Source organism: Anguilla rostrata, chromosome 1 (assembly GCF_018555375.3).
Source record: "Anguilla rostrata isolate EN2019 chromosome 1, ASM1855537v3, whole genome shotgun sequence".
Lineage (NCBI taxonomy): Eukaryota > Metazoa > Chordata > Actinopteri > Anguilliformes > Anguillidae > Anguilla > Anguilla rostrata.
Window position 1 is genome coordinate 64,795,208 of NC_057933.1, and position 144,179 is coordinate 64,939,386.

Consider the following 144,179-nt stretch of genomic DNA (forward strand, 5'->3'; position numbering starts at 1 on the left):
AGATGTTTGACAGAAAATCTTCTTAAAATAATTTTTTTAAAACTTTTAGTTTTAGGGATGTGCTATATACATAAACCTTAAACTAATTTAATTGAAGTATGTACTATACATTTTTATAACTGCCGCACCACCTACATGGTCTATAGACATAATGAGTAAAATGCAATATTACTGTGCAAACAAGAGAGGTAGAACTGCTCTTGAACATGTAACTATGTGTAGCAATGCCCCAAAAAGAGTGAGTCAGACAGGGGCTTGGTTTATTTAGGTTATGGAAAAGTGAGCAGAAATAGAAGGGACTTTTAACTTTTCATATTTAAACTATTGGAACAACTGAATTCCATGCTTTTATTGATTGTATGTATTTTATTGCCTCTTTTACTTTTTGTTGTGTTAATTTTAATACTTTTTGATGCTTTCTACGTTTACAATTTATTTGTTCTTTTAATTCATTGTGAAGCACTTTGTGTTCCACTAAGGTGTATGAACTGTGCTATATAAATAAAGGATGATTGATTGATTGATTGATCTTTGCTGTGCATTCATACACGTTCAGAAAGTTATTTGCCGCCCCCTTTTGGACAATCCTTTGGAATTTCGAATTGTACTCCAAATCGACAGATGGCGCCAAATCCTAATACTTTGATAAAGTCCTAGGATCCTTTTGTACCCGGTCTATATTTTGGACACAATTACGTTTCCGGGGAATTATTTTTGTGCGGCACAGTAACAGGTGGAGGCCTTTTTCATTGACTAAAACCTAATTTTGTGAGTAACACGGTTTATAACAGCGTTGTATGTTGTGAAATTAAACATCATATAACAAATTATTTTGATGGATATATGTGCATACTATTGAGCTACAAAGCATTGTTTGTATGCTAACTAGAGGAACGGAGACTGAATGGTAGCTCGCTAAATGCACCAACTTTTGTTCGCTAACGAGCTAGTTTAGTTATGGCTAGCCAGTTAGCATTCAGCGGGTTAGCTGTTGGTTGCTATTGCAATGCAAGCATGAAATAAGCCAACTAGCTCGCGGTATCCGCAACATTATGTGCATTACATTTCCTAGCTTGTCTACGATATTTTCAAATGGTAAATTACACTTTCTAACAAGCTATGGGACGCAAGCATCGCACATGCCTGTTTTACCAACAAGCCAGCCAGTCTCGACAGCCACTTAGGCGCAAAGGATAGATTGTTTACCTTCAGCTGGCTAGCCAGACTGCTAGGCAATAACAATTGCAGTCTAGATTGTAGATAATTTCTCTTTAAAAATGTTAGTCGTTGTGTTGCTAGTGGTAACTGTACTGCAGCCAGCTAGTTGGCTAACTCACGTCCGAACCAAGTGTGTTAGCTGGTACTATAAGATTGAATAATAGAACTTAACGTTGACAGTGTTCACAGTTCTTTGCATTTCTTGGGACAACATTAATATATAACATAGGTGTCTTATTTCAGTGTCACTTCGCTCATTATGCAATCAATATCATCATGTCTTGTAAGGCGCACACAATTTGCTTTAAGAGATTTTGTAACCTCATACCTCATGGATCTGAAGACATGTTTTCCTGTATTAAATATTTGGTTTAATGTCGTTATTATTTAGTGTCTTTATTACATTTGTCGGCTTAGCAGATGACTGTATCCATGCTTGTCACATTTTTTGTAGTGTCCATGTTTCAATATTTTCTACATTGCTGGTATTGTACGTTGCTGAAGTGTAGAATACATCATTGTTCCATGTGGGAATTGAACCGAGCAACCTTCTAGTCACAAAGCCTCATGCTTCTGCCCATGTTACATGGTAATGCATTGAATTGATGTTCCAATAAAATGCAAAATAAAAACAGGAAGTATAATTGCGCACCTTTACTGTTTTCTCAGATACAAAGATGAGCCTTTGCAAGAATTCCTTGGGGATAGCTTCTATTTTTTAAGTTGCATAATGAGTGGCTCCAAGCCCGATATACTGTGGTCTCCGCATCATGTGGACCGCTTCGTCATCTGCGACTCGGAGCTCAGCCTGTACCGGATCGAGTCCGTGGGCAGCGCCGAGACCAAGGCCGGGGTGCTGCCGCTGTCCGAGGAGACGGCCGCCACGCTGCTGGCCATCAACTCGGACACGCCGTACATGAAGTGCGTGGCCTGGTACCCCAAGCACGAGCCCGAGTGCCTGCTGGCGGTGGGCCAGGCCAACGGGCGCGTGGTCCTCACCAGCCTGGGCCAGAGCCACAACACCAAGTGCAAGGAGCTCATGGGCAAGGAGTTTGTGCCCAAGCACGCTCGCCAGTGCAACACGCTCGCCTGGAACCCCAACGAGAGCAACTGGCTGGCGGCCGGCCTGGACAAGCACCGAGCCGACTTCTCCGTGCTCATCTGGGACATCAGCAGCAAGTTCGCGCCGGAGGCGTCCGTCGCCACGGAGAAGATACGACTGTCAGCCGGCGACGCCGACTCGGGCCAGGTGGTGACCAAACCGCTGTACGAGCTGGGCCAGAACGACGCCTGCCTGTCCCTCTGCTGGCTCCCGCGCGACCAGAAGCTGCTGCTGGCCGGCATGCACCGCAACCTGGCCATCTTTGACCTGCGCAACACCAGCCAGAAGATGTTCGTCAACACCAAGGCCATCCAGGGCGTGACGGTGGACCCGCACTTCCACGAGCGGGTGGCCTCCTTCTTCGAGGGCCAGGTGGCCATCTGGGACCTGCGCAAGTTCGAGAAGCCCGTGCTGACCCTGAGCGAGCAGCCCAAGCCGCTCACCAAGGTGGCGTGGTGCCCGACGCGGACGGGCCTGCTGGCCACGCTGACGCGCGACAGCAACATCGTGCGCCTGTACGACATGCAGCACGCGCCCACGCCCATCGGAGACGAGACGGAGCCCACCATCATCGAGCGCAGCGTGCAGCCGTGCGAGGGCGTCATCGCCGGCTTCGCCTGGCACCCGTCCTCCCAGAACCGCATGGTGGCCGTGTCGCCCAACCGGGCCATGACTGACTTCACCGTGTTCGAGCGCATCTCGCTGGCCTGGAGCTCCACCACCTCGCTCATGTGGGCGTGCGGGCGCCACCTGTACGAGTGCACCGAGGAGGGCGGGGCTGGGGCCGGGGGCGGGGTCGCGGACCAGGACATCGCCACCAGGATGAGGCAGCGCGCCCAGTCCAGGTACGGCCACGACACTGTCCAGGTGTGGAGGAACCACCTGCTGGCCGGAGGGGACGACCCACAGCTCAAGTCCCTGTGGTACACCCTCTATTATATCCTTCAACACGCCGCTGCAGATTTGAATGTAAAATTCAAACCGAGACTGGAGCGACGGTTCTTTTGAAGTGAGCTGTCTGTTGTTTTTCCACACGTTCGCTGATGCTAAAGCAGCCCTCTTTCTGTTTGTTATCGTTTGGAGGCATCTGTAAATTCCAGAACATGTGTGCACTGAACAAGAATGCAGGGCGTAGGTGGCATAATAAAAAGGGTTTTGTGCTTCCACGATAAATATCGCAGTTATTTTAATGGTCGAGTGTTAAATTTCCTATGTAAGTATCACTTATGAAACAGTACACTGAAGATCTGGAGCAGAAGCAGCAGGGGAACAAGCAGCCTCTGGTGTATTCTGGCATCAAGAACATCGTCAGGTCCTCCTCTGGTGAGTGAGTTTGCTGATTTAACTCTAATGAACGTCCACTTGGAGCTTGGCTCACCAGTGGAACGAGTTTGAGATTTGACCTAGCCTGATGCAGCCGTCTCCCCTCTCCCACCGGCCCAACGCCGCCCCCTGCAGGCACGACAGAGAGCCGGCGCTGCTGGAGCGGCTCGGACAGGCAGACGGACGCGCCGCGCTTCCACAGCGAGGAGCGGAGTCTGGCGCTGCAGCTGTGCGGCTGGATCCGGCGGGGCCCGGAGATCGACGTGGAGCCCTTCCTCAAGTCCCTGGAGCAGGAGGGGGAGTGGGAGCGAGCCGCCGCCGTCGCCCTCTTCAACCTGGACATCCGCCGCGCCATCCAGATCCTCAACAAGGGCGCCTCCTCTGAGAAAGGTCAGCAGCCTCGCCCAGCTAAAGCTGCTTACCAACTTAAACCGGGCTTTCACGCTCCAGTTAAATCTACACCTGTGCGTGTCATTAAAGAGCCCACAGTCTGACACCTCTTTGTCTTGGTCAGAGCTTCAGGTGATGGCAAAAGAACACAGAAAAGTCATTTATTTACTTTGTCTGGTGGTCTCATTACATTGGGAGTGCCTTCTGACTCCTATTGACAAATGTTTGGATACTTGTTTTACACTCTAACACTGTACTTACAGAATGTGTATTTTCTGCTGGATTTTACCTGGGGGCATTCTCCTCTTAATCTGCAGTACCACCCTTCTTCAGTTCTCTGTAGTTTTAACTGTCTGTCTGTAATAGTCGCCAATTTAGGACATCTTTAACCACACTGTATAGCAAAAGATTGTATTTCCTTTTCTTGGAAAAAAAAGAAATTTGAGTTTGGGAAGAACAGAGGTCCACAATCACCATTTTAACATTGTATTGATCAATAAAAATGATTTCCTTTATTTGATCGCTCCACGGTCGTGGTTAAGTTACAGTTACGTCACAAACACTTCTGAAGGACCTTCTGAATAACAATGTCGGTGAAATACCCTGCCCATATGTTATATAGCTCTCTGTTTGTTTGTGGGTTTGACTAAATGATTACTCCACAAAACTGCTCACATCTACAGTAACAGGGTGGATGGTGCGTGTCACAAGATAGCTGCAGCCCTTTTCAAAGTCCTCTGTGAGTTTCTCAATCTCTTTCATGGAGCAGGCGTTGAACTGCTTTGAAGCAGATCCATTGCTGTGCGGCTCAAGTTCAGAGTAAGGGCAGGTTTTCAAACTATTACTGATATCGCACCACTCCTTGCTCCTATGGCAACTCGGCACATTCTGCGAGTGTTGCCTGGTAATGAATGGCAGTGGTAGTAATTAGATAGAAGGTGTGTACACAGGGCTGTAAGTGCACTGCCTGCCACCCTACTGTAATTCAAGCCTTATGATCCCTGCACGGAGAGTCTCTTAATACTGTGGAACACTGCTGTCAACACGCCCGTGTCCTACATTAGTCTGTGTGTGTACTGGTAGCACCCGTGTGCTACAGGCCGCGCTGTATGCAAGAAGTAAATGATAAACATCCTGTAAAGTGAGCTCCCACCGAAGATGCTGATGTCACAGATGATCGGCGGCTCGGTGAAGCATGCGAGCCGGACTCTAACCCGTGCCTCCCCCTCGCAGGGGACCTGAACCTGAACGTGGTTGCCATGGCGCTGTCGGGATACACAGACGAGAAGAACTCCCTGTGGCGAGAGATGTGCAGCTCCCTGAGACTGCAGCTTAACAACCCCTACCTGTGCGTGATGTTTGCCTTCCTCACCAGCGAGCCGGGGGCCTACGACGCCGTGCTGGTGCGTGGGGAGGGCGAGCCTGCACCGGGACTTCAGTCTGGGCTGGGATGGGAGTGTGAACTGTCCTCTCTGAGACAGAGACTGAAATACGGGCGCCTTGCTTTGGGACAGACCTGTAGGAATAGCCTTTTTTGAGAAGGCCCTGTCTATTAGCATGGCTCCATAAGGAACACGGTGTACATATACATGAGTTGCATATCATAGCATGCAGTGTGCATTGTGATACTGTGTTAAATAAATCAGCACAGCAGTGTTAACAATAGGCCCAAAGAGTGATTTTTATTTCTTTGCATTTCCAGGAAGCCATAGGGACAAATGACAGGAAGTACAAAATGCAGCATTTTTTGCTGTTTGCCCCTTCCTCGTATTATTCCGCAGTATTTCCCTGATTCAGTTGAAGGAGATGGTCAAGCGGTAGGACTAATGAGTCAGTAGAATCAACTGTTTTGGAATGTTGGAGGTTGAATTTAAATGGGCAACAAGTAAGACAATTTTGGCTGTTTAATCACAGATATCTGCTTAAAATAATCGATGTAACTAGATGAGCAATATTGTATATTGACCAAAAAAAATTATATTTGGTGCATTACTTTATGTAAGAAGTAAAGGAAATGACTCTACTCATTGTTAGTTTGGCTTTAGAAGGTGGAAGGTCTGTTATTGCAGTGTATAGAGTTCTTACTGTAAATTTTGATTTTCTGTTGGGGTGTGGGGGTGGGACTGTAGCTCTGATTGAGGGCAGGTTCCTGTGAACACAAATGGCTCTGACTCCATGTTCTTCTCTTCCTGTCTGCAGTATGAGAGCAGTGTGGCAGTCAGAGACCGGGTTGCCTTTGCCTGTATGTTTCTCAGTGACTTGCAGGTGAGATTCTTGGTCCGAGGAACCACCCGTTTTCGTTTGAAAAAATGAAAAACACCTCCACGTATCTTTTCTTTGTTGTTAATTCTCTTTTCTTGACTTAATGGATAAGAAATGTGGGGAAAAAAGCCTTTCCTCTGGCTTATTAATGTTTGGTGATCCCTTCAGCTATCTCAAACATATTTAGATGTTTAAAAAAACCCATTAAATTCACTGTAGGTACGAGAATGATTACATGCCCTAGTTTATCACTGTATGCAAACTGAACAGTATGGGAAGTGTCCTGACCAAAGCTTTTTGATCTGTTCTGTGCAGTTGCCCCGCTACATTGAGAAGCTGACCAATGAGATGAAGGAGGCGGGGAACCTGGAGGGCATCCTGCTGACGGGGCTCACGAAGGACGGGGTGGACCTGATGGAGAGCTACGTAGACAGAACCGGAGATGTGCAGACCGCCAGCTTCTGCATGCTCAAGGTAACTGGCTGGACTCTCTTGTATAGTACAGGTAATTCTCTGCCTAGCTCATGGAAAGCTGTGGACCAGGTGGTTTTTCATAAGGGCACTTATTCAGTGAATTCAACAAGCTGTTTTCTTGTAACAAGCACTCGAAGTACACTTCCCAGGTGAGTGTTAAAGGCAGAGTGAGATTGTACTGGGTTAGACATGGATAGGTACTTCTGGTCTAGTATGTAAAAGTTTATGTTTAATAGGTAAGTATCTTTAGCAGTATCCTCTCGTGTATTTTTTGCTCAAAGAGGGAAGTAAAGTGCTTACCAACCCTGGTCTCTGGGGCCACACAGTACATGCACATGTTCATTCCAGTGGAGTTTTTCTGTGAAGGACCTGTGCTGTATGGTGGTCTATTTGAGGAAGGTACAATTTCTAGAACTTCATAATTGGGTTCCTCCAGCCAACTGGATATACTGTTAAATGTTGAACTTAATTTATATAAAATGTAATTGCTATTTAATCTAGACACTTCTCCCCGGAAATACTAATATTTGTGGATCATGTAAATCATATCAGCCACGTGAGGGTATTCGGGGAACAGCACAAACAAAGCTTGATTATTTCCGGAGGTTTCCGTGTGGGATTTGACGTCGTCCCGCTCTCTGTCTCTCGCTCTTCCCAGGGCTCTCCTGGGGAGGTGGTGAAGGACCCGCGCGTTCAGTGCTGGATTGAGAACTACCGCAACCTGCTGGACGCCTGGAGATTCTGGCACAAAAGAGCCGAGTTTGACATCCTCCGGAGCAAACTGGACCCCAGTTCCAAGCCCCTGGCACAGGCATGGCGCTGAAGCGTGGTTTAGCCCTGTGGATAAATGATGCAGTTTGACTAAGTCCCACGCAATGATTTTTTGCGTGGTAGTACAGTTTGTCATGTTTGCATATTGTACTCGGTTTAAAACGTAACAAGGGAAGTTTATTTTCTATAATCCCATGTAAGTAGAATATCAGCAGTTTGTAAATGTAGATTTGTTAATGCTGTACCCAAGAAGGGCATTTCTTGAAGTCGCTGAAAAGTGTAAATGAAGTTCCTGTTGAGATGAGTGAACGTTTCACCCCCGTCAGGTTTTCGTGAGCTGTAACTTCTGTGGGAAGTCCATCTCCTACAGTTGCTCGGCGATGCCGCACCAGGGGCGGGGCTTCAGCCAGTACGGGGTCAGCGGCTCACCCACCAAGTCGAAGGTGACCAGCTGCCCGGGGTGCCGCAAGCCCCTCCCCCGCTGCGCCCTGTGCCTGATGAACATGGGCACGCCCGTGTCCAGCTGCCCAGGTACTGATGGCTCCGAATGCGCGCATGCACACACGCACACAAACGCACGACGGCTAGCTGCACTTTCCTTCTGTCTGCTAGCAAAAACTCGGTATCAGTGCAGTGTTCTCTTAATATGGAATTTGCAGTGTAAAAGAATGCTTTTAGCATTTTATCGGTTTGAAAGTTTGAAATATAGTTTCAGGTTTTTACGGCTGATTGTCATCGTTGCTTATGTCCAGGTACAGGCAAGTCAGACGAAAAGGTGGACCTCAGTAAGGACAAGAAGCTGGCCCAGTTCAACAACTGGTTCACCTGGTGCCACAACTGTCGTCATGGCGGCCACGCGGGGCACATGCTCAGTTGGTTTAGGTGAGCATCATTACCTGTTACGTGCAGATATTTTCTTACCTAAATTTAGATCATTATGCTTAAAGTAAAGCAGTAAATAAGTAGTGCTCCACTTGAGACAAATAATAAATTCATACACACGTGGACAAAAATGAAATGAATAAATGTCTTTATAAAAATAAAAAAAAGAGTGGCATGAAGGAACAGGGGCGTGGCTTCTTAGCTTTGCTGCGTGGCAGTTCACCGCTCCCCGCTGCCCACAGAGACCACACGGAGTGCCCCGTCTCAGCCTGCACCTGCAAGTGCATGCAGCTGGACACCACCGGGAACCTCGTGCCTTCCGACAGCGCCTAGAGGGTCCGCCCGAGGAGTCCTCCCCCTCGCCCATCCCCCGCCCCCCATCCCCCGTCCCCCGTCCCCCAGCCCCTGTCCCGGGCACCGCTTGCGACGCTGAGAACTCCGGAGCTTCCCGCCCAGCTGCTGCGTTTCCTTCAGCGGACCGGCTTTCTTCAGCAGGCCGCTTCCTCGGATGCACAAGGGACAGAACGGCGCTGGCTGAGACAGCCCCCGGGCGGTTTAAGGGGGACACGCTGGCCAAACACAAGGTGTCAGTATACTAGCATCATATCCATGGCTACTGCTCGGTTTCGCACCGTTACCGACATTTTGAGTTGTTTAATGACAGATGGGTTGTCAATGCTGCAACAATCCACGGCTGTGAAATTCAACAGGTGCTCTTCAGAATGGACTGGACATTAATATGAGACTTTTTGGAAGCTCCCCTACTTTCATAACCTTCCATAACACTCCGAACCTTTTTGAAGCTCACCTGAGCCTTCCTCAGGGTGTGGTGATGAAGGCTAAAGGCTTGGGTGAACCCCTTATGAAGGCTCAGGTGAGCTGCAGTGCGTTCGTGTTTTTAAACCTTTTTACCATAGTGGAATGAGGACTTAACTTAAAACTACAGTGGAGTGCTTCGGACCCCTTTTTTGGTATTGTAACCTGTTGCAAGGTTATGCAAGTTGGGGAACTAAAATTTTATTATTTTTTTTTTAAATCTCATTTTCAGTTTGATCAGTGCATTTGCTGTCCACAGTATGCCGTCAACATCATATATACAGTGGCTTTTTGGTCATTCCTTTTCACAACACGTTAAAATCCGGATAGATTTATGAATGTATTATGCAGTTTTGTTGCCAAACCTAACTAAACATGACATTTTGGTGCTTATACAGCTAATGCCCACTGATGCAGTGGTGTTCCATAACTTCCTTTAGTTTTGGATGGTGAGTGTAGGCACTGCTTTGCGTCAGGTTTTGATTGGTCTGATTGACCAATAAGCCTATGAGAGTCTCAGCCTATTTGCTGTTCGGTAACAGTAGGTAGGTGTTTTTTTTTTTTTTTTTGATGAATTGGATAGAAATGTGTTACTGTACGTGTGGGACAGTTTTTTTCACCAATATAGTCACACTGACAGATTTGCAAACAATTGTGGAATACTGTTGGCCCCAGTGTTTGGTCCACAGTATATTTTGAGATACTTTAGAAAATGTGATATGGAGCTAGTGGAATGGGAAAAGGAGCCAATAAATGAGAGACACCTGTCAATCAAAACCTGGCTGACATATGCTTCACTTTCCACAGATATTATAATCAACAGTGTAATATTAATCATAATTAACACATACTAAAGTATAAGTAACACATACTAAAATGCACACTATAAGTTATGGTACATTTCTGTAGCACAGGAATTTACATTGTAGAAAAATGTATTTTATAAAATCAGAATGTTTATGGGTTTGATCAAAATAACCATATTGCTATCCTCAGGATTTTTCCTTTTGAAGCTTTTTGCAATCAAGGGTACAAACAGTGGTATTTATGACCATATTGCTGTATGTCTGTGTTTAGCAAAAAATAATTTTAAATTAAGTATTTCTTTTAAATATATAGTTTTCTGCCATATTTGCATATGCACATTTGCAAATACTGTGAAAATACTAGATTGGCTTTTGGAAGTATTGGAAATAAAATGTTTATATATTAAATGAATAAAGCATGAATACTGTCTCGTACACATACATTCACGCACTTTATAAGGTAGGGGTGTTGATTTTACTACTTTGATATCACCCTGTTTTTAATCGAAGCACTGACGTGGTTTAATGCTCCGTTGCATTCAGTCCCACATACGATTACTGATTACATTTCTTTTAATACTTTTAATTTTGCCTCATTTAAAAAAACAAAAACAATGACCAATACTAAAAGTTAAATAGTCTCATATTTCTTCAATTCTTTACATATTGGAAAAGCCTTTTGGGTAGATATTGGAATTTAGCATTAAATTTAGGCAAAAAAAAAGATCCTTCTTGGGTCATATTTGTCATACTGCTTCTGTAAGAATTGATTTTTTCCATCTTTTGTGCAAGTCTGTTTTCCTGCCTTGGATGTGTATTTGGGCTGAGATTAAAATTAGCATTGGTAATGTGCTGTGACATGGTTGAAGGAGTGCAGTTAATAAGCATGTTTCCTGTGGCACAGGTGACTGCGTAACTACGTAGTCCTTTTTCCATCTCTCGCTTGGTGTAAGTGCATTCATTCAAAGCAAATCTTAGCCATTTCTATTGCCACTATTTCCAGTCCCATTTTTCCACCAGTTTGTTGCAAATTAACAGTAAGCAGGATGAAGCCTGTTGTTTTCAATAATTAAACTCCCACATAAATGTCTTTTGGTGAGTCTTTCACCTTTTCCCTTGAATTAGGGTTTTTAACAATTTTACAACTTTTTTTCCCCAGCTGCCATTTTGTCTCGATACAAACTGCTTTATGATGTTAGACAAACTACCTAGTTGTTCAACTTTCCTGCCTACCTTTCTGTCAGTCTTTTGAACTCATTATATTTCTCACTTGAGGGATTAATTATAAAAGCACATCCTTCCAAGGTGAAAATGAAACCCAGCTGTTCATCTTCATTATTACCATAACAACATGTAAAAACAAATCTACCCATTCATACATTATACTCAAGTAAGTCTTATAAGGTTGAGTGAAATCAAAGCACTTACAGCATACTCAAACATGATGTGGTGAAAACATATGAAATGCAAATGATTCAGACTGAACAAAATGAACGAATGATCCCTGAGAACAGAGCAGGGATTCAGAAGCTACAGTGGGCTGTTGCGTGGGGTCTGTCCTACAGCAGTCTGAAGCTCAAGAGGTCTCGGGGAGAGTCACTTTTACTCTAATTTTGTCTATGGTTGTTTTTATCAAAACTATCGGACCACAACCAAGTTCCCACTTTCTCTGGTTGTTTTCACAAAATCACCTATAATACCTGCTCAATTGATTATTATTATTATTATTATTTTATTATGTTATAGAGAATTGTGTATTTTGGTTGATTTGATACAGTATTCTCTCCAAAGGCACATGCATTTATTTGTATGCATAAATATGTTTAGGCAGTCACTTGCAGTAGTTTCTCAGAATTTATATTTGATGTTGAAAGATGTTTGAAAAAAGCGATCTCAAAAGCTAATTCTGTAAATATGCAAGGGCAGGTTGAAAATGGGGAAGAAATTACTGGTAGGCAGGAAACTCCTCTCTCTAGTACAGAGCAGTGTAATTTTTGTTTCATCCTGTTGCTGTAAGCTGGAGCTGCTCTTTAGAGGAACGGACCCAGATGGTCAGATACTGCGTGTTGCTCTTGGCTCACGCTCGCGGTTCAGAGGTGACTGTGCAACAGAGCCAGCGCAGTTTCCTCACGATCAAGGCTAGGAGCCATTCAGCAGAGCGCCGCCTGCACAAACACTCAAAGTGGGCCGCGGCGCGCTAATCCGAACTGATGACCGACGCGCTCGATTGTGTCATCCCCATTGTTTCAGTTCAGATAAAGCTCGTCTCGAGTGCGGTAAGCCAGAGTTCTTCAGAGCTTACAGCGGCGTGCTTTCGGAGACACGCTGTTTTCACTGCGCCCGGCTTGTACTGAAACGGAGAGATTTCGGAGAGGCTCGCGAGCAAAGCCAGCGGAATGTGGTCGAGCGGAAAGCTGCTGTCGCTCTCATGCTAAAGTCTCCTGCTCAACATTTGGTTATCCAGTCCAGGGTAAAGCCTGCCAGGGGAAAGGAGGGGGAGGGAGGCCCTGCTGAAAAAGGCCATTTTCACACTAGACGGGGGAATGAGGTTTTCGGTTTCCATGTCCTGACTCATGCAGTAGTTTGTGTGCTACACTGTGCAGGGCAAAGACTTTCCAGCAGAACAACACTTTCCAACAGAACCATAATTTGCACCATAGCTATGAATAAAGAAAAAGTTTATACCAACCACTGTAAGGCAAAATTCATAATTACAGTTGCTACAATGGTCGAATGAATGTTTTTCTGTTTATTTCTATGCATTTACTGTTAACTTGCATTCAGTGACTCGTTTAACAAATACAACAAACTTGTAACACAAAAGATAAATTAGATTAACAACATAAAAATCCCTGTATCATTTTATTCTGTTTAAAGTTCTAGACCATGTTTATATCCAATTTCCTAAGGCTTGTATTAAAAATGGAAATCAAAATGGAGCAAGATGAAAGTAGTAATGGGTTAGAACAATTCATGCTAAAAATTAAAATTTGAGTATTACATGTCAGTAATAACTTCTGTGGGAGGGAGAAAGACAAAGTCAGATGAGCAAGGATCATGTTTGCTTGGCTGTTTTTATTACGATACAGCACGCAGAATGATGAGGCTCATTTTGTATACTTAAGTTTGGGGTGTAAAAAGGACTGAATACCTGACAGAACTGTTGCTTGATAACCTGCAGCTGACATTGAAGAGATCCCTCTCAAAACAAGCTGGTGATGTCACAAGCAGCTGTCTGTAGTGTGGGAGTTGTTTTTTTCTGTGTGGCTGTGCAACTGGAGACTGATGACGGGTTGCATTGTGCTAGTGACTAAAAGCTGAATTACAAAGGGACTCGGTGGTCAGAATATGCTAGTCTGCGTGCTTTGCCTTTTCTTTCTCGTTGCTATTCTACAGGAAAAAGATACGATGAATAAAGAATTTGTACAAATATTACATTAAAAATAAAATCTTTTGATGCATTTAAACTATTATATGCTCCAGGTTCTTATTTTGAAATCATATAGCATATTTCGTTGCCAGTACCTTTTTTCATTATATTTTATTTGGCTATTCCACTAATTAGACTCATTTTGTAAGTCACTGTGATTCACCCAGCAATGGACTGCTCCTAAAACCATAATTTTAATCTCCATGAAATTTCATGCATCATGTCCACATGTATAATATGGAACTATATGTCTATAGTGACACAGAGCTGTAGCAAAGCTGTACCTCTAAAGTACAGCATGTTCAGTATGGATTATGTAACCTAACATGTTTGACATCACCAACAACATAAGCACAGTGCTGCACATCTTGTCTTATTTAATGCAAGCTGAAGAAAAATCTCATTTACAGGTCTCACATTGAAACAATAACGATTTTCTTCCCCAAACCCACATTGCATCCCTCAGGGAACTACAATAATGTTAATGTTCTGAAATAGATATCGCATGCCCATTAGTCATCAGTGAATCTGTCAATGAATTACAATATCACATTTTCCTACTTGAACATTGTGTTGATTTTCAATATGCACAGCTATAGCCTCGTTATATTTGAACAGGATCCTTTCCCCTCAGATGCTCATACTCACATTAAAGAGGAATGCATAGCCTGACATATTCAGTACTATGCCATCAATGACAAACATAACAATAAAAACAAAATTCCTTTTCATTTCAAAGTAAATTCAAATATTTAAAAAGTCAGATGTTTCATTTGAACACATATTCTGTAATAACTCAGTAATGCAGCGCCAGTTGTTACAGACAACACAAGTTTCCCACATTATGCTTCAGTCTTGGTTGTTTTTGGCAGTGGTTCCAGCAATGCACGGCTATTTCTGGAGGATGTAATTGGCAGCCATATATCAACGTAAAAGCTAAATAATATAGACTGTGTTCTCTGCACTTCTCTTTACTGAAAAATCTAAATAAGTCACCACTGGCAGAGGTCCTGCCTGTAAGGCATAACTTAAACAGATGGCTGTTGTGGAAACCATTACATAACAAGATATTCATAAAAACATAATTTAAGAAATGTGGGAAACATGACCCATCCTACCATCATAAATGTTCACAGTGGGAGTGAATTTGCACTCGGTGCAATGACGGTGTTTCTCTGGATAACCTATTCCCTTTGGAATCAAAATGGTACATAATTCATATGCAGAGCCTTAGGTGTTCTGTCCATTCTTAGCTGTAGGACAAACCTCATAACATTTTGGATGCTCAGATGACACAAATCACAAGGTTGTGCAGGCTATTGTAACTACCCAGGTTGGAATATATTGTTATCCTTAGTACATGCCTGTGTTAAGGGAAGCTTGCTACTGTAGTGCCTGCTTTTATAAAAACAGGCTGTTTTCTCAAGGTGCCATTTGGAGTTCAACTCATGACAAGGGATGCCTTTTAGGAGGTCTGACCGAAGGCCCACGTCTGTTTACTGTACCTAACAAACTTCATAGCCTTTTGCAAAAATTTCGTAGAAATTTCATTGATACTACATGGCATGCACAGACAATTCTACATTAATAAGACTTTTCCAACTGAAGATATTTCAGGTCTCTCAAAAGAAATAACACATTATATGTATTAGTGCACAAAAGGTAAATTAAATTGGAGTGAATGCAGATACTTTTTCATTGTACATTTTATATGTGTATTTGTATATATGGTCTCTAACAACATTCTATCATACTTGACTATTAGTCTTGTCTGATTAGTAATATTGGACGACAAAATTATTTTCCAGTTATTGTGTGTGCCGTAACTCTACTCATTGCATAAAAAACTGTGAATAAAAACTTGGTTATTTACCTATATCAAGTATGTGTGTGTTTTGGCCCCGAGGCAGGGGGTGAGTTAGAGGGGTGGTGGAGGGGGGGGTCTTTGTGAAAAATATTGCTTGCGGCCAGGTTAAATTTACAGTCTGGGCTTTTCTTTTTCTTGTGGGAGGAGGGAGATTGCAGAGGAAGCCCTGAAAACAGCAGCTGCTCACCCCTTAGACAAGCCCTCCAAATTGTTCCCGCTAATAAGAACTTCAGCTGCCAAGGAACCATTGATTCAGAGAGGCGAGAGGCCTTCTGTTTTCTCCCGCAGCCAAATCCAGCCCTAATTCAAAAATGTGCGTACTACACATCAAAAACGTGATGCATATTCAGGCTCAGCAATGTTTGAGGCTTTTTGGGACTGGGATGGGGGAGAGGAGGAGCTATGAATGATCTTGCCTAAAGAAATTGGTCTTTCAAAATGAGTTTTTTTTTCCCCAAAGTCTCTTTTTGCCCCCATCCTTTCCTGCCTCAATTCACACAATTCAAATAAGCGAGAGGCCTACCCAAGAACTGACGCAATCACTTAGTCATGGATAGCTTTGAGACTCTAGTAGTCTGCTTAATAAAGCTACTGTATGCTGGAAGGATGCTTTAATCCAAGCTTCATACATCATATTTTCTTTACAAATAATTTAGAGCATTTGTATTTCAGTCTTAAAGAGGGGCAAAATATATGCAACGGTAAATGAAAATGCAGCATATCTGTGCAATCCTCTCGTAATTAGTTATCCTCCAGATGTCCTGATTAGAGAGAGCTTATGGTATTGGGAAATTAATAGAGAAAGCCAGAACTGGTCTTGTGTTCTGTTGTGCCTTTTGGGGATTTTGTTACTAAGTCTCAGGAAGGCCTTAATACTCCCTAATCCATTAATGTGATCAGAAAACCACTCTTTAAATACAGATAATCCACATTATTGACCCATTTGCCTCATGAACAAAGTAATACTTTTCTGAAACCGATAGATACAAAGAAAAAGGCATTGCTTTCATGCTTTCATACCTTTTTAATGATCAGAATATTTTGCTATCACCTTGAATCCTTATTTACAGTACATATATTTTCCGATAAAATTGTGGAACACAGATTGCGAACAACCAGTGTCATTGTACTGTAAGTGCATGAAGGGGCAACACTACTCCACCAAACCTGCAGAATAATGAAACAAAGCAGAGTTGAATAACAATATTTACAAGTGATACCAAGAGAAACATTCAATATGTGAGAAGGAAATGATTTTTTTTTACTTATTAATTTCCATTTATTCTGTTTTTAAACTGTTGTCATGAGTTTCCTTCTGTATATAATGATGGAAGGTGTTTTGTGGGCCTCATTACAAGAATATACCCAGTATTTTTGGTACTTAAGCATTTTTTCATTTGGCTTAGAGACCTTAGAGTGGTGAACCTTTTAATTGTGGTTTCTTCAAGCTGAACTGCAGTACCAGATGACAGGAAATTTGGGGGTAAGGAGGTGAGAAAAAGGCTGTCTGATTTCTGAGCAAATTGCTGCCCCTTGTTTCTATATAAATCACATTCACTGTTTAGGTTGCATATTTGTGAACTCTCTTTGGCCTTTAACTTCGACTACACATTGAGCTTGCATTAGAAATGAGTACATTTATGAAAAAATTAAGGGATTCTGTCTTTATTTGTCCACTATACATCACAGAGTGGTACAGTAACTGCACAAGTCTGTTTTTTTTAGATGGCAAACCTGAAGAAAATATCCTTATCTTCATATACTGTAGTATAGTTTATCATTAGTGACACTACCATCATAACTGAAAAACGTGTGGGAAACAAAAATACAAAAATAAATATTTTCATTCATCCAGAATTCCATACCTGCAAATATTGAAAACACACATGAACTGAATTCTGGTGAGAATACATTTGCTGGCTTACTTACTAATAATGTGTGCAGATTAAAAAATTGTGAAATGTACTTTTTCTTGGAAGCATAGATACATATAGAGAGACAGTCAGTGCTAATTCAACGCAATGTTACACAAATCCTGTTCTTTTCTTTATTCTTGAGGCTATTGCAAGGATTTAATACTGTGGTTATGAACATTGAACCACCTGAAAACTGATTAAAGTGATTATCCCTTACAATTAGCATATTATTTAGCTAATTATGTCCCTAAAAACAAATCGTAACCAACCAAATTATGATTTTAGATCCACATTTAAAGATTAATGTTTTAAAGATTAAAGATAATGTATTAAAAATCCAGTAAATAGACTTTTTAGACTTGATTGATTTTAGTGTGTGATTCATTAAGTGTGTATGTGTACCACTGTCATGTATATTTGCTGCTAAATCATAAACCTAGATTTTGCTGCCAATGCTAAAATGCTGCATAATTTTCAAACACTTTTACAATTTTACAGTTTTATAATTAGATGGCAGTCTGTTTACCAACATAATCTATTTCTATAAAGTGTAAATATTAAGAACCAGGAACCTCAGAACAGACAACAAAATATGTTGCTCTTTCCTCCAGGCCAATGATTTGTCCGTTGCTTTACATTTGCCTGCAATAAATGAACCAATTAACTTTTTTAAAGCTTAGATGCATATTTGGTCCCTCTTAAAGTCTGAGGTGGCAGTGGACTCAAACCCTCTCATCCATGTTCAGTGTATTTTCAAGAGAAACCACAATGACATATTGATGTTTGTGTATTATGCTGAGATTCTCATTTGGTAGATCGCCACATGTACGCTCAACACAAATGAAAAACAAAGAAGCAATAAAACAAGCAAGAGAAGTTATTTTCATTATCTTCCATCAGGTAGCAGATGCATGTTTTAGTGATACAGTGGAAGTTTTTACCTCAGATGCACGAGCTAAAAGATATGTGCACAGTTTATTTGGGTCACTGGTTGGGGTTCTCATTGTAAACTTGACAAAAGAAGCTATTCTCTGTCCTTATGACCACCCAGACACTGTTGTCTCGTGACACATTTGTACCACTGATGGCACCAGGTGGCCAGGACTGGCCAACAGGCTAACAGATGCCATGGCTGCTTGTGCAACACTATCGAATATACCATATGGCTGTAGCATGATTTAATACTTTGTATTTATTTTAAATACATTTTGAATACTCTAATATATTCTGCAGAGCGCACCCATGCTGCAGACAGGCCAACCCATATGTAAAAGCAGAGGCAATATTTGGCTGCATCAGTTACAACATTGCCCTGACATGAGTGAGATACAATATTAACTGTGCAGACATGCTGTGTTAACAATATTACAGTATTAACATGAGATTTTTGTGTGTATATTCACTTGGGTTAGATTCCATATTTAGAACTTCTCTTTGATGTTCAGCAGACAGTTTTATATTTAGAACGCATCTGCTGTAGAGTATACTGCTGAATCACAAACCTACAAACGTAGTAGTGGCGAGGTAAGTCATATTGTCCACAGGTCATATAGTCCATAGGGCAGCTAGCTGATTTTCAAACCATACACAAATCGCCCTGCACTGCAAGTGGTTCATTCAAACAGGAGTCAAACAGGTGTCCATATAATTGTGGCCATGTAGTGTACATCATCTTAATAAACCATTTTATATGACATTTATATAACATTACTGACTAAAAACACGTATACACATATGCACATATGTAAACTCTGTATCCTATAGCAGATGTTTATAAGTATTACTTGTGTTTACATATTAAAGAATATTTTCCTGAAGAATGTCCCACTGAAAGAAAAAAGTTAAATCATTGACATCTATGTTGTCCTCATATACTTCAGTTCTACAAGTGATTAAAGTTCATTTATAGTTCCTCTTCAAAAAGAGAAATTAAGCAAAGATAGAAATAATAGCCTTGTAATATGAACTGATTTTTCAACATACAGTGTATACTCTCCCTGAAGAATGAACTTACCGGTAGATCAGAATTATGTTTCCAAATCCTTTAATGCTACCTTATGAAAAGTTGCCCAGCAACTTGGTGTCACTGTTTGAAAATAGAGACATACAATTGGTTTTCATAAGAACAATGGTGGTAGCAGGACAATGTCATCAAAATACCAGAATATCGCCAATCAGACGTTCTACATGGAGTCAGGAAAATACCTGCTGTCCACTCGAAGCTTTGCTACAACATGTATGGTTATGGAGAATCTCAATACACTCAATTCTGTAAACATCAACAGGAAATGCTGCTGTGAGGAATTAACTAAATTATTGTACTTCAGTGCACATAGAAAGACACCGGGAGGACAGTTGCATGTTGACACATACTGTTTCACTATCAGTTAGACATACATCCAAAAGACTTGGAAGTAGCTTGGACAAGTACATCTGCCAAATTAATCAATTTTAGTTATATAATGTAAAATGTAAGCATTTTGTTATCGTCTTGTTCACCTATTAAATTCAACAATCAAACCACAAACAACAAAGTAGCCTACTTTCATGGGTGCCGGAATAGGGAGGACACCAGGATTTTTTGTCCCCCCCCACTTTCAGAAATGCCATGCTATAAACTTTCCATTGAAAAATGTTACTTTACTAGATGTTCATGCATTTACTACATTGTAAGCATGTTTCTGCATATTGCTGGGTGAGCATGTCTCTGTACATAACTGGCCTGCATTAACAATCATGCATATCAGTATGTCTTCACTGAAAGTAAAAAATGACAAATCCCTACATGTAATCGCTCTCACCATTTTAGAAAATAGGAAACATTTGCATAATAGCAGCACCAGCAGCACAAAATATTGTGAAATGGGATAATGCGCCATGAAAGGAAGTATTTAGGCCTTCTTCTAAAAACCAAAACCGTTCACCATAAAGATTAAACTGTTCAGATGACCAGAACCAGGATTTATCCCCTTCCTGATACGCCACACGGTTCCCAGTCCAACAATGAAGTTCGGTGCACTGTTCATCACTTTATTGAATGTTATGTAACTACAGTCATGCATGTTGATTCCATGGATCATTGCAAAGCACTGTGAATTTTATTTTCACCTACACATAACGGCAGATGCATGCACTCTTTATTATACAATACTCCTTATGAAGAAACAATTTATTTAGGCATTTGAAATAATATTAACAGCGCTCCATAATTTCATATTAATATCTGTGGTCACGGTGCACTATACTACTTAAGCACACTACGAAGTGTATGAATCACGTTGTGTCCTGTCAATTAAATTCCAAAACCAATTGGCTTTGGGAGAAAAACAGAATACGTCCTTGCCGTACAAAACCTCAATGAACTCATTTGCCAAAATCGAAGTCAATATCCCATCTCAGACCAATGATCACAGAATCCTATCGTACAACCACCAACCGGATGATTACGGTTGAGGCTTGTATCCCGCCTTCTTGTGTCAGCCAGTCGCTGCGCCGATGCAACTGTCATTTGGAGTAAGGTTGGCATAGTAGGGAAACGTACCGACTGCATTGGAATATTGCGTCCTCTTCACTTCAAACTTCCTATTTTAACAATACCAGTCTTCAATATATATTTGAAGTACATTTAACATGGAAATGCTGGATTAATGTCCTTGTTTTCACGGGTGTGTTATACTGTTAACTAACTACCAAACATTTGATAGGTAGCTGGGGCAAAACTAAGCTGGCACTTAAACTGTTATTTACAAAGCCACACTGCTGTCAAGGGAAGTTAAATGTTTATCGGAAATCGTCCTTCATTTTGTAGGAGGACCGGGTGAGCTCTGTCTAATCGTTCTGTTTTCTAACTGAAAGTGTTTTTGGACTAAGCGATCATGTCCGCATCCGCTACAAACTCAGCTCACCAGCAGCAATCGCGAGTCAGACGCAGCAATGCAGGTTCCCCCACCTCCACCAGCAACAACAGCAGCATTAGCCGGCTGCAACCCATCCGTGCCACTGTGCCCTACCAGCTCTTGCGTGGAAGTCAGCACAGTCCTACTCGGTCCCTCTCCTCCTTCTCAGTTGGGAGCAACACGGGACAGACCACGACCCGTTGCTCCAGCCCCCCAAGTCCGACACAGCTGTTGTCGAATCCCGGGGCAAACGGCTCAGTGGACGCAAAACTGGTTGCAAAACAGAGACTGTCGCCAGACAACAAGGGCTCACCTGAGCGGACTCCAAACTCACCCGTCTGTAGAGGTAAGACGGCTGACCCACCATTTATGTTCCCTTGCATCCGTCCGCCGCTATTATGATGGCTAGCTTGCTAATGTATTGTAATTTAATTTAGTGTGTCAAATCTGGCATTAAATAAGGATAAAGCTATATCCACACTACCTTGCAGTATTACAGATACAGCCGTTACCATTTTATACTTTGTACATTTCTTAATTATACATTTTACTGAAATTATATAACTAAGAACATACTACCGTTGATCTGGTGAGGTAGCTACAGTTGCTAACAAACTGAAAAACCTACAGTACAGTCTCCTTTTCCTCTTCTCAGGACTTTCCGACTGTAGAAGCAATCCGGTTGTGGAATGCTCATTTGAAAGAGGCAATTTATTTCAGCACAATCAGATTACCTGGCTAGCTAGTCGTGAATCAATGGCACAGATTGTGACATTTAAATTGTATTTTGACGAGACGAATTGCTCCCCTTTTGGGTAAAAGAAGCTCAACTCAGAAAATAGATGTAGGGGAAAGTTAGTGAACCTTTCAGATGAGTGTTTATGATGAGGAAGCCAGTTAAATCCCTTGGCATTCCCTGGGTGCTGCCAATACGATGTTGTTTACAAGCACAGGGGATGAAGAAGCTTGCCTGGCCATCTAAGGGCCTAGGATTAGCACCTCCTGAACTGAAAGGTAGAACATGGGCCTAATTACCAAACTGTAGTCCGGTACATAATCACAAGCCTGTGTGTGTGTGTGTGTGTGTGTGTGTAGGCGTGTGCACGTCCGACATGAAACAGACAAGGGTATTTTAAGGTCTGTTTTACATATTAACAGATGTGCAAGAGAGATGAGAGCTTTGACATTTTGTGTTTCTGTGGATGCACGGTCATGCTTCCTCTGATAAAGAGATGCACTGAAAGGGAAGATGGAAGGCCAGTCCGCCCTCTTAAGCACTACAGGCCCCCTAAAATCCTGCCAATCGTGTGGATGTGCTCCCAGGGGTGTTATAGAACCCGAGAATACTATTCTCTCTGGTCCTCTGTTTATAGACAGATTTGTGTGTTCTTCAGATCACTTGTGTATTGATCTAATATTATGCAATTATGCAAATTTATAAAATTTACTACAGTGTATTCAGTTACAAATAAGTAAAAAACGGGTTAACATATTCTTGGTTCTGCACAATTAATTTCTTTTTTTACAAAAAGTGGCATTTGCTGTGAGCGCTTTTTTTCTGACATTGGCATCCGAGTCTGGTGGTATACCGAGTTGATGGGCTGGCGTAATTTAAGACTATTTTTCAAGTGGCCAAAGGGGAGTTTCACCAGCGTGACCTTCAGGGTTTTGTTGTCGGCACAGGCCATGAATCTCGATTCATATTCCGTCATCCCCACTGTCGAACCAGCTCTTGCATCGGCAGAGCATAATGGCGGCTGTCCTTACCTTTTCAAAATGGCAGCCTCCATCTTTGTGTGCTGCATTGCGGGTCCTGTGCGTTTTGTGACTTGAGTCCGTGACAATAGCATGCTTCGCATTCTTTGTCACCCTGAAAGCTGTGACCTTCAACCTAGTCCAACCCCAAAGGACGTGATGAAAAGTTGACGAAGAGTTTGATCGGGGCGACCTCCGAATCAAAACGGGCGATGCATTTTAGAAGCGGAGTCGCTCCACCTGAACTGGACAGACGGACACCGCAATGCAGCAAGCAGAAGAAAAAAATTCACTTGTGGATGTATTTTACTGTCTTTGTGCTCTCTCAGTTTCACACTGATTGCCATTGTTCTTTGTGCTTATGTTGATCTTAAGAGATTTCTTGTGAATTTAAATACATGAACACAGTCTTGTTGTAGACAGGGTGTTAACTTTTACACAGGGTTAAAAATCACCCTGAAGCAGGTTACCCCACAGGTAGGCTATGTTAACTGTGCTATTAATGATAATTTCATATTGGTACATTCGCTGGTTTTATAATTCCCCCCTCTCCCCTCTGATTTTGTACCTGGAGGTGAACTGTACAAGCCTAAGTTATTTGGAAGAGACCGAAGTGTAAACATTTTCATCTGAAACCACACTCTAGACTCTGCTTTTTTGTCATCACACTTGACAGTACTGAAAGAGTTCCCAGGACAACAGGACAGGCGTGAAGTCCAGAGACAAGGGTGACATTCCAACACATGACCTTAGGTTCTGAAATGATGACATCATCCCTATTTCAGATACTCCTCAACAAAGAAAGGCCCCCTCTTGGCCAAACCTCCAGATGTCAAAGCTGATGGTTTATTTATCACTTGGAAAGCCTTTGCTTTCATTTGTATTTTATTATAAAGAAATATTAAATACAAGTATACATTAAATTTAACTTTTCACCAAAAGAAGTACTAGAAAAAATGCCATAACTGAAATTTATCGACAATTGTGATTTGCCAAGGTTGAAATTGTTCTTTGTGTTTAATAGCCTACATGTTTATGGACAACAGATTAATTCTTCCCTCAAAAATAGCCCAGCAGCAGCAGTGATTATTGAACAAGAGATTTTGAAATTTAAAGTTGTATACCATTAAAAAATTATTAATCACTTCACCCAAAAGTGGATAATCAGGAGGTTTAGACTGGCATGCTTTAACCATAGGTGATATGAATTTATGGATAAGGGATCATTTTTGCCATGTACGTGCTTTCTGTAGTCTCAGTAAACTGTATTGGTATTAACTTATTTAACTAAATATTGAGAATATATCAATTAATTTTCATGGTGAAATCGACCCAGTTCCCCATCCTGACCTGTAATCACACCCTTCACAACCACCTACGGTTAACTTTGAGGACGAGATAGAGCAGAGATTAGAAAGCCAAATTATAACACTCCGACTGAGAATGTGGCCTGTTCACTCTCTATCGTCTTGCATAAAATTTCTGATTTCTGTCTTATGCTTACTGTATGTAGCCTGATGGTCAAATATACTTTTGCTCAGTGGGGAAACTAATGCACCTGATGAGATTTCACTAGTATTTTGGAACGTACCACAATTCCATTACCTATAGCCTACTATGTTCATAGAATGGGTTGATTTCAAAATTTGAATAATAAAAAACTTAAATGCTGAAAATAAAATAAAGAAATGTGTGTTTTTTTTATAACAACTGACAGGTAATTGGAAAACTGGACCTTGGACTACACTCGGCTATATTTGGATTTTCTTCCATTGTTTCACTTGCTGTACGATGTAAATGACTGAAAGCTTTCAAGGAAAGCCAATGAATACTATCTGAATTCATGTGGCCCATGCAGATTTTCCTGGTGTCCTTCACAGTGGCAGTGCATGCAGTTTAATGAGCAGGCCTAATTTATTCTCTAACAATTTAGTACAATGTCTGTGAGTTCAATATTGGCAACAATGGCTCACAAGTCCTACATTAGCCAGTGTTTATTAACAGCTATATTTAAAGACTCAGCACTAAGAAATTATAAGAAATGTTATTTTGTTTAAGTTAACAATAAAGATTTCACATTAATTGTCAAGTAATTTTTTTCTTGAATGCTTTATTAAAAAAGGCACATTCTTTATCCATAGATGTTCTGTTAATACAAAATTCTGCTTTATAAAATGATATAGGCTAGGTTACATGATGTACATATGAGCACATGTAGAATGGCTTGTATAACATTAAATTCACACATCATTTAAAAATTCCCTTTCGATTAAATATTTTACAGAGAAAGACATTCTTAATGTACTGAAATATTTAAAAAAAAAACATGCTATGAATTACTTAAAAAAAACTTACCAAGTTTAATGCCTGCTTAATGACTCACTAAATAACAGCAAATGTCAAGTTACTGTAAATTACTGTTTATTTTGATGACTGGTATTTTTCAGTAGTCTAAAAAAAAAAAAACATTTCAACTGTCTTAAATTATAAATCACATTTTCCAATTGGGTTTTTGTATTTACAGTTTCCATCACAGGAAGGATGCACATGCTTAGCCTAATTGGGACACTGCAGAATAACATTCATGAATTTCCGACAAAGATTATACAGCTGTAAAAGCGATCGTTTTAATTTTTGACAATTATTAGATGATAAGCAAGCTAGCTTCCTCACAAAACAAAGATGGCGACCTCAAAGTTTTAAGAATGAAATGCGTTCTATTGGCTGAAATAGCATCACTTGTGGTGATACGTGTCTATTTTGCCTGTGTATCCGAGTATCATGCAATTGACTACTCTGATCAGACTAGTTCGATCAGATGTTGTTATTGGCAGATGTTGGTAAATGTAGGCTAATGGAGAAGGAGACAACACAAAATAACCCAATTTTGTGGCTTTATTGTGAGGACGTGTGAAGTTGTATCTGAATTCTGTGTTTACATGAGGTCAGAAGTTACAGAAGTAAATGTTCTTAAGGGCTGAGACTGAGTGTCTGTGGTCATTTTGGTTATTGTTGGAAACCCTGAAAAGTGCCAAACTCTCTGTGCTGTATGGGTATGGGGCATGTTCTGCCAAGCTGATACTTGGTGGATGGCATCTGGGGGTTGCGTAAGTGTCAATGAGATTCAGCGATGTCATATGAAATCGAGAATGAGTATGAGATTCCGTGCTTGCTCATTGCTGGGGGTTGTGTCGGCATTTTTATTTTTTAACGAGATAGCAGAGGGATCTTTATAAGTTGTGAAATTCCTTGTTTCTCAGAACTCATCAATTTCATTGAGGGGCCAGTGCAGTACTATATACGCTCATCTGTAATGTGTGCTTTACTGTAAAAACATAGGACAACTATTACAAGGCCTTTTTTATTACTGTCCAAAAAAATTGATGTAGTTTATCAAAAACAGCTAGCTGTTGCCTCTGGCACGATGCACCACAGAAATGATGGCACCGTAGAAAAAATTAGGCAGCAATTACTGATTGTCAAAGTGCAGGGCCAGATAATGAGAGAAGAGGGGACTCCAGAGGGTTGAATGTGCATGTGAGTGGCCGATAAGAGAAATATTTAAGAAAGAAAGCACAAGAGAAACAAGAGGAAGAGGAACCAGAGAAAAATACTGCTTCTGCTTAAAGGATCATCACATTTCATTAATGGTGCACGGCACAAGAGAAATACCAGAGAAATAATATTTACAAAATTAACTGTCCCGTGAGAATGCCTTTCAGTTCACTGATTGTTCTTTGAACACAGGATCATCTGATTGTCAAAAACACCACTAACTACATTAAATTAATTTGAATGATGTGACAACCTTTTGTGGCGTTACTCAGGAAGACAGAAAGTTGAGTTGAGTTGAGTTCCATTTGCGCCTTTTCTATCATGGATTTTGGCATATTGGTTTGTTAAATATTTACATAAAACATGCACACGCATCTGCTTTAACTAGACCTAACAATTGCACGCAAATGTTTCTATTGTAAAATAAGCATGAGGTGAATGGCATAATCCCTCTTTGAGCTTCGTTTCCCAAAAGTTTTTGTCTTGTTTTAATTTTTCAAACTCTCCACACCCCTTTCCTCAGGCTAAGGACCCCTGACAGTCTGTCCTTACAACTCTGCCCTGATCATGAACCCTTCATGTCAGGTTGCCATGGCAGTAATTCCAGCCCTTTTCAATTAGTACAAATCTGTAAAGAGCCCAAACAGGTAGGGGCAAGAGCTGAGGAGAGCAGAACAGAGGAGGAAAAAGATGACCCTTTTGGAGTGAATCTATTCATCTGTTGATTTTGACTTTCAGTGTCCTTTAAATGTGATTTGAAATTTAGTCTTTTCATCAGTGTTTTTTGTTATGTCAGAAACACGCGTGAAATAAATTCGGTCATGCACTGTGGCAAAAATAAATAAATCAAACACCACTCTCTGAATAAATCCACAGGTGTTTCTGACTGTCAGTGCTGGCACTGTGAGAAGACAACTCAATGCAAGAAAATAAAATAAACAAAAGAGAAGAAAATTTCAACGAGTACACGGACACTGGACACCTGAGAGGTGGAGTAAAGTTTTATGGATGAATTTGAGATTGGTTTGTAAATGTCTCAAAAAATCTCTAATTTGTGAATTTGTGATTTTCGGAAGTAAGAAGAGAAGGCAGTCAAGCATGACGGAGGATCAGTGCAAGCTTGGGGTTGTATAATAACATCTGGAGTCATTTGGTTTTGATTGAAGGTATTATGAGTGCTGATAAATTCAAACAAATCTTAACATATCATATAATACCCTCTGGACAATGTTGGATTGAGCAAATTAATTCTTCAGCAAGATAATGACCTCAAGCACACATGCTAAGAAGATCAAGCTCTTGGTGTTCTCAGAACAATGGACTGGTCACCCCAGAATCCAGACCTCAAAATCACTGAATGTGTTTGGGATTACATGGATCAAGAGAAACCTAAAATGCAACCAACTTCTAAGACTGAACTTTGGAGGCATGGAAAAATAACCCTGCAGATCTCTTTGGAAAAACTCAAAGCAAGTCTCCTGAAAAGAATGGAAGTTTTAATGAAGGCAAAGGATGGACACACTAAATATTGAAATATTTGTTATTGTACATACTGTAGTTGTGAAGGTTTTTGTGTAATTTTGTGTTAGATGTACATTTGCTACATTATTTTCTGACATTGAAAAAACACTAACTTGCACTTAATGGAAATCTTTACAGGAAAGTAAATGAAAGTAAGAATGGTCTCTGACTTTAACACAGTACAGTAAATAAACAGCAAAGCTAACAAGTTAACTCGATTAGCGTAACTAGCAACAACATATGCCGTTCAACCAAACAGAAGAAGAGATGCATTGTACTCACTACAGCAGCTAGTGTTTGCTAATTGGTTAGTTATATTTCTTTCTTCTACCTATACTATATAATTTATAATACTGGCTAGCTAATTCCTAGCTTATTTTTTTCAAGGAGAAGAAGCCACCCTCTTTTCTGTATACTCTTAGAATTAGGGAAGCTATTTGCAATGTACCATAATAGAAGTCATTCCATGAGAATACACCTGATGTGCAGATATTTTGTAAGCTTTTGCCTTTATTTCTTGAGCAACAAGCCAAGCAATCATCCACTTGGCAAAAACAGTCCAACCATTCCAGCAGACGGTTACCATGGTAGGGAGGGTCAAATCACAGAACAGTGACAGCCCAGTTTTTCAGCGACAGCCCAGCTGATTCCATTGTGAATTGTTAATATTAAAATTGGCAGTTCTGCTTTATGGAACCTTATTTTATGGTTTTGGTTTGAATAATATGGCAATGGCGATGATGCTGGTAAGCAGTCAAAGACACTGAATAGGCTACATGCAGACACAAGAGGCGGATATGCTTATTGCAGCGCTCTGAAGTAGAACAGGCAGCCCGTTCATTCGGGGAACAGAGGGGTAATCTGGTTTCACCTGGGGTGCACCATTGGGGGGGCATCTTTCAGCCATCTTGCTCCCTCTGTTACGCAGCTGAACATCAGATGCCGGTGGTTATTTGCATTTGAAACAATCCCCTTCCAGCACAAAGGAGGTCTGCAGCCTCCCTGATGGCAGTCCGCTAGTGAATTCAGCTGTCTGGTTCATTCAGTGTGTGTACAGTAGATCCATGCTGTACAGTCCTACAAGCGACTACCATCGTTCACATACTGTTGCGTATACCCTCTTCATGCTTTTTAATATAGCCTAGGTTTAACCTTATGCACCATGTTAATTACCAGCCTTCCGCTGAGAAAAGTGGAACTCATGTAGAAAACTCAGTTTTATTAAAGTATTTTTTTTTTTTTTTAAAGAAAAATACATATTTGACTTTTTGCTCACATCTTTTGCTGAATATGTCCATATTAAATTCCACTTGGATAGTGTTTCATCACTTGAATCACATGTAGGGTTAAAGAAGAAAGGACTTTTCACAAGTCTGAGTTTCCTTTATTTTGTGACAGGTGTTAACTGAACCCCTGGCCCAAAAGAACATCAGACATTGGTTAGTGAGGCAAATTCTTTACAATTAGCTAAATTACAATTAAAATTGAAAAGAACAATTAAAATGAAAACTTATTGACATTAAATTTTTATAGTAACATTTATATTTTTTTGTTTTATTGGCTTTTTAGTTATGTTAGCTGCTTTATAGTTTGAATTTGACAGCGTGGGGAGTCTTTCAAGGCAGTACTTCCTTGCTCTTTGCTTGTCTCTTGTGAGGGTTTTTTTTCATAGAAAAATTAATCGCGAATGAAGAAACTTAAATGCATTAGCTAGCTAGAGAAGCATGGATGTAAGAGATTTGTTCACTTTCATATTTTAAGTAGGCTGCAACTCGGCAAGCCACTCCGGGCTGGATCTGCACTGTTTCTGGTCCAAAATCAGCACTGTCGGGCCTGAATTGGTGCAGAACGCTGGTCTGAATATCCTAGCAAAAAGATTATGTTAGTCACCCCATTTAGCCAACAGATATCAAGGACAATACTGTATGCAGCGGTGGCTAGCGGAGCTAGCTAGCAACTGAGGGCTAGCTCAGTATTATAGTGTGTATTAAAGTGTGTGCGTGGTTTTAGGCCATAGCATAGCTAGCTACAGTAGGGCTTATACAGTATGCTCTGAATGTCACAGTTTCCTCAGTATTGTCGCTAATGGGCATATTTCACGCAAACAACCTCCAAAAATGAAGCTATATTTGTGACCTAAGTATCACATTTGACTCATACAAGCTGGAACAATTTAAATTTATTGCTTTCCCTATTCAGGGAATTTATTAAAATCCAAATTTGTATTTCGTTCATTATTTGAAATTGTATGTAATGTTTTGAAATCAAAATTAAATTACATTTAATTTGTATTTCAAAATTTTCAATTGTATGTAAGGTTTTAACTTAACTCAATTCAACTCTCCAAAAGCTTTCAGCTCTACTCCTTGAAAATACAGTTGTCTGTTGGCATAAAATTACAGAATATATTTTGCATTGTACAGTAATGCAGTTTATGTAAACCAAGAAAGGGCCCATTCTATCAATGCTGTAAACTCATGTTTGCAAATGAGGCTATCCCCAGTCTACATGGCTTCTTGGTTCTTGGCAGCTCTAACCCTTTCACGGAATTTCACAGGTGACATTAACAAGAATCGATCACAAGCAATGGCTTGTTGTGTTCATAATGAACATTGGAAATGACTGACATGCCTTTCAGATGGAGAGTTTGGGTGGTATACTAAAATATCTACCTCACTATCAGAATCGCTGTGCTTTTGGAAAGGAAATTTCATTTAAAATACTTTATTGAATTAAAGAACACAACATTAAATTACATTGAAACATCAATGAAATTTAGCATACATCTCATAATTAAGACAAATAGACAACCTGTATCTGCAATTCCTTAGCAGAAACACTTGAAAGTAGATTGTGTATCTACTAATGGCATAATGGCCAATTTGAGTGTAGTTAGTGAGGGCGAGTGCAGTGAGTATGCATTACATATACAAAGAATGGAAACACTGATAAGTATGTGGAAAGCTTCCTGATTGGCCAGTGTACAGTCATGTTCTCAGAGCTTCATCTCATCTCAATCTGAAACACCACCGTGAAGCGCAATGAGCCCGTGTGGCTCACGTGTGTTAGTGCTGATAAAATACCTAAACTGATTCGGACATGCCTGTCTACATCTCTACCAGCGCTTCTCCTAGTGTACACTGACCGTGTTTGCATTCTCAGAACAGCTCCTTTGTGTCTGTGCATTTATAGCCAGCTGCAAACTTGCTGCACTCATTTCTGGACATAGTCATTATTGGTGGCTGGGATTTGGGTCTTGGGTTTTTACATTAGATAGTGGAAAATTTTTGGCAAACTGATATGGTGTCATTGTGTGTGCTTCAACTGGCCGCTTTTGGCATCGGAACAAACTCCGTCCATCTGCTGAACTGATGGAAAATAAGGAGGAGAAAACACTGGGCTTCAGTACCAAACACCAAATGCTGTCCTGTCAGGGTGTGGACAATCTGGGGGACATTTGGTCTCTTTCTGTTTCATCACCCTTATCAAATGAATAATTACTGACATATCACAAAACCACAGCAAGAGGAGCATGCCACCATGCTGTTGGAATTAAACCAGGTCTCCTTAGCCAGGATCCCAGAGCCAGTCTAATTACCATGCACTTCTTTTTTTAACATTGTATTTATTTATTGTTTTTTTTTTTTGCATCGAAAGATCCATGCACTTCTTACTAGCAACGTGACGGTACATTCTGAAACTAGTACAAAATATAGCAATCATTAATGCCGCTGAAAAATTTTCTAAAGTCAAATGCTAATAAACTTAAAATTTTATGGTGCTTACGCTGTCACTGTCAACTATTCTTTTTATGCGCTTGGATACACTGGCCAGACACTAGTACGAGAAGCACTTTTACTGAATCCACACAGAGCACATGCAGGGAAAATACCATTAACAGTTTTGAAAGCTATTCATACACATATATTGTCAAGCGGGCAGCCAAGATGTGATAGATGGCCTACAGTAATCTGCTAATGTTCAGGTTCTCAAGGGAGTGAAGCAACTTGCTCTCATCTTCACAATCTTGGGGAAACGATGGAAAGCTTTAGAAAAACTTTAATCTGTAAGTCACTCTGCAAGCGACAGGTGCAATGGCTGTAGTGAAGTGCCTCTTGTGCCTGTTGCATTTATCTGATAACAGTTTCATTTTTTACATAACAAAATTATGTAAATCCCCCAGCTAATCTGAGTGTCTGTGTATCAGACATGTAAATACATTTGAATAGTTCACATTTGCTTCCATTCATTTTTGGGCAATGTTTTGGTTACACAGGAGATCCCCAAGTCGGACAAAACAGCTATCTTTAGTCATTATTTAGGCTTATTTAGTGGAGCTTCATTTATTCACTTATTTCAGTAAAATGTACTTTCATATTGGCCCAATTCTTCTGAAATGTGCGTATCAACAACTAAAGGCACCTTTTGTCTATGACAAAATAAAACCTAGAAAGATATTTATTGGGGCATACCAAGCAACAGACTATTTTGTTTAAGGGGTTTTTATGTGATGTGGAAAAAATAAAACTTTGTTTTTGGTTGGACTTGGAGATGTAGTGAACAAGGCTTGATTATATTATATGTAGGCCTACATTATAGCCTATATGCTAGTCACCGGCATTTGTAGAGAATGTTTTTACTGTTAGACAACTTGTTTTCAATTACCATAATAAATGTAATAAACACTTAGTCTATAAAATAAGAACAGCATTCAAGTAGCCTACATTTAGCAGCTATTAAGCACATAAGCTGACTAGCACTGATAGCCGTTATTTTCAAAAGGAGTCTTCAGATATTTTACAATGTACAGGTTTTTTTGCGTTGCTCCTGACTTTGAACGTATGAAAAACAGAATTAAGCCATTTCAAAAAGGAGTTTGTTGATTGTATGCCTTGGCATGCAACTGTTGCCATTGTTGCCATTGGATACGGAAAACTGGGCTCTGTGATGGGATCATGGGCAGATCAAAATCCTTTCCCTTTAAACGCACCTGTAATCCCCTGGATTTGCACAAGATGACATCACCTATGTCACCTTTGCCAGAATCTCGAAGCTGAAGCATGCAGCTTATTTAATTGGTCAGGTAATGTCCGGAAAAACTGTAGGCTACGTGTTTAGAATAATTTATTTTATATGGAAATGGATAATCGGATTTAGCCTGCCAAAACCTCCTGACCTACAGTACTCTCCTTTGGCAGATTTTAAACTAGAGACTAAACACTTGCTGTGATTAGAATTGTATTTCCAGTACAGTAGCTATTTTGTTGGCTAGCCTATTTCCTGAGAAGAGTTGTATTGGACTGAATCTCATTTCACATGGATTTGCGTTTCCAGGGAACTTCTACTGAGCTAATTTCACTGAGGATCAAGTCAGTGCTTGTTAGAGACACCAAGGCTAACAGAATCAAATGCTTGTATTAGCAGTGCTGTGACACGGTTTCAGCGTAGGCTAATGCCTTAATGACTGCTGTAGTGACACGCTCCATACATTAGGCTTACTGGTTTTTGTGACTCAGTCTCCTACCTGAGGCTTTCATTTCCATTTCCTCTTTAAGGTGTCGGAGTTTTCAGTCACAAAGTCAGAATGTCACATAATGGAGGATTTTAAAATGTGTGTGTGTGTGTATCTTTATTTTTGTGTGTTTGTGTTTATGTTTATGTTTATGTTTATGTTTGGGTTTGCGTGTGTGTGTAGGTTTGTTTGTGAGTGTGTGTGCGTGTGTGCACTGTGCTGCCTGCATATAGCCTACATAGAAATGGAGAGAGACACTAGGAGAGAGACACCAACTGCCTGTATTATGGTGTTGAGTTTCAGAATTGGCTAGACTTTCACCTGCTGCCTCCCATTGGAGTATTTTGAGCAGATGAAGTCTTTTACCAGCGCGTTCATCCATGTCCTACAGAGGACATGAGTGCACAAACTCTTGGTAACCTCAATTAGGCCAGCAGAAATCCAGCCGTGTGAATTTAAGCTGGGCGGTATTGCCGGTGATCCGGTGTGAGAGGTTCTGCTACGGCGGTGCTAATGAAGATGATGATGTCTCCGGACTCCTGTGGGTGTGAGCCTGCAGCGGGAGCCCCTGAGGGTTTACTGCACGCTTCGGCTGGAAGCACGGCGCCTCCCGATCTCCCTCGGTCACGCCGGAGCGTAGCTGCAGAAGCTCATCCTGTTTGGGCAGCTTTGCTCAAGGGCAGGCTTGTGTTTGTGTTGCCGGTGTTGAGCAAACCGGGCCGAAGCGTGCTCTTCACACACTCCACTGTTTGCACAGACACACTAGAGGCAAAGTTTTTTTTTTTTTTTTTCGTGTGCCTGTGATCAAATGGAACAATGCAGAGGGAGCAGAACTACTTTAATTTCATAGGGAATGTGCTGTGTACCACTGCACCACTGTTCCAGTGAAAACACCAAATAGGGCCTATATATCCAACCAAATATGTAGGCCTATTATTTTTAGAAAGTATGTCTCCTCCCTCCAAGTCTGCCTACAATATAGCCTAGCCCAGCCCATTATACACTGTAATTAACGCAGAATCTTTTCTCTACATCCTCTATAAGGAAGTGTATAACCTGTGTGTTTGTTCATTGAAATAATAATGTACAAAGGTTTGATTATTGCAAGACTTCTCATTCAACTTTTAACAGTGGGTCCAGGGTCACTAATCCACAAGGATTTACCAGTCCTCAGGTCTAACCATGAAAGAGTGCAGCTCATAATTTCAGTCGTGATGCATGGATTCAACATTTTGCATGTGTTCCTTGGAGGATATTTGCATTGATATACCTATGGGGGAACTAGTATCATATTCAAAGTATCCTTACATGATGTCACAAGCACCACTGAATATCAATTTATGGCTTCACTCACAAAAGTCATTAGGGAGTTTGAGATCTAGTCTAGTGTACCTCAACTAATGGAGGCAAGACACAGAATTCATAAGGAAAGTGGACAAAGCTACGGCCTGTAAATCGAATGATGACAGATCAAATAGTAGGCCTGAATGACACCACTTTAACTTTCCTACCTAATGGCTGCAATGAAAAATGCTTCAAAAGCTCTGTTTATTTGTTATGTTGACAATACTTAAACCAGTCTAGCAACATCAATTATGAAAATATATGAAGCCAGCAATAAAATGTACAGTATGCAAACACACACATACACACACACCTAGGGCTGTACAAATATATCTAAGTGTGTTTTTTTAAGCGTTAGGCTATAATGCATATTTGCTATCTTTCATCTTTTTTTCTTTAATCATACTTGATGCAGAGGCCACATGAAATGCTTCCTGGAAAAAGCAGTACCAATTATAGTTATTGGGTGTTGATAAGATGGCCAATCAGCAGTAAGGCCTTACACCTTACATGTGATTGAAAAAACACAACACCTGATCATAGCTGATATGCCAGATGGTGGTGATTGGTCAGATTATTACAAAACCACAATTAGATATATAGTATTACTGTGCAACCCAACCCTAGGGCCTATGAGATTTGCTTACCAGTATAACCTGGGCGTTCCTGATTGGGAGACCAGACTACAGAGTGAAAATGAATTGGGCATCCAGTGGAATAGCTTTGCTTTAGGGTTGCATTGCAGCATCTGGGTTGAGACATTGGACTTGCGCTAGCTTCCCTCTCTGGAAGATCTGTGCGGAGGACATATCCAAGCAGAAGTCACTGAATGTGACTCTAGAATATGTTTAGCCTTTTCCAGCTACTGGACGATGTGTTTGAAAGGCAAATAGTGTTAGCCTACACTGTGCTGAGATGCTTTTGGCAACATCCTCAAACTGTTGATGATTGAGTGAGCTATCTACTTACTGCGTGCTTAAGCCGTTAAAACTTAGCACTTAAGCCTAATGTTGTATAACTACCCACTGAGGAGGTTGGCCTTGTGTGATAGACTGTAATTGTCTTAGAAATGTATCTCTCCCTGTCTTCGATCCTCCCTCTGCCGGCATTGATAATGGTTCCAAACAACATCAAGGCTTTCAGTCTCCCTTTCATCTGACTGGAAATCCTTTAACTCTGCTCACGAGTCGGATGGTCTGAGTGTGAAATGTTCAGGGCTCCCTAGTGGTGCCTATATCAGAGCTATTTTGTCGGACTCCTGTGCTTTGCTGGACTGCTGTGCTCTACAGCCTGTGCCGCCGTGACCTGATTGACCTGAGGCCCTATGGGAGCCCACAGCTTCAGCTGTAGCTTGGATATCCCTGCCCCTTTACTCAATAGCACCTCCTCTGGTTGATTTGGTAAATGCAGCATGTGCTGCCCTCCATAGCTGGCAGAGTGGACGAGACGCAGTTGCACAGCTGCATGTGTTTTTGTGGATTTGTGTGCTAGGTTAAATGACTAACGCTAGGGGTCCGATGACAATGGCAGCATTCTGAATAGGACGTGGGGAAGCCACTGGCATTGACTGATTTGTCTCTCAGTGAGAGGCCATTCATTGGTCAATCAATTCTTAAGTCCAGCTACACTGCTTGTTGATTCAAGGCAGACATTGAAGTCCAGCTATACTTCTGGCTGATTGAAGGCAGGCGTTGAAGGCAGTGATTATTTCCAAATGTGTGCAAAGTGTGTGCGTGTACATCTATGTGTATATTATGTATAGTAGGCCCCTATGTGTATGTATTACGTCTGTTTATAGTTATACCTAGTGTTGTTTGATTCCCAATAGATGAGTAATTGACTTGTGATGGGAATGACTCCTTAGAGGTTTGAAGTTCAATTTGTTGCAGCCTGGTTTCTTTAGTGAGCAATTTGGTACATTTTCAAGAGCGCCATGTGGCACGCGTTATCCCTCCCTCTGTCTTGCAGTGGAGAGGTCCAAGTCCCAGCAAGTGCGGAGCTCCAACACCATCCGACGGACGTCTTCCCTGGACACCATCATGGGCCCCTACCTCACCGGGCAGTGGCCCCGCGACCCTCATGTGCACTACCCCTCCTGCATGAAGGACAAGGCCACGCAGGTACGGCCCTTTCCTACTTCCTGTTTATCATTTAACTGCCAATAAAACACTGGTCTATATGTGCACTGTCAAAATTTAATTTCTTCAGTAAACATTTTTGAGGTGAAAAAAAAAACCACAACAATATAGTACAGGTTGAAATGATGGATCTGTTGTTGTTGTTTTTTTGAAGGAGCTTATTTACAGTGTCAGTTTGCGATTGATAAGATCATCTCTGGCTGCTGTTTTAAGTTATTTCAGAAATCTGTTGTGTGGGAGGTGAGCTAGCTGTGAGATGTACGTCCCTTTTATTTTGTTTCTTTAACCCTCAGTGTGTATCACTTTGCATTGGGGGAGAGGTTTAGCTTAGGGTTTAGCGGGCCTACAGGTCACGAGTTAGCAGACTGAGGGCGCAGACTGATTTTTCAGGGTGAACAGTTGGACATTATCTGAGGCAGTTCGGTTAACGCACCCCACTCAGAGGCCCCACGGCTGTGCCACACGCGGGATTCAATCCTGCGGCCTTCTGTGACAGGCCACACCGCTGCGGGTCACGGGTAGCCGCGGAAATTTGCGCGGTCGCCGGCGGCTACGTCCATTCAGGAGAGAAACCTGCGGCACCCGGCCCTTCTTAACACGTCTCTAACAAAACGGGCCGGGGGACAAAAGCGGGCCTTTTATGCGCGCTGCGCGAGCGCCGGGGAAAGAAAGGAGAAGGAGAAGGAGAAGGAGAAAAAAAAAGAAAAGTTGCGGAGGACAAACGGAAATGAAAAGAGTCTGTGAAGGGGAAGCACTCAGCTTGCACCTGTCCCGCGCGGGGCCTGCACCTCCGGCGGGGGGATCACACTGCGCCCGGCCTCGCCCGGCCACCTGTCCCTCCTCCACGGCCCTTTTGTGGCGCGGCGCCCCGCGGCTAAAGCCCATACATATGCTAATGGGGCCGGCTGAAGGGAGCCGGCCCGAGTCGCGCCGCCCGCCGACGGGGCCCGAGCCTCCGTGGAGTCACGCGGGCGCCGCCACGGCGACGGCCTGCATTGTTAGCGTGAGGCGCTTTCTGTGTTGTTTCAGTGCAGGCGGCCGCGGCTCAGCCCGGTGAATCGCCAGGTAGACGGGCGCAGGTGCTGCGGAAGCAGTCAGCCTGCGTTCCAGCTGCTGAGCCCCTGCTTTTTTTTCAGCGGCGCTGACAAAGGCTCCGTTTCCTCGACCGCAAAATGGAACCACTCAAAAGGAAGTTTGTGAAATCTTCTAATGCTCTCTAAAGCCCACGCTGAATAAGAGTATAGTACTAAGAGCAGTAGTGATGACAATAGCAGTTATAATACAATTACGGAGTCTCAAGTCATTTAAGACCCGTTTAAAGCAGCGAACTTATTTGACTCTTATACTATGCTTCACCTGGAACATCTGGGCTATTCACAGGGAAATGACGTGAATCATTTAGTATTCCTAATTTGTAATGAGGGCAGAAATGGCACCTGTTAGAGTTGCCACCCACTGATTTTCTTCATGTCATTCAGTATCAGGCCTATACAGTTGATGCGTCGACACAAGATAAAACCGCCAGGACAGCGATGTGTCAGCATTTCAGCAGCGCTGTATGAGACCCGTATCTGACCGTGACATCGGGATCCACGCATTCCCTCGTCCCAAACCGCTCCAGACAGGATGTCACTCGGGCCAGATCGGCTCCCGTACAATAGGACAGTGGTCATGGGGTCAGGAGGTCAGAACTGTCCATTACAAATAAACACATATCAGCACGGAGCTGAAGGTCTGCCGTCTGGATACAACGTGCCTGACTGCAAAGCATTCCGGCAGAAGCCTGCCGAACACAGATGAGTTTAATTCTGTAAAGTTTCTGTTTATTCCAGCGACACAATGGCCGTTGTTTTGCACAAGTGGTTGCGAGTGCACAGTTGCGAGAGGGAAGTGTCATTGTTTTGTGGGGACGGCAGTACAACATTGGCGGCAAGGTTGGATGCGGTCACTGATAGCAGCAAATGGAGAACGTGTCATAGTGAAATTGTTCCTTAGGAAAACTGACGCCTTCATTGTTTAAAGTCATTTGATATTGATGTTGGTTTGGTTTAATTGCCGGAAGTACCCCAGCTTTACTGCAGATTAGTTCTCTACCTATCAAAAGAATGTTTGTGTTCCTGATAACTTTTGTACAGTACGTGAATGGTAATGGTGGTGTTGACGATCATGCCCTTAAAGAAACGAAACGCACTGAAAATACATTTAAGTTGCGAGTCACGGACTCACGGCGTAGTCTGTGCTGCAGTTGGCTGTGGTGTCACACTGGGGATGGGAGGATTTCAGACAGCCGGGATCACCGGTTCCTCATCGTGTGCCAACGTCTGCGCATGCCCGACTTGCAAACTGCGCTGCGATTAGAAGCAGCTCCTGGCATGGCATACTCTGGAGAATGTGTGCTTGTCTGCCCTCTCATAAATCCATAGAGGCTTCTACAATAAGCGATGTCTGTCTATGATTGGCCATTGGAGAAAAGTATTAAAAACACACAAAAGGTCTAATGTCTATAGTACAGTATATTCCATTTTTGTCAGGGTGGTGATGATGATGATGACCACAGCAGTGTGGAATAATGGTTAGGGGACTGGGTTTGTATCATACAGGTTGTAGGTTTGATTCACATGTGGGGAGATTGCTTTTGTATCACTGAGCAAGATATTTAACCTGAATGTTTTCAGTTAATAAATTACAAATATCCACTTGTATAAATGGACTGTGTGTAAAAGAAAGTAGCCTAAGCCGTGTACGTTTCTGCAAATAAGATTGTTGTCAAAAGTGTAAATGACAGTGAGACAGTGGCAATTTGTAGCCATTGTTGCTACAGCTTTGGAGGGAGGACTGCATTCATTAGGCTCTGCACTGGACATCTCACGGAACACCAGTCCTTCTTGTAGGATTTGGACAGAGCTTTTAGGACCTACACAAAATGTTTGAGGTATTCATCTGAGAATGATGGCCTTGTCTAGCCACGTTTAACGTGCGACGGCACATTTCATTGTGTGGTTCGTACCGAGCTGTGCATGTCTGTATGTGCACAGACCTGTGTGATGTGACAGTTTAAAGTCCTGGTTCACACTGAAGCCAAGATTTAGCGCTTGCGTGTGTGCGTGCGCATGTGAAATGGGTTTAATGATAGGCCTGGTTCCTAGCGCAGCCTGCGTACGGGCCTATTGTCTTTGTGCCTGTGTGTGCGTGCTGTGTTTGTCTGCGTCTGTGTGTCCGTGTGCGAGAGGGAAAGAAATATAGACGTTTTAGGGCGGATCTTGTTAATCCTGAAGCCTCGATATAATGGGCGCGTGTGTGCGCAGTATGGGCTGAATCTTTTCTCCGCTCTGTCGCAGCGCCGTCTCTCTCCGTTCTTTATCACGGCACCGCAACGCGCAGAGCACGCGAGGCCTGCCGCTTATTAAAGGCTCTCGCACACTTTGGAGGAACAGAGAACGCTGCCCGCGATAGAAAGGTGTGAATCTGCCTCTGCGGAACAGGAGACGCGTCTGCGTGCGCTCCTGCGTTCGGGTCACATGTGAGGCCTGTGTGTTTTTTTTTGTTTCCACGCAGAAGCGCGCTCTGCAGCCGAGTGATGTCAGTCAGACCACAAGCATCCTGTTTTTACTGCGCGTTACGCCCGCCGGCGAAGAGCAGCACGTTACACTCTCATCACCGAGAATCAGCGTAGCCTAGCCTCGCGTCTGACCTCAAGGTTATGCAGTCCTGTGCAAATATGGAAATGCAGAAGTGTAGCCTAGCGCGTGGAGTAAGACCATTTAAAACAGCCGCAAGGTGTGTCTGCTGATTATTTTTAGTTGCTTGGAATGAGGCGCTCTTTCTTTTTGCTCTTCTTGTGTATTAATATCACGTTCCTGTTGTTGCCCTTTGAAGACTCGTGCTGGGTTCTGTCTGTTTGGTATACTTTTGGAGTGGGAAATGTGTGTATGTAAAAAGGATTCATAAGCTCTGATCGTTGCTCTTTAAACAAGCGGGTCAAACATCGCATAACGTGTTTGACTCACCGTAATGCGTTTATTCCCCAGGAGGAACCCAAATCACACTGTTTATACGCTTAAACCACTTTTCTTGCCAAATCAAACGTTAATGAGTTGTTTTACTGTTTTTGGCGTTGCTCCAACCACACGGTTACATTTGTATAATGCGTGTGTGCGTTTTTTTGTGTGCGTGCGTGTGTGGGTGGATGGGTGTGTGTGATTTGCCACTGAAAGCATAGCTGTAAAAGCAAAGAACAGGCTACCTGAGAGATCACATTACACACACAATGTCTCCCAGATGGGGACTCTGAGTTGTGGACACGTTAGATTTGCATGAGCACAAATGCACGTTACTGAAAGTACAGAGTTTGGTTTGTTTTATCTTGCGCTGTGGTTGGCAGTTGACAATCTACCAGTTGTGTTATGTCCTCACTGTATTAAACTAGAGAAGTGGAAAAAACCCGTCTTTACAGTGCAGGCCTTCACCCTACAGCGCCGCTGATCTGTCTGCTGAAAGATCTTCGCACTTGACTTCTGGCAGAAGCGTCTCCCAGTGATTCCACGGGCGCTGCTAAAAAAGGGGCTCGGCGCTCGGGCCGGGGTCCGCGCGGTCCCGAGGACAGAGGCGTCTTTCTCCCAGGACAAACGGCCCTTTAAAGCCCGCTGCTCGCCGATAAGCGGCCTCAGAGCTCCGGCGAAAGCCATTCGCTCTCGCTTTTCCCTGCTTGTCAAACGGCACATTTTCTCTGGAGGGGTTCTGCCAGGAGTCAGTCTAAGGACATTGGCATTTAGAGTCCTCCCTCGATTCCACTGCCCACGCTCGTTTGAGAGTTTCTCTGTGGACCTTCACAGTGCGGCGCTTGTGCTGCTTTTGCAGGATTCACTTGTTGCCCCGTTGCTGGCCGCTGTGTTCACTGTCCCGCTCTCCATTTACCCATAAGCCCTGGCGGCACGGGATGACTTTGAATTGCTTTCTCATTTGCATCAAGATCATTTTTAATACCACTCTAGTACAGGTTTAACAAAATATGTTTTAAATGGGAGATTTTATTTGAGAAACGAGAATCGCTCATCTCCCCTCGACGTCATTATTGTCCTCAGATGGGAGACCAGTGGTGAAACTGAATGAATTCAGCCTTCCAGGTGGTCAGCCCTCTCCTCTGCACAAGTCCAGCTTTGTTGGAAAAAAAGAGGAGTCTACAGAGATCCGATCAGTTAGTGGAAAGATTCAGCCCATATTTAGGCTGGAATGTGCTTTACTAGATGGAACAAGCCCTGCCAGCAAGGAGGCGTACTGAGCCTCAGTAGATTCACCCTTTGTTTCATTTTTAGCTCTGTATTGCGTTCGTAGCAACTGCCACACACAATCGGTTATTCAGCGTGATTCTGTAATTCGCTAAACTAACACCATTGTCCGAGGTGACCTGAGCATCCTGTTTTGGACATTCTGCGATGTCACTTTCTCTCTCCTCTCCCCCCGATAATTTTTCTTTGATATGAGATGGCTATACTGCAGGGAGACTCCCTCCCCAGCGTACTGTATCTCTTCAGAAACAGGAACTCCCGAGCCCAGCCTTCCTGACCCGGATCCTGGGAGAGGGGATGTGGGTGCTTTTATTACCGGCTGATTTTGTGTTCCCAGACGCCCGGCTGCTGGACTGAGGAAGGAGGGGAGAAGAGGGGCATGCACCAACGCTCTGCGTCATGGGGCAGCGCCGACCAGCTCAAAGAGGTAACAGCAGAGCCATGTGTGTGTGTGTGTGTGTGTGTGTGTGAGGGGAGAAGAGGGGCATGCACCAATGCTCTGCGTCATGGAGCAGCGCCGACCAGCTCAAAGAGGTAACGCGAGAGCCGTGTGTCTGTGTGTATGCGTGTGTGTGTGTGTGTGTTTGTATGTGTGTGTGTGTATGTGTGTGTCTGTGTGTGTGTGCGTGTGTGTCCGTGTGTGTGTGTGTGTGTGTGTGTGTGTGTATTGTGTGTATACCCACATTTCACTGTGCACATTGCTTGGTCCTGTGTCTCTATGTAGTGGAGCTCTTCTGGTTCTCCTGGAAAGGCATGCAAATTACGATGGTGAAAATGTGGGTGGGAGCGTAACTTACGTATGTCACAACTGCATCATCGAGTGTTTGTGAGCTGTTGAGCCAGAATAACCCTGTTCCTCAGGCCTTTTTTCAGGGCCAGAGCTCCTCAGCTTTCTGTGTGTGTGTGTGTGTGTGTGTGTGTGTGTGTGTGTGTGCATGCATGTGTGAATATTTTTGATCTCAGCCAGTGTAATTCAATTGCTGAGAATGTCTTCTGCATTTTACAGCACATCGCTCTTTAAACAAGTGCATATAGCCATTACTCTTGATTTCTTAGTTCTGGGGACATAAAATTGTTTAAAGCTTACCAAGTCTCAGGAATAATAGGATACAACTAGTCAATACAACTAAAAACCAAAGTTTAAGCATTAAACCCAAAGAAGAGAGCCCCACTGAAGTAGTGGTACAGTACTGTAACTCCTCTAGCGACCAAACAAATGCCAAAATCTCCATTGAGTATTACAAGCACTGCTGCTATTTTAAAAAAAAATCTAAGATACGGCAAGCTGTAAAACCACACCAAGCTATTCTCCTTTTAGTATTCTGCCCCACATTCTATATATAAATGATTGCTCTTCCTCAAATTTCATTGGGGAAGCACGTGAAAAGGGCCCTTATCAGCCTTTCTCAGTTCCGCACTGCTGATATGCCCACAAGGGGAATGACGATTGCCCTATCTCCTGCATACCTGCCCACTTCCCCTTGCAACAGCTGAAACCTGCTTGGATTTATGCACCCTCGCTAGTTTGCTCCAGAACAATAAAGGAGGGAAAAAAAGAATGTGCGGTGTCAAGCCGTTCAGTAACAAAGGTTCTTGAGCATTTATCGCTGTGATTCATCAGACGTGCAGACCGAGGTGGAGCAAAGCCAGTTTCTCAGCACAAGGTGTTGTGCTTACACTAGCCTGGACTTTTTATTCAGAGAATTAGTGTGCCGTCTTCATTTTTTAAATGAATGAAAGGTCTTTGAAAGATCAGCCGAACTGATTGCACATGTCCGGTCATCTGGAGCCAGGTTTTAGACTTGGCTTTGCATGTATGCTAAGCACGATTAGCATGAGACCTTCAGGGGAGAGATGTATGTAGGACATCCGTAAACTGAGCTCACAAATACCCAGCACATTAATACCGATGAAGAGTGGTATTGAAGATGCCATTAGAGCAAATGTACCTAACTTTATTTTTTGATGTTTTAAATTGTGCTTTAGTTGAATAAAGCCATACTGTAACTCGTTCTTTATTTGACTCAATCAAATCCGTAAGAAAAGTAGATAGAAATTTCAACAGACATTTTCTGGTACCCGTATACTCAGGTCAGTGTGATGTTGAAAATAAAAGCATACAGTGGATCCAAACTATCCTGCAATACAGGATTTTTTTGCAGAAAGCGACAAATGCTATTGCAACACGATACCTGCCTAGCCCAAGCTTATAATTGCTGTAATTAAATGTCGAATATCTTTTATGGTTTTTTAGCTTTAAAGAACTGCACCTCCCCCCCCCCATCGCTAAAAAAAAAACATAAACAGACCATGTCTGAACTTGTCAGTATTGATCCTCATATGCACTTAGTGGCTCCACGGCAGCCATTTCCCTGACCTGCCTCTATTTACGACACGCAAGAGCAGCCAGACAACCTTTCTGAGGCATGCCCTGCCACATGTTTTTTTTTATCCAGCAGATGTATGCAGATTCAGGAGTTTGGAAATGTGCTCTGAGTCAGAATGGCGTTGTTCAGTTGCCACTGTGAAAGCAACAACGAGGAAAAGGCTTCTTTCTCCCAGCACCTAGTCTATAAATACAACCCTTTGACTGAAGCCGGGAGTCTGCATTATGACAGTAACCTCTAAGCTATGCATTAAACTTTGTACGTGCTTGGATCATTTGTTCTTAAATGTATTGATACGTTGATTTGGAATATCCTTTATTAGTAATAAGTATGTCTCTGCCCTTCTCTGTTCTTTGCTGGAAGGCTTCTCCCCTGCTGTCAAATTGCACCTCTTCCCTTTCACTTTTTCCAGATGATCTGCAGCTACAGCAACTCTGCAATGAGTCATTTACTTTTTACAGCGGCACGATTTCCCAAATTCCCATTATGACTCTGCTAAAAGCAGGGCCTGTTAAACATCCCTGTGCGTTTTTTCGGTCCGAGGGAAACACGCACTGCTTGTGGATATGGGTTACCTCAGGTCAGAGACCGCACCAGATTTATTTACTCCGGTGGGAGTTGTGTTTTTTTTTGTGATCTTCTCCAGCCCTAATGGTGGTGTCCTCTAAATATGAAATGGTTTTCAAGCTCGAATTATCTTCATGGTTATTCTTACCATATAAGAGAGCCGTTTGGGCCTGCCCAGTCAGCCAGTCTGGATCCAGTTCAGAAAATAAGCATGTGGACCCTGGGACCGTGTGGTGGTGTTGCTTTCAGAACCAAAAATGGTTACTCAAGAGTAGTGTGTTTACTCATCCAAGCAACCACACACAGAAGTGTTAGCTGTGCACGTGCTGTGAGTGTATGAGCCTGTGAACATTTGTGCTGAACCCTGCTCCTTTCAGTTAAACTCCTAATGTACTGGTAAGACTGCACTCTAATGCTTAATGAACACTGTACAAGGACATGGATTTTCATTCTGGAAAGCCAGTAAAAAGTAATGGGTGGATGGAGTCTCTCCCTTGCTCATCTCTTCCTGTCTCCCCCCTCTCTGTCTCTCTGTCTCTCTCTCTCTCTCTCTCTCTCTCTCCAGCAGATTGCCAAGCTTAGACAGCAGCTGCAACGCAGCAAGCAGGGCGGCCGCCAGAGCAAGGAGAAGGAGAGGCACTCCCCCCAGCAGGGGGCGCACAGCGCGCCAAGCCAAGCCCAGGTCAGTCCAGTGCAGCCTGAAGGCTCAAAATGACTGCCATGCATCCGCTTGGCACCAACATGCGCTTCACTCTCCATGGCGATCATCGCCAGGGAGACGGCACCCTCCCACCCTCCATTGTGTTGTCAATCATCCTTTGCCCTCACCAAGTGAAATGTCTGGTCTCTCCTGTGCCTTGGCTTCCCATGATGGTCATATCTGGTTTAAGGGCGTGACTCTTTCACCAGGGTTTTTTTTATCAATGCAGCATGATTGCTGTTTTTAATTGCGTGCTACTGTCAACTAGTCTGGGAGAGTTGTCTGTCGCCTTTGATCTTAAATCATTTATTTTTTCCCAAAGTATGCCACCTCCTGATTTTCTGACAGCTAACAGCAGTACAACTGTATCGCCCGTTAAATCAAGTGAAAAAATCATGAGCCCACAGTCCCCATTGTCCGGCTATGAACAGTGTGTGCTTACCAACCCATATCCTGGGGGGGGGGGGGGGGGCAAAAACATGAGCGGGAAGGAGAGAGAGAGAGAGAGAGAGCGAGAGAGAGAGATAGACATGTCTGGACATGCCTTGCCGCTGAGGAGTTTTCTCAGGAGTATTGACACTGTGTGAGGGAATATTAAAATGCCATATTGTTGTCACAATAAATGACTGCTGTGGAAAATAATGTCTTTATGTGTAAAACAACATTGTTGGTGGAGAGAACAGGCAGTCCAGGGCATATTTTTGACAAGGAAATAAAAACCTTCTTGGAGAATGCGTACAGCTATTAACTGTGTGTAAGCATTGTAAAAATGACACAGTGTACAGCACATTTTCACGGTTGACTCAAAGCGCTATAGGCCCCTGTTTGTTTAGCGTTGCGTGCATGTATAGATATAAACATGCTTTCAGTGCCGTTTTTTAGCTGTGTCATCAGTTGGATGGCCTCTGGGCACCTTATGTATGTATGCAGGGTAACGTAAAGAGCTCTGATTCTGGCCAGCAGGACAGCACTCTGTCTACCAGCATTCCTCCTGTGGGTGACAGGGCTGCTTGTGTCTTCCACAGCCGGGGGCAAAGTCAGTCCCCGTGCTGCTGTCCAACATCACCGTGCCAAAGTCCTCCATCTCACGAGTGCCCAGCAGCATGGAGGGGATCAACCACGAGCTGGAGAGGGTCTTCATCAGAGACAACGGAGAGAGGGAGGAACTGAAGGTACACACATGCGCACACACACAGACACAAACAAACGTGCACACACACTCACACACTCATGCACACGCACTCACACATGTAAACACACACGCACACACAATCATATACAGACACACGTGCATACTTGCATGCCTAGATTCACACGCATTCATGCACAAAGCCTCCAAGACGTGCCAATACACAAACACACGCACTTGCCTGCATGCATGCATGCATACACATATTTATGTATTCAAACAGATCCACGCGCACACAAATACAGTACGGTGCAGCATTTTAAAAAATGAAAAAAAGTCTGGACAAATTTTTTGAGAGGGATGGTCTGCATTACTGAAGTGTGTATCCTGCTTCACCTGATGGCATGGGGTGTGTGTGTGTGCGTGTGCGTGTGTGTGCATGTGTGTGTGTGTGTATGTGTGTGTATGTGTGTGTGTGTGTGTGTATGTGTGTAGGTGTGTGTGAGTGTGTGTGAGCGTGCGTGTGTGCGAGTGTGTGCGAATGTGTGTGCGTGTGTGTGTATGTGTGTGTGTGAGTGTGTATGTATGTGTGTGTGTGTGTGTGTGTGTGTGTGTGTGTGCATGTGTGTATGCATGCGTGTCTGTGTGTGTGCGAGTGTGTGTGTGCGTGTGTGAGTGTGTGCATGTGTGTGTGCGTGTGTGTCTGCATGCGTGTGTGTGTGTGTGCGTGTGTTGTGGCGGGTGTGTGTGTGTGTGTGCGTGTGTGTGTGTGTGAGTGTGTGTTTGTGTGTGTATGCATGCGTGTGTGTGTGTGTGTGTGCGCGGTGTGTGTGTGTGTCTGGTGTGGTTGGTGTGTGCGTGTGTGTGTATGTGTGTATGTCGTGTGTGTGGTGTGTTGTGTGTGTGTGTGTGCGTGTGTGTATGTGTGTGTGTGTGTTGTGTGTGTTGTGTGTGTGTGGTGTGTGTATGGGTGTGTGTGTGTGTGTGTGGTGTGTGTGTAGTGGCGTGTGTGTGTGTGTGTGTGTGTGTGTGTATGCGTGTGTGTGTGATGGTGTGTGGTGGTGTGTTGCGTGTGTGCGTGTGGTGTGTGTGTGTGTGTGTGTATGCGTGTGTGTGTGTGTGTGTGTGTATCGTGTGTGTGTGTGTGTGTGTGTGTTGTATGCGTGTGTGTGTGTGTGTGGTGCGTGGTGTGTGGTGTATGCGTGTGTGTGTGTATGCGGTGGGTGTGTTGTGTGTGTGTGTGTGTGTGTGTGTGTGGTGTGTGTGTGTGTTTGTGTGTGTGTGTGTGTGTGTGTGTGTGTGTGTGTGTGTGTGTGCACGCCCCGGCATCGCGCTATGAGAGCTCCGTGCTGCTGGCGCTGGTTCCAGCCCTGGTAAGGACGTGACGTGCTGCTGGGAGCCTGAATCGCATTGCGGAGGCCGGGGGAAGGCCGTAAATTCCGCATGACGCGGCGCATTAAAGCGGAGCGGGCCTGCATGGCTGCGGCCAGCCCGCCCTGCGCTCCGGCACGCTCCGCGCCTCGCCGTGACTTACGGCCTCTCTCCCCAGAGCTCCGCCGCATCGCCGACCGCGCCCCTGCCGGAGGTCGTCTCAAGGTCACGGCGAGCCTCACGCCGGAGGCTGCGGCCATTTTCATTGGTGCGGCGGCGTCGGGCCACAGTTGAAGTGTCTTACGTGCGGCGCGGTCACCGTCATTGCCGTCGCTGTTGCGTTTAAATGCTTTCAAAACGTTTACACGTGTGTTACTTAAGAAGAGAGGGCAGCTAAATATGCTTTTGACCCATCGATTATGAGTGGTTGAGCTCTTCCATGCTTTATAATAAGAAAAATTGGTAATTTAATCATCCCTATACACGCACATACACACACGTATACACACACACACACCCATACACATGCACACGCACACACACACACACGCCCATACACACACCCACACACACACACACAGTGGCTTTATTTGTACACTCACCAGAGGTGATGAATCTTTAAAGTGAAATGTGTCATTTATTCTACGCACAATCCCCTGTAACGAATCATAGCTAGCTTCACATGCTGAGGTAATGTGCTCCTGTGCTCCCTGTGTCTTCCCTACCCCTCTCTGCCCCCCCGCAGTCCCTGGAGGTGCCGGACGGGCGGCGCGCCCCCTGCCCCGCCCAGCAGCGCAGCAGCAGCACGCGGAGCGTGGACACGCAGACGCCCTCGGCCCACGGGCGCTCCAGCAGCTGCTCCAGCCACTCGCCCTGCCCCTCGCCCTCCTGCCCGCTGCGCTCGCGCGACGGCAGCCCCTGCTCCGCCGAGGACCCGCTGTACGACCGCGACAAAGGCGAGAGCGCGCCGCGCCGCGCGTCAGATCAGCTGACCCGCCAGCTTCACACAGCACGCTGGTCTGCAGCGAAAGACTGGCCTGCATGAAGGGCTGTTTGTGCTCGTGCTTACCGGCAGGGATACTCCGACCATTTCCGTTCAGTTAACACAACAAACCATAGTACAAATTAGCATTAAATGCAATTGAATACGGTAAAATTAGCTGTTTTGGGGCTCATAAAGATACATTGCCTAACTGAGATGGCCCAAATATAGATGTTAACAAAATAAGTTGAATGTACCCCATATATTTTTTTTTATTAGCAGAAATATACAATAGCTCCAGCTGTAGGGCACCTTGCACAAGGCAGTTAGTAAAATAAAAAAGTCATATGTGATATGTGAGTAGAGGCAAGCAATTCAAATTTCAGCAGGCCTCGACAAATCTAAAAATCTGAGGCACAATTAGGCGATGGAATAAAGATAGTGGTGGCCTACTTGAAAGAAGAAAGGCACTCGCGGGGGAAATGGAAGTTTGCTTCCTGAAGGGCAAACGGGCCCACGCCACGCTGCTGCATTCCATCGTGATCTTGTCTACCTGCAGTCCCCTCCCATACAGCAACCGCTCAAACAGCCCATGGAGGGTCACGCAAAGGCAGATCCCATAGCCTCAATTCAAATGCGCCACATTATGTTATTTGCTTAGCAGATTCCCTTATCTAGAGTAACAATATAGCTTACGTTACGTTTTTTTTTTACATGCTTATTTATACAGCTGGGTATTTTACTGAAGCAGTTAAGGTTTAGTGCCTTGCTCAAGGGCTCAACGGCAGCGCCCCGCCTGGGATGAGAACCTGCAATTTGAGCCCCAAACCCTCGAGTTACAAGCCCATTTGCTTAACCATTCCCTTACTGCTGCACCCTCATTTCTTGAAAGTGTTAATATTTGGTAATCCCTTCACATCTAATAGGCAAGTTACTGAGTAGCTTGCAACGGAATTCAGGTACACCCTGTCATAGTGCACCTTCAGAAACCAAGCTCCTGCAAAAGGTTCTCATCCCACACATGCATGGTCAGCGACCGAAAGTGCAATAGCCAAGCCCTACAGGAGAGACTGGCTGGTACGAAAGCAACAAAAGCTGTACGATAAAATAGCAGTTCACACTTTCCCGCAGTGCTGTGCATCTCGACTCATCCCCCTGAAACGTTGTGCTCTCCTCACAGACAGCGGGAGCAGCTCACCCCTGCCCAAGTTCGCCTCCTCTCCCAAACCCAACAACAGCTACATGTTCAAGCGGGAGCCCCCCGAGGGGTGCGAGAGGGTCAAAGCCTTTGAGGAGATGACGTGAGTAGAGCTTCGCGCACCGGAGGGTTAACCGCGTCCTCTCTTTTAATTACGGGCGCGTGCGGCCCAATCACGCGCACCTACCTCGCGTACTGTGGAGCGATCTCCTTCTGAAACCGCTACAAACCGGCCTCGACCATTTTGATCAAATCGCCATGCTTTAACATGTACACACGTGACATTTACAGGCAGCAAGTAGCATTGCGTACTGTGCGCTTTAGGCAGAAATGTGTAACTAGACTTTTTCATGTTAGTGATACTTAATCATTAGAAATTCTGACTGGTGGATTATCTTCATTTACAAAATTTTCCTAAGAATGAAAGAATCTCCCTGTACCCACAAGAGCAATTAAGTATTTTCAGTATGAGTACTGAAAGAGCTTCCACGTTTCGTGCTTTGGTGCTGTACCTACCAGAACACAGATTTAGCATGCAACTATACATTTTTAATTATAAATATAATTATAGAGCGGCATGAATCAGTTTTGAGGCCACCCCTAAGTAACATCTTAGGGGTGGTTCAAAATTTGAACACATACTATTTAAAATGCTTTAGATGAGTTCAGTCTGTTTTCTACTGTTGTATATATTCTTTTGTTGTGTGACTATTTTTAATGCTGTATAATGAGTACGCAAACAAGTCATGAGCTATAAAAAGTTACGATGCAACAAATCAAGGTTAGGGAAAATATGTGGAATGTCCATGCTTATTACTTCAAGGTATTTTAAGGATACCTATCTTTAGTTTTTATGTTTCTCGCAATTAACTGTGTGTAGTTTGGACAAGACCGTTTTTTTCCTGTAGACATCAGACAATACCTGGCAATGTTTAAAAAAATCATCACATTTTTCTTATTTTTAAGACTTAGAAAATGAACATGAATCTGTAATGGATTCAAAAATGATCTATCCATCAGGAATCACTTTGACTCATACTGAATATGCTGATAAATACTCACCTCAGGGAAATTCTGCTTTGTACCTTGTGCACTCTTGATAGGAATTATTCTATTACTTAACTTTCTTTCAATCCTAAGGACACTTTTATTTTGAAAATACTTTTGACTCTTTTTAGGTAATCTCTCGAATCAAGCAATTCACAAAGGTAGTTATCATTCAGTGAAAATGGTTTCTAAAGGTTTCAGTGTAGTGGTTGGTTTTTAACTGGAAGATTTGGCTGATATTCATAGCCTCGTGGTGCAGTTTGACATGTATATGCATGCACTTTGAGAGTTTCGTGTGTTTCTCATGTTATAGTAAACCAGAGTGAAACTATATAAAGAATGCAGCTGTGATAAAAATATTTCAAGTGTTCTTTGATACATAACACCTGCTGTGTCGGTTAAAATTACATTTTTTAAAAATTGTCACATGAAAATTAAACACAGTAATTACAGGAACAACACTGAAGATGAGACGTATCTCTTTTTCTTCTCACGTTTCTTTCTCTTTTCTCATAGGTCTCGGCAGTTGAGTGGCATCCCTCTCTTCTCATGTCCCGACAAAAACAAGGTGAACTTCATCCCCACTGGGTCTGCCTTTTGTCCCGTCAAACTTCCTGGTGCCTCCCTCTTAACATCAAACTCCGATCCCGGTCCCGTCCGGGATGACGCCGATGACCACCAAGGGCCCATCTCCACGGTGATGGAGCCACCCTCTGCACCCCCGACTCAGGTCTCCACCAGCACCAGCACAAACGACTCCCCAGAGGCACTTGCGTTACCTGCCGTGCACCACCAGGAGGCGCCCTCTGACCCACACGCCAAGCCCCAGAACTTTGTCATCAGCTAGTCTATGGCAGAGCAGGCATCTGTCCTCTCCAGCCACCCCCAACCGACCCACACCGTAGTCCCCCTTCCCTTCCCTCGTTGAAGAACCCCACCTTTCTTTCGAACCCTTTTTTGCATGGCATAGCATTGGATTCCCAGCAACAGAGAAAAGTCCTTAGTGTTTCCTAGCGTATTCTTAAAGACTGTTCTTGGCAGGGATAGACATCTCTTTTAAATTTACCATGTAATAAGCAGCTCTGCTTGCATATGAAAAAAAAAAACTAAGAACGAAGGAGAAGAAAAAAAAAACAACACACTTCAATAAGTGTTGGGGATTGCAGGATGTGGGGGTGGGGGGGTAGCACATGCATCTTAAACTGGTAGATTGTTTAATCAAATACTTTCTGTGACCTGAGTTCCAGCATTCGCAATATGAATAAGCTCCATATCACCAGAAAAGAAAATATGCTTGTCTGAATTGAAATCTGTGTACTGCTCTGTCATGTATGTCATAGGAAAAAAAAGAAAAGAAAAATGCTGTACTTTTTCAGGATTATGTTTACACTCAATCCAGGTTATGTTTGGAAACTTAAAACATATAATGCAAAAAAAAAAAGAAAAAGAAGGAAAAAGAAAAATAACAAAATGGCCACATCTGTTGTACAGTGTCCGCATAACGGTCTTGCTTCAGGTATTTCACCCCAAGTGTAAACTCAGGTAATTTGGAATGTATCCATGCATGGATTGATCCCAGTCTGCAGCCTTTTTAAATTTAATTTTGGGGCGGAAGAAAGTTAGACAATAAGCATCACTCTATTGCCTTTCCCTTTTGTACATTGACCTTTGCTCATGACATTCCATGTTGTTGGAATAAGTGCTTTTCTGCTCTGGTGTCTACTTCCCGGAACGGACAAACCTCTCGACCAGCAGCGATGATGCATGACATCATCATTCCATGTCGAAAAAAAAAAAAAAACATTTTCAAAGCAGCATTTATAAAAGATATTCAGGTGTTACTCATTTGATGACTGTTAAAGATGTTTGCAAATGAATGTGTTCAGTATGAAGCTGTACAGAAGAAACATTCCATGTGTTCTTAGTAGGTTGGTGACATACGGAAGATGCCCAGGAAAAAAGATCATTCAGATTTCCGGGGATATTTATGTAAGCACAGGCTTCCCCAACCTCCTCGTTGACTGCAAAGGTCTTAAATCATTTTAACAACAACCGGAGCGTTCTGCTCCCAAATTTCCATGAAATATATTTTGATATTGTTATTCATAGTAGCTTTATTGTAGGGAATAGAAACCAAGGTCCTCTGAGTTGTATTCCCAAGAGGACATGCTGCTCAAATGACAAGATGGTAACAAATGCCATAATCCCTCTTTGCAGCGATAGCCACACTCCTACCCACTGAGTATGGAAACCCACACATTAGTTTTGATATACTTATATGCTCCTTTAGAAGTGTTGATATAAATCCTTCTCATTTCACCTTTACAAGGTTAGATATGGCTTTAAAATTGATCAAGTTGATGCAATGTTAGCCAATACCTTTTTGTATATTATAGTATATCCAATGACCAAGTTGGTCCCCACTCGAAAGTAACCTTTTAAAGTTACTCTAAATATGAAATTTTAATCAATTCCATTCCATGTTTTTGAGGATGAAACCAAGTCAAAATTTAACACATTGATACATATGAATTACTTTTAAACAAAGCACTAAAAATGTGCTTGAAACACATTGCTGGAGGATACATTGTTTGAATGTATTCCTGTGTCTTTCCCTTATCATATAGGGAAAAACGTGTGTCAATGGTCACACACTATGGCAATAAAGTATCAGGTTCTTCAAGATGAAAGGAGGATGTTCTTAATGCTGTACACGTACACAGAAATGGACGTAGTATTATTATTATAACATTATTTAGCATACTTGACATGGAACCACCACCACCACCACCATCACCACCCCACTCCCGCCAGAATGAGAGGGAGATTTCCAAAGAATCCAGTACAATATCCCTGTGTTCTAAAAGCATCAAACAAACAGCACAATTTTACATCAACGTTCACCCGAGCTTAAAAAGTGATAGGCCTCCTTCAGAGTAGTCCTTGTAGTGTACAGACCACTACTGCAGGATTAGTACACTGGTAATGGGGGGAAATAAACAACCCAAATAGTTTATTGTGTACTGATGTTATTTTTCTTTTTTTTGGGGGGTTTCCTCCCTTTGCAGAAATTTCAAGAACATTGTTAAGTAAGCTTGTTTAAAGTTTGTGCATAGCTCCAGTGTAATGTCCAGCCACTGTGTTCAGCAGTGTTTAACAGCTGCCACACAAACATATATATTTAATTTTGGCTGTGTGTGGCTTTTTCGTTTTGTATTTTTCCAATATAGAGCTCTTGTGTCATTTGAATAAAGTTCATAGCTGAACCAAACACCATTTTCCGACATTTTTATCATGGGAAATGCAAGACGACCTTTTCACTTTCTCACTGCTGCATGTGGATGGCTGAATTCAATATTCTCACAGGTTAGTCCTCAGCTGTGATTAGCCTTTTTACTAGGTGGTACATGTACATTGCTTTCACAGTAGTGGTCTTGTTCATTTCGGTGACCCAAGAACTGATTTATATTGCTATGGAAAAATTATATGAATACACAAAGAATGATACACACATATTATTACAAATGATCAGTTACCATCTAAACCAGTTTACAGTTAATATTCCAGCATAGTGAACAAAGTGCATAGTCAAAGTAAGAAGTTAGCAAGTTTAAATGAATGCTTTTGCACTTTCTCAGTTTAAGCTGTAAACATATTTAAATTTTTTGTGCATATTACTGAGAGCATCTATCAAAATTTATTTTAATTTAATGCCCCATATACTTATAGGCTACATCTCAAATATTTCTCTTGTCTAATTGCAGCAATTCCTTCTTTAACCCTGTTATCATATACAAAAAAGGAACTATAGACTATGGGAACACAAATTAACTTGTACCTTATTCTGAATGATTCTTATTTAAAACCCTTATTGTAAATAGTACTCTTCCATATTGCCTACAGATGTCCACATACGTTAACAGGGTGAGGTGCTCTCTCAGTGACATACTGGAGTTGCAATTTAGATGGAAAAAGACAGTAGTAAAGACAAGGTGCAAACACTGTTTATTAACTTGTTATTAGTTAAGTGTTCTTATCCATTTGGCAAAGACAAAGTAATATTCGCCTTCAGATAAACTGCGATGACAGATTAAAATGTGCTCTTAAACTATTAGGTCAAATCTGGCTGTGAGCCAGTAGTAACAACACATTTAAAGCCCACATGATAATTCTAATTAACAAAAAATCAAACTGCAAAATATTTTTGCAGACATGTATACAATGTGCCTACAGCTCCCATATCAAACTATCTGCAAGGTAATGGAACTTTGAAGTAATGTCTGATACTGGAGCATTCTGATGTAAATAATAAGCAATAAACAAGACAATAAAAAGCACAGTTATTTCAGTTATTAAAGCCCCTGTTAACTAAATTAGCCCCTGGCAAAAATAAATTATGAATAAATAAATTATTTAATGTTAATTGATCATTATTCCAAATAATTAGGGCAGAATTGCTTTTTATCATAACCTGGAAAACATTTTGTTTTGAAAATAAGTTTGAGTTATGATCAAAAAGGTAAAACATACGTTTATTTTGAGGAAGCACTTCAGCATTTTCTGTGTGTTTATATTTATTTTATGCCCTAATCAAAGGTTCTTTCCTGAAGATATTTTAAAACACTGGAAAAACATTATCTGCGCACATAAATATACTACAAGTCAGCAGTCCAGGAGAAAATATTCCCTGGGAGTTCATATGACTCATCCTCTCTGACTTCCAATTGGCTTTACTCATGACATCATGAAGACAAGTTTGTTTTTATGACTGTTTATGCAAGTACTTGAAAATCTAACAGAATATATCGAAGAATACGTCCAGCATGCAAGTACTAAACTTGACAACAAAAATGTAAATCTGTGCATCACTGCAACAACTCAGATATGAAATATTTGTATATCAAGTGTTCTATTTTTGCACAAGATTAATTACTTGTGTACAAAATAAAATGCAGGTTAGATTTTAACAGAAAAATGAGTGTATTTATTTTAACTGTCCTACATTCATTCCTTTTTAGAATTATCTTTTCTCTTTTAAGTTAAGGTGTGTAAATATCATATTATAGTTATATTTTAAATCACACACACAAACATATATGTATATATATATATTTCAGGTTCAAGTGAAATGTGCTGCTGGGAGTTTACTTTTCCCATGTTTGATAGTTTAATAGTTTGTTCCAGTAATTACTGTGATCTGATTGTCTGAGGTAGGCAATTGCTCGCCATCTTGCGCCACTGACAAAGGAAAAATCAAATCCAAACTGATCAAAAATAAAACATTACAAGTAATGCATATATTACATTAGGTGACACATCAAGAGGATTTGGGCTGAACAGCAGCATATTTACTATTAAAAGCACCACATTGGTAAATTATCATTTAAATTTGCATCAACTACTCCAATAAGTAGGTAGTCCACATAGGGACAATTTACATGGAGTGGGAGGAGATGAAAGGTTATCAGTCTGATAAACCTGTGAGTAGGGTCACAATATCGTATCTCTATCGACACTTATACTTCACAACATTTCACTGTTATTAGTGTGATATCAACCTTTTAATGTACTGAAAGAAAAAAAAAACATCTAAAATTTGTAATCTAGATTCTGACCATAGACTGATTCTAACCCATTTTTTAATGTTAATAACAGGTTGATTAGTGGCAGGACATATTTAGTGTGTATTACATCATGTTTCAATCAGAGTGCCTCAAAACAGAACCAGTTGATGGAACACCAGTGTTTGTGATTTAAAAGGAATGATTTTGAGAGCTGATCATTAAAAAGAGCTATAGAGATCTTACAGTATGTGGAAGGCATATACACATCCTTTGGTTGTTCAATCATGTCCTGTCTCTCTGGCAGCATTTACAGTCAGTTCTGACAGCGCAATGTCTCAACATCTAGGAAGCAACAGCATTCTCTGAGGAATTTGAAAGAACAGAGACGAATGTGAGGGACCTGGAGCGGAGGTAAAGTCAGGCATTCATCAGCTCGTGCTCCTTGTCTGTTTTCCCGACTGCGTCTGGGTTGGACAAGGGGTCCAAATCAGCAAAAAGGTTGAACCAAGCTGACAGATCTTTAGATGCCTCCGAGGTTTCTGTATTAGGAACAAAAGCAAGCCTTCTTTAAAAGAGAAATAATATTATTATATCAGTACATATTAATATCCTTATTAAAAGAATACTATACTCAGCTTTTTATAGAGAAAGGCTATCTGATTTACATTGACTTCTGAAGCCACATAAAACTACATAAATACGCTGCTTTGTTATTTTATCCATTTTATTATTTTATCAGTTTTTAAAATAATTTTATTTTGTATTCTTTTATTTATATTCTTATATTATATTTATATTATTTGTCTTATTTGCAGTATTGTATTGTATATTTTATTTTATTTGAAATTGTTTAGATTTTAGTGCTAAACGTGAAGCACTTTGAATTAAAGTTTTGTATAAGTTTATTATTATTATTATTATTATAAAATGGTTACAAAAATAGTCTATATTAAGCTTATTTACAACCTTTCCATACAAGCAGGTTCAAGTCAACTGCACAACAAATTGCTGTGACCACCAATACAAAAACTGAGACCTTTCAGGTGAGAATTGTTTTTTGGAGATTAACACCATTATTAAGAATATTATTAAATGTTCCGTATTGTCTGGCTGAGATTTACCTCTTGCTGCTGGCTTGGTGGAGTCCTGATTGGCTCCAGATGATGGCTCTGTTGCCTGGGAGACAGGCTGTGGAATGCTCATGGCCCAATCTGGAATGGAGCATAAGATTCAGACTCATCTATAGGGAATAATTATTCTAACCATTGCTTCATCTGTGGGAAAGTATTTTCGAACCTTGATGGTGAACTTGTTTATTCAGAGTGCAAAACAGGATAACAGAGGAAATAAAGTCTGGCACTATTTTTGACGAGAGCTTTGCCTTTATTTTCATAACTTTGATTCTGTAAAAAAATAAGCGTTAATTTAACTAAATCCCTCGTGCTTTCTCATGGCAAGAGGGATCCTGGTGACGTAATGTCGCAAATTCACAGAATTAAAAGGAACTTTTGGAACATCATTCAACATCCATTTGCTGACTGAAATGAGAGTAAGAAGCATCTCACTGGAGAATGGAGAATGGAGGCTGTTCATGTTCTGGTCCAGGAGCTGGGAGGGGAGGAAGCAGGAGGACTCCTCCGGGGGAGTCTCGACGTGGCCCGCTTTGCTACCACCGGAGGCGCAGTCCTCCTCCCCGAACACCGCGCGCCACTCCTGGGAGAAGTCGCCCTCCTCCAGGCTGGAACTGTTGAGGATCTCGTTCAGCAAGGCCATCTCATCCCCGCCCTCCTGGTAATCCGACAGCAGGTCCTCTTTCCCTAGAAAATGGCAGAGACAGAATTTTAAAACTGTGAAACAGTACTTAGTCTATGAGCCTGCAATCATAGGGCTATGCATGGCCTTGCCACTGGTCAGATATCACTACTTTAAGCTGTATATTATACTGCTGTACATATTATACATTAATAAAAAGCTAAAAAATGATTCCTAAAATTAAATTATTCTGATATATAAACAGACTTCCTTTGTTTTACCATTTAATACTCTAAAATCTCAATATGAAATTCAAATACAAATATTGATAAAATGTCAACAAATTAGCTACGTTATAGAATACTTTCTCATACTTAAGTCATACTTAATGTAATTTGCATGTTAATTTGGAGGACTGCAGTTACTTGCAGAAATCTCTATTAATTTTACTTATGGGATTAACAGAGCCATATGCCATGTATTATGGTTTTGAAGGACTCTGTGATTGGATATGTTCCTCTATCTGTATTGATTACGAAGAAACTGGTGAAAACAATAACAGCATCATATGAAGGGGCTTGATTCAAACCCTGGTTGCTGTGATGCACATTAAGCCAAGTCCAGTGGATTTCAAGTAAACAATGCGACCATAACATTAAAAGACCAGATTGTTTTGAGGACAGATGGTGTGTTTGTTAGAAAGGAGGACTGATGGACTAACGCACAGCAGACTCATTTGCAAATCAATTCACATTCCCAGTGCAGAGAGTGAGAGTGAGTGAGAGAGAGAAAGAGAGAGGGAGTGAGAGAGTGAAACCCTACAATATGAAGCTCTAACTCACCGCTGTGTTCATGATAAAACCATTTGTTGTGACGAGCCCAGTACTGATTATTAGCTCTTAAATTTTGCATTATTATGCTACTTGTCATGCAAACCAAAATAAAAATAAAGAATTTCTTCTTTATTACGGCCCATGGGAAAAATATGGAATAATTGCATATATCTGGCTGTTCTGCTCTGCTAAAAAGAATGAAGAATGTTCCCTTTTGCCAAAAATTGTTAGAGCAGGTTACGTGAAATGTACCTGTGTTTTGCATTTGACCCAAACCCACAGGTTCTGTGCTTTCTGGATCAGGAGCTGCACCTAGAGACCAAGATGCAGCAATTCAGATCCTCAAATCAGCATGGCATTGGCTATAATAACAGCCTTTCTTTCCGAAGCACTTGCAAATAGCAGTGCTGTGCTTCTAACATCAAAAAACAAAACAAAAAGATTGATCATGCATACTCATAACAATTGTTAATGAATATTGTAATTTTTGGATTACAAATTATATCATGCTCAATATACAAGAGTATACATATGATCTCATGTATAGATATTCTATAATGAAATAATGACTTTTACCTGCTTGACTGGGCTCCTTATTGTGATTTACTTCATCTATTGAAATTAGTCTGCACATAAACAAACACATAACAAACATGTTTTCAATACTGCCTGTCAGTATTGACACACACACACACACACCTCAAAATGGGTAATAATAAGTAGACATAATCAGAATCCTCCACTTGTTGGCCATTTTCTTTCATACTTCTGTAACATATGGTTTTAGTTCAGGGTATCTGGCAACATTTGCACCCTTGGTGTACATTGTTCAGGTGATAAACATGGTGTATTTTGAATATGTAGTTGTGTAAATGTATGAGATATATGTATGCTAATGAGATATGGATCTGAATCACGTATTTGCCCGTCCCACATAAAATCTAAATGAGATGAACAATCATTGTATCTGAGCAAAGAGGTGGACAGTGCAACCTACTGATCATCTGTCTCTGCTGGCTTCTCTCCATCCTCTTTCTTTCCTTTGATCTTCTTCTTCCCCTTTTTCTTTGTTCCCTGATCCAACAGTTTATTGACGGGGTCTTGTAAAGTCTTCAAGAAAAACAAATAAATCAATAAGACAGTCACTTTACAAATTGCAGATACAAAATTGACAAGTACCAATTTGTCACTATTTTTGCTTTGTGGTTTCAATATTTTCCCACCTCTTAAAAATGCCTAGATACTTCATTCTGGCTGTTTGGTAAGCTTGTAAAAGTGGATTAGAAATCATGAAGGAACTTGCAACGTGGTTTTTACACTGCAAAAAACTTGGATCTGGATTTAGCAAAAGGTCACTGAAGAATTATGGGATCAAGAGTTTTCTCCCTCTTTTCAGCAGCAAATACATGATCATTTCACAGTACTGTGAGTGCGAGCTTGACTGAGACTGAGAGGGTCAAAACAATGGAGGTTACACCTGGCCCCCGTCTCCAGGGAAACCCCATTAACATACACATTCACTGCTGGCTTGATAAGCCAACAACATGAATATAAAATAATGAAGGGACTTTCCCCCATACACTTTGTCTCAGTGTTACACTGAGTTACTAACAGCACCTTCTCTCATTGTCTGATACAGCTCGTGCTGTTTCAAAATGTGCACAAATTCATGTGAAAACATACCTGCAAATTCCCTGGGCGTCATTCTGATGAAGGCTCAAAACCGAAACGCTTTTTTTAAATCGGTAAAATAATCATAATTTCTGAACGTGCAGTTCATAAGCCACATATAAGATATGCTGAGCTACTGTGTGAGCAGGCGCTGAACGTCACAGTGAGGAATGCCCTGGAGTAACAGGCAAAATGAATAAAATGAAATAATGAAGCACTATACATTTAAATGAATTATGCCCTGAAGCCTGGGGCTTGGAATGAGTCAAAGGATGATGAGCCAGTTGGTGAGTAACAGTATTGATATGACCTTCCTGGGAGAGCGAGGGCGGATGTGGTAATGCTCATCTTAATCTCAGTACTGCGGGGGAGGAAATCAACAGTGCATAGTGCAGCATGACCGTATTCAAAACACACAGCTCGGTCTGTGCACCAGGCCTTTCCATTAAAGCACAATGACAACAACAATAGCAATATTACTTGTGGTTTGGAATTAGTTGTAATACTGATAACCTGAGATTCTGCATCTTGATAATGTAAACAACCAGTAATTGGATGCTTCGTGATAGCAGGCTTAGAAAACTCTTACATGTATAGAATAAAACACTTAAAAGTGATACATTCATTTTGACAGGAGTTACACAGAGAAACAAGGCTCCGAAGCTGGAAAATGGGGTCAGACCGAATTGGTTTCAAATGCACATCCATAGAACTGGAATAAAAGGTAGACTTTCATCTTTCTCATTGTACCTTGAGTGCTGAAAATTCATAAGGCTGGTATCCCTTAAAACTCTCGTGTATGGCAGCCATAGTGTGCGATGTCTTCTCCCAGAAATGCAGTAGTGTTGTCTAAAGTCGAGACAGACAAGAAACGCAGGTCCTTTCAGAAATGCTCATGGTACTTTTCTGTTAATAAAACAGCAGTAATGATGATGAATAGATTACATTTGACCTGGCTGTACCTGGTAGGTGGTTAGGACGTGGGAGAGAAGATTGCAACGACTGGCCCCCAGCAAGTCTACCTTTTGGCAGACGTCGTTCTTCAGTTTGTCAAAGCTTATTTTGGTATGACGCACCTGAGTCTGTACCTAAAGTATATCAGAGGAAATAAAGAAAATATCCAGTATTTTTTATTTTTCCACACTGTCAATTATGTTGTCCTTTCTTTGGCACCTATGTGATATTTTGAACATTGACCAAATTCACATTAATGCTGCTCTAACTTTGGTCTTTACAAAATTGGGTATGAAAAGTGGTTCAATTACATATATTTACATATTTAAAACATATTTACAACAATCCAGCGATGATCATATAGAGAACAAATCTCACTAATGTTTGTTAATGTTGAAGAACAGTACTTTATAAAGAAGTGGAATTAAGGCTACAGCTTCTTTGTGGATACACTAATATGACTAAATAGTCACAATGCACAATTAACAAAGCAACCTGTATCTCTACAGATCATATACTGAAGGAGGAAAAAAACACAGGAGCCTATATACACTGCTTTTCTGAAGTTCTGAGAATTCACCATTACTGCCATACAATGAGTTATTGTTACCCTCTTGTGGTGACAAGACAGTACTGCACTGTTGAACCCTTTCCTAAAAAGCTGAGGCCTACATGAATAGAGCTGCTTTTTAACACATTCTGAGCATTAGAAGATGAATAAAAGCCTGCAGTATATCTACATACATACATACTTCATTCCAAGTAATTTATCACACTAGTCAAATGATATAAATGACAGAGCATCTGGATTCATAATAAAAATACTAAACTACTAGCTGAATTATTCCAAATATTTTTGGGAGACAAATCAAATTACAGATATGTGTGTGTGTCAGAGAAATTGATTTTACTTTTACTTACAATGTTATTAACAATGTTTCAATGCAATGTTTCTGATTTGTGTTGTTTTCTGAAGTGACCTGTTCATATTAGAGCCAAATTAACTGTATTCCCTATTGTTTTATTATCCACTGCATTCTCAAAAACTCTACTGGGCAAGCAGCAAAATGCCCTGGAGGAGTCCTTTTACCCTTTATTCTGCTAAAATAATAAAAGAGGAAATCCCTTAGAGAAAACGGCTCAACAAACCCTGCTTCAACTTTTTTTAAAACTCAGTTATCAAAGACTGTTACAACTTTAATCAATAAAGAGACTTCAGGGAAAGGGAAATGTATTCCCCGTACTTCAAACACAGGAAGAAACATGCCATTTTTTCCTGGGCAGGTTCCCATTGATAATCCATCAGCGTACAGGACTTTGGAACAGAAAGCAAGGCTAATCGACACAGCATGTGACCACACCCCTTTCGCTGCTGGGCCTCCCTGACCTTGCGGAACTTTTCCATCTGCTTGAACGTGTCCGGATCCAGCTCCTGGGACACGTCTTTCATCCAGAGCAGCGCCCCGCGGTATTCCGTTCTGGACTGCTCCATCCGGTTGACGGTGAGCCAAGTGTCCGAGATAGCTCGGTACCGGAACGTCTCCACTTCCTGGTAGAGACGACAGAGGGGGCTGCGTAGCGCCAGCCTTAAGGGGCGGGGGTTTGAGGGAGTATATTTAACAACATCCCAATGTGACATCAATAAAGCTATTCATAAAGCTATACTTGCGGGTCCATGGTGATAAAGGACGTGGTGGAAACTTAAATACTGGAATGATTTTTTTTTTATGAATTGAGGGAGTTCTGTGCTTTTTCTATCATGGAAATGTAAGCTAATTTCAGCTCTGCATTCTCTCAGGTTGGCCATAGCACTGTTCCCATACTGCCCTCTTACATACTTACTACTATATATGAGGGCCACCCAGAAAACTATCCAACATTGTTATTGAAACATTCCATACACTGTGGCTTAACATTGCGAGGAGACATCGGCATTTTAGCCATTTTCATTTGTTAATATTATGGGTGAATTTCACTTGTATGTAATTTCGGCTTTAAAAACATGGGCCATTATTCTCTTGGCAACTCTGTGAGTTGTGTATATTTATTATGACATTTTTCATTATGTATTGAGAAAAGTGACAAAAACACAATTATATTATTGTATGCCTAGTCATGACATAACTTGCTAATACATATAATTATAATTGACAAAAATGTAATGGTATTAACCAGATCCTAATGGTCAGTAATAATGAGGGTCACATAATTGCCAAGTAATTAATAAATCCATTATTAGAGCATAATCAGCCCTTAATGGGGGTCCCTGCTAACACAATTTGAACTTATATCAGCAAATGCACTCATGAATTATTCACTAGTTTTTAAATATTTAATAAGCCTATTTACACGGAACAATGCTCCTGACTGCACACTTTGCGTCACTGTACAGTTAGTGAATAACATTAGCGTGCAGAAAGCAGGGGAAGGGTGTAACTGCAGTCGTGGTGACTTAAACAATAAGCCCATGGTACACACATCTGTTTGTAGTCTATTCAACTAGTAGTTAAATGGTTGCAAAGCTAATGCAGGCCAGGACAAAGCACACAGCTTGCCACCGGAGAGCAGTCAAGTACATAGGTGTTAGCGCTACACTCCTCTGTGCTCACAGTGCAGGTACAGAGGTGTTAGCGCTACACTCCTCTGTGCTCACAGTGCAGGTACAGAGGTGTTAGCGCTACACTCCTCTGTGCTAACGTGCAGGTACAGAGGTGTTAGCGCTACACTCCTCTGTGCTAAAGTGCAGGTACAGAGGTGTGAGCGCTACACTCCTCTGTGCTCACAGTGCAGGTACAGAGGTGTTAGCGCTACATCCTCTGTGCTCACAGTGCAGGTACAGAGTGTTAGCGCTACACTCCTCTGTGCTAACGGTGCAGGTACAGAGGTGTTAGCGCTACACTCCTCTGTGCTCACACTGCAGGTACAGAGGTGTTAGCGCTACACTCCTCTGTGCTCACAGTGCAGGTACAGAGGTGTTAGCGCTACACTCCTCTGTGCTCACAGTGCAGGTACAGAGGTGTTAGCGCTACACTCCTCTGTGCTCACAGTGCAGGTACAGAGGTGTTAGCGCTACACTCCTCTGTGCTAACGGTGCAGGTACAGAGGTGTTAGCGCTACACTCCTCTGTGCTCACAGTGCAGGTACAGAGGTGTTAGCGCTACACTCCTCTGTGCTCACAGTGCAGGTACAGAGGTGTTAGCGCTACACTGCTCTGTGCTCACAGTGCAGGTACAGAGGTGTTAGCGCTACACTGCTCTGTGCTCACAGTGCAGGTACAGAGGTGTGAGCGCTACACTGCTCTGTGCTCACGGTGCAGGTACAGAGGTGTGAGCGCTACACTCCTCTGTGCTCACAGTGCAGGTACAGAAGTGTTGGCGCTACACTCCTCTGTGCTCACAGTGCAGGTACAGAGGTGTTAGCGCTACACTCCTCTGTGCTCACGGTGCAGGTACAGAAGTGTTAGCGCTACACTGCTCTGTGCTCACAGTGCAGGTACAGAAGTGTGAGTGCCACACTCCTCTGTGCTCACAGTGCAAGTACAGAGGTGTTAGCGCTACACTCCTCTGTGGTCACACTGCAGGTACAGAGGTGTTAGCGCTACACTGCTCCGTGCTCATGGTGCAGGACTGACCTTTGCTGTGAGGAGAAGCAGAGGGCCTTCCCAGTGGCCTGCATGATCTTCCCGGCTCTGGTCTTGTCCTGGGACCCCTGTGACCTTAGGAAACGACCCAGCTCGTTCTCCTCTTGTGACAGCACTGGGAGAGGGATCAGTCAGTATGGAAGGTACTGTTACACTGCATTACACATTCATATCTGTTCTTGTAATTAATATTTAGAAAATTTTATACTTCTCATTTCTCACTGATATCCACTTCCTGAAGTGTATTTTTCTTCTAGCATTTTAGTCTGTCATCACCCTAATTTTCCTGCAACATCTTTCTCGTTACCCTACCTCTTTGTAACATACTGGTTTGTCCAGTTCCTTCCTCTTTCCTTTCTATTTACCTTATCAGCTTTCTGTACACATTATCTCTCCCTGCCTTTCTGAGTCACTCACCACCTTAGTTTCCCTCTGCAGCACAGGGAAGCCACTGGAAAACTATGCGTGGCAGAAGTGCAAACTGGTTAAGAAACTCAACTTCAGTAAACATTCTGTGATTTAAATGGATTGTATGTAACCTGTGTAAGTCACTCTGAATAAGAGCACCTGCTAAATACCTAAATGTAAATGTAAAACAGGTTGCAACCGAGTCAGGCCTAATATATGATGTTGTGTAGCTATTTGTCCAACATAAATAAATAAACAAAATATAACTAAGATAAATGTTCAGGCTGGATTAGACAGACTGAATAGACAGTGCAGAGTAATGGACAGTGTGTGGTCTGGTTGGGCACTGAACAACAAGCAAGGTTATAGGATTGGCCAGGAATGTCAATATCAGTTTGAGGTGCTAACTATCAGTTAGTACTTCCAAGTAATTTACTTACAAATGATGAATTTTAACCCACTGAAGCTATACATATACCCACTGGTTCTGTTCAGAAGAGAGCTACATGTATAAAAAGGAGCACACGCTAAGACCATGCTAGGCATTTTCTGCGATGCGTTGAATGGTATACTCACTGCAAATTCTTCTCTGGTACTGCTCAATAACCTTCAGCAGCTCCATACATGTTCTCTGGACTGAGTGAAACACCTGTGGTAATGCAGAACATATCATATGCAGAATATTATAAAAGTTCTGTATTCTTATTGATGGAGCACATTAATCTGACATGTTCCAGCCTTTACTGGAATATTCATCATCATATGTAACTGAGATGGCAACCAATGGTACCTCCTACATAGCTACTCTCATTGGGAGCTGGTTCCTGCTGTGATTGTTTTGGAATATGGTGCAAAAGAGGAAGAACATGAATTTAAAGTGGTTACTCCATTGAATGGGATTTCAAGTATTTGGCTATAAAACATATTGAATTATTGAAGTTTACAAACCTGATGGTACAAAATGAGCTATAACTTCACAATGGAGCTCCATTCCTTGGCATGCAGCCTCAATCACAAAGTGTGAATCAGAGCTAAATCGTATTTATATAGACATAATAAGCTGGTAAAGCAAAATGGTAAAGCGCAACAAGCTACTTTTTTTTCTTTTAAAATCTGGTTGGTGTAAATCAATGAGCAAAGCGTCCAAAAACAATTCCAATTACAAAAAAGTAAAATGATGCAAAATCCTGAAAAAACAAGCAATTTGACTGCCTGCGTCTGACATGTTAAATATTTTTCTCAACTTTGTCTTGTAAGAAACTACAAACAGGAATATAGCTGTTATCTGTAATTTAACATTAAGGGGAAAATGATTTAAGACAGTTTGGATAGAAATGAGGCCTTACTCATCTCAGAGTAAAGTGACAAATATATAGAAAGGTTATATAGAAATAATATGAGAGAAAGCAACACAGCAGTTTATTTTGGCCTTCTGAACGACTCACCTCAAGTTTGGCGTCAAGGTCAGCATCAGAGGCCACAACATGTTCATCTTCTTTTTTTCCAGTGACTTTAATAAGAGTCTGTTTGGTTTTCCAGTACTTCTGCTGGAATTTGTTTACAACAGATGAATCTTGACTTTGGACAAAGCGGTCATAATATTCTCGGGAATACCCACTGCGAAGATACAGGATTAAAGATTGTGATTACAAGTCAATAAATAATAGGCTAAATTAAATTAAATTCACAGCAATGTTACTTTCTCGAGTAGTGTAATCATGCTTACCAATTTCTGCCCTCCATTTTTGTTGAACCTGGAAAACAAATGCAGCACAGTCTTAAATGTTATCAAATTAACCCGTCTACACATTGAAGACACAAAATACTGGCTTTTTGAGGATTAAAAGCCTATTCACTGCACCATCAATAGTTTCATTTATACTATATCCACTTTAGCTCATCTATTCTACCTGACTGAACTAGCCAAACTACTTATATCCAAACCACTACTGTACTACCCTATACCAGTTGATGAGTTAGTTGATCCATAGAACTAACTGCAATGTGGTGCTACCTTATATTTGATCAGCTCTTCTAGGGAAGTGTTACATATTGAATTTCTTCCATAAAAGTTATTTTTAGCAATTGTTCTATAACTGATAATGCTTTGTTAGGAATGGAAACTCAGCTATTCAGGTAAATTCTGCCTTAAGGCAGATTAAAAAAAAAAACAGTTAAAATTCCCCTTTAAATGTTAGAAGGATAATAGAAGGAACAAAAGCTCAACAGCACAGGAAGGCCTTGTTTCAAACAATCTGAAATTGGTTGAGGCTACAATATGTACTGCAAAATGATCATACATGGAACTTCTTAATCAGTACTCTTTATTAACAGTTAGGACTGCCATGATATTAGCTTCTTTAGCACACTGGGAGTACTGTATTACCTACACAACATGAAATAAGAACGCGCTGATGTGCCATAGGCAATGGCCCCTATATTCTACAGTAAAATTACAGTAGTGCAAGCCTGTCACTTTATCATGAATAAAACAAACACAATTTACTAATACCAGGCTGGCCACTACCTACCTTAACGGAGCTAGCACAAGACTGGCCAGGATAGGCTACAGGTGCACTGTTATCCCTGAGCTCATAATAATCATGGAGCCAAACAATATTGTTACCGCACACAGGCACTCAGTAGGGCTAAAACACGCTGTGAGGTTACAGAGAAGATCTTCAAAATGTATGTTAAAGCCTTCTGAATATAGAGTTCAAGTTTCTATCCGCGTAAGCCTCGTTTTCTAGATATAATGTACACAAGCATGTATGACAGCGTGTAAGAGAATAATTTAGCAAGCTTTCTCAGGAAAAAAAAATACATATAGCTTACAGAGAATACGCACCGAGGCAAACAATTGTGTTTGCATTCGCCTTACTCACCGTAAAACATCGCTGATCCGCATTGCTGCAAACGGGCTGTATTGCTTTGTTATCCTGTATGTAATAGCTTACCATTCACACAGCCAGGTGTTCAAATTAAATGTCAGCATTATAAATGCACAATAATCACGTCCGAAAACCAATTCCCTCAGGTACATTGTCAGGCTATAGCACATTTGCGCTGACTGATACATGTTGTCTTGCGTCAGGCCTTTTGCCATTCAGAAGATGCCATCGTTATACCATCTTCCAGCAAATACCTGGTGCAATGTTTTATGCCGTCAGTCCTGCTTCATCACAATTTATGAACAATACGGCGACCAGACCATTAAAATGATCGCAATATATATACACTTTTTTTCCTTCAACGCCACTTCTTTCTCTTTGTCAAACGTCAAACCGCACCAAAATAAACATAGCCTGTTTTCCTGGTTACAGGACGAACTATCACCAGCATCGTATTAGGCTACCGTGACAGAACACATTGTTCAATACATCCCGAAAACACCAAAATAATGTATGCCGTTTTATGTACAAAATGTATCATACTTACTATGTGATGTTTCTGTCGCTGGACACGTCTGTAAAATATGAATGCTATGTTTGGTTCTACATCATTGCACCTAAACCTTATTTCAGCAGCTCCATTTCATACTACAGTATAATGCCCCTGCGCTGAATGAGTGCTGACGTCATGTATGAGTAAGGCTGACCACGTCGCGCCAGCAGTTTGGGTGTGAGCGCTGCACCGAGCAAATTAACCGTATAGTTTACCTTCCTAATGAAAATTGCCAGTGGTTGAGTGGAACTGAGTATCAACAGAGCAAACTGTTGATAGAAGACTTGCACACTCCTGACTTGATTTACAAATGCACTACCTTCTTGTAATGTTTACAATTAGCCGGCTGTTGTAGTCAACAGTATCTCTCATTGATACAGGCCTATATCAATCAGTTCTACTGTACAAATCTACCGTCTAACCGTTTTATCCTCATTTGCTTGACAGTCACCTTCTTGAAATGTAAACGGTTAGCTTGCATTAGACTTGACCGATTCTATTGAGGGGAATTCACTAAAACAACTGACGTTGCTCAAAGTGGAATTAAATGTTTCAGAGCCACCAACTGATGTAGGACAGGATGGCATCACTACCGTCTTGCAAATATTATTTGAGAAATGTTTTGGCAAATCATGCAGGTGTATTTAATTAGGTGACAGCCAAGAATAAAACTTTTTCATTTTTGACGGTTCGCAACAAGATATTGCTAATGACAATAATAACCTCCAGCCTGCACAATCCTACTGTAATGCCAGAACCACTCTCTAACAATAAAACATTACTTTTTCACCTTTCAATAGCAATATCCCTTAATGATAAGGGATCATTTCTCCATCTTTTTTTTTGTTATATGGAAATATTGTTAAGCTGTCAGAGGCTGGTTCTGACTCAACCTTTGCAATGCATGTAGCATGTCAGCCAAGTTACTTGGGTACAAAAAGCATACATTATACATATGTAAAATAAATGCACACAAAATAATAAAAATGTGAGAAAATAAAACCGTATATACCAAATTATTGACGTGAAACGCATGACAAGCTACAACCAAACCAAAATCCTAATCTGTTTCACAGAAACTAAACAAGTCATATATGGTGCTTTAATTTTAAATTTAAATAGTAAATACTGTAAAATATCTATACATTTCTACCTATCTATCTATACAAGTTCTCCATCAGGCCTACATGACATGGAATTTCTGCTGACACGAGAGAATATAGCACATATTGATCACTCACATGAAGACCACATTGTTTTGAGATAGAAAAATGAAGAAATTTGGGACCAGGTTACTACTTCAATGAATGTAGGAAAACATGTGGCTTGTATTGTGGACCTAGACTGGAGGACATTAGTGAGGTATAAGATTATGCATCACAGCAGTTATTCCATAAACAGCAGTTTGCTTATGGGAACCTGGTTGTTTCTATTCTATTGGCTCATGCCCTGCAGTTGTTTTCTTTGTTCTGCAATGGAGAGCTCCAAGGTAGTGGAGTGAGAGTCAAAGGTGGGAAAGCAAGGTGCTGACAGACAGCTACATTGTTTAGACTATATCATTTAGAATGACTAAACCCTACATTATTTGGGGTAAGGTGGGTTCATGGGAAGGGGTGGTGATGAGAGAGTTAGGTTTCAGGGTAAGGCCAGGGCAAAGATAAATGAGGGTTTGCAGTAGGGGACAGTAGGAGGATATTTATTAACGTTACTGCCCATCAGCTGGACTCTACTGAGTGTGTATTGAACACTGCACCTGGAAATTTTAAGCTTCTTTACAATTTCTTGCTGGAAATAACCTTGCCTCAAAATGTTTACTTGGCTCTGTACATCTAAGGCTAACTCCTTCCCCTTTGCTATATCTCTTGCAGCTTTAGTGCCTATTTTACTTGCACTGCAGGTCAAAGGTATTAGGCTACCTGTGGCTTTGAAAAAACCTATGATTAATTAATTGGCCAGCAAGGTAGCCTACAGGCAGGATTTCAGCATTTAAATTAGCTGGCTGAAAAATCTAACTTAAAAATGGAGTGAATAGGACATAATTTAACCTAAATGTACAGTACTGACAGTACAATGCAGCTGAAGGGGAATTACTGCCACCATGTGGCATAGGGTGTTGCAGCAAAAGTGCACATCTGCATCTTCGGTTGAGAAGGATGTACTTCCATCTTCTGCCTTCTAATCATTTTAATCTTGTTTATTTCATTTTAAATTATTGCCACACAAACATTTTAAAGAAAAGCATTATTTCTGCTTACTATTTGTGTTCTTAATAATAGGCTCTCAATGAGCCTTGTTTTAAATAAAGAACTAGAACTCCCATTGTACCACTGAAGCTTTGTGTGACTGCTAATGTTTTATTTTGCTGGAGCCCTAAGTTGGTCTTTTGGCATAATACCACTCTCATAAAGTGCCATCAAATCAATCAAATCAAATCAAATCAAATCAAATCAAATCAAAATAACTTTATTTATCCGTTAGGAACATTTGTGTAAAAGCGTCAGTGCATGCACAACACATAACCGCAAACAACAAACACAGAGTAGACAACATACAAGTGCAGCTTAAAACAGTTTAAGATGTCCGCCAATAGGGTTAAGTATGCTTAATAAATAAGGTCAAGCACCCAAGCTAGCTCGCCATGTCTCATAGCCATAGCAGAAAGACAACAATGGCTGAAATGGCTGTTCACACTGTCTTTTAAGATTAAATTTAAAGGATAGGAACATAATATTGATCAAGTAGTCACACATGTTTGTATGACTGATTTTGAAATTGCAGAGATAATGACAAGTCCCAGATAGCGTAAATGGAAATTGTGTACATAGCTTTTTCTTTTATTGATTAGAAGAGCTTTTCCCAACTATGTTAACTTTTTGGAGCACTATCTTACAAAGCATGACATTACAAATATTTAGCAATGGATGTTTGTGCTGTTATCTACAGATTTAAAAAAAAATGTTTTTTTGGGTGCATTTGTCCTTTTCACATGAAATTACCAATTTCATTTAAGAGGTGGTGGCAAAACACATAATTCAGACACACACACACGCACGCATGCAACCACGCACGCACACACACACACTTGCATGCATGGCACGATCTATTACTTGGAAGTAAGAGTGATTTATATTTTCCTACCACACCAATTCTAGGAATGAGGTTTGGAGAGCTTATGTCCACAGTGTTAGAAATAAGAAGAAAATAAATTATAAACAATGCCAAGCTGAGGCAGAATTTTGTTTTCTATGTATTAAATATAAATGAGACAGAGGTCAGCCATATTTTATCTTGAATCTCTTATGGTGTACTGTCATTTTTATATCCTAATAACACAGGAAAAAATTTGAAAATAAAAAGAAAATAAAATTATTTAACCCATTGCAAGATGGTGGGTGATAGAATACGCTACCAATTTATTTAAACTTGCGAAAACTTGCACAAGTAGTTCAAAACTTATTCTGCTCCCTTGATGCAAACAGCTATAAATGTGATATGAATGGCAGTTTGCTATCACAGATTTAGTATACTGTACCTTATGCGTTATATATTAGTATAATTAGTATATTGGGTACATTATTTCAGTATGTGTTGCATTATTACCAGGGCCATCCATCCGTAAAATATTTTTCCTACCACACAGACAAAGATATGATTTTTTAATATATTATTTATTTTAGCTTATGTCTGTACTATCCTCGCTGTACATGTGATAAATGTGTACATGTGTAGATAAAGTAATTGCTAAGTGCTACTCAAGTGCTGAGTAACAACGAAAGCCAGCAGACCCTGTGGTTCTCCAGGACCAAGAGCGAGGACCACTGTTTCAAAGCCATTCTTTTCACAGCATTTAAACTTCTATCCATGTTTACTTTCCTTCCTGATTCACCCCATATTAGATCAACTCATTGTTTTTAGTCTCAATTACAGAGTCAATGGTATGATTAGCCATTTGACTGTGCCTTTGGAGTGCCTACCCCCGAAAGCTAACCATTGAAATACAGTTTAAATCCCTGCAGGTCACATAGTGGAGACAAACTGGGGGCCCAACTCCTGATATTGAATGGTTTTCACCACCCTAATCATTCTATAGCACATTCATCGAAATGTGAATGCTATGTTAATTATAATGTGGCATATCCTAATATATCCCTTTTATGTGATAATCTACTGCAACATTTTAAGCACTGAATTTCATATTTTGATATTGGAGGGTGACACAAATAAGATGATTTCAATATTTTTTCTGCATAACTTATACATAACTTATATATGATTTTGTCTTCCTCTGTTGATATAAAATGTCCCCAATGACACAATAAAATTTTCACAATGAAAAGCATTATCAAATAAAAAGTCCTAGAAGGTATTTTATGACAACCTAGTGTAAGCGTTAAAGACCTCACATCTGTATCATTAAAACACACAGAATGTGAAGATTACATTTTCCACCAGAGGGCAGTGTAAGACTTAACAAAACAGCAAAATGTTAGATTTGTTGAGTTTGGATTTTTGTGAGGTGAGCGAAAAAACAAACCAAAAAAAAAAAACAAAAAAACACCAATAGTCTGATTGTAATTTGGCTGCATTTCAACTCAACGCTGAAACGGATTTGTGCCAAACTCCATTCTTTTCCTAATCTCATTCTCCCACATTCCTGAGTAGAAGCATGCCAGCTGTAACATAAGTAAGATTAATTATTGTTGGAATCACATCATGTAATGACAAGCTTTCTAAAATCTCTCAAACACAGTATTTAATGTTGTATTAGCATTATTTTCCTCAGTGTTCAATTTCAGGTGAAAAGGATGTGATTTATCATTTTGTCCTTGCTTTCCTCTTTAATGTATCAAGCTATACAGCATACTCCATAATAGTTGGGACAAAGAAATATATAGCCACCCCCCCCCCCCCCAGTTTCAAGGCACCACAATGTTAGGGGCAAATGGGTTCACAGGTGTTTGTGATTAGTCTGGATCGTTCAATTGCTTCCTTAAAGCAGGTATACGAGAGCCTTCAGTATCTAATCTTCATTCTAGACATTTGGTTACCTTTGTAGTCTGTTATTGGCATTCGTAAAAATGAGGACCAGAGTTGTCCCAATGAAAGTCAAGGAAGCCATTACCAAAAACAACTGTTTGGGACATCATTTAGAAGAAAGAGAGAACTGGTAAGCTTTGTACTTGCTAAAAAGGATCTGGTAGGCCAAGACCTCTATAGTTGATGACCAAATTCTCACCATAATGAAGAAAAAACCCCTAAACACCTGTCTGACAGATCAGAAACACACTTCAGGGGGCAGTCGTGGATGTATCTGTGACTGCTGTCCACAGCAGATTTCACAAACAGAAGGACAGAGGCTACACTGCAAGATGCAAACCACTAGTTAGCTGCAAAAACAGGATCGCCAGATTGCAGATTTCTAAATATGTAGAAGAGCCTGCTCAGTTCTAGAAAGAGGTCTTATGGACAGATGTGACCAAGATTCACATGTATCAGAGTGATGGCAAGGGCAAAGTGTGGAGGCCAAAAGGAACTGCCCATGATCGAAAGCAGCCAGCCCACCCTTCTGTGAAACATGGTGGTGGGGGTTTTATGTTTTGGGCATGTATGACTGCCACAGGTACTGGCTTACTTTTCTTCATTGATGATGTAACTGCTGATAACAGCAGCAGAATTAAATCTTAAGTGTACAGAAGCATCTTATCTGCTCCAATTCACTCAAACTCAATTCGCACAAAAATCATTGGATGGCACATCATCCTACAGCAAGACAATAATACCAAACATACTGCAGAAGCAACAATAGATTTTTTCAAAGCCAAAGTTATGTATACAAAGTGCTGTAATTTCTACATGGTGAACCCAAAATGAATAAAAATACCCTTTAATAAAAGCTGAGAGTTACACTTTAACCACATGTAAATTGTTTGATTACAAAATTTTATTTGTTGAGTACATAGCCAAATCAAGGGTGGCATGGTGGTGCAGTGGGTAGCATTGTCGCCTCACAGCAAGAAGGTTGGGGCCTTTCTGTGTGGAGTTTGCATGTTCTCCCCTTGTCCAAGTGGGTTTCCTCCAGGCACTCCGGTTTCCTCCCACAGTCCAAAGACATGCAGGTAAGCTAATTAGAGACCCTGCGATAGATTGGCGGCCTGTCCAGAGTGTTCCAGCACCGATGGATAGCCAAATCAAGAAAAATACACCCTTGTTTGAAACATTATGGAGAGAACTGTATAAACCTTCATACAGTAAGAGCAATTGTTTTAAAAGAATTCAGTGTCAAAACCTATTTTGGAAATAGGGGAAAATCTAGTGGTTGGGAGGGCCTCATCATACTACACTACAATTAAACAACATAATGAAATGATATGCTACAACTGTGAAAGCAATGTGCTCAGTTAATTTCATGCTCAATATTCACTTCAACTGCATTATTTATACCGTTTTGTTTTAATTTCACCACACACAACAAAGCCTCAATTTAATTCTTGATGCATACGCAAAGCTTTTCTTTTAAAAAAGACTTTTCAGTTTGTTCTATACTGCTTCCAAGAAGTCTCTGGCTGGCTCATTTCCTCATTGCCTAGTGCTGTGAAAAACCAGTAAGACCATGCCAAGTATTTGACTGAAACACAAAGGCAGCTTTAGGCTGCTTTTTCAAAAAATGAAACGGGACAGACATATCTAGCTTTCCTTGTCTCAATGTCTCCAAACCTTTTGTGAAGACCAGGCATCTTGTACACACACCCCTCTGCTGCCTTCTCCTTTGGGTGATATATTATTCCCCCCTTCTGCCCCCACCCCTCCTGCCACACCATGAATCAAGTGCATTGTGAAAGACAATCATCAAACAAAATAATAAATTGCCATTTATTTCGCCATCTTTTCATCTCTGATAATTGCTTTATGGTAATTTAGCCTTATCGCATGTGATCCAGACATAGCTGTGACATTATATTTCCTCAGTGTTTGTTCAGTGGGGTTGCACCTGTAGTACCTCAGAGGTATTTAAAACCAGAACACTGAGCTGTTTGTACTCTTCAACACAAACCCCAGCCGCGTAATAAGCAGTAAAGGTCAGTTCCGCACGACGCTGTCAAGAGGAGTGCCAAGGAGAGACTTCATTATATACGGACTGGAGGAGGTCTCACTGTGCTGAGCCAACTGGTTCACTAAATCTTGAGCTTTTCAAATTTGCAGCAAGGGACTGCAGATGTCCGACGGAATTTCACAAAAGAGGTAACAAGTTTTACTTGTTTTACTGAATCGGAAAAACCTTCAATCCAAGGTCCCATCCATGTCCCCATTCACTCACTCATTATTATAATTATATGCCAGAATTATAATTGTGTAAGTGAGCCACACTATAAGATCTCTACATTCACTAGCATTTGATTATCAGAGTGCCCTGTGCCCTTTGTCACATGATCACTGATGACGTCTTATATGTATGCTGTACTTGGTAAGTATTCATGTTCCTCACGGTTATGTCTGAGGAGATATTCTAAAACCATGATCCGAAATCCCATACTGATTGAGAGAATATCAATGTCAAGTGTAGTCGGACATCTCGAGGTGGTCTGACTGACTATTGCCTGGTCCATTTACTTATTTACAGCCCAGGACATTATGGAGCAACACCAGAGGCTGTTGGCATCGAGACTTCATACCGGTACACGACCACTATAAATAGTGTACAAATAGACCATCCATCCTTGTGGCATATACCCATCCACTTATGTTTACGCACACTGTTGCTAATGGAAGACATATCAGCCATGTACCAAAAATACATGAACCCCCTTAATTCTATCGCTTTTGTTGGTGGACAGTCAAAATAGTCAGCTGTCTTGGAATATTACACATGACTCATGCGAAGACTGTACTTTTTGCATAACATTGGATCGCTTGCAATGTGTGGCACACTTCAAATGTAAATGACAACCTGGATTTCTGAAAATGTCGATAACAATAAAATGATTTTCCAGTTGGATTTCCCTGACACATGTCACACAGCGTTAAGTTAGATCTACTCCGAGGTGTACTTCAAAGCTCCTATAGCTGCAGGCTGGATTTCTCTCATCTGCAGTGCATGTTTAATCAATTGAAACTGAAAAGTTATGATCGAAACAACAGAAGCTGCCAGGGCTGACCTTGAGCTGAAGTGTGAATCCGGAAGGGGTGCTGCACCTGAAAATGGTCCCATTTAAATGAAACAGTTCAGCCAGAGATTACGCCATAGAGTATATAGTGGACATATTTTGCTCGGATAAAGGAAATGAGAAAAAGATAAAGATGAGGGGGGAAAAAACGCTGGAAAATTATTATACAACTTAGCACTATCATCAGAAAGCCAGACCTGGAGGTGAGAGATATAGCATACTGTACAAGTACAAGGTACGAAAGAACAACTTTTCATGATATTTTAGAAAGTGAGTAGGGGAAACATTTATACTTGCAGAGAAACTGCAGTGAAACAATACAACCAGAGAATATGAGTGGAAAAGAGTTCACAAATAACACCCATTTATCACACCTTTTCGTGTCAATGGTTTTCTGTTTAACGAGAATGCTCTAACCAAGCAATAGTAATTTAATTACCCCCTGATTTGTCACTGGCCCACCAAATTATATATTTCTTATCCTGCTTTCTTCCTTCCACTTGTATTATTCGGATAAAAAAAAAAAAAAATTGAAAATAGATTAATAAATAAATAAATAATATTTATCAGCCTAGATTCCTCTTTCTTACAAGCACACACACACACACACATGCACAGGCACACACACACACACGCACACACATCCCATTTACTGAGGTGATTCCGTTAGAGCAAACAGCTCATGTCAGACCAATGTCCCGCACAGGATCTGAACCTGCAAACCTGGTTTGATTAATAGTCCATATCCCTATCCCATCTTAAAAAACCACAGTTTGACTGCATTTGAACCAGTATTAAAGTGTACGTGATGCTGCCCGCTGTCCACACTTACAATTACAAATTTCATTTACAGTAACAGCTGTCAATCAACAAATATCAGAGCAGCTTGTAGTTAGTGTGCTCAATGTGGGTGAGATGACTGCATATCACAGTCTTTTAAAGTAAGACCATTAACCCACATATCTGCCAACTGCATCCATAGTGCTAGTATGGTCATTTCAGGTTTGCATTTTGAGTCAGAGAGTTAGTGACCAGAACATGTGATCCATGGTGGGGAGGTGCTAGAGGGAAGTTATGAGTAGGGTAGCAAAGGTGCAGTCTGAGGAAACGGGCTGAAATAATGCATGTATTCACAGCTGCATGCTGTTTTTATTCCACACAAAATATCAGCTGTTTTTCTCACCATTTGAGAAGACTGGGGCACAAATTGAAGGGAAGTCTATTTGGTCCCTCTAATTTTATAAACCCTTTGTGACTATCCTTGATGATTCAATCAGGCTTGATCACATATATAATAACAGGACAGGACTGGAAACTTTTCTTGGCATCTGAGTTCTTTCACTATTTACAGAAATACTCCTTCATTTCTCATATTTCCCAATCTTCAGCTCAGCTCAGCCAATGGTGCCAGTGCGTCTACTGATTGCCATGTATTAGGCAAACATCATTCAGAGAGAGATTTGCATGCTCAGAAGGTTGATCTTGGCTCCCCGCTTCATTCATTAGAGGTTGACTGCTCTACTCAGTCATGCAAGCTTTGCTTGGACAAATCCCTAGAAAATGTATTTATTGTAGCCTGTGTGCTTCCCTTAATAGTCTTCACCATCCTCTCCATTTTATGAATTATGTATTTCATTTCATGATGCTGAGCTATGGCATCATTAACTACAACTGGAATGAGGTAAATTGGAAATCACACATTGAACTTTGACTTGGTGAGGTGTCTGCCTGCCACTGTTTTTACTGGAACAGATACTAGCCCTGATTGGATCTGCAAAAACTTCATCATCACGTGTTTCAAAATCAATTTAATGGGACATTTAAGCAATGTTGTCTGTTTTAAAAAATTATAATATTTGTTTAATCATGACTAAATCAGCAAGCTCAACAGAGAACCAAAGTGCCATTTATGCAGAGGACCAAGGAGAGATACAAGCTCCACATTTGATTGCCAGTTAACAGTATGAGGTGATTAAGGGGGGAGACAGAGAGAGCCAGGTTTTGTCATTTTAACAGGACAGCAGGATGAATACACATTGTGAAGAGAGCCATGGGATCTTTAATGAACACAGTGAGTCAGAACCTTCTGCCATCTGAACGATGCAAACGCAGATAAAGAGCAACCTCTCTCACAGGCGAGGAGGGGACACAAATCAAGGGATGATGAAATGCTTGTTGGGGCAGTGTATACGCTTAGAAGGGTATATTTAACCAGCTCCGTGTTTTTGTGCACCGTTGGATACCTGTGACACTTCTGGGTTTTTCCTCACTCACACTCTACTCTAGAGGGAGAGCAAAGATGGGGATTACTTCAGTGGGACCTCAGGAGTACCTCCTATTCAAATATAATGAAATCAAATTTTATTTATATAGCGTATTTCACAGCAATTGTCACAATACGCTTCATAGACAACCCTGGCCTAAACCCCCACAGGAGCAAGCCTAAAGCAACATTCCTCTGAGAGGGCTGTCTCTATTATGTCACAGCCTTATTTTAAGTAAATCTGAAACACAGCGTCCTCTGCAGTACGATCAGAGAAGAGAAAATTTAATGTGCAGTTTCGTGATGCTCAGTAATGTTTACCTCAATGTCGTTTCCTTTCATTTGGTTGTTCCAAGGTGTCCAGCTGAGTTGGTTACTGAGGCTGTACCTGGACCGGCTCTGACCTGCAGTGGGTTCATGCAGCGGCACCTCAACTGGTGCCAGAGCCGCAGCTGCTCGGGCCCACGGGGAGGGCTGTCACGCGCTCACTAATTGGGTGATGAATCGGAGCAATTCTGGGTTTTATGGCCGATGGAAGGAGCACTCCACTCTGGCTGGGGGAATAAACCGCTCATAAACAAGCCCTCAGTGACAGATAGGCCAATTCAGGGAAACGTTGGAATGCAATTACCTTCACTTGTAAAATCGCAGACAACCTTTAAATATATGCTTTTCGACGATCTCGGACCATTCTTCAGGGTTTTCTCTTAAATCAAAGATGCACTTCATCTCAAGTCATAACTCCTGAGAAAAGTACCGCAGCAGCACTTACCAAACTCCGGATGGGTAGGGTCTACCTTGGTTGAGGTCAAAGGTGTTGTCTGTTGAAAAACTGACGACTTTTGTATTGCTACAGTCATTTATAAGAACAACAAGCATAAGAATGAATAAATGAAACACACAAATATAATATAATACAACCAAATAAAAACTACAGGATCAATGAAAAAGTGTAGAATGCCTGACTAATAATTTAAAATGCCACAACTGGCTCTGTACAACTTTTCTATCTCCAGAATTATACTCTTAGCCCCCAAGTCAGCTGTTACAACATTTGGGAAGTGAGCATTGGAACTGATTTTTGTGACATATTTCTCATTAAATGTTTTATTAAGCTAGTCATTGTAAAACATGCCTACCACGTTATCAGCCAAACAAAACTCAAAAGTCAATCATAAAGTTTTGTTCAGTTGAGCTCCAAGAAGCTGTTAGAAAAGTTGTCCAAAAAGTTTTGAGGTGGCCATTTTCTGGATTACTTTTTAAAGAAACTGATGAAAAATTTGTGGGTTTGTCAATGTTTATTGGGTAATATTGCAACATAAAATATTCTGCAGCTTACTTTGGAGCAGGCCTTTGCATTTCTAGCAAGCTAGATAATGTTCCCCATGTCTGGAGTAGAAGCTTCTATTTGGACATGATCATTTACCTAGTAAGCTATCCAAGCTAAATACCATTATCAGGCCTGCTGTAATTATAGATGTAATAGTAATTTGTAAGTTTGTAAATGTAATTAACCATGAGTCCTATTATCTGACCCATCTAGACACAATTTTGCCTACATCCCCATGTATATTTGCTTACTAATATAAGCTGTTGCCTTTATTCAAAGTGTCATCCAAATCTATCATTTGTGGTAATGATTAATGCGCTTTTGTTTCTTGTATAAGCTTGTAAACTCATCATACCATCAACAACAACTTTGTGGAATTAAACTCCATTGTGTCGCTTGCAGTCCATGAAAGAAATCCATCTACTGTCTTTGCTAGTAAAATATATTTCACCATATAATCATGCTGAAGACGATTGGTATGATTTACAGTGAAAAGCCAGTTATGCTGAATGCATACATTGTGTTATTTTGCAGGCAGCCAAAGGAATTTATTTTTTCGATATTCACTCTGATGAAATCTAAATTGGTTTTTTGGAGAATGTTTGGCAGTGTAAATGGCCAATGCCAAAGAATTTACACTCAAAGACTGGGTGTTCAAAATCTGGAACCCTGAACTCCGCGGGAGCCAATCAGGTGGTCTATTTTTAGTGAAGGCAAGCACAGCACAGTTCAGATGGCAGATGGTGTTTGAGAGAGAGTGGGGTGCAATTTACAGTAAACAAATTCTTTATCCTTGGCAGGTCGTGGGGAGCGGTAAAATGTTCGGTGATTTAATAAGGGGCATTCATGAAAAGACTGACGCAAGGAGGCAGTAATAGTCGTGAAAAATTCTGCCGTCCTTGCAGGGAGCGAAGATATCAGTCTATAAAACAATGTGGCACATTAATATTAACAAAGCAAGGGACTCGGTCATGTCAAAATGATCATATTATTTATGATCGCTCACTAATCGCAATTCATATGCACACTGCAGTAAAAGAGAAAAATAAGGAGAAAGACTTTGAACACTGTATGGTTGCTATAAATGAAGGTTAAACTAAATCTGCATCTGTGAAATATATACTTAAAACATGTATTAATTTAGCCCATTGGCCAAAATTAAATTCAAATTACTATGTCTAATATACTCTTATTTTCATTTCTAACAGTAAACTAACTTTAGCATAACTGGCATATAGTTGAACTAAAAATATTGTATCTGTTCTGAGTCTCTCAACAAGTAAAATTCCTTCTGATTGCACAGTTTCCCAAACTCTACTTCTTTACAGGGAAGAATACATCACGTTTCAATTATAGTGAACCTCTCCGAGCCAGAATGGCTGCCCTCAAGCCAAGCGGGTAAGTGCCTATGTTAGTGCAGGATGCAGGTTGATATCTGCTACTGATTCAGTCTCCTGGAGCTGCTGGTCTGTTGAGCGAGTGCCCTTTTTGCCCTCAGGAACTTTCCTACCACTGTGAAAATGTGTCAGGGTTGTCCTTGATCTGAGCTTGGCAGCTCTTGGAAGATTGTCCGCTTGGTTGCTCTGACCCAGGATTCTCTTGTTTAGTAATCCTTCCTAGGCCATGTTTTTTTTCCTCCTCAGGTTAGCACACGCTGGGGTAGACTGTGCCACAGTTGGGCTGAGAGCTGCGACATCATCACAGAAATATATTAACGCTTCATTCCACCCGAGCATATAATGTTTAAAGTTATAAGCGTTGCCATAGGGATTGAAATTCTACTCACGCAGACTGAAACAAAAAAAAATGGAGAAAGGGAGGGAAAGCAAGAACAGAACAAACAGGGCTTTAATCTGTATTGGGAATCATTATATTTTTCTTTTGTTGTAAGCGGTATGAATGCAGAATGCATAAACATCAGAATTGGCAATTCAGTCTGAACCAAGTGTGATAGCATCTTTCCACAGAGTAAGTGCCTCTTGGCTTTGCGGCAAGGGCATTTTTCCCACCCCAAGATAACGCTGGAGAATGACACCCAGTATCAGCAAAGCATTGCAATATATAACTCGACTAGAGGAGAGAGTCGTATGTTGCTTAGCTACAGCGATTTTCAACCTTGTTCACAATTCAGAAACTGGGCTCCATGGCAAAATAGTTGTTGTCACTTTAGATGGACATTGCATCATACATGTTATAGTTATATGGTGCAAAAACAATATAATATTCAACTGTGCTGAAACCTACAGTACGTTCAATAAAACATTCAATAAAAAAAAAAAATGTTTGAAAATATTTTCATTCCAACATAGTTTTTTCCCCCCATCCAATACACTGTCAAAAAAAAAACAAACAAAAAAAAAAATCTTTTTTTTTTTTGTTGCGTATCCAGAACATATTTAAAGCATCGCTTACGAGGTCACCTTAGATATAAACCTTGGCAAAAGCCTCACTCTTTTCTCAGTTTCACGGCACCTATTTTCCTATATCTTGAAACAAACACTTGGATGAACCGATGCATTCATGCGTTATCTTCATGACATAAGCACTAGTATGAGTACTAAGCAAAAAATAAATAAATAAATAAATGAAATACTGGAGGAACCACATATACATCAGGATATATAGATATAAACTACTTGGCAGTAGCATAATATTTAGGTCAAGGAACTGGGCTTGCTAATAAATGCTTGCAATTCCCAGTGGACATTGCTGGTTCATCCTTGAACAAGGTAATTTAACCCTGGTACTTTAACCCTTGCTTTAAAACATATAGAGCTGCTCAAATAGGTCATAAAAAATGAGCTTTGTTAGTTACCTTGAATAAGCATGTCTGGTAATAAAATAAACAATGTCATATTTCTGCAAAAGAAACACTGAAATGTATTGGCATGCCTCAGTATTTCTATTTCATTATCTTAAATATTTAAATGAACTGCAGCAAGCCATTTTAATAAGCAGATAATAACAACTAATTTACAATTTCACTGATACCATGACAATCAGTAAAATTCCTAAGAGAGAACGCATTTGTTGCATATTGACCTAGAAATTCAATATAATATGTTCTAATAAGTAGTAAGAAAGATAAGCAGTAACCTTAGTGATGTTCAAAGAATCCATGAAATGTATTCAACAGGCTCTATTTTCTGGTGGGGCAAGGAGTGTTGTGAGCCGTTGCACCAGCAAATTGATATTTTTGTTAAGGATTTTGACACGACTGAGCTGTTTGGTAATTTTGTGACCCACTGTGTGCTGAAATGGGAGGAGAGCTGGTGCTTGGGGGTGTGTCTGTGATGATCGAGCAGGACACTGCAATTTTGGTGCAGCTCATTGCAGTTTCTGCACCCTCACCTCCTGCCAGCTCAGACCACATCTATGGTGCAAATGGCAGCCCAAGATTGCTAATTTTGGGGCTTTCCCATGCAATGCTCAAAAGCCAGTCAATGGTTGCCTGCAGTGTATGCGAGCAGCTGTACGTTTTTCCTCCTTGGTAAAACTTTACATTTTTACAAGTTTTTACTGTAACTTAATATGACTGTTCATTCATTAGTTACAATTCACAAGGGTATAGCTACAAACTAATGTAAAGTGTTACCTTCCCCTCAAAAGAAAATCACTCAGTTCAGTTTAGTTTAAGTAAGCCATACCATTGTCAATTAGTGATGTAACCGTGCGTTATAATTGTTTTCTTTTTTCGTTTGAGCAACAGTTCATACTGAGTCATTCTAGTGCTGGGAACAGGATCGCTGGCATCATTTTGACCTTCCCTGATTTTATTTTGTTTAATAAAACTTCAAGATACTGTTGTAATTATTTCTTAAATATAGTATAATGCATTTAAGCTATTTAGCTACTGGTTTAAACAATAAAATGATTTAAGTACCTATGTTTTCCTATTTTGGATGTTCTACTGCATATAGCTGCATTTGATTAACAAATATATATTATATATCTGACAATTTGACATACATACAGAGGGTCTCTTTTTCAATGTCCATCAAACAGATTGCTTGTCTGTCCTATGCATTGGTAAGAGCACCAAAATAGGTAAATGGTTTTACTGACACATTCATTGCAACATGTTTTTACTGCTGCTGTGGGTTTCTTGCAGACCACAAAACTTTGCAGGATGAAATTTGCAATTCCATTAGCACCCAGAAACATTTGTGCTCCTGTTACAAAATAGGGCCCGTAATCATCTTGATTATGAAAATAAAGATCAGAGTTTGTTTTGCTGAAAACCTTGTCTGGCTTCAACTAAAGTGATTTTGTCTGGGTTACAAAGTCAGACCTCCCAAATTAGATGCAATCAGGTAACAAAGAATCATCTGCTAATTTGAAGAAACACACTTGCTAATCATGCACAACAAACAAAACCAGGATTAGGATAAAATGAAGTAAAGGTACATTCTCTGTCTCTTCCGTTTGTATTTCCCTAAGGTGCATGTTGCAACTAATAGAAGCCTCAAAAGATGAAGCTTTGAAGCCCTCTTTCTTGAAAGGCTTGTGTTAAAGCGTAAACTCCAGCTAAAAGAACACCTCATAAAGCACTGCCTGCTTGAATTAAACAGGCTATAGAACAATAATGGGGAGACAATCTGTGCAGCATATCTGCGAGGCCTTGCTTAATATTTACCGTTTCATATGATCGTAAATTTGAAAGGTACCAAGGATAATGAAATCCAGTCCTTTCTTCTGGTCTTTCTGAAAAGAGTGCGGCACTATCCAGAAAAGTCACAGGGTTCAAAGAAATTGAGTGAGACTTAATGAGATGAATAAATTGTTTTTTCAACAGAACAAACTACAAATGTCAATCACACCAGCTTCACAATCTGTCTGAGTAACATAATTCTTTCTCAGAAAATGATCAATATGATACAACAATGTTTATGTCTATATGTGTGGAATTCAATCCTTGCACTTGTTTAATAAAATACTACTCTACTTACATAAATAAGGTTAATCTTTAGTAAAATGTCTCTCTGAAACCAAGAAATGATTTTGTGAAAGAAAAGTGAGTAGTATAAAAAATAATACTGTATGCATTTTATTTGATTTTTTTTCTTAAAATTTGCTTCAAATGTTCCAGTAATTAAATTGATGGCCTGAATTGAAGAGGGAGATACAATTGTGTCAGAGCCCTTTAAAGGCTTGGAATCCTAATGAGTTTGTCTTTGTGCTGAAATTGATGTTTAAGTGTCAAGAACCTGAGATCAAAATCGTGGGGATGTTACATTTGAGGGGAATTAATTCTCCAAGTATTAAAAAGGGAAAATGATTCTGTCATAATAGAGCAAGCTGGAAAGGTCATCCAAGCTCTTTTCAAATACTGAAGAGATGATGTTTTTTTATGAAATATCCTTACCAATTAAATTGGTGAGATGACAATAATGAGGGGAATTAAGTGTAAAGAAAATAGAACGTTCTGTAATATGCAGCTTCTTAACAGTAGTAATTCATTGGCTTAACATATATGAGTTAGGTTAGTGCCAATAGTATGAAGAGATCAAAAGCTATTTTAAATAAGATTCAGTATCATTAAACATAAGCAGTTTCTAAATATAAATTCTGTTTTTGTGCATTCGCCTGGCAGAAGTGACACCCAATTAACTTTTTTATAGTGGAACTGGGACTACATTTACATCTGCTCCATAACAAACAGAACAAAAAAATAAATAAATAAAAAATCACCTGAAATACTTCGGCACTTTATCAGGCAGGTAATTTGCATGTGATAATGAAGACAAAGTTGCTTCACTAGGCTTCTGCTTTTTGCTTCATATACCAAAATTTTACAGAGAAATGTAACACTAAAACACAGGAGGTAGCACAGAGAGAATGTGTCATATAACTCCACTTACAAACACTCATCTGGCATACTTGGAGCATTCTAAAATAATAAACAGCAATAACTTTTATTCATTGATCAGTCTAAAATTTCTCAAACCAATTATTTTATCCCTGTAGAATACCATATGCTGCTACTTAAATCAATCAAAACATAAATATGGGGGCTTTGAAAAAGTACAGATTGTTACAGCATGCTGGAAAGAGTATTGACAGATTCAGTCTAGATTGGTGTCCAGTAGCCAATCTGAAAATGTCTCTGTTTATACCTAACCTAAATGCAAAAACAGCTTATCAGCTCAAAAAAACCTTGGACCTTATGAAGTTTGTACTTTCTTTTATCAACCTATTGTCCTCCTTAATTAGGCTGTGTTAAAACAATACATTTTGGCGAGGTCACAAAAATGAACGGGAGCGAATGGAAACTTAGGCAGCCAAGGCGCTCCTCAGAAAGCTGTGGTGTTGCCAGCCTGCTTCCTTTCACACCCTGAGCGACGTAATCGCCAATTGCGTGCCATCCTATGGAGCGGCCGGCCACTGGCATGGCCTGGATTCCTCCCAAGACCGTGGGGCTCATCCCTGCACCACAGCGTGGCAACTAATGAGCCACCCAGCAACCACATTATTTCATTTTATGATTGCCATAAGATTCAAGCAGGTAGCCTTTTTTTCTTAGCTGCAGCCATGATTTAGAAAATAAAAATAATTAGGCTATGTGATATTAGTAGATCAGGCATTCTTTTAAAAATGTTATGTTTTCGCATGTTGTTACATGCTGAGTATTTAAATTGCTTTTGAACAGGCATGATTTAATCCTACAGATTTATATCACTACATCCAGATTATTCCTGCATCTAGTAGGCTTACAAGAGAGTTACGCTGTACATATGCTTACAAGAGGGTTGCAGTGCTCATATTTCATCCTCTTATTTTAACTAGAGTTAAAATAAAATTGATCAACAAATTCCTCCCTCACTTTATTTTCTTCTGTGTGGCTGTAGACTGTTTAGTATGCAGAAGGTGTGAAGCAGAGACGCACGACAGGAACAAAAGGACGGGCGACTCCAACATTAACGTGGGGATCGCTGTGTTATTACAGGTCTAATGACATCTACCACAGACAGGCAGGCTGGACTCCTTGCTGGGAGCCCAACCGCAGGAGCCCAACGTCTGCAGGCAGAAAATATCTCATCAAAGTGCTTCAATTTCACATGTCTGTTCCAAACGTTAAAACCCTTAAGGAAATGGCTTTCATGGTTCGCTGCTTTTAAAGGGTTCCTCCTGCCTGGCTTTGAAATTGGCAAATTAATAGTTCCTTTGAAACAAATTGGAATTACACCCTTGATGAACTCATATTTGAATGCAACCTCCTTGAAAGGAAGTATTCCGAGCGGGATATATTCAATCACAGTTATTTTCGTTACATCTCTCAGATTTAAAGAAGGCTTGTGCATGTTTTACATGACTTCTTTACAACAGAAAGTACATGAGACAATGCTGATGGGCTAAACTGATCATTGAAATTTGGAAATAAGCTAAACCCCTAGTTGATGTAATAAGATGAAACACTACAGTCATTCTCTATCGGCACATTTTCCAATTATGAATTAAATGGATAATCTCTTATCTAAACTTCCAAGGAATAAGAAGAATAATTCACTGGTGTTTAATTGCAGGAATTAATTGAAATTATTTACTTGATGTTGTGTTAAAACAGTGAGCCTGCTTATGCACCCCGAAACCCCCTTCCCCACCCCCACCCAGCTGCCACCTCAGCCTCCATGACTGCAAGGGACAAAGCTTTATTTGGTGTTAATCTGTAGTGTTAAACTTTAAACACTTTACAATTGTTCTGCGTTTCCATTTAGAACATTTTCCGCTCTTTTTAGCATAATTTCAAAAGAAAGTCGCAAACACATTTTTCACAAAATTGATATTTTATGAAGAAAAAAAATAAAATAAATAATAATAATAAATTATATATAAAGTTTTAAGGTGTTTTCCTAAGTGGGTTAAAGCTTGTACTGGAAGCATGTAAGAGGGCCTGGATCAGTAAAGTTAGTGTGTGTATTGGCACAAACACCTGCTTCATTTCTGTTTTATTGTAACAGTAATGTGGAACAGTAAAACCAGAGCACTTTATTTGAGCTGATTATGAAATATATTTGAATTTAGAATGTTTAGATGAATGCATTCACCCACAATATTACAGCACGTGCAATTATCACTATAAATTTGCTCTACACCTTGGTGCACTTATTTTATGTTATGTTTATTAATAAAATATCAGCCAATATTTAAATAGTGAACATACCGTATTAAATATTTAATACAAATGTAATCAGACATTTGTTGTTACATCAGATTATTATGAATATCCTGGACAGTCCACTATGACACTTTTTTATACATCTCAGCTCATAGCAGATGCATCACTGACCCACTTGTGCCTTACAGTCCTTATATCATTGTCTACCCGGGTTAGGGTGCTTTTAGGTTGGCCCGGATTCCTCTGGTTACCACTAATTTCATTCCTCCCAGAGTTCTGATTTTAGTCTCTGAGAGATACAGTATGCTGCTCTTGCTATAGATGTTACTTATGGACCGTAGTGTGTAAAATGGACACTGAATCAAAGGTATCAGCGAAGTACACAGGCTTCATGTTAAGAGTCCCTTGTATGGATGCAGTAGGCACAGGGTTGACTTGAGAAGCACAATCAATGATTGCAAATTGATTAAAAAGGTTAAAAAAAATCCATACAGGAAAAGGCTAGGCTAAGTCTGGGGGAATTATCAACAAAAGGATTAATTCAAGACTTTACAAAATAAACGGTTTCATTTTTTTCTTTTTTTATCTTAGCAGAAAATCAATATCAGTGTCTCGGATGAAACAGAGATTTGTTGCTTGGTGTACTGTCAAATTGAAACATTTTGGGATTGTATAGGTTGCTTAAATGCCCTGTGAAAATCACTGTGACACAAGCAAGAAACTGACCTCTAAAAGCTGAACAAGAATGAAGAAATAATGATCAGACTTAGAGCAAATAGAACTCTGAGTGATGACATACAGCCTGCCATTCTGTTTCAATATAGTAAATGAAGCCATTAAAAGCACTGAAACAGTCTCCTCTGCAAGGTCCACTGTAGCGTCACTGAAAAGATATCAACAAGATCGAATGCTAGTGCCTCTTCTTTACTCGCTAGTGTAAGGGGAGCAGCTTGAGCGTATGGTTTTGCTATTAAAAAGCTTAATGATTTAATGGAAAAAAATATGGTGGGTCATCTTTGTCTGGATTCTTCTGGGGTGAGTTGGGAAAATGTATATATGTTCCTAAATGAATACATATCCTAAACACCATAAACACATACACACACACACACACACACAATACACAATATGCACATTATTTTTGACCATTCTACCAAGTTTAACTAGTCACTAAGTCAGCAGCCAAATGGCTACCTTTCTCCTCTGACAAAAGTATAAGTCTCCTGGGTATTTAAATGCTAGAGGTCACAGCCTGTTACATGCGGCAGATAACAGAGAGCTCTGTTAATTTATTAGTTCAGTGTTTCCTCACAGGAGCCTTGTAATTGTCTCAAAGTGACTTTTGATAAACAGCAAGCCGGGTTACTGCTCCTGTCCCCCAGCCCGCATGAATGATGCACTTTTTTTTCTGAACCCTGGATACTTTTCTTTCTCGGGCTGATAAAGTGACATAAATCAAACAGGGGTGATGGCTCCAGCGCAGCGGCAGCACGCTCGCCATGCCATCCACCTTGCTTTTTGACAAGGCTGCCAATTTTCCAATTACTCACCGCCTCATACGTTATCTGAGGGTTAGTCGGATCCGAAATGGAAAGCACGAGGGAAGCTGGGCCATCGCGCGCTGACAACCTCATAGACCAGATGCACAGCGGCCTTTTAGTCTTAATATACCGAGCTCCCCAGAGACGCAGTGACATCACAGAGCCTGGCCCCTGTTGGGTAATTGTGGGCCTGTCTCCTCTGCGTTGCTGCGGCCTGAACAGAATGCTCGTTTCCACCTGTGAGTTATGACAGGATTCGGAACTGCCACAGGCTTTTCTCAGTCACGATCCAATTCACAGCAACTGCAAACACTTATGGAAATTCTTATCTTTGGTATATATATATATATATATATATATATATATATATATATATATATATATAATCTCAATCTGTTTTCCAGTTAGTTTGCCTTTAGGAAAGAACCATGTACTGAACTATAGGCAATAGCAGTGTTAAAGATTGCTTTCTATTAAGGCCTTGTCCATTCATCCTCCAAATTCAGACGTGCAGAATGATTCTAATGAAATTGTACTGATGAACATCTTTCGAAACACAATGCTTTCTTTAAGGATTGCATTGTATTACTGTGAAGACTAGAGCACTGAATGCACATTAATGCACACATCAAAAATAATAACAAAACAACATTATCAAGGACACAATGACCCATTACACCACAGCCACCTAGTGCGTACATTGTCATTTATTTGTTCCGTGTGACAGTACGATTCACTCTAAGCAGTAAGTAATTGATAATATATAATATAATGTGACACCCTCTAAGCCACATAAGAATGCATAGCAGAAGCATGCTGCTAAGCAGGCCTTTAGGGGACTGCTGCTGGGGCTGGAGCAGTCCAGGTCCCATGCCCACTCTCTTGGATGGCAGGATGGCAGATGATGGCTGCCACCGCATTGAGGACAGCTGTTTTGTTTTCCCAAGAATGGGAATGACTGAGATTCATGGGTCCTTCTGCCGCTGACAAGCCCTTGACAGACTGACATTTGCTTTATGAAATATTCCGAGGCAGCCACCAGGAAAATGCCCTCCTCTGGGGACCCGCCTTTGTGGGATGATTCCATCATTCCTTGCTGGAGATGAGTGACACAATAGTGATGTGCCTTCTGTCATCCTCTCACCATACCCCCCCCCCCCCCACCCCACCCCGCCCCACAAAAAAGAATGCTGCCCCAGTCTCTTTGTATCTAGTTCATCATTAATATCCCACGGTATTCAGAATTAAATATACAATAATGAAATTCCCAGTTTTTATTTCAGCCATTCTAACTTTGAGGCCTGCTGTTATTGCAGTTTGGAGTTTGAAAATGAGAGAAAAAAATTGGACCCTAGGTGGCAACAAAGACCCACTGAGCAATGGTTTTGTTGAAGACTAGGACCCTGCTGCTCAAAGCAGTTCACCACCCCCCACCTCCCCAACACACACAGACACGAATGCGCACAGACACACACACACACACACAGACACACATGCGCACGCACACACACACATTCACACCATGCAGTCAAATTCATAAACCAGGATTAAAATAGAACTACAAAGAATTGAAAATTTTAATACTGCTTTTACTTAATAAGCTTTAGTTCCCTTTATCATACCAGTACAGCCCTCAAAGAATTGACTGCTAATTAGTATGACTTATTTCTTATCTTGTTTTCTAGTTTTATTTTATTTTCCCTTGTCTATGCCTACAGAATGTACACAGGGGTCCTTTTTATGTGGAATAAAAAAAAACCCAGTTTATTATTTTTCCACACTGAGTACTTCTTTGTGTTTGTATGATCTAATGCACCCCGAAAGGTAGCATGATACAACAGCGGGAAAAGTGACCCCGTTTAGACAATGCAAGGCCCTCAGAGCATCACCAAAGTAATAAAAGCCAGCCCCCCATGAATCATTCACTGAAATTAGGGTCTATAGTAACTTTTGAGAGTTCCTTTTCTTTATACGCCCACAACAACAGTGGTGGGGATGTTGTTCTGAAATAAACAGCATCTGTCACAAAAAATTGTAATAAAAACTGATTTGTCATTCAGGAAATGGAAGGTTTTGCTCTCAGCTGTAAACACTCGGCTCATTAAGCCAACATCGGACTGCGTGTGACTCCCTACTTTGCGCCCTTTGCCTTCATATCTCCTCCACTTCCTCCAAGAACTCATCCACAAATTTCAACTGGCCACCAGAAAGCACAATTAAATTTCATGACTGTGCATATTTGTGATTCTTGTTTCATTTATTACAAAGGGAAATGAAGCGGCCTTTCGGAGAGCGGGCTTCCATTTTAGTGAGCCGTGACAGATACTGAGGTGAACTTTACCAGGAGACGCTTAATTAAATAGACCATAAAATGCACTAGCAAGGTTTTTTATTATTCTTTTGATAAGAGCTGATGTGTATGCTATGTGGACATATCTGGCCGGGGAAAAAAAACACACTTTCCCTGTATTTAAATTTTAATTGACATCAGTGCTCAAATAAAAATCACCTAAGTGGCAAATGAGTTGTAATACTTTGGCTCTGCAGGAAACTTTTGTCGACCAACTGGATAGAAATATAAAACCCAATTTAATTTCCTTGAAAAAAATAAACCAAAAAAACATTTACAACAGCTATAGTTTAAATAAATATGTTTAATATTTTAATTATTTCCTTAGCAACTGAGTGGTTAGAACAGATGTGGAAGATGTAGTAAAATACTTCAGACATTGCCAATGTAGTGGAGTAGGACATGGAGAACTCGGGTCTCATATCTAGAATGGGACTATTTTACAGACTGAATTACTATGATTTTGTACACATCTATAATATGGAAGATATACCAAGTTGCTGTGGATAAGGCTAATTGTATGTATAAGAAAAAAATATCCTTTTGGTTCAAGCTGGTTACTTCTTGGCTTTTAGAAGTCATCAACTGAGAGGGCGATGGAGTCTCACAGAACTTGCACAGTATGAAGCTTTTATAATCCAAGTAGAACATTGTCTCTTCTTACCCCATTAGTGTGATTTATTACTATGATGAGATGCTCTCCTTCATGAATACATTTGCTAAACGGGGTGTACCCGCAAAGTCCTTTCCTGTCTCAGGAGTGTACTTCTTCCATTCTGTGAGGTCAACAAAACAGGGCTTTTCTAATTCACAGACAGTATCAACATACAATAAAACATATGTCTCTTTTCAATCAATATTTTTCCTTAACATTGACTTGAAAATAAATCCATGTTTGCTTATTAATTCCTGAACACAGTTTGGTGAAGTTAAGACAAATGTTGATTGACTCCAGGCTAAAGTTTTAATGTCTGTATGTGTTCCACTGCAACCAAGAATGTCTAGTCTCGAAAGGAATTTTATTATTCAAAATGTTCATTGAATTCTATTCTAGTAACTGTATTGGTTGGAATCGAAAGAGCCATGGTGATAAAAATAAGGGATTACAGACACAATTTCAGTTCACCATCTTGGCCTGCATCAACATCTCAATTAGTCCTGAGCAGCATCAGTATAGGCAGAATGTTAATTCAATTTTCAATGTCACTTTTAAGGTAAATCTGATAAGGTAACTGGTCTGTGTCCATTAATAATGCATAGCCTTTAAAGGTTACAGTCCTCAGTTTAAGGATTATCAGGAGAATAGACTAGAAACTTTAAAACCAAACAACAAGCTGTATGAAAAAATGTATAATATGTATATGAATATAGTATACTGTAGATAAAATTATTTTACTTCTTACAGCAAAAAAAAAAAAAAAAAAAAAAATACTGTGTAACTGTATTTGGGAACACAATTAACAAAATCAAATGTGAATAATCTGAAAGAGCCTAAGCACAACACATCAGGCCATTTTTATGTACTACATTAGCTTCATTCTGAGTCTGCATGTCATGCACTTCTCTAAGTGGATATAATGGATCCAAACCAGATCAGTGGAAGCAAAGCAGTGAAGTGAATTTAGAAGGGAAAAAGACATTAAATCTGATGTTCCTAAGGCCAAGCAGCAGGGAAACCTGTGATCTAAAACCATGGAAAGCATTCTGAAGTCTGCAAAGGGCTGCACAGTCTTTAATAAAGGTGCGTCTGCACTAACCTCTGTGACTAATACACATTCAAACCCGCTGTATATGAGGTCCCCTGTCGCAAATGTCATTAAAATATAGATGAAGCTTTGCCCTGAGTAATGGGACAGTCAGGGGGTTGGGACCAGCATGGCCAATGCCGTGTACTCTGTTTGCTTTCCAAATTGGCCCCTGAGAGGTTGCGGGATCTCGTCCTGCTAGTTAAAGTGATGGAAGGGACTTTTTCTGCATCGATTTTCCTCCCTTTGTCTTTAGAGTGCTATCCCAGCTGGAGACAGGAAGCACAGCTCCTCCATTTTGGGTTAGTCGTGTGATTGGCGAAGCAGGGCAATTTCTTTACATTGCAAGAGGGTGTCTCTGAATCTTTAGTTGGGTCTAGATTTGGAAATTGTGCTGTAGTATTATTTTTATGTTGGCATATTTAAGGGATTATGGTTTTTTTCTACCATCAATGTATATCCTTTAAAAAAAATGTCTCAATCTTTGTCTCCCTAGCCCATTGTAAATATACATTTCTCCCCATCCATAGCCCAAATAACAGTCCAAGAACATTATAATTCCAAGCAGTATCTGTTCTCAGCCAAAGTAATTTGAACTTGAATTGTCACATTATTTTGTTTCAAAAGAGGTTTCAGATACTTTTATCCTTAAAACATAATGTCTCATTCTTGCTAGCTGCACTGGTGTGTTGACATTCATTGCTAAGATTACATTTTGCATATCAAGTTTGAACAGCCTTTGAAGAACATCATCATATAGGCTATGCTTCATAATGCTTTTGATTAGAAAAGCACATTAAAGCATATAGTATGCTGGCTTTACAAATGTTACTTAAAAATTCTTAAACAGAATGAGTAACTAGTACAGCGCTTTAACAAAGCCCATTAAGAGTGGTAAGAATGTGTATAAATGTAGCATAAATGCTATTAAACCAATGAGTAATGATCTCTTATTTGCTTTCAATTTCCTTTCAATAGTAAACCCAACAGAGTGTGACAATTAATTAAGTTAATTAGGCTAACTTAATTAGGCTATTTCACAGGTCAATATGTGGAGCTGCTCAGATTAATGCCGATGCTTGTAAAGTTAATCTTCTTCTATAATGGAGATGCCATCAAACCATGTATTAACTGCCACTCTGCAAATGATGATGCAGCACTCATATGTGCATTCAAACAGTAGGAATTACAACCACATAAAAAGCTGAGCTCATGTAATTTGCTGTTTATAGAGAAGAGGTACACATTTTGAATCAAAAATAAATTGCGATTGGCTTCAAATGTTTACAGTGGCTCACAGAATCCGATTAGGGCAAAGGAAGGCCTCTACATATGTGATCTCATGTAAGAATACAAAAATACACAAACATACAATCTGTCCCTTCCTCAGTATATATGTTACAGAACTCCTTGTTCAGACCATGGTTTGTTCTTGTCATTATGAACTCTTCTCTCTTCTTCTCTTATTCTCTCCTTTTCCCTGCCTCAGCACACACAGAATTCTGCTGCTCATCTCACCTGGTCTCTTCTCTGTTCATGTCATGCTACCCAGTTTTTTGGTGTCCTTCATTGGCTGCTGTGTTAAATGAACTTTAAATGAACTTGCAATCCTTTTTGCACGTATGATCATTGTATTAACTCCTCTGCTTATCTGTATCTAGGCACTCTCCATATACTAGCAAACCAACTCTTCCAGCCTTTCATTCATATGTTTGAATTTCCCACTCTTTCAGAAATAGAAGGAACTTGTCAATATAAGACCTAACATACAGTAGTGAATTGTTTTCTGTCTAATGTATAATGCCCAGCCAGCTCTGAGGTCATTATCTGGCTTATGCAACAGCTTGCCAAAAAATGCACAATTGTAATCAAAAGATGTGTTTCAAAATATGCAAATGTATTGCAAAGTAAATGTTACTTTGGTATTCCTGCAAATATCTCAAACCCTATACACAAACGCATTTTTCTAGTCCCTCTCTGAATCGGGTTAAATAGCAGTTTGGATAAGTTTGTTGTCAGTCATGTTACCTATATTAAAATTCAGTTTGGTCTTAGGATAAAATGGTCTCCCACATGCTTGTTAGCTCGTATAGGTAGCTAGACAATTATTAAATTATAAGCTAAACTATAAATGTCATCGAGCTATAAGTAGGCTAGCTACTCTCTATGGTCATTCATGGACATCAAGCTGACTGTACTTGAGTTGGCAGTGGCTGTACACATCCCTTATGTGAGATTTGGAAATTATTAACACTGTTGCAAAACACACACACACACACACACACGCACACACACCCACACACACACACAACCAAAAACTAAAAAGAAATCGGTGGACCATGTAGGACAAAAAATTAAATAGTTCAAATTTCAAAACAACCACAATTATGAAAATGTTAGCTGAGGATGAGATATATTAGAATTGTTTTAAACGACAGACATAGTTCTAAGTGCAGAAGAGTGGGGCTGTTCACACAATGCATAGTGATGTTTGACAAGAACAAAGCAACCAGATGAAAATTATTGGTGATGTTCCAGCAATTACAGCAGATAAGCATGTTACCTTATAAAAAAATATATAAATTCTTAATTTAGGGACTTGTTTACTCCACTGCTGTGGCTACATGTTTATTTTGGGTTACTGGCAGAATCTTAATGTTTCTCTTTATGTTAACATCTTTATGTTTCTCTTAGTTCAGCATGTCTGACAATCAGGATCCCACACACTGAAACAAGCGTGAATGTATGGGATCACGGCTAACAGGTGCCCTTACCCAACAAGCTATTGATTTGGGCATAGGTGTAAAAATTCCTTTTGTGGCTGGGTTGAGAATGAAAGAATATCAGTGTATTAGAAGAGACTGTCATTTTATTGCCGAAATCAATTCCATGCACCCGGAGGTGGCAGGAGAAAGGGATGTTGGGAGGTATGTGTTTGGTTTATCTTAGAGTAGCAGGCCTGGGAAACACAGCCACGGTAATGAGCTGAAATTCAATCTCATAATGACTTTATCACCAGATGCAAATACGCACAAACACTAACACAGGCTTTTTCTCTGCATGGCTGTCACCTGATGAAAATTCTTTTTAATTTCAGGGAGAAAAAAAAAAAACATAATTAAGAAATATGAGTGTAAAGAAATGAACAACACAAAAAAATTTTTTTCCAAAGACCAAGGCAGACTATTGTGACCTTTATAAATGGTAATGAAAATGTAATTGAACCACAGTCGATTGACAAGAATAAGGCAAGGTGGCTAGACAGAGGATTAGGATCCTATAGCTAAGTTTTTGTGGATGACTAGGAGATCAAATACTGGTACATTGGTTAATTTTTCATTATTATTCTGGAACAAAAATGAGTCCTGTCTGAAATATCACAGGTAAAAATGTAGTCATGCATTTGTGTTTCAATTGTAAAGCAAAGCCCTGAAAACTATGCACTTGTTTTTTCGCATCAAATTGTCTGATAGTCAAAGAAAGTTGACTGGTTAAAAAATCATCTATTTGTTACACGGTCATTGGCAACTGTTTCTTCATTCCAAAACATCTGCGGAGCAGAACTTTTTGAAGCAGACCAGTCCATTTGTTGACAAATAGAACGTATGCAGGGATGAAATCAGCAAGAGAAACCGTTTTAAGAGAAAGCAGGGAATCTAAGTAGAGATAGTCATATAAGATTCTACATTTAAAACTGACATTTAGAAGCATTCATTTGCTCAGGGGGCCCATCTTCAAAGGTGAAATGGTACAAGGCACGGTATTTACCTCGAGATTCTAAAACACTTCTAAATGCGGAGCTTATTCATAAAAGATTTTTTTCCCCCTGAGAGAATGAATACATTTTAGATAAACTGTGCATCTAAAGATTTAACCCATTATAGGCTGGAAAACATTTTCACTTGTTTACTTGTTCTACATCTTGAACTCTACTGTCAGATTTGTGTTAAAGGACTACATTTGAGTATAAAATACAAGTGTAAAAATCGTAAAACATGACTATAAAACAAGAGCAATTTATTACAGCACCACCTGAATCAATTCTCATCATATTCTTATAAGAAATCTACATGTGCTTCTGCCCTAGTATGGTTCTTGCATAAGCACGGCTGTTAAAATGCATAAAAATAATTATGCTCAGTGCATAAAATAACATTTGCACTGCGGTTGGTATTGCCATCCACTTTTTAAGCTTTTTCACAGGATGAGTGCAATGGGGGTACGACTGAGGGTGTAGATTTGCATTGCAGTAGTATGTTTACCAGACCATAGATCTGGGGGGTATTTCGCAAAGCAGGATTACTGAGTTGGCTGGACAACTGCATTGAGTAAAACCTGGGACAGCTCTTTTTACTTCAGTCCATGTTCCAGATAACTTATCCAGAGAACAGCACAAAGTGATAGACCTATTGTCCAAAAAGTTAACTATCAGTTATTTAATTGGAACCAATATTGATAAGTCTGTCTCTTCAATGAGAACTGAATTCCACAGAGCAGGACTTTTATTTAATACTTTCAATGCTGCTTTAATGCAGTCTTCACAGCCATAATTTCTCTTGTGAGAATATCACATGATTAGTTTTTGATATTTCTTTTAAAAAAAATATGACACGAAACCTGAGTTTTTTCCCCATTATGAGTCACTGATGAGTTTCTTCTGATATATATGTGTGGGAGTAGTATGGTTGCAAGTTGCAATCGTGGCCTTAGCTGTCAGTGTAGCAAAACAAGAGATATGATTAGCTCACAGAGTTCAAGACATGCATGGTTCCCTGCCATGAGAATCAATCACTCTGTTATTCAGACCATAGCCAACTGCTTACAAGATATATATGCAATTACTGTTATGGGAAAACACAGTTATGTATGCCAGTTGCATCCAGAAAAAAATCATGCATACTCAGAATGTTTCTTTTCTAAATGTTATGGGTAATTTTCCATTTTTATGGTGAAGCAACTGAAATATTTTCCTTATGGAATATTTCTCAGTGACTAATGCCTATTACTTTTATTTTGAATGTTTATGATCTAAGATGTATCAGCCATGATCATGCTTCAACAAAGCAAGGGAAAGGTATTAGTCACATTTGAATACAGAATTGAATGTTTTGAATACAGATAACACTCCCTGGTTTCAGGACATTTAGAGGATTATATGAATTTGCTAAAAATAAACAACACAATTTCTCTTACAGTGTCTATATGAGTGAATAGGGACATTGTATATTTTATTAGATTTGAAGTACTCCATCAGAACTGATGTTACACTTAGTAGTTTGATGCGTAGATAAAGCATTTACTGAGTGCACCCATTTAATCGTTTCTCCTGTTTTTTTATTTCTATTTCATTTGTTTGAAATGCATTTTGCACCTCATGTGAGCACCTTTTCATAAGGCGATAAAAATGTTTGGGGGATCATTAAATAGGATTTCCTTTGGTTATGAGGAGCTTGCTTTGCTCCTTTAAAATTAAAGTCATGTTAAATCCTTGCATGCCTTTCCCTTCTCATATTTCCCTCTAATGGTTTAAGTCCCTTATTTTCCTTGCCAAAGCCAGAGTACAGCACCCCATTGCTTGTATTTTAAGAAGTCACAATTCTTATGATAACAATGGGGCACCTGTCAGCTTTCTTCTATTCCTCATTTGGCTTATATAAGCTATTATATAATGTTCACTGTAGGTTAGCAAGGTGCTATAATGTCAACATCCTTCAGTAATGATACAAATATGTATTTGAGAGGACTTTCACATAGCAGTAATGCAGTATTGCAATTCTAAAAGTACAGTGATTGTAATAAAGCTGTCCATCCTGAACCGTCTTGCAGAACAATATGTAGTATATGTAGTGTTACAGTTGCTAGCAGCAATTTCTAACTTATGTGGAGAGTGTAGTGTACCACAATATAGTACAGACCTTGAAGCAGTACATATCTATTAGCAATACATCTAGCAGATTCCTGTATTTTATTCAGACACAGCACTGGATTTGGGGGAAAAAAAGCAGAGGAAGTGAGTGGCAATGTGATCATTAAATTAATCAATGAGGGTGCTTGTGTTTTCCTGTTTAGAACTGTATAACCCCAGGGTTAGTCTGCAAGCATTTGTCTTTGTCGCAAGAGTTTTCAGATCCCTAGCAACTTTACTTCTCAAAAGAAACTAGTGACAAATCTAGTGACTTTTCCGGACCATCAGGGACATTGTAACCACTGAGATCTTCAATGAATTTAGCAATTGCCGGTGCTGAAAATGAGCAGAGAGGAGGTTTCGAGAGCTGTCAGCTGCAGCTGCCTTGTGAGGAGCCATTGCCAGGGGGACAGTGTTTGCTCCGTCGCCCCTCCCCACGAGAGAAAGAAAGGCACAATGTGGAAGGGGGGGCGGCTAGAATCGGCCCCAGCGTGCGCTGGCTAACTGTGGCTGCTTTTCTCACTGAGCAGCTGCTTGCTCCTCTGCTCATTTTCACGGTGCCAATAATCACTAAATGCATTGAAAAGTGCCACAGTAACAACAACATTGTATGTGCAAGCTAATGCAATGGTGTCTCTTAAATATGCACATTAATGTATTGTGCCATCTACCAAGTTCATTGTGACAAATCTAAAGCTTTTTTCTCAGAGAGAGAGATGGAGGGAGGGAGGGAGAGAGAGAGAGAGAGAGAGAGAGAGCTGGCAATACTGTCTGTAAATCTGCAGGTGCAAATCTGCAGAGCTGATAGGGATAGAGTTAGCCAGGTATATTTTGCAAAGAGCTTTACAAAGATGTGTAGTCATTGGATACTGTAGGTAATGATGGAGAGTATGCCAGATTGTTGCTTGGTTTCACAGGTACTGGAGCTAGCTTAAGCAACTTAATATTGACAGGGAATATGCATGAATAAACTCTGCTTAGCTTGCAGCTAGAGTGACAAGATGACTAGGTTGCAGCTAAAAAAAACCCAACTAGTTCTGGGAAGCATAACTAGCAAGCAAGGTAACTATTAGACGTGTAAGAAATAAATAGCACTAGAGTTTATTAGTGACATTATTAGAAGATATTAGTGAATTTCAGCCACAAAAAATACGTAAATAAAAACATTCAACACATTAGTTATTGAGGGGTTGTATATATATTATAGATGTTATATGAATCAAGTACATCCAAATTTTTGACCAGGGAAAATGATTGATTGCATGTGATAAAGATTTATAAATATATTTTTTAAGTGCCATTTTGAATTGCTCCACGTTGGATTTATCCAACTTAATTATTTCTTGGATTTCACTTTTAAATGTCATACTTATCACCAGCCAGGGAATTCACTGGGTTTTTTGTATATCAGATGGCATTAAGGACCACAAGTTGGTTACAAAAAAAGTGTGTGAACCTTAGCTGCTTTCGTTTGGTGTTAATAGGCGCAATGGCTCAGGAGTGTGATCCGCCAGGTATGTCTCTTGCTGAAATTGCTACTTTGAGATCAGAAGTATGCCTTCAAATCAAAGAGAAGACAGCCAGAGGGGATGAGTGAGTGAAAGAAGACGAAAACACAGATAGCCACCCCACGGTGTGAAAGAGCTAGCGGCGAGGTGGAGCTAACATGTTTAGCTGGGCGAGTCCAAGCAAACATTCCATGAGCAAAAAGGTTCTATTTCTACCAGCTGCAGCCTCATGCAGTGCTAGGGGAGCCTGCAGTCCACTGACTGGGGACTGTGGGAACCCTCCGTTTAGCTTGCCAAAACCTACTAGTGAGTCGACGATGTCGGGTTCGACTGCTAATTCCGGAAGTACTGGCAGAGCTTCTGGCACACAAGCTACAGGCTGGGGGAACTCTCTGTCAGTCTCTGCTCACCAGACTAATGAGCAGGGGCCGTGGGGCCTAGCTATTGGCAATGAGGAGGCTAGTGGAGCCCCTGACTGTGGCATGGGAGGTTGAGTTGCACTGAAACGGCTAGCAAAGTCCCTTGTGATGGCACCAGGAACATGCTAGCTACATGGGGATGTTCACCGTTGAAGGTGTGGCAGTTTTATGGACAAAGGAGTTGGCGAGCATGCCTTGCACAATTTAACTTCATTGCGAAGGCGGCGGGCTGGACTGAGCAGGAGAGGGGCATCAACCTGGCGGTATCCCTGGAAGCCGAGGCAATGCAGGCACTCCTGGACATCAGCGGTGATGAGCCTCTGTCCATCGAGAGCCCCAATTCACCGCTGGCCAGATAGAGGCCAAGGCAGAAACTAGGCTAGCTCAGCGGCTAATCCAGCGGCCTTATCCTTAGCTCAATGTCTCAGTGAGAGACAGCCGGGCCCTCGACATGTTTCGGAGGGGGTTCGCCGGGTCCACTTGAGGCAGCAGGTCTGCATCGCCCCTCCCGGCAACCTGAGTGAAGGCCTGGCGCAGGCCGAGGACTTGGAACTCGGAGGTCTGCAGACCAACAGAGCAGCAGAATGTTTCTGACCGTGTGGGGCAGTTGGCTCAGAGGAAGGGGTGCCATCAGTCTGTATGCAGGAATGCCCCACATAGAAAAGGGTGGGCCATTTAGGTTGCAGTGAGAAAAGCATTTCTGTGTACTGTGAGGTAGCTGGCACTACAGCAAATGCTCTACTTGACACAAGTTCTACCACCAATTTAATTCAAGCCGTGACTGTTAGCAGGTAGCATGCCATGGCTAGCCATGAACACTAAGTAGGGGACAGTAACTGGCCAAACAGCAAATGTTCTCGGCCACTGTAAGCTAACGTTGTGTTGGGTTCAGTCGCTATTGGGAAAGTGCGATTGGAACACGTCTTTTCCTCTGCTGGAAATATAGTGAATAAAGTGAATAGTGAATTAAGTGAATAAAAAGAGCCTCTTTGAAAGTGGACCATCTTTTTTATGACAAAAAGCCTACAGGCCTGACATTGGCATAAAATGTTTAACCCGTTCAGTTAGTTTTACCTATTTCTTTTTCAATGCTAGTGTTTTGAGAGGCATTTATCTATTTTTAGGTACAGTTTTTGTTATGACACAGCCAGCAGCCCGCATACCCCAGTAGCAGGCTGCAGTCACTGCCCCCCAGACGTAGTCTGCGTCAGCCAGCGCAGCCCACCAGCGGACCACAGTCGGCATCGCTCCCCAGCAGCGCGCAGCAGTCACCACATGTGAGGAACGGCCCACGTCCCCGCCACCCGCCAGCCTGGCTGAGAGACTGGGGGAGGGGGTAATGTTACTGCGGCTGACTAACTAGCTAGCCGCTGCTTAGTTTGTGAAGTTTAATAGTCGTAAATTACTTCCTGTTGTTGAGGTAGTTAGTCCAGGACTGGATGAGGAAATAGCCAGTGAGATTCGTTAGGTTTTTGGTACATTAGATGGCGATTATGGCATGTGCGTACAGTCAATGCGCACGGCCAGTTCGGTTTTTCCTGCGCTTGCGTCTAAGCTGCTTTCTTTTAGTATTAAAAAATGAGCACAATGGCTGAAAAGTGTGATCCACCTGGTTTGTCTCTTGCTGAAATCGCTACATATATAATTCATTCTGGATTGACAAAGATAGCAGCTATGCAGAGAGCATATCGTGTAATATAAATTGAATGCATGGATAACTCCTTTTAAAATTTTAAATATTTTCACTGAGGTGGAATGTATTCATTTGTTAGGAATGTATTAACTTCCTTTACAACATGAGTGATATCACCAGTAAAGCAGGACTGACTGCCCTTTAAAATGAAATTAAATGCAGTTACATGTACTAGCTTTGGCTCAGCACACATTACAGTATAATTGAATATGAAAATGCATTTGTTTTTTTCCCTAGCTTTGAAAATTGAAACACTATTTGAAAGGCCTCAGCCTGTGTTGCTTTATTGTTTTTCCTGCACTGTTTTTAAAGTGGCTCATCCACCTATCCAGTGGCTTCAGTCAGGTTCTTTTGGAGATATGTCAACAAAGAATGTGAATCAGAGGAGGCAAGCAATTTTACAGGCTCCATCTCTGTGGTCTGTGCCCCAAACGAGCACCCTTTCAACTTCACATGCACAAGACCTCTCTGATCCATAATTAAGAAAGTCATACTGCACCACCAAGCTGATAAGGCTGGTTTGAGCAGTTCTTAAGATGTGTACAGGGGTATTTCATCCTGGGACAACACTGAAAATGTGTGCGTGCCTTTCCTTCCGTGCTGTGAGCGTGCTTTTAATAAAACGTTGAGCATATTTTTTGATGATAGGAAAAAGGTGTTGTGCTCCCCATTTCAGACCTCTGGGCCTTACTCACCCTGATCCTTCCTGCTGAGGGAGAGTATTCAACCAGAGGCGCTATCTAATCAAAAGCAAACACCAGGGCTGTGGAAGAGATGCAGATGAAGAGGCGGGGACGTGCCACTGTTTGTTTCCGCCGGTTCTCAGTATTTCCTCTCCGCCTACCGCAGAGTCGGGCCTGGGAGAGAGGGGCAGAGTGACAAACGGCGACATGTTCTAGATCAGCGCGGCTGACAGCGACTGAAAACTGACAGCCACATTACCATCCACGAAGATGCTAACCCCAGCTCCTCCACACCCCCCTCCCTCCGCCACCATGCCCTGCAGCAAAGTCACCGCTCATCCCCTGCCTGACAGACAGGGAAATATGGGAATATATCACCGAAGACAGTGGAAGCTAATGGGTTCTCAATAAAGTGATACATGTGGTGAGGAGCATCTCATTATATTCACTTCATTCCCTGGAAGAGACAACAAGTGATAATAGATGCTCAGATAACTGAAAGCTTTTGCTACTTTACTCAACATGTGTTGCAGCAACTCAAAATTCAAGATTACTCAAGGCTAGACAACTACTGTATGTAAATATATGACATATAAAAGCTCCATATAAAAAGGGGCGACATGGCTCAGGAGGTAAGAGCGATTGTCTGGCAGTCGGAGGGTTGCCGGTTCAAACCCCGGCCTGGGCGTGTCGAAGTGTCCTTGAGCAAGACACCTAACCCCTAACTGCTCTGGCGAATGAGAGGCATCAATTGTAAAGCGCTTTGGATAAAAGCGCTATATAAATGCAGTCCGTTTACCATTTAAGTAATCAGATTTGGCCTCCATTTCACACATACATTTATACAGGAGGAAACAAGTTAGCTACCCTAGTCATGGATGCAAAAGCTACAAGCTACTTCACCTGGGATTAAACACTGCAGCCTTCTAGGATAAACTATAGAGAAAATCCTTTGCTCTTCCCTCTATAAAACTAAAATATATTTAACAGCATAGCTGACACTCCTTGCTAGGGTGACATACATAGCTGACATCTAATAATGTTGTCATTTTATTCTTTTCATCTTTTTGCGGACTCATTTCAAGTTAAGACACTTCTTTAGGGTACAATAGCAGTAGCCTACCAATGCTCCAACCATCTCAGTCTGCATTGGAAGATGCCACAGTATGCGGTATTCAGATTAAATATGTAAATTAACTGTAAACCTACACTGTCGTTTGACAAATAATATTTTGCTGCAAGGAACTAGAGTTCAATTTCTGTGCAACTACAGATGAAGGGCTGATGATTTCAAAAGACCAATGAAATTACAAAACCCCCCAACTTGTTACTTATGGTAATACACAAGAGATGTTGATATATTGCAGTCACTCTAAAGTTGCAAAATAACCACAAGGTAATTGCCTTGGTAATGAGCTGAGTATATACATGGTAAATTATAATCCAGTTGTATTTCTAGCCATAATGCTCTCGCAGCTCCAGCTATAGATTTTTAATACATTGCTGCATAAATTACAAAGAAACAGGAGAGCAGCCAGAGATAATCATATACTATTAATAGTAGCTTTCCTCACACTTAGAGGAAACTAACAATTGCGCTCAGAATGTCAAGAACATTTTTTTAAATGCACAGTGGTATTTAATTACTCTGACAGCACTGTCTATCGACTCATTAGGTAAGCGAGGCTGTGTGGTGGTGACTGAAAATACTCAATGCAACAGCAGCTATGGCAGATATCCAGTGCCACTTCGGCTATCAGAAGCGGCCAATAACCTGGTAAGAAGCAGGGCAGGAGTAGGTGACAAACCAGTGATTACACTCAGCGAACAGTAAAGCTCTCTGAGTAAGGTAAAGTTTGGACCTTTCCTTCCATTGGTTGATCATTTGTCATGGGTGAAGAATTGCTGATGATGCTGAAGAGATTCACTGATTGAATTCCCGCTGTACTCCCACTTCCACATTACCCCAGAATCAATCATCCTTAAAAACAAAGCACTTCAGGTGCACAATTAATTGATTGAATAATGCATCTATCTGAGGAAGACTTAATGTTCTGAGAGAATTGGTAGAGTGCTTAATGATACAAATGATTCATTTATTACACACAAGCTACAGTTGGTCAGATTTAATGTCCTTCATTCAATCTGGCCTTGAATGCCAGTTTTCCATGGTTCCTCTCTTCCTGTCCATAATTTGCTAATTATGAAGTGATCAATAGTGTAGATGAGCAAGATAGTTTGGGTCATCCTGATTTTATTTTTGGAAATCCGGCAGCTCAATTTGTTCAATTATTTTAGAAGTGCTTGGGCAGAAGAGGTCTTATCAGCTAAGATGCTGGATGTGCACTCTAGGGTAAAGGACTTAGTTCTGTTTTACTGCAGTAGAAAGTCAATGAGTGATGCATTTAGGAACTAAATAAGTATTGAAAAAACAACATAATATTAATACATTTGGGATACATCTATATTATATTATATTATATTATATTATATTATATTATATTATATTATATTATATTATATTATATTATATTATATTATATTATATTAAAATGTGCATTGCTTCAAAGCAAACTGTCTGTGAAGTACAACAAATATTTTCACTTATTATTTATTGATCACATAAAGATAAGAGTAGACTATGCGTTTAGCAGAGAGAACTGTGATGCGTACAGAAGTACAAGAACAGAGGTGATATGCATTAATATCTGCATAGTCTTTGCTTTCCAGGAACTCAGTATGACAGCCATGGCCTTTATACAGTATTACCGAAACTGAAGTAAAATGGCAAACAAAGGGAAAATATTGAGCAATATAATATCATGAATGTATCCTGACTACCATAAAAGAGAACACATGTGAATAGAAAAGCATGGTAAAATAGCTATTGCTGTACATGGGTAACACTGCCCCCCATGGGAATATAGCTATTTGTTTAAAAGCAAAAATGATCAATTTCCCATTTGTAGACATAACACATACACTAAAACACCTATACTATCCTGTTTCTTGCTGAACAAAGTTTGGGTCCTTCTTTTCACAGGAATATGAAAGAATCTTTCCACAAGGAGGTCTTAAAATAGCTCCGTATTTTAAGTGTTGACTGATTATCCAATTATTAATTATTTTTCATTAATTAACCTTTTGTAATATTTGTTATATATCACTCAGAACATCTTTGAATTAAAATACTGCTCAGTGATGCAAACCAGACAAGCTGGGAAGGATGATTACATTTAATTGGAATCCAAAATGTCAAGACCAGCATTTTTTAAGCGTTAAAGAAAAAGTAACTTAAAACTAATACACAGTAAAATGTCCAGTGTTAATTCAACTCTTAGGAGATAACATTAGGTCCCACTATGGAATGTGCAACCAAATTTTATCTGTTAATAGTTGAATTAACACTGTTACAGTTGAATTAACACTGGGTATTTTACTGTGTAGTATCGACATCCCATTATTTCACTAATATACCGCATTTTTAATTAATCTAGTAGAATCATTACTTGCTCACCTTCAAAAGTATGTGAGAGCAAATCCAGTTTTTGAATTCATTAAAATACATAGCCTAAATAAAATAAATAAACTTAGGCAGTTGAGACAAGATGCAGCCTAAAATGTATACTAATGCAATGGAAATTAAACTTGACACAACCCTTGCTCAAAAAATATGATGGTCAACTTGAAAACATGCAACATTATTAAACATGTGAATCAGTCCCTCTATTTGGTTTACATGAATACTTAAATGAATCAGTGAGTTATTAACGTGGTGTGCCTACCCTTTTCAGATGTTGCGCAACAAGCACAAACTGTGCTTGATATTGTTTTCTTGGTAGATATACCCCTCAGGTGTTTTACTGTGAGCATTGCAGTACCTTTACATTACTTGGGGAACAGAGCATTATAGAACAAATCATTCCCCTGTAGCTAAAATATTCACCTTGTAAATAATGTGTGGGACGGAGTGTAGCACAGTGGGTAAGGAACTGGACTTGTAACCGAAAGGTCGCAGGTTCGATTCCCGGGTAGGACACTGCTGTCCCTGAGCAAGGCTACAATCTTCAGTATATATCCAGCTGTATAAATGGATACAATTAAATGCTATGTTAAAAAGTGTGTAAGCGCTCTGATAAGAGCTTGCTAAATCTGTAATGTAAGTATGTATGTAGAAACATACGTCATTCTTCAGACCATACTACAAGTTACCAAATCAAAATAACTAAAGGGACTTTTAGGACTAAAATAATTTATAGGACTTATTTCACTCACCATAATAAACAAGTTAGTGCCCATGTAGAAGAATTTGCCTTCACCCTACAAATTTGACATATCTATAATGTTAACAGAATGTTGCAATAAAACTCTGTATATGCAATCTACAGTATAGTATAGTATGAATTTGTAACATAAAACTGAATGAACTGTCTGAAAAGAAAGCAGTGGCAAGTTGTTATGTGGTGATTTGTAAAGCTGACATGGTTTCCAGTTTTAATAACCAGCTTTACATTGTGGGCAAGAAAAAGCTAGATTTCTCCCTTTTAGTCAAGCTTCCTTCTTTGTCACTCCAAAGGCAGGCTCTCAAGACAATTATATCATTTAGCTGGTGCATGTTGGGATATTATAGTAGAATGGTAAGAAAATTGGAGGGAAAGGTGGGTGTGTTGCTATTAGCAACTTGCTAGGCAACCAGTTTCATTGATAGTTCAAGACAGTTGAGGCTGTTTCTACAGTCAAAGTGAAGTTTTAATTAATGCTATTTTGTTCCCGAACACAGGACATTAATTTTGTTTCATTTTTTGGCCGTGCTCCTTGAAAAATTTACTTTGTGTGCAATAATCATTTTCTTGGATTCTACTCCATGAATCGAAGACAAATGATGACGAATTTATCTTGAAACTGTATGGCACATTAACTATGAGTAACATCAGTGTCATAAACCTAGAAAAAAACTGCACCTTTTCTTAAATGCCATTGATGTGCGACTGCAGATTACACTTCAACATTTTCATGTGGTGTACATCAGATGAAACAAAGAAAAAATTAATTGCATTGCGGCTTGCAAAAAAAAAAGAAAAAAAGAAAGAAAGTAAGTCAAACCCTATCATGATCTTCATATTTTGTTTCCTCACCCCTTGAAATTATGACATCTTTAAAGGGGGGCTAAGTTTTGCATAGATGAACATAACCTTTGCCACGCTGTACATATATATATATATATATATATATATATATATATATATATATATATATATATATATATATATATATATATATATATATACACACACACACTGTATGTATATTAATTTCAGATGTATCTGTATCAGTAATGGCTTCTTTCTCACTACTCCCATATACTGAAATGATCTATTGAATTTGTACACCCACATGAACATGGCTGCCTTTTATATTTGCATTACAGAAATTTTGACCATAATCTGAAAGAAACAGAACAAATGAAATGAATTGCCCAGCAAGCAGACCACAGCCATTACTTGAAATATCGAAGCAGGGTTATAAATCTCTTTTAGAGTATTGTCATTGAACCAGAAAGAAAATGTTCTTATGCACAATAAGGAATGGAAGTGAGAATCAACAGATCCATGTGCAACTACTTACATTTTTGGTGTGACAATGACCATGCATACAGTTTTACATAAAATATGTGCATATGAGTATGATAAATGAGCCCACAGATCTGTTGCATATTGATTCTTTTCATGCATTCATGCCATTCTGAAAGTGTAACCCACCAGATGGCAATAGAGAGCACAGATGTGGAGTTATAAATATTATTAATTTTTTTTATCTTTCTTAATCTTTTTTTATCCTATTCACTCATACGGTTGGATATTTACTACAGGAATTTGTAAACTTTTTATTCTAAGTAAAAGCAGTTTGCACATGCATGCTATTGGATGCTAACTTTAATGCTCAGCACCATAAACACAACACCACAGTACTACCTACAGGGCTCAGGTAAGCTTTAGCCCTATGGGACCCTTAAATCTTCTGCACTTTCCACCATTGCCTAGCAAGTCGCAAGTGCAGGCCGTTGTCCTTGATATTACTGTGTACTCAACCTACAAGGACTAAGTCCCAGCATCCCTGGCTTTAAAACTTCATCCTCCAATCAACTGCACTCCAATAACATTACAAGGAGGCTGTTACCCAGGTTCAGCCAAACGGTGTGTCTTCCCAATATCTTCAATACGATGAGTCGCCTCCCCTCTATCTGTTCCGCACACTGCACTTATGAACCTTGTCACAACAAGGTCCTTGATGTTATCAAAGCAATTTAGGCTCACTTTAATCATTGGGAAAATTGAGCCACCTGAAGGAAGATTTTTTTCCCCTTTTTTTGGAACCCAGACAGAATTCAATCACTCCAAATAGAAGTTATTGATTGATGTAATCTTATTGGGATGCGAGGAAACTCGATTGATTGCTTTTGTCTGCTACACATGTCTGTCCCCCACAGCGACTTGTATCCCCTTTCATCTGATGTTTAATCTCTGAGGAGTTCTTAATGGTCTCTCTCCAAAGCCCCTTGATCTCTTCTTATCATTCTTTTAACTTCACTTCATATTTTCCCCCTCAAAGTCCCAGCTACCACAAAATATCATGACAGACAGCTGATAGGGGGACTTGCTTGCGTTTGCCCAGATTACGAGGAAATTTAATGATGGATAAATTAATTTGAGAAAGCTTTGAATAGTTATCACACAAAACATAATCAAATATTTTCAATGATGAAGATAAAACGTGTTTCTGTTTACAAACTGAAAACCTAATGTACTATATAATTATTGAACTAATCCAGAGGCACTTACAGTATTACTGGACTTACAGTACTGCTGCAGATTTAAAGAAACCTTTGCTAAAAATAGATTTGCTAAATTATAGTTCTTTCATTGTGACCATAAAACATATGCAGGTAATATCATCTCTTTCATTAACACATACAACATGTTTTATATGAATTTATGATAATATCAGTACAAATACAAGGGGCAGATGATGTGAATGAGAGTCAAGAGAGAACACACGTGTAGAGTATTATTATTAAGTATTCTGAATAATTGACAATGGCCTGCACTGATTATGAGCTGAAATTATTGAAAGATAGGGGCAAACAATGGTTGTGAAGTCATGACTTCGACTATGGCAACTGTAACTGCCAGAAACCCAATTCTGCCAGAATAAGAGAGACCGAGAAAGGGTGTTTGAAACCGTTTCACCTCTTCAGCTGAGTGAAAAAGAAATGATTAAATGTTACAGGCTGAGTTATTTCTTCCTGTGCTGCCTCAAGCAACTGCAGTGCTTGCAGAGTGTCCATTTAGGACATTCTTAGTGTTGTACCTTACACTTGATCCTACTGCAGAAAATAGTCTGTATTCCCTTTGCAAGCCCAGAAGTCACCATGAAATCACCGGGCAGAATACTACTTACTGTGGCTGACACCAAACATTTTTAGAAATCAGAGTAGAGAATGTGTCAACTCCTCTCTATTACAGGCTATATACTGTAGGGCTTATTGTAGGAACCTGTCTTGGTGGAAGACAAAATAATTAGGTGAATTTTATCAATATAACATAGTGTTACCTGGCTGGAAGAAATGTGAACAATTTAAAAGCAGTTGTAGTATTGTTTTACTGCTTTGTGCACCCTTAATAGTGTCTGTGATTTCAAAATTGCATTGATGAATATGCCGAGTAATAATAAAAAGATCTTTTTACTTGAATGTTTCCAAAAATTAGCACAAAGTTGTTATATTTCTGTTATACACTCAAAACCAGTGAATGTACTTGTATAGCATTTTGCTGCCATAGTAGTGGATATAAAGTCATTAACTGTACAGTAATGCAGTTATTGTTTTTAATTTTAAAAATTACCAATGACAGTAGTCTTTCACGGTAGTCATATTGAATTAGTCACATGCACCTATGATCCTAAGTGACTAAGTTTCCTTTTGTATTCAATTCTCTTTTGTAGAATTCCTGTTTCATTGTATCTTTATGTGAATTGTATTGTTCCAGACAAAATTTAGCATGAAACAGGAATGTTTTATGCAAAATGTGTTGGTACTTGCTGGAGTTAATTATTTTTTCCTGGTTTGTTTATTTGTTCTCAGGATTGTGTGCATTTGTGATGTTTTGTTTCAAACTCAGTATATATAGTCACCTCCACAATTATTTTGACTCTTTATTAAGATGAACATAAAGGCTATGCAAAGTAAATAACACAAATACAGGCTTTTTTGTTGAGAAAGTAATATTTAAATGTATACGAGCCCCAGTGCTGAACTTGATTGGGACAGGGTGGAATAGTCAAATGAGGCACATGCAGTAGGATGCTTATCTTGAAATAGAAGACTTATGGGTAAATGTGGTGGATCCTTGATATCATGGGGTTGTTTTCCCTTTGATGGTCCTGGGATTCTTGTTAAGATCAATAAAGCCATGAACTCCAGCAAGTAACAAGACATTTTTCATTAAAACATGGTATCCCACTACCAGGAAGCATAATCTTGGCCACAAAAGAATATTTCGGCAAAATCAGCAAGAAATGGTAACGTAATGGTAACAATTATTTAGCATATTATCATATTCTCCTAATGAACTTTACATAGCTAAACACCATTAAGCTTCCACCCCCTAGAGTATTGTCTCATTACCCTTTTACACTAGGCATTTTATCTAGTGGAATTGCCTGTTGGAACAGAGAGTTGACTACAGTACTGACAGACATTTTATGTAAAGCTCAAACCTGCCTTAATGCTGGATTTAAAATATGTTTCCCTGTCAAGGACAATTTTATATATTTGACTGTGAATACAAATGTACAGAAAACACATTCTATTATCTTCAAGCAGTACAAGGTTACAGTGCTGGTAGCGCTTGTAAATATATATGTGACACATGGCTATGAGTATGTAAAATAAGATGTGAAGAAACCCTATCAGGTTCCAACATTGTGGAAATTATTGCAGCCCTGACAACTTTCATCAATAGTTTTACTTGTATAATATGCTAAATTCACAAGAATAGCGTAGACTAATTAAATGAGGCATGGCCATGTACAGGAGGTCAATAACACACAATGCACTCGAATATTGACTCCAGGGTTACAAAGTGTGTCCCTGTGTAAATTATGTCTATAGAAGGGGTGGTTTATCTGTCCCTTCTAGCCTCCCACTCTCTGATTTACTGTCAAGGCCTTTTGCAAGATTATTAAAGTCCTGCTTTTCAAGTGAAAAGTAAAGGACGGATAGAAGACCCACCAAAAAAGTCCCCATTGCAAATACACAAGCCTGTCTGAGGACACTGTGACTGTCCTTACTATAGGCGCAGTCCCTGTGACTTTCAAAGTGGAGTTCACCACAGCCAAATATATAACCGTTAAATGGCACCTAGGACTCTTAGACTGCTCAATGTTATCAGTAGTTTATTTTACAATACTCTTGTATTTTAAAAAGAAAATCTTATTTAAATGTTTCAACATGAACCCCAGTACGTATTCATTTGAAACACTTTCAAATGAAATGGGCTTTACTCCATTACTCATTTTCACCGGTTGTCAGCTAAAACCGATAGTATTATAATAATAGAATAATTATGATTTTGTGCAATAATGTCTTTATAGTAAAAACTATAAATCTCTGGAAGATCGTCTCATACCACTTGTAAATGATGGGTCAATTAAACATAACAAATAACATAACAAATAGTATGTAAATTACAAACAAGATAATCATGAAGTAAAAAATGTGGCTGAATTGCAAGAGGACTTGAATATATAGCATCACTACAGAAAATATTTATTTTGACAATATGGATTTCGGGAAAAAGAGTTTCAATGATAAACATGTATTAAAAATACACATTCTATCTAATAGCAACCAGACCGGGACAAGCATATTCATTGATGAAAGGGCATACAGAGTGGAGTATTATGTGTTTATAATATCATTGAGCAGCGTAAATATATATACACATGCATGCACATGCTGTATCTCTCTTTCTTTCTCTCTCTCTCTCACACACACACACACACACACACGCATGCGTGCGCACACACACAAAACACACATGCATGCACCTTATTGTGAAATAACACTGAGTAACCTCCCTAGAGGACTGCTTATTTAGTTTAATACCCACTAATTTCTAATGATCAGCACAAACGTACTTTGTGCCATGATAGCCTTTTGCCCTGCTGTAAATTTGAGTCAAATGGCGAACATATGCTTGATATTTTGTTGTTCTGCTTATAGTGAAGCACTAACCTTTTTTTGTGCTAATTGGAGAGCCGAGAAAAATACTGAGAGAAATTAATTTCATACTATAGGTAGATATGAGAATTATAATTAAATATTTAATACTTCAACTAATTGTATTTAATTACAGTAATAGTCTGCCAATTAACTCTGGGGTGTTTTGCAATGCCAGCACTTTGTTTTTTGTCTATAGGCTAACAAGCTGCAAGTTCCCTTAAGATTCCTTAAGTATGTATATCAAGATTCAGATTAAAACATTCTCCTCCATCAATATCTGCCTGTTGAAGACAGCAAATTCAAGAAATCTTTGTCCTCTTTTCTGTAGCTAAAGGAGGACAAATTATCTCAGAATATAAGTGTGACATTTTCCTATGTTACCCCTTAAAAGTATGCTTAATTTACAGTCCATATGGATGCTGGAGACCTCTCCACATGCAGCCTCTTAAGGCCCACAGGTAAACTGACCTTTCAGAGGAAGTCATAGTCTCACATCCCAGTTCAGAATTCCGAAGTTCAGAGAACTTCTGGATAGATCACAACCAACAAGTGGAAACATGCTCATATTTGATATGTTGTACTTTCTCACCACTAATTGGAAAGCACTGCACCCCTGGGGCTCGCTATTTGCCTTCTCATGCAATTACAGCAATAGGTAGTGATATAAACTAACCATCGAGCAGGGCGATTAAAAACAAAAATGCTAGAGAGGAGAGGATAAGATGCAGCTAGGGGGAAAGAGTGAGCCGGGGCAATGGTAGGAGATTCAGGGAGGGGAAAAGGAAGCTTTGGGTAATGGAATTCAGATGCTTGGTCACTCTTCCTTCACACTCCAACTTGAGTCTGTGTGTTCTCTTTAATGGGAAAAAATGGGCAGTCAGCAAAACAAAATGCCAGCGTTAAATCATCTTGTAGGATCCTGTGTCAGAGCAGTAATGGGAAATTCGCTTGTCGTCAGAAAGGTTGCCTTTCTTCCAGAACATCCTTCCCCCAGTTCATGGCTCATCCCATAATATAAGTGTACAGCGATAGTACAGCCAGCCCTTTTCCCCAGGGTTTAAGAAGGAAGATGAAGGATTGTGGCATTTACAGTTTGCTACAGAGCACTGGTTTTGTCTTCGTAACTAAACCTTAACGGCATGAAACGGTGTACGGTGTACGGCTCATTTTCAACATTTATGCAAAACTCCCAATGGCAGAAGCCGCTGTAAAGCATACTTGCAGTTAGCCGCATTTCCTGCAAAAGCTGCTTATCTGCAAATTTGCCTCTGCCATCGCAGGGTGGAGGGAGGTGCTGATGGGTGGGAAGAGAAGATCTCTCAGAGGACCAGGCGCCTGGTTTCACTTAAATGATAAACTCACCGGCCATTTGTGTTCAGTCATCCTTTATCAAAAATGAATTAACCACGCTCTCCGTTTGATGAATTAATGACAATACACAGCAGCACACACATAAGAGACAGTTTAAAACCTCAATTATAATATCTGATTTAATATCTATAATGATGTTTTGCATGCTGACTCATTTATAACCGAGACAATAAGGTGGAATATAAAGAGTATAAATTATTTCAAATAGAAGAGGACGATGAATGACAAGTCAACTAAAATATTATGTAATGAATGTCATTGCAAGTAGCAGTCTGTTATAATCTACTGTACATATACAATGAACCTTTTTTGAAGTAAATAAAAACTAAAAAATAGAAAGGCCAGCTCTTTCCTTGGCAGAATTTGAATGTGTGTAAGCAGTTTTGGGGAGGCGCTGAGAGGGGCTCATGCGTCTCCCCAGGGCAGAGAACTGAAAGGGCCCAGACGCCCTGAGGAATGGGCTTTTGTGATGATAGATGACACCTGTCAGAGGCTCTGACAGGCTAAATGGCAGATATTCAGATGACAGCACATAGTGCGTGGTGCAAGGGAGAGGAAGAGGGAAAAGGCTGTTACGGAACATGTCAAGATTCTATTTGTATTTTTTTAAAATCAAGTTATTTAATAATAAGTTTGTTAAATGTGTAAATGAATACACTCATAAGGGCGTGCATGCACGTGCGCACACATACACACATGCACAGACACACACACGGGGCAAGAAGATGCTGAAATTATGAAGAGTTGGCTGTCTGGAGGCCATATGCCTTACACAGATCTTAAATAAGGTGCTGTCCAGAAGTTAAACAGGTAAATGCAGATGTATCAGTGTACAGAGTTTCTACCAATTGGAGGAATATGGGGGAGAAAAAAACCTGATTTGGGCAACACTGGAGTACGGTGGCATAAACGTAGAACCTGCAGAAGCCAACAAGGAGCTGTTAGTTCACAAGCAAGAATGGGCAGAAAAACAGGCATTCCTGTTCTTGTCATAACATTCCAGACATCAACAGCTGCTTGTCAAATACTACCAGTGAAAGTATGCAATGGTATTTACAGTTAAGAAGGCAATATTATTTCCTATATTGCATACATGGATATTCTCAGTTGGTAACTTAATGGTAAATTAAGCATGCCAATATGAATGATATAATAATAATATTAATATAATAATAAAATATTATGTCAACAGGAAGAATAAAATTGCATCACTAAACATTATGCTTACAGTATATTAAAATTGGTTACGCAAAGCTCTGAGATGTTTTAAGAGTACTTTAATCTGTACATGTATTATACTGGCAATTCTGTGGAATAGCAGAATAAAGATAGATTTGTCTCCTTGGTAACAATTAGGTAGATATGTAGTTAGCTACAATAAAGAATAATTATGTGTTGTCTCACTGGCAAATAATTGGAAATTTAAATGAAGATTCAGAAGATTAATTTACAGTCAAAATCAAATGCAATTATCTCAGTGCTGAACCGGTTTTTGAAGTGGGTATAAAATGATGTTACTTCAATATCGCAAGACAACTATTTTGCAATCTGTCCTTTTTCCTATCAAGTATTCTTTTTTCAAAATTGTCACTGTATCTAAGGGAAACCACAACCCCTTAGGATCACTGAACAGATACATCAACAACACAGGAATCCAATCAAAAGTTCAAATCTATTCAATTCAATGTGTAGTAATTGTTACTAGACCTTATTTGAACAAAAACCTTTTTTTTGGGCATTGTCTACTACATTGTTTGCTAACAGGTATAAAAAGGCAGTGTCCGGTGTGCATTGCAAACACATTGCCACTAAAGAGATTGTAGTTCAGAATTTAACATTACTTGAATATGACTCCTAGTTCATAAAGTAGAGTTTAACTCAGAGTTATCTAACATCCAATCCATTATAATTCCATTCTTGAATTACAGTTTTATTGAGAAAAGTGAATTTCTATCGTAATTGATGAAAATATATGTAGTTTTAGAGAAGGTCTGAAAAAAATGATGCAAGAGTCAATGGGAAGTAAATTCCCAAAATGACTTTTCATGTGTACTGTAGAACTTGTTTTTTTATTGGTTTCTTAGAAATAAATCTTTCTTATTTCCAGTCTGAAGCTGTGCTCGGAAATCATTTTTATTTTTTACCAAATACAATTGCTTTAAAAAACTGCTGCATCTCCTTTTTAAGGCTCCAAGCAGACAAAGGTTGAGAGTGTTTTTTAAATGGGGAAGAAAAAACGATGACATATTTAAACAGATTGTGAAAACACTTCCATCTGTCGTCTTTGGCTTGCCATCACACAGCAGATGGAATGGTTATCATTATAAATGCTAACTGCTATAATGTTGCCAGTTGGCTTTTGAATTCGCTGCCATGTCTCCCACGCCCATGGTACCAAACAAAGACGATTGTTAATTTAATTATTTATTCATTACAAAATACTTGATTAAGGTAATTGAGGGCATAGAAAAGATCAATGAAAAATCAGACCTGAGAGCAGGATTGCATTCTAGTTCTTCTCATATTTTATGTACATGACAGAGGCGCCCCCTAAAATATGAAGTTGTTGTTAAAATGTAGTTTAACTAAATCTAGCCACAGACATTGATCACATTTTCCATTAAACTGAAGCAGAACTGATTTCATATGGACTGATGAATGAGATGCAGGAATGCAACACCATAAGCATGTTTTAAAAGAATTAAAAAGATGACCTGAGCATAGAGAATAAATGTAGCTATGCAGAGGACTCGATTTCCTAGTTGACTAAACCAACACATTCTCAATGGTTCACTCTGGCTCGTTTAGAAAAATATTGAATAAATATACTTGACAGTATTCATCAGTCAGTTCCTACAGATTCACCAGCTTTAAAACACTTTTCAAAAATAATGAATATCCAAGTGGGCAAGCATGCCGTGGAAACACATAATCTACAAAGGGATGTAAGCTGTGAGAAGCGAGCACCAGATCTGTGTATTATTTCTCACAGAGTGCCATTTGGCCACAGTTTCCTCGGTGGCCCAATGCCATTGTCACAAAAGCAGGACCAGCAGGAAGTCTATTAGCCGGTCCTGCTAAATTGAAATACGGATTTTGAGTGTTGCAGCCTCTGGGGGACTCTGTTAAAACATTAAAAATGCAAAGTGGAGCCTTTCATTCTCAGCCATCGCGCAGCTTGTGTTTGAAGATAATTTTGCATTGAAGCCCCTTCACTGAGTGTTCAGGCCTCAGAAAATCAGAATGGCTTAATCCCTGAACCCTCTAGGAAGTTCTTAATGCACTTCAGCATAGGCATTAAAACATAACTGAAAAACATATTAGCATTTTAGTGAGTGACTTTACTGTCCTTTTGATTGTAAATATACTCCAGTTTCCCTCCATGACATTTGCCCCTAAGAAAAAATCCTGAAAAAGAGTTAAATTGAACAGGTCATTGAAAGGTTTATATTTTTGAAGGGGCCATTTTTATAAAATTACTTTTCTTTAAGGGTGACTAGGGTGCATGGTTAATTTCAAATGCAAACAATCAAGTATATTATGTGCGAAAGTAAGTCAGTGTGCATATGGACAGCCGTGATTCGATTGTTTCGAGGCTTTCTGGCTGTTCTTGGGAAAAAGAATGGGATATTGACAGAGTTTAAAAAAGAAGAAAGGTAAAAAGCGACCGGGGTGAGATTGTCAGAGAGATACTCGTCTTTGTCTCTGAGGAGAGCTGAGAAATGGGCCAGTATCGGGTGCATCTGGGTATGGTGGACAGTGATAAGTGAAAACAATGGAGCAGCAGAAGAGCAGAGAACAGACAAACCATATCTGCAGCCCTCAGACAACAGAAAGAGAAAAATACATGAGCGAATTCAAAAATATATGGCAGGACATTGTACGGCTAGTCATAAAAACACGTAAAGCAAACTTTCTAAAAAAGAAGAAAACAAAAACATTAAATAAAACAAGAAACTTTTACTGGGGGAACAATATAGGAGCACACTTCTTTACACTGGCATTCTATCATTTAGGTTGTGTCTTTTACAGCAAAAAAGGCTAATGGAAAATGAAACCGTTTATAACATGTCTGTCTTGTTGCAAAATAAATCTGGTGTTTTAGCTGTTGGCTTTGAAGTCATTGTGACTCCTTTGCTCCTTCATCTGCTTCCTGGCCTTGATGGAACAGTCTTGAATTGTCTTCCCAGCAGTGGAGACAGCCTTTTCTGTTGGCCGGGTCACACTGGAATAGGGCCAAGGAAGGACAAGGGGGAAGGGTCATTTTCAACACTGTAATGCTGTAATGTTTCAATCCATAGCCTCTAAACCGAAATTAACATTGTTGATAACTGAGTCATAAATTAATGTTCACAGTTTTCACACAGTTTCACAGTTTACAGTTGTCTCACAGTGTTTTGTTTATACACCATTTTACACTTTCAAAAGTAAGGTGTTCCTGCTGTGTTCATTCTCTGCGTTTATCATACATAAAGGATCATCCCTCATGCCAGCAATCATAATCATATTTCAGTGCCGTATTTATCTTTGTTCCAATGTTAGCACCTTATAAAATGCTTATAAATGCATCACCATCATTGTTTGATTCCTTTTTTTTTCCATTGGTACCAAAAAATTGAATGGAGCGCATATGAACACATGGCTTCTGAGATGGACATTTGTCAGGAGATGCTGCGGCATCTTCTCTGTTCTCCTAGCACACACCCCACACACCCTCATCTCTGCGGAGTATTTCATGCTTCACTCCCCTCTCTTATCACCAGCCGCACTCACATTTAATTAGTCCAGGATTTCTCCAGGAGGAGGCGACTGTAGTGGGAGGTTAGCATTCATTCTCACACTCAGCATTTCTGTTTGCATTACCCCTCCAAGCCAAACAAAGAGAGCACGTTATTACTGAAGAGATAAATACCTAGATAATTTACTGGTTACAATAATACAATTCTCCATGCCTATTACCGCACACCCAACAAAAATCACTGTCTGGATACCCTCTTTCAATCTCTCCAAATCAGACAAACTATACTTACTGTACAATCCCTCAGCTACACAAAAAAGCAAAATAATTCAATGTGATTCTACACTGTGGAGCAAAATGAAAAACAAAAAACAAAACATAAAAATAATAAAATAGTGTACATATTGTAGAACCAATGAGTATTTCAGAAAAATGTATCAAACATATAACATGTATATAAAAATGAGAGTTCACAAATACTGTGTAGGTTTTGGTTTAAACCAGAACATATTGTGATGTATTTTTTTTTTTTAATAAGCAACATACTCTCCCTGTAGTCGTGTAAAAATAAACACTAAAGCATCCAAGGCCTCTGTTCTACACATCCCTCCCATGCCATGCTCATAGTGCTGTGAGAAGGAATGCATCAATCATCACTACATGCTGCTGTTACTTATACATCCTGAGGTGTAAATCCAGTGATCCTCTTTTTAAAAATGGTACTGTTTCAACATCTCACCCTCAGAGAGGGGAAAAACCCATTATGTCACGTTTAACATCGGAACTACAGGCTCGTGCTCCAGGAAGAGATGGGCCACAGGGGCCATTATGCAACTGCTCAGTGCTTTAATGCGTCGAATGAATTTTTGGCTGATTAAGACAAATTGTTGCAATGATACTGTAGTGCTTGTTAATCATTTGCTGATTGTACTTAATTAAAATGACAAATTAGAGATTTGATTCAAGGTGATTGGTAACACCTTAGGGACATCAATTCCAAGCTGTAATTATGTGCAAGTGTTTACTGCTTTGTACCGACTTTCTGATAAAGGTATATGTCAAAATATTAGCAGTTTCACAACATGACTCAAAATCATCACAGAAATAAATAAAAGGTTATGAGTTTTTATATATTCAGTTCTGGGTTTACCGCAACTGAATAATTCTGCTTCAATGTGGCTGGTACTTGCAGTTTATGATAAATTTAGGGCGAAGGATGAAGTGTATGAAAAATTATATGCATATACATTGCAGTCTGTATTTGGACAGTGCCACAATTTTTGTTGTTTTGGCTCTATATTCCAGCACATTGAATTTAAAGTGAAACAATGGATATGAGGTACAACTGCAGGCTGTCAGTTTCTATTTAAGGGTATTTACTTCCATATCCAGGAATTACAGACCTTTTTATACATGCGGTAGTTCCCTACTTCTGGGGACGGAAAGTGAGGCATCACGTTTAGTACCGGGTTGCAAATCATTTGTATTCGATGACTGCCTGAAGTTTGCGACCCATAAACATGACCACACACTGGGTATCTTCCCTACTGATGCCCTGCCAGGACTGCGCAGCCATCTTCCATTCCTGTTTGTGTTGAGGCGTTTTTTGTTTTCAGGCTTGTCTTCAGCAAGTGAAACACGTGTTCAGTTGGATTCAGGTCAGGTGATTGACTTGGCCAGTCAAGAACATTCGACTTTTTGGCCCTGAAAAATTAATTGGTGGCTTTAGCAGAATGTTTGTGGTCATTATCCTGCTGTCCAATGAGTATTGAGGCATTTTTTTGAATTTGAGTAGATGTTTCTGTATACTTACACACCGAATATATGTGCAGTGGGCTCCATAATGTTTGGGTCAAAAACATTTATTTATTTATTTATTTGGCTCTGTACTCCAGAATTATAGATTAGTAATCAAATAATTCACATGTAGTTAAAGTGCGTTCTCAGCATTTATTAAAGGGTGTTCTTATACACCCCCCTATTTCTAGGCAACAATATGGCACTGACTGTATATATATATACAGTCAGTATATAGGGTGAGTATACCAAAGACAAGAACACTATTTTGTGTATGTGTGTTCATGCGTGTGTGTATGTGTGCCTGTGCTTGTGCGTGTACTCACTAGGCTATCCTATCTTTATCTGATCTCTCTGCACTGCTATTTCATCCTCAACAGCTCTGGTCTGGTCACTGGTAGATTTGCAGAATGTCAGTGGGTTCCGAAAACAACGGCCAATGTGGTCTCCACTGGGTAACACCTACTGTCAGTTACGTTACCTTTTCCTCTCTTCGTTACATCTGTGCGACCCTTCTCTTTTACTTAAGTTACTTTGAATATGTTTCAAGAAGGAAAATGAATCAAAGAATAATCAATTTTATGGGGTTCACCCGTACTCCAGGGTAATGATATGTGATTGAAATGAATCTAGATTGTGGCAAGCCCCTACTGTGGGAGCGGTAGCTTAATTCTGTTGTTGTAATAGCTATCTTGTTTGTAAAATGCTTTCATTTGCAGTAACTGATTGACCTGTCAGACACCATGAATACAGACCTGACTCTGAAGTTGAAGCTGTCGGCTGCCTACGGTTCGTCATGGCAACCACCTCATGGAGGTAGGTAGCCACGGCGTCACAGTCACTTAATGAATGCGAAATAAGAAATGCCAAGCTGTTCTGTAAGGTCTCCTTCCCTTTTTCCTTCAAACAAGAATCTGTTCTGAATTTGCCAGGTGAAGACAACATCCTCATTCACAGTCATGGAAAATTAGACATGTGATAGGATGGTTCATTAGAACAACAAACCACTGTGCAAACTGTTCCCATCATCAGATTCAGAGTAATTTTCAAATTGTTTGCTCAACGTAATTTATTAATTCATTTAGTTGCGCATGAAAATTATGCGCAAAAATATTAAAAAAAAAAAAAAAAAAGATGCATATGATACAATGACACAGAAGATAAGAATCATTATACCCTGATGCCTGAAAGATCCCAGTCATTCCCAGTACAAAAAGATTCATAGCAGCACTGCTTCAGGCTGTCCAGTAACCAGTGCCAAATGCCTTTGGCAGTCCAACAGCTGAGTGGTGCAGCCATTAAACTGGAAGACTGCAGGTTTCACTCAACTGGCAAAGATACCCGATTCACTCGCTAATTTTCCTAATGTAGAATGCATTATTTTGCTAGCAGGGGAATACCCTATGGACTAATCCCTCCTGGGGCAATGCCTTGGCTGACTGTGTCCTGAACTGCAGGACTGTGCATATCATTGAATGTATGACTGTGTAAATGCATGAATGTATATGGAATTGGCACGTATTCTTTTGTTTGTTCTCTTGTGTTATACATTGAAGATGGGTGCAGGAAGCAACAACAAAAAGAGCTTTAAAACTCATCTCAGATGATTCCAAAAAAGAACATTTGTCAGATAAATGCAGCAATACTAACACCCATATGATGAACAAGAGAGTGAAGTAGAATTCCAGATTCACAATGCTATCCATAAAGCAGCTGTAGTGGTTCCATCTGTATTCCATCTTTTTTATCTTCCATGAGACACCGCTCTATTCATGATTGTTTGCATAGGATATGGTGTAAGCATTACTATGTGTATCAGAAAAAGCTTAAAAAATTGATTGAATGACTTTTTTCAATATAGATTCTTTGTTATAGTGGTTGTAGTGTTTGATGTGTGGTAGCACTGAGACCTAAAGGCGAGAGAAGATGAAATAACTGTCAGTTCTAAGGACAGCATGTTTATTGCCTGAGTGAACAATATAAAACTTTTACACCAAAGGCACAACAAAAAATACATGGAGGCCAACATATAAAAAGGCCACTGTTAAATGAGTAACCAACAGAACATTTATTTTATTTATTTATTTCTTTTACTTTTTTTAGTTTGTTCAAGGCTTCTTAATGTTATTGTCATGATTTCTATCTGAGGTGAAAGAAAACACCGCTACTGATTTTCATAGTTTAAAACACTCTCTCTAAATGTTTCTGTCCTGCTAAAATGTTCACATTTCACCTAATGAGCCATATTTTAATGATGAAAATGCAGCTGGCAAGCATAGATTAAAAAGAGCCAAGTCCAAATCCATCATGTACATGAAAAATGTACAGTGCAATGGAAATTCCGTACCAATGTGTTGAATTTCTAATTTCAGATAAAGTGTTTTTAGAAAGTGTATAGAAAGTATATATACACATACATGCTTGGTTGACCAGTCAGTCCCTAACTACTCACTACTCACTAACAGCCCCATGCTTAGGAGTGTGATAATACTCCTAGAGTAACATCAAAGCTTATTGTGTACTTAAATCACAACTTGAATTCATAGTATGAGTGTTGACTAATAGAGCTGGATATTTTGCTCAAGTAATTCTGGTTGGATTTGTGCTGAGTGGTAGAGCAGCATCCCATTCGGAAATGAATCCCACAAGCACAGTTCCCAAACTGCTTTTTTTGTACATAGCCATTGCAGCGCCAGCTTGAGAGAGCCTTCTCTCGCCGTTCAAAGGTGTTTGATATCTGCCCCGCGAAGAAGGCAAAACTGTCACTGAAAATAAATTAGTGAGCCATCCGTGTTTGTCACAGTGTTAATCAAGGAGACGATGGAGGTTGCGGAAAAGAGAGGTGGAGGGTTGGGAAGACAGAGTGGTGCACAGGAGAGAGAGATGGGGAAATGAAAAGAGAGAAAGTGTCGGATGAGGGCAGAAGAGGGACAGTTGCACTCAGTGACGGAAGAGAGGTAGGCCGGTCGTGGAACTCGCGTCACGGAGAGGGAAGGCTGGCGGACTGTCAATGGTGGCCATAAATCACATTATTATAAATGCACAGTTTTTAAGTAGTTCCATCAGTCACAACACTGCATGTTTCACGTCATCCATTTTATTTTGTTTTATTTATTTCAATTTTCAAATCATTTCAGTGGGACATTACATTTTTTATTTGCATAGGATGCACCCTTAAATTGCTTAGATTTTTCTTAAAATGACATTTTACTGTAATTTGAAGGGCAGCATTATGCTCAAGGATGCAATAACTGTGCCGGACGATAAAACGTTAACCACAAGTCCATCAACCTAAAAACTGCAAAATAATGATTTAATTGGGAGATTGTGTTGATTAGGATGGGCACAGTCCTTTTCCTGCCATTTGAGTCTCCTGCCTGGCTCCCCTGGTGAACTGACACAATTACTTATTTAATATAGTTTAGCGTACCGCAGTCCCTGGGGATTTGAGAGGGATTCTTTCGGATTTGAGGTGATTATGGAAATCAAGATGGAATCTGTGGAATTTAGATGCCAGTCACATATCGGTTTGCTCCAGAAAGAGTGGCATTTGGATAAACCTTACTGCTGCTCTAGTTATCCTCAGCTTTTTAATTCTGATGTGAGGAAGTGTGTCTCGCTCTTTACATCTGATAAAAAAATTTCTTGCTCTCCTGTCCTTCTTTTAAATGTATTTATTTTTGATTAAAGCATTTCTTATGTAGTTATAATAATAATAATAATAATAATAATAATAATAGTAGTAATATTATTATTATTCTTATTATTATTATCATTATTAGTATTATTATTATTATTATGATTGTTATGATTATGATTATGATTATTATTATTCATATTGTTATTATTAATAATACTACTACTAATAATAATAATAATAATAATAATAATAATAATAACAAAGGGCGATACGGTGGTGCAGTGGGTAGATTTAATAAATGTTGTACAACGATACCTTTTTGTATAACCTAATTTTCCACTTAAGGCTTAGGGAGAAAGTCCAAAGCCACTTCCTTGATGAGCGATAATTCGAAAATCATCAGAACAAAGCCTTTTCAGTTCAGTCACAGGGTAATCTAGAATATTTGCGTCCATTTGTGATTCATGGAAGTCATATACTGTATTAAGGGAGAACATGAATCACCTGTTCCACCTGACTGCTGCAAACCCAATGGTAAACATCACTGATTTAGTGGGGCAATTGAAGGCCTCAGTATTAAATATAATTAATATTGCCTACACACGTCACACAAATTGGTATAAATATGCTATCACTTTGCTGGACGAAGGTAAAATACAAATGTGGATTCAGGAAGACAGCCGAACCAAGATTTTTTTCCCTCTGTCCCTCTGTCTCTTTTTAGTTTAACCTTTTGCATATAAAACTTTTACATGATGCTTTACCTACCTTCCTCAAGTCACTCCTGCAGCTCACCTTGGATCTGTGTTTATGTATGAAATTTAATTTGTAATTTTGAGATATGGCCTACCAGGGGAGTTAGCTTATTTGCATATCTCTTATGATTTACCCCCATGGCTCCGTTCAGAATTGAGAATAATGAGTTGTGAGACTGGCGACTCTCAGATTGGATTTGACCAATATAGGTCAGTGGGTTCCCCTCGGATTCCTCAACGTTGCACATCACTCCAGATTCCAGAGATTTCCTGTTGAGTGGAAGCAGTTCCTCTAGGGTCTCATAGTTATCTCCTCCTGCTACAGTACCCTGCAGAGAGCTCGCTGAGTGGTGGCAGTGCCAGCACTGGTTTTTTCATACTCCACCAAAGGGCTTCAAAACTCCACTCTCAGCTCTGCCACCCTTAAGCTTGATTTGCCCGAGGCAAAACTCCTATCTTCTTCTTACGGTTGTTACAGAGGGCCCTTCATGTTTAACACTTGCCTTAGGCGATATCTTTCAATCCTTCATCCTTCCTTCATGTAATAGTTAGCTGTGAATTTTTTTCCTACAGGAGGGAAGGTTATTTCTGAAGAATTCTCTAAAAGGTAGACCTGTTCATGTCACCTCTTAAATAGTTGAGTGAGGGCAATTGTTCTTGGTTGCCGTTGTGGTTCTGTTTTACAGAATACTGACAGAATCTCTGTACAGTGATATCCTGATCTTTGTCATATAGCATTTCAACTGGATTGTTGACCTGCTCTTGATTTTATTGTATCTTGCCCTCTCTGCAGTTGCTGCATAAATCATGGCAACATTCAGAATAGTGGTGCGGCAAATTAAGAATAGACCAATATAGAGTACATTTAATATTAGCAACTTACTGCCAAATTAGGTATTTTACAGTGCCCTCAAAATTTATTCGCACCCTTGATAAAAATGAGCCAAGAAGCTACGAAATAATTCTGGTGACGATCTATATTGCATGGTAAAAAAAACCTAGAAACCTGGATAATATTATTTTATACTAATGCACATGATCACAGAAAATGTTTGTTAATAACTAATAAAAGTTTTAAAAAAGATAAAACTACTGAGTGGCCTCTTATAGCTCCTCTTCCATTCAAACCACCATTTTTTGATCAGGTCCAATGCAAAATGGTTATTTATTTATTTATTTATTTATTTATTTTTACTAAATCTCATGGTACTTGAAGTCAAATAGGTTATGTGTATTTTCTATTTGCACACCAGACATGAAGTAGCATTAGAAGCACTGACAGCTTCAACAAGATCATGGAACTATAATGATATCTCTCATAGGCCTGAAGGGCAGAGTCAAGGATACAAACAAAAAAACAAAACCTGCCACAATATCTTGATACAAAATATCAATATCTTTCAAATACAAATGGTAAAATACACAGAAATAATTGGATTACATATTTCAAATACATGTGTTTGAAATACTGCCAATCCAGATAGTGTCCAGATAATATATAGTCTGAGGTTTTTGAACACCAGAAAGCAGGGGTCACTCACAGATAATGCTGAAATTTATGATCACTTTTAACATTTCGCTTAATAGCGTTTTTTTTTTTGTTTTTTTTGTGCTGAAAAAAACCTGGCCTTCACTCAGAATTGTTAACCTTCAACATTAATTATGTGACCGTCGCAGTGATGCATGGGCATAGATATTAGAGACAGTCGTGATACTCCTTCAGTGCCTCACCTGTGATTTGAGCACTCAACCCCCGGGTGTAGAGGGCAGGGCCCTTGCTGCCTCTCCGCACTGCTGGCCCTAATGTGGATTCTGGGGGAGGCTGGCGCTGGTGAGGCCTGTACTCACAGAGAGCACAGCTTCACCTTCCAATTGGGGGTACATCTGCTGGCCCACGGGGGCTGGCCTCAAGCGACGTTGATGGATGGGCGCTGTCGCCCACTCTGAGCGTGCTCAGATTAGAGGAGGCCCAAGGAGAGGCCTGTCTGCTTTTGCCGAGGAGCTTGGTCCAATAAGATAATTTTTCTAATTAACCTGGAGAGCAGCGATGTAACAGCGATGTTGAAGAATATAGACTGCCTGGCTGTTTCTTTTTCAAGGATTGTGTTTTTCTCCCTGCTCTCAGAACTCTTGTCCTTGTCTATCAATTTGAAAGCTACAGGAAGCAAGTTTGGAGAAACACTGCTTATTATGTGTACACCTCAGCTTATGTATACAGATGGTATGTCAGGTATTTTGTTCGAATACTATTGATGTGGTTGAGAGGAAGTGACAAGGACATTTAGAGACACAGTGGTTACACAGTAAGGAAAACTGGACCAAAAAAGTTATTTTTCAGCCACACACATTTAGTACCTAAGGTACATGGGCCCTAATATAGAGATTATTGTCAGATAAAGGCCCAGAATAAATAGGCTTCTATGCCACGTATCATAATATTAAGCAACTGGTTTCTTTAATGAACAAGAAACATTGTGTACAAACTGAATTTAGACAGCCTCAGCTTCTCTTTGCTGTGGAGGCTCATGTTCATTTGATGAAAGGCATGGTATGCTCATTGCAAATCAGCCAACTCGCAAAATCGTGTCACGAGTTGGTTTTTTTTTCCACAAATTTTTACTTGGAAATTAGTGTCCAGTCTGTGAATCATAATGCAGATTGTGATGTTTTCTTTCAGCAGTACTCTGTGTACATAAATAGCCAGTAAATTACTCTGTGGACCACAAATGTGAAAGCTTTGGATAAAATACATTTAAAAGGCTGATTTTCTGATTCTTCTTTTCATGATTTGGTGGCCAGCCTGTTATTGTGCATGTGTGTGCGCACATGCATGTGTACGTGAGTGTGCGCATGCATGTGTTTGCATGTGTGTGTGTGTGTGTGTGTGTATGTATGCATATATACTTACATTGTACATGTTTATTTTTCTCAGTATATTTGACAGTGATTGGAATAATCAATTTAATACATGAATAAGACTCCATGATGCAGTTCCACTTTTCTGGGTAAGAATTAGAAAAGATATTAGATGTGTTACTGCAAGTCAAAACTAATTATAGACTCCTCATGTTCAGGGAGTGGAGCACAGTTCAGGATTTTGAAACCCCTGCCAGAGTATGGATGTAGAGTTTTCACTCTGAAGGGTTTGAAAATATTTTTGTGTTTTTAAAAAATAAATCTGATATAAAAATTGACAAGAAATTGGAGCTGTAAATTACATTCGGTAGGTTAATCTAATCTGCGATGTAATCTAAAATGCACTCTAACTGCTGATATAATGTTGCAAGCATAGCTTCTCTTGTATTTTATAATAGTGTGCCACTTTCCTAGCCATGCTTCAGTATTAAATTGAATTTCATGTGTGTCTTTTTTATCTTTTAAAAATGAGGCGGTAGGTTGTAACCACACCCCCATCCCACTCACCCATAACGATTATGTTTCCATATGCACCTATACATTGCTGAACATTCAGTATTCTGTGACTACTGCCAAGCAATCTAGCTGCACTACTAACCATGCCCTTTTGTTAACATTCCTCAATATTGTATAGATATTGTATGTATGTACAGTGCAGTATGTAAGTATTGGGAGTGTTACACAATGTTTGTTGTTTTGGCTCCAGCACATTGGATTTGAAATCAAACAATGAATATGAGGTAAAAGTAAAGACTGTTAGCATTAATGGTAAACCCTGCAGCAATTGCTCAGCTGTTTCCTGGTCATCTGAGTGTCTCTAGATAATGAGTTAATGCACAACAAAGCTAAAAAAAAAGGTCTAGAGTTTATTATAGGTGTGGAATTTGCATTTGGAGTCTGTTGTTGTTGTCTCCCAATATGAGCACCAACAAAGTTTCAAGTGCCAGTAAAGCAGGCCATAGTGAGGTGGGAAAATCAGAATGAATTAATCAGAGAGATATCCAAAACAGTGTGTATGTCAAAATAAACAGTTTGGTACATTGTTAAGAAGAAAAAACACACTGGTGAGCTCAGCAATACCAAACAACCTGGTTGGCCACGGAATATCACTGTAGTGGATGACCGAAGAATACTTTAAATTGTGAAGAAAAAACCTTTTTCAACTGTCAAACACCTTATGGACACTCTCCAGGATGTGGGAATATATTTGTCAAAGACTGAAATAAAGAGAAGATTACAGCAGCCTAACTTCAGAGGATTCACTGCAAGATACTAACCACTGGTAAGCTTCAAGAACAAAGAATTCACTGAAAAGTACATTAACAAAACTGTCAAGTTCTGGACAAAAGTCTTATGGATAGATGAGATGACTATTAACCTGTAGCAAAGTGATTGAAACAGAAATGTGTGGAGAACTGCTCATGACCCCCTTTATCTTTGAAACATGGTGGAGGTAGTGTTTTGAGACATTGAATGCAAAGGGTTTGCAACAAAGTATGAAATACAATTACTTGATTTAATACCATGTTCATTTTTCCAATTACTTGTGGTCCCATAAAATGGGGGGACTAAGTATACCTAGTGATCCAATGATCCTTTCTACCAAGATCACTGGATATGGATGTAAATACTCTTAAATTAAAGCAAACATTCTGCACTTTACCCTCATATTCATTGTCTCATTTCAAATCTAATGTGCTGGGGTACAAAGCCAAAACAACAAAGAATTGTGTCACAGTCCAAATACTTACAGACTGCACTGTATATATAATGCAGTGAGGGGTGCTGTCATTGAGGGGTGGTATCCATGGAACACACCACTCTTCGATTACAGCGCCCCTCAATGCATTATACTATTATCAGCAGTACTTTGTCGGCTTCAAATAAAGGAGCCTGATACCTTTAAACCAGTGATTACACTTAACCGATTTCCACTTACTTCCCTCAATTATGAATAAAACAATAAATTATTTTAATAATCAGTACCCCCGTGCCCAATTGTTTTCATTGCATTCAGCAGATGCTCTTATCCAGAGCGAGTTACACTGATTGTAGTTTTACATATAATCAATTTATATCGCTGGATATTTTTACTGAAGCAACTTGGGTTAAGTACCCTGATTAAAGGCACAGCAGCAGCACCACAGTTGTGAAGTGAACCCAAATCATTCGAGTTACAAGCCCAGTATTTTGCCTTGCAGCTGAATTCACTGTCACAATCTCAACAATAAAGCAAAGAGAAGCATGTTTTCCTCTCTAACATGTGATGTCAAGCTGCTGCTTCTTTTGGCACCGCAGAACACAGGATGAACTTGAACAGTGAGCTAGTGCAAGACACTTCATACACAGCTCCAGCAGCAGACTGTACCAATGTCCAATTGACAGCAGTGCTGCTGTTGAGAGATGAGACATAGTCACAACTCACCTGGCAGGGCACCCCATTTTCCTGCAAACACATGATGCAGGAATGAAGTGGGATGAACGTAACCCTCTCCATGTAGCTAATGATAATATGAAACTGCACATTCAAGGTTAAACCAGCAGGTGTGCACAAGAGCTAGGATCTAAATAAAGGCCCTCAAGGACAATGCCTCATGATGCAGCTCAATATTTAGAAGAATGTCTCTCTCTCTACGTACTTTCATTTTTGGTTATCTGCATCTCTATAGTTACATTTTTGGTTCTGTATGTTTTTTTATTACATTTTTACAATGAAAGTTTTCCTAAAAAAGTTTGGTTTCTAACAGTACTCTCTTAAACATACTGTTGTAGGCTGTAGTATGACAAACATTATGGATGAAATCCACTTGCTCAATGACCTAGCGCACAGGCATTTTCTCATAAATCTAACTCAGAATTACTGCACAGAATGCCAGTGTGCCTCACATGCAACATATTTGCGTAAAACCAGATATTCAGCAGAGATTGAAATTCCTCTTTCTAAAGTTTTTTTTCAAGAATAGCATCAATAAAGACTTGTGTACAAGTAAGGATTTTGCTATATGTGTGACTCATAGTAAATCCTATTTACAGATAAGATCAGTTTTATTGTGTAGCCATGGGTCTGCTAAAAATGAATGCTGAACACTAGTGAATGTGTTTGTCTGACGGGGCTTTATAGGCACAGAAATAAAAGTACTATTCAAAAAAAATATGAATGGAAAACCTCTACAGCTCTTACATCAGAAAGCAGCATATACTTGAATGTCAATTTATGCACAAATGTATATTATTACAAAATAGGAATTTCCATTGGCATAAATTACAAATGGTGAGGGGCATACATAAAACAGACACAATCTCAGCTCGTTTTATTCAAAAACCCTGGAGAAAACATGCACCTCAAACTTATTTTTCACATAGAACTTGTCAGGAAACTGTTACTACAATTGTTAATTCACAAAGGCACACACACATATGCACATTCTCAACAGTTTTGCTGCATGTTTATAGAAAGCTAATTATTATTGAAGCATAATGGATATTTAATTAATCAAGAAACTGACTATTATACTGAAGAATTTGAGATCTGGTCATAACTGGGGATCACAATTATGGTAGTTTTGGTTTTGCAAAACCTTCTTTCACAAATAATTGAGGCAATGCAGAAATTCAGAAACTATTAAAACTATTCATTTTTAAAAATGAATGCAACATTAACTTCAGTGACATTATTTTATTCATGCTGTTCTGTGAGGAATAGTGAAGCAGTACAGCATTTGATTGTTTACAATGAGATACAGTTTCTGAAAAGTTTTGCTTTAAATGTGCTTCACAAAGTTTATTCTAAAGATATTATTTGTGCACATGATTGTTGCTAGTTCAATTCTTTTCAGTGTTCTCCTTATTCATTGATGGATGTATTATCTCACAAAATATAGTATGGTATTTTTTTTCACTTTATATAAGAAGAAAATATCACAGGAAGTCTTATCAATATGTTTCTATTTCTACTTCAAAACATTGAGTATGGCAAAAATGTATAAAACAAGACTTTCTTTGGTCTGACTGAGGGCAGGGAGAGCCAGAGAGCTGAGCACAGAGCAGGATGTCAGCAACTCCAGCTTGTCTTTCATGTCTTTCTGGCCTGAGTCTGAGACATCTTAACATTCTGTGGTGAATGTCAATGAGCAAAAAGCAATCAATACCATGATCTCAATCTACAGTAAATACAGGCAATGCAGAGATTGTGTGCATTAAAAGACAAAGATAGAAGATAGACTTTCTGCATGAAGCTAATTGAATGTCTTTTCAAGGTTACTACCATGTCATCCTGAAGATTTATCTTTGCGCTTATCTATGAGTCTAAGTAGAGGATACCAGGAGGCGCTGCTCTCATGCAACTCATTAGTTCTGAGTTTCTACATTGTTTTGGTATGTATGACAAAGGAAGTGAAAATCAAAAATTATGTTTGCACTCAATGACAAGTTTCTCAGTTCTGCCGACAGTATGCTGTGTGTAAGGATTTTCTCAAGTTCCTTTAGACACGGCTGCACTTGGCAGGTGGTCAGACAAGTTGCCAGTGACCAGCAGCACATATCAATGGTATGGAAATATTTTTAGACAGAAGGTGCAATGAATGTGTGGTGTGGAGGATTTTTGTTTTTCATATAAAAACATTAAACATTTTAAATAATGGAGCAGCAGGATGTTGATCTACTGGAAATGAAAAAGGTGCACCTTTGGGGAGCCAATTTGACAAATATTATTAATTTTACAGAGAACCTAACCACCCTTCATAAAAGGGGCCTACTTTGACGCACTACATTAATGCATTGTTTAATAAAGACAAATAGTAATTCAAGCTGTTAGAATTCATAAATCATTTATGAAAAATTATGTCATTCCTGTCCTCTCACATCTCACAGCTAGCTCCTGATCAACAGCAGACATCCATGACACCTGTCCATGTCCCACTAAATTGCAAAAAAGAAAACAACCTAATACCCCATTTTCCGGCTCTTGCCTTCAACGGAATCATTTAGGCTTAAGGCGTCTGATGATGCTATCAGTGTTCTCACCTGTTGATAGTGGCTATTTTCACAGCTCACTGGATTAAATGTACTGCAATGAGTAGGCTCTTTCCAGAGTGTTTATCACTGTGAATACTGCCTTTACTGATGCAGTACTTCTTTCTGAATTAAGAATCTTTTATTGATTTTTTACTATTTGACTGCACTGAAGAAGAAAAAAACTAAGTAAAATTCACTTTTTTGCCTTTGCAAAAGAACTGAAGCCAGTCTTCTTTTTTCCTTCCCTTTACACCAACCTTGAAAGGCAAAATGTGCTCCATGGCATTAAAGTTAATATCCCCCGATTTATCGCGCTACGCATTGGAGCTGACAATATAAAGCTGACCACTGCACTGAAGCGTGTCAAGTCCTGGATGAAGGGACTTTATTACAGATAATGAAGGATTCTGTAAAGCTCGAGCTTGTTTTATTACAGCTGCAGAGGCTGCCCATGAAACACGTGGACAGATAACCTCAGAGACAGCCTGTAAGCCATCTTTAATACATGCAGTTCTCATTCGCTAAGAGAGCAACCCATGACAGATACTGGCCTTTCCTCTGTTTAATGGCAGTGTCTCATCCCAGTCACAGAGAAGGTCTAGAGTCAAATGTAGTGAGAAAGAGCATCTCCTAAAGTTAACCCTGCTGCAGAGACAGGCACTGTGATAGGTCGACTGATTTCAGTGTATAATGGGCTGATGTTAGGCTCTATTGTGGTTCAGCTGAACTGTGCTCCAAGAACAGACAACTAATAGAGGCATCCTGAAGCAGCCCTAGCACTGTTTTCCCAAAGGCAGTAGCAGTGACATTTTGTTGGCAGGATTTAGTAAAAGTAGATGGCAATGGACACAAATTCCTTGCCATCAAAATGAAAGTTAAAGAACCGTTTGCAGTTTTTCCAAATGCTTTCTGGAAGCATCTTCTTGTTCTATTTAGGCAAAATAATCCCTGTTATGGGCCACCTGCTTTACCCATGCGGCTGTAGGCTGATATTGCGATCAAAGTGACATGACCAATGGGACCTCAACAATTTATGCATGGTCTACATCATTATCTGTCAGTCATGTTCTGTCTGGACATTGGTCCTTGGACTTCCATGTTCACAGCAAGACTGAAGATACAAACTGCTGCTCAGCTATCAGCTTAGGGGTGGAGTCAATTCCAGCTGTATCAACATATGATGCTGATAAAGCAAGATACCAGGCCTCCCCTTCAGGCAATCTTCGTCCAGTCACTGCTTGAATGAGAGTGCAAGAGATCACCTGAATAGTGTTGTCCCAGCGACTGCTAAGCTGAGCTAGCAAGTACCAATCCAGACCAGATTTGGTATTTATCTGCTTCAAAGCCATTATATTTACTGTCGGAATGGTTAGTCATGCCCCCCCCCCCCAAACACACACACACACACACACACACAAAACAAACCTTTACTTTCTTCATCTCATCCAATCTCTTCTGTCACATTAATGCTGGACATGGTTGTGATTGCCATAAGAGAACAAAACTGACTTTAACTTTTATGTTTTTAGTTTTTTTCCCCATCAATGCAACATCTTACATACATGCAGCTATTGCACAGGACGATTGCTCATCTTTTACAACAGCTGTAGACAGACTGCAGCCACCAAATTCACCATAGGAGATACTATTGCACAATGCGGCAGAAGTATTCTGGAGAATTAACTCTTCGTTCAGCGGCCATGGAGTGCCACAGTAAATTATTTTTGTACAATGTAGATGAAAGAAAAATGACTAGACAGTGTCAGGAAGTTTTATAAGCTGGTGTATTAATTACCAGTGTTTTTATATTAAATTTTAAGAGGCATTTAGATATTCAAATCTTAGTACAATGATTTGAGGCTGGCCACAGTTTGTACAGATTCTATAGACTAACCAGATGGTCAGCTTCAGAGTTTTGGGTTTCTCCCAAACTACAGGTGGTTCCAGTACATACTAGGAGTTCCTGGTTCTATATTAGAATATATGAATATTCACAAAGAAGAGTGCCCAAGAACACGTCCCCTCAGACCATGTTTTCTGTAGTGATGGCCCTTCATTGATATTCATAAGATATATAAAATTGGAAAGTTCCAGCTTCAGTAAAATAGAGGCTTAACTTGCAGGAACGCAGAGATGACCATCTGGTTTGTCAATAGTGTACTTCACTGACTAACTTTGAAATGCAATTTCCTGATGACTTATAGGAAATAAAAAAGAGATTATTGTACCACCATAAGGACTAAGTGGAAATATACTCTGATGAACACTGTGTTTACAGGTAGTAATAAACCTCTGTTAGGGGACCATTTGAGAGTTCAAGCCTAAATTGTACTGCTTTGTACAATTAAAAACATAAGTGGAAATGCCCAAATAGTCAGCTTGCACACTTGGGGTTGAGCTTCGGGCATAAGTCAGAATAACTGGTAGTTTCAGAAAAAAGGTGAAAGGAAAGTTGAGGGAAATTTCAAGGTGAAATTATAAGAACAGTGTACTTACAACTAATAACACTACTTATGACATGATCAAATAGTCTCACTTATACTGCATAGTCAGTTAATAAAAACATGTCTGGTGAAATGATTGTGGGAAAATTATTGGTAGTTGAGTAATGCTGGAGACTATTGCCAAGCAGATCAGTAAATCTGACATATTGACATATAATTTGTGTCTGTAAAGCCAAACAAATAGTGAACAAATATGCCCTTAAAAAGCTTGATAGGTAACTCCCTTGCCTCCCTTTACAGTATACACCTTAACATAACCTTCTGCTCTGAACATCTGGCAACATTATGATCTAATATATTTTCTATACATTTCCAGGTGGATGTCATATTTACATTGTAAATAATTGGCTGTAAATCTACAGTGAATTTGTGGCTACTAGTTGCTGTACTTCTACATATTGACAGTAAATTACATTACATTACATTTATTTGGCAGATGCTATTATCCAAAATGATGTACAATAAGTGCATACCAAAAGTCATTGGAACAACTACAAAACACAGGGCCGCTAATGTACAATATTAATGTACATATTATGTAACAGTTATCCATAGCCATGAACACATTGAGTCCAGTTCACACAGCATAGGCTAGGTAAGAACATTATAGTAAGTCAATGCAACATGCTCCTTGAAGTCCAGCTGGTCATCCAGGACCACTCCTAGGCTCTGTGCAGAGTGAAAGGTAGTCACTGTGGTTCCAGCTTCAGGTGATGCCTGGCTATCTATGTTGAGATGTCAGCCAGGCAAGCAGATATTCTTTCATTGACCTGTATGGCAGAAGGAGGGAAAGAGAAGAAGCGTTGTGCATCATCAGCATAATAGTCATAAGAGAAGTCATACAGTATGAATTAAAGACTAAACTAAGATATTTAGTGTAAATGGAGAACAGTAGAGGCCCCAGTACAGATCCCTGTGGGACTCCTGTAAAAAGGGTATGAAGTGCAGAGACAGACCCCATTCAGGTCACCTGGTAGGATCTATTTGCAAGATAAGAAGCAAACAAAGAGAGGGCAATCCCAGAAATGCCCATCACAGCCAAAGTTGAGATGAGTAGTTGGTGGTTGACCGTATCAAGTGCTGCAGACAGGTCTAGGAGGATCAGGACAGAGGAGACAGATAAGGCTCTTGCAGTTCCTGCAAGTGCCTCCATCATAGCCAGAAGGGGAGTCTCTGTTGAGTGCCTGGTTTGAAAGCCAGTCTGATGAGGGTCAAGCAGGTTGTTCTGATGGAGAAAAGATGATAATTGATTAAGCACTGCTTGTTCAAGGGTTTTGGACAGAAAAGTTATAAGTGATACAGGTCGATAGTTCTTTAAGTCAGAGGCATATAAGGTAGGTTTCTTAAAGATTGAGGAAACACGAGCCACCTTAAAGTCAGAAGGAACATGTCCACAGGCAAGGGAGGCATTAATGATGGAGGACAGGTAAGGAAGGAGCTCACCGGATATAAGACTGGAGGACTTATATTACATTGAAATGACAACAATGTACTGTGATTTCACAGTAAATGAAATTTAGCTGTATGCTAATGTAGAATTACAATAATCAACTGTATCTAATTTATAGTAATCTTCTACATTTTCACATATCAAAAGTAAAAGTAATGTTGAGAGACACATTGGGAATTTAGCCAAGACACCAGGGAATATATACATATTGACTGAACATACGTAAGTGTATACTGACTGTACATGCATACATGCATATGTGCATAGTATGTGCTTAACAAACTGGCAAGCACTCTTCAGTGTGTCACAATATCTAATGCAGTATGCTAAAATATAAAGGACGAAACATGAATGTTAAGTCCAATATGGAGATATGAATCTCTAGAAAGCTCTGGCTCCTCAGTTTAATTTGCTGTGTTTCTGTGCTCCATTGATTTAGTAAATGTGGGTGCTGGCTGAGGAATGCTATCACAGATAACAGGGATGGAGTCTCCATGGTTCAGGCAGCTCCTCTCTCAGCATGTCTGAGCACATTTCTGTATTCAAGAAGCCAGACAGACCAAGCAGCAGCATCCACATTCATGGAGCCCATAGAGCTCAGTGTATTGCTGTGATTCACAATTATGTTCAGGGAGTTGTGTTAATGGTAAAAAAAAAACATATTATCTGAAAACAACTGATGTTATTAAGAAATCAATAATAAAATAGCCATACAGTTGCAAATTGTAGCAATCATTCAGCTGTGCTCAAAAGCCCCTAATACTAATAGGTTTGGAGTCATGCACTGAGGACCAGTCTTCGACAATTCTGCACCACGCTACAAGTAAACTAAATTTAAGAAAGAATCTAATGTCTCACAAGCCTGCCCTGTGCCCTGGACCTAACCCTATGTGTGTGTGTGTGTGTGTGTACCATAACTGAACTGTCCTTCATCAAATATGCTATGCTAGCAAGCATGTTCTCAGAGACACATTCAGCCAGACACTGTTTCTTTTCTGCTGCAGCTTGGAACAGGCAGACTGCAGAAGATTGCACAAGGTGTGAAATACCTCTTTGACTGAAGCCCTTCTTCCCTCAGCAAAGCTATGGTCCCTTGTACATCACACTGTGGGACTCCGAACTGCAACGGACACTGGCATGGTCAAGATTCTGGACCATGAGAAGCATCACTGTGTCAAGGGTTAGTGCTTTAGGCAGATATGCCAACAACATAGCAAAAATAATTCTACAATCTAACACATTTATCTGAGTAACACACCGAAGGACAGATGCAGTTTAAGATTTGTATTACTCTACAGTCACCTGGGGAAAAAAATCAGTTGAACATTTGAAGAAATCACCATGTAGTTAAGACCTGGTTAACACAAGGGAGCAAGTTTCACCCAGTGTGACAGAAGCATAAAACTGGTAGCAGTTTTTTATTTATTTTAAATGAAACCCCTGAGATACCAAAAGGTTGTTAGCTTAATTCTGATGGGGCTTTGATGGGGCTATGTATTACTTCCTGTAATATCACCATTTTATGGAACAGCTTTGCTTCTGAACTGTTGAGTAAAGCCTTTAGTTCCTTTTGAACTCAGATGCAAAGCTAAAATAGTTTGGCCATGGGGTGTTTGCTAATATAGGCTAAGCTGACAAAGAGTGATTAGTACTGGATAACTTTTTAATCCGAAAAGTGAAGATTATCCTTGTAAAAAAATTACAGTGATGTCTGTGTGTGTGTGTGTGTGTGTGTGGGCATGTATTACTATCTTTGACAATGTCCCACAGGTAGAAAATGAGAATTCGCAAGGTGGGACTTGCTGCTCCCCACAAGTTCAAGAGGCTGTTTTACGGTTAGGACTTAGGGTTATGGTTAGGGTTACAATTTTAGGTTAAGGTTAGGGTTAAGGTTAGGCATGTAGTGGTTGGGGTTAGGGTTAGAGGTTACAGAATGAATGTAAGTCAATGGGAAGTCCTCACAAGTATGGCAATACAAACGTGTGTGTGTGTGTGTGTGTGTGTGTTTGGTATTTACATCCATATCAGGTGATACATGTAGGAATAACAGCCTATGCATAGTCCCCGGAATTTATGGTAGCAAATGGTCTAGAGTTGATTCTCAGTATGGAATTTGAATGTGTAGTTGTTGTTGTAATTCGACATGAGGACCAAATAAGTGTCAATGCCAGTAGAGCAAGCCATCATTTGGTGTGTCAAAATGTTTGGTATATTGTTAAGAAGCAAGAACACACTGGTGAGCTCAATAATAGCAAACTGCATGGTAGGCCAAGGAAGATCACTATACTGGATCACTGAAGAATACTTTCAATTATGAAGAAAACCCCCTTTTTGACTATTGAACATCAAGAACACCCTCCAGGATTTAGGGATGGATGCCCCCTGCAAGATTCAAGCCACTGGCATGTACAGTATGTGTGTATGTCCTCCACATGCCAATTTCTCTGTACTTTCCTCTCTGTCTGTCGGTGTGTCAGTCTGTCACATTATTCATTGTGATTATTTGCCTTCACAGCTCAAGAGTAAAGCACACAGATTGGCTTATGACGATAATTATTATATGGCGTTCTGTTGGTTTGAAGAATTCCATGATTTTACATTTTCAGATATTTCACATACATTCGAGTGCGCGCACACACACATATTTTGCACACACACACAGACACACACACACAGACACACAGTATAACTGATAGAGATCACACTTCTGAACAGAGGCTGTTAGGACATGAGAATATATATATTTGCAGGACTCTTCCACAAGTAATTAGTGTTTTTATGTTCCAGTGAAAGTAATTTTCACCTCACGTAATTTGAATTAAATATATTACTTTGGCAGCAAGGAACTCTATTCTGCCTATTCCTTTGCTTTTGCGAGTTAAATTAGCCTAATGACCATCTCTTTGTTGCTGTAAAATATAATTAGGCCTTATCTGTGACACCTTACAATTGATAGCACAGAATGCTTTGCTACTTAGGTGAAATTATTCCTTTTTCTTTTAGTATCCATAAACATCCAAGCACGGGACAGTATTATAAAACAGTATTTGTTGGCTATAATAAAACCATAGAACCATACTATCATAAATGTGTGGCTTTTATTTTACCCTTCCTCAATTTAAAACAAAAAGAAATTCTCTGAATAAGTCAGGATTTCTTGCTTATCAGTCATTACATATAACCATTACCACATGATTGACAGCCACTGAAATAAACAGTATTTTGTAAAATACTTTTAAATACTACTATTTACTAATATTTTCAATTCAATGTAGACATTTTCATTATATTACATTACTGGCATTTAGCAGATGCTCTTATCCAGAGCGATTTACACAAATTTTTACATAGCATTTACATTGCACCCATTTATAGTGAAGCAATGCTTGCTCAAGGGCACAACGGCCCTTTTCCAACCAGGGAATTTCCTGTGATTTTTCCCTGATACTTTACAATTAATGTTAGGTCTAATGACTTAAAAATAGAAGTACATGACTGCATTATACATGACTGAATGACAGATTAGAGATTTGTTTGGGAACAATGTCTATTATAGTATAACTCTGGCCAGGCATTTACATTTGACATGTTTTATGTAATGTACCGCATACATGCAAGTATTTTGTATGCCCAGTACAGAAATCCTCCCGTCAATGATGAACAGCCTTTCTGTTAATCAGATCATTTCACATCTTTATTAAAAATGTTGCTTTCTGAATATTAAAGTTCTCTATTTTTTTGTTGTTTGTTTATTGCCTTATTTTTGATAATATGCAATAAGAAAAAATCTTTTATTTATTTCCTGTGTACATTTTTCTGTGCTTAATGTTTAATTATTCCAAAAATAAAATACAATATTTGGGAGGAACATTTCATGTTTAGTTCTTTGAATAGCTCTTTTCCGCAGTAGATATTTCTAAAGAAATGAATGTTTAGATATAAAGACATATTTGGTGCCTACGAGCGGCCTACTGAGACAGAATTTTGTTTGCAGGTTTAATATGAGTGCGACACCACTACCAATTAAAGGGCATCCAAACTGCACTCAAAAACAAATGCGTTTGCAAATCAACAAGCGCACGTCTGAC

At 39.9% G+C, this 144,179-nt stretch overlaps 3 protein-coding genes across 5 annotated transcripts; 2 read left to right on the top strand and 1 right to left on the bottom strand.

The window, feature by feature from the left end:
- The first annotated feature begins 687 nt into the window (after positions 1 to 687).
- On the top strand, positions 688 to 9,452 carry mios (missing oocyte, meiosis regulator, homolog (Drosophila)). Its single transcript, XM_064349536.1, has 11 exons — positions 688 to 768; positions 1,888 to 3,257; positions 3,545 to 3,643; positions 3,779 to 4,033; positions 5,267 to 5,436; positions 6,233 to 6,298; positions 6,611 to 6,769; positions 7,428 to 7,580; positions 7,867 to 8,071; positions 8,293 to 8,422; positions 8,665 to 9,452. Exons 2-11 carry the CDS (start codon positions 1,949 to 1,951, stop codon positions 8,753 to 8,755), a joined length of 2,637 nt encoding a protein of 878 aa, XP_064205606.1. The 5' UTR covers positions 688 to 768; positions 1,888 to 1,948; the 3' UTR covers positions 8,756 to 9,452.
- Positions 9,453 to 20,746: 11,294 nt separating this feature from the next.
- On the top strand, positions 20,747 to 54,915 carry LOC135262527 (glucocorticoid-induced transcript 1 protein). Of its 2 annotated transcripts, none has more exons than XM_064349545.1 (8): positions 20,747 to 21,499; positions 36,809 to 36,960; positions 42,601 to 42,690; positions 45,783 to 45,899; positions 46,943 to 47,089; positions 49,163 to 49,373; positions 50,580 to 50,700; positions 52,161 to 54,915. In XM_064349545.1, the coding sequence occupies exons 1-8, from the start codon at positions 21,133 to 21,135 to the stop codon at positions 52,489 to 52,491; spliced, it is 1,536 nt and encodes a 511-aa protein (XP_064205615.1). In that variant the 5' UTR covers positions 20,747 to 21,132; the 3' UTR covers positions 52,492 to 54,915. The 2 variants fall into 2 exon arrangements, with proteins under 2 accessions (XP_064205615.1, XP_064205623.1); XM_064349553.1 differs by having other exon boundaries at positions 45,786 to 45,899.
- A 717-nt stretch (positions 54,916 to 55,632) lies between these two features.
- ica1 (islet cell autoantigen 1) lies at positions 55,633 to 70,029 on the bottom strand. Of its 2 annotated transcripts, none has more exons than XM_064349567.1 (14): positions 69,905 to 70,029; positions 68,193 to 68,220; positions 67,912 to 68,083; positions 67,043 to 67,115; positions 66,050 to 66,173; positions 63,806 to 64,004; positions 62,427 to 62,552; positions 62,215 to 62,313; positions 60,791 to 60,903; positions 60,370 to 60,419; positions 60,046 to 60,105; positions 58,774 to 59,025; positions 58,330 to 58,419; positions 55,633 to 57,747 (listed from the first exon to the last, which is right to left on the bottom strand). In XM_064349567.1, the coding sequence occupies exons 2-14, from the start codon at positions 68,207 to 68,209 to the stop codon at positions 57,626 to 57,628; spliced, it is 1,497 nt and encodes a 498-aa protein (XP_064205637.1). In that variant the 5' UTR covers positions 68,210 to 68,220; positions 69,905 to 70,029; the 3' UTR covers positions 55,633 to 57,625. The 2 variants fall into 2 exon arrangements, with proteins under 2 accessions (XP_064205637.1, XP_064205632.1); XM_064349562.1 differs by lacking the exon at positions 69,905 to 70,029 and adding an exon at positions 69,352 to 69,872.
- Between the last annotated feature and the right edge of the window lie 74,150 nt (positions 70,030 to 144,179).

Excerpts from the sequence above, each read along its gene's own strand:
- LOC135262527 (XM_064349545.1), top strand. The coding sequence starts at position 21,133 with ATGTCCGCATCCGCTACAAACTCAGCTCACCAGCAGCAATCGCGAGTC. Across the intron at positions 21,500-36,808 it reads AAACTCACCCGTCTGTAGAG|TGGAGAGGTCCAAGTCCCAG; the intron begins GTAAGACGGCTG and ends TCTGTCTTGCAG. Across the intron at positions 36,961-42,600 it reads TGAAGGACAAGGCCACGCAG|ACGCCCGGCTGCTGGACTGA; the intron begins GTACGGCCCTTT and ends TTGTGTTCCCAG.
- mios (XM_064349536.1), top strand. The coding sequence starts at position 1,949 with ATGAGTGGCTCCAAGCCCGATATACTGTGGTCTCCGCATCATGTGGAC. Across the intron at positions 3,644-3,778 it reads CATCGTCAGGTCCTCCTCTG|GCACGACAGAGAGCCGGCGC; the intron begins GTGAGTGAGTTT and ends CGCCCCCTGCAG. Across the intron at positions 8,072-8,292 it reads GCCCGTGTCCAGCTGCCCAG|GTACAGGCAAGTCAGACGAA; the intron begins GTACTGATGGCT and ends GCTTATGTCCAG.
- ica1 (XM_064349562.1), bottom strand. Across the intron at positions 66,174-67,042 it reads GTACCAGAGAAGAATTTGCA|TGCTGTCACAAGAGGAGAAC; the intron begins GTGAGTATACCA and ends TCCCTCTCCCAG. Across the intron at positions 62,553-63,805 it reads AGATGGAAAAGTTCCGCAAG|GTACAGACTCAGGTGCGTCA; the intron begins GTCAGGGAGGCC and ends GATATACTTTAG.